Source organism: Filicampus tigris, chromosome 11 (assembly GCF_054856515.1).
Source record: "Filicampus tigris isolate MCC_2025a chromosome 11, RoL_Ftig_1.0, whole genome shotgun sequence".
Classification (NCBI taxonomy): domain Eukaryota; kingdom Metazoa; phylum Chordata; class Actinopteri; order Syngnathiformes; family Syngnathidae; genus Filicampus; species Filicampus tigris.
The window spans coordinates 1,639,528-1,783,706 of record NC_141227.1 but is presented as its reverse complement, the minus strand read 5'-3'; the positions used below and the strand labels follow the sequence as shown (position 1 = coordinate 1,783,706).

Sequence of the window (144,179 nt, the reverse complement as noted above, 5' to 3'; positions counted from 1 at the left end):
ATCGTCGGTGATAAATAAAAGACTTATTTAATCGATCTACGACCGTTTTGGTGAGTTTAAAGTTATCTTACCGTAACTTTCTTGTAATGCAACATGTGTGAATCCTAGCTAAATGTTACCATCGTAGATCTGTGGAAATGACGTGTACCAAGCGCACAATTTTATTAATTAGATTTATATGGACACATGTATTAGCGTTATGAGACGAAGAAAACTTGGCTTCTGGGGGGGAGATTTCATCAAATAATTTTTCTCCAAAAATGTGACTTATACTCCAGTGCGACTTATATGTTTTTTACTTCTTTATTATGCATTTTATCGCTGGTGCGACTTGTACTTCGGAGTGATTTATAATCCGGAAAATTCGGTACTTGTGCTGGCACAAATATTTAAGATGTGCCCGTTTTTACTTCTAGGAATTGTTTGTTCACTTGTCTAACGATTCTCCTTATCAATTCCACTTTCACCATTACTGACCGATGCAGAGTTTGCATTACTGACCAACTTCCTGATTCAGTTAGGGCAGAGGTGGGCAACTCTGGTCTTCGAGGGCCCGTATCCTGGATGTATGTCTCCCTGGTCCTACACACCTGATTCAATGATCAGTTCATTTGAATCAGGTGTGTTGGAGCAGATACATATAAAACATCCAGACAACAAACCTCAAGGACCTGAATTACTCACCTCTGCGATAGGGACTCAGATTTTTTTTGCTGATGTTTATCCTGTCTAATAAGGAACATTTCCCCTTGGCAGCAGAAACCTGTCCCCTGTGCCTCCACAAAAAGGAAAAAGAGGAAAGAGTGACCTTTCTCCCATGATAACTTTAGTAACTTGAAGAATACTCCTTTCAGCCTGCATCAGGCAGTGTCACATAACTATGCTGCCTATACTATCTATTGCCAGCACTCATGTGTACATATGAATTATCAGAGCAGGCTATTTCGTCAAGGTGACAGACCGGTCCATCTATCAGTCACTGACCGATGCCCGTTTTGCTGACAGTTGAGGAATAATGGGAAAAATTTAAAAATATACCGATTACGCATAGACCCCGCCATTCGTCTGCAGTCCTTCATTAGTTTATTTTTCGCGGCGAGGCTTCGATGGCTGCGGCGAGCGCGGGTAGGAAAATAATGAGTTGTTGTTGTTTGGGGGACAGATTTGAGTGAGGGACAAGGCTGTCAAAGCAAGCAGGCAGGCTTCCAAAGCACATTGAGTCACTATTTCTTTTTTTTGGATAACTTTCTTTATTGGAGTACAAATCACAAGAGATAACAACACAGTGGGTTAAGGTCATACCTCCAAAGATTTTTTTTCCCTTCCTCCCTCCTCTTTTCCCTTCCCCTTCCCTCCCTCGCCATTTCCCTTACCCTTCCCTATGCCTGCCATCCAACAAACAAACACATTCAAGGAAGGATGTTAACAAATATACTCAATTGGAGAACAAAAACAAAAGAAAAAACAAAAACAAAACAACACAAAACAAAAATATATATATAAATTAAAAAAGAATAATAATTTTCAAAAAAATGAAAAAATCAGGGGGAATTGTTGTCTCAGTCGTCACAATCAGGCAGAGATGTCAGAGCTTCTAAATGACTTAAAAGAGGTGTCCACGTCTCCTCAAAAGCGGCCAGGGAGCCTTTAAGGGAGTACCGAAGTTTTTCAAGTTTTATAGAGGGTAGCAACTCTTTAACCCACCTGTCATGGGAGGGAGGTCGAGGGAGTTTCCAGTTAAGTAATATAAGTTGCCTAGCTAGCAAGGTAGAAAAGTCAAGAACTGCCCGTAAATTTCGAAGTTACTGGATGTAGGGGGACGCCAAACAAAGCCACAAAAGGTTCAGGGGTGGTAATCATGCCATAGGCCGTGTTAATTGTTTTGAAAATCTCTTCCCAAAATGTGGCAAGCCTGGGACAGGACCAGAACTTATGGGAATGGTCTGCTGGAGACAACTTGCATCTATTAGACGCATCTAGACAAAGTTGTAACCTACGGGCTGTCTGTCGGTGTATCCTCTGTTGTTGACTTGGCTGTCAGACCATTTTTGTGTGTATCTTAACATCGCCTGTTTTAATCATCAGGCAGCCCCGATGAGAACAGTGAGGAAATGCTACCTATCTTCTGAGGTGGCTGCAAATTTGATCGAGATTTTAAAGAGCACTCCTTCTGACATTTTACCTGCACCATGTGATTTTGTTGTTGACAATTTTAATAAGAATCTTAAATCATCATTAGATTTAGCGGCTCTACTTTTAACCAAAACTATAAAAATAAAGAATGTACCCCCGTGGAATGATGATGCAGTCAAGACATAAAAGAAAATGGAGTGCAGAGGAGAGGTGGAGAAAAACTGAACTTACAGTGCATTATGAAATATTACGTGAACAACTCAAATCCTACAATAAAATAGTCAAACAGGCAAGAACTTACTATTTCTCAAACCTCATCTCAGTTAATAAAAACAACCCCAGATTTCTCTTCTCCACCTTCGACCTTTTAACCAACTCCAATTTTAATAAGTCCCCACAGAGACCAACAGACGCTCTCTGTGAGGACTTTGCAGACCACTTCAGAAGTAAAATCGATGACATAAGGTCCAGTCTTTTAGCCTGTCAAAACATACATTTTAATACACTTGGACAGTCATTTTTACCTGAGGAAACACTGGAAAGTTTTGCCCTGGTTGATGCAAGGACACTTGGTCGAGTTTTATCCCAAGTAAATCCAACAACCTGCCTTCTAGATCCAATTCCCACATCTCTTTTAAAGACATTTCATGGATTTTTTGAGGAACAGATTTTAAATATAGCCAATTGCTCTCTTCAGACAGGTGTCTTCCCCGCCGCCTTCGAAACGGTGGTGGTGAAGCCCCTTCTCAAGAAGAGCTGGACCCCAGCGTTTTTAACAATTACAGACCAGTATCCAACTTACCATTTTTAAGTAAGATTTTAGAAAAAACTGGTCTTTCTCAAGTTAAATAATTTTCTAAATACAAACACAATTTTAGAGGAATATCAATCTGGTTTAAGGGAGAACCACAGTACAGAGACAGCCCTTTTAAGGATATTAAACGATATAAGGTATACCGCAGACGTGAAAAAATTCACAGTCTTGGTGCTACTAGACTTAACGCCACTTTCGATGCAGTAGATCACCAAATTTTATTAAACAGACTTAAAAACCTAGTGGGCATCTCCGGTACTGCATTTAACTGGTTTTACTCCTATCTCACAGACAGATATTTCTTTGTAAGCATGGATACTTGTTCCTCCAAAACCCATGAAATTAAATGTGGGGTTCCCCAAGGTTCAATTTTAGGTCCAATATTTTTTAATCTCTATATGTTACCCCTTGGGGATGTCATCAGAAGACACGGCATCAGCTTTCACAGTTACGCTGATGACACACAGCTGTACATTAGCATGTCTCCTGATGACACAGGACCTATTGATACCCTTTTAAATTGTATTTTAGATATTAAGTCATGGATGGCAGAAAATTTCCTACAGCTCAATCAGGACAAAACCGAGGTTTTAGTTATCGACCAGAGAGAAAAACTTTTACCAAAATAACTAGATGTTAAACCCTCACAATGTGTAAAGAACCTGGGCGTTATTTTTGACTCAGAGTTCAGTTTTATTCCTCATATAAAAAATGTAACCAAGATCGGTTTTTATCATCTTAAGAATATTGCCAGAGTCCACCCATTTCTCTCTCAGGCTAACACTGAGGTGCTGATGCATGCTTTTTCCGCGCTGGGAGGTGTGGCTGCCTTCTGTGCGCCATGCTTATGGGCTGCCCCGGTGGCCCGGGGGTCTTTGAGGTGGTGGTGCTACCCGTGGCCATGGGCTGTCATCCCTTTCAGCGTGGACGAGCTCCCCTTGGGTACTCTTTCCTCATATGGTTTCTCTGCCCTGCCATGTCTCTTTTTAAGGTTATATGTGTGTGCGTTTGTGTATGCGTGCGTGTGAGTGAGTGAGTGCAAGTGTGCTTGTGGTTGTCTGTCTTTGTGTATACTGCGAGGGAGGGAGGGAAGGTGGGAGCGGGTTCTCTTTTTATGCTGTATTTTGATGTTTTTAATGTACAGCACTTTAAGTTGCATCTTGTGTGTGAAAAGTGCTATATAAATAAAATTTGATTTGATTTGATCGTTTGTATTCAGAAAAATCTGAGATTATTTAAGATTCGTGTAGTGGGATTTATGACATGCTCGGCCTGAACGACATGAAGACGGAAGGCTACCAGAAGGACAACTAAACAAAAGGAGAAATGCCACCCAGAAAAACTAAAAATGGTGTGCCAATAAATTAAGTCTTGCACTGTAAAAGGCCGTGCCTCGAACAAATTGAAGAGGAGTGCACTAAGTGTAACACCCGTTGCCAATACTCGTCGGGTATCGAGGTACCCAATTCCCTTCCCCAGGACTCCTTTGGACCAGATGGTGGGCCTCTGCTACCGCAGTGCCAATAAGACCGTAAATGTTAGAAATCAGCTGTTTCTTTTTCGGGTCGAGAGATAGTAACGAATCGATCAAAGTTTCAGGAGGACGGCTCTGGAATATGGGATTCTGTGATTTAAAAAAATGGCGCGTCTGAAAGAACCTGAAGAGGTGAGAGTTGAGTAAAGTGAATTTCCCAGAAAGCTCGGAGAAAGACATAAAGCTCCCTTGTTCATAAAGGTCTTTGAGTTTCGCTATGCTTTTGTCAGTCCAAGCCCGGAAGGTCACATCTGTACACGAAGGCGAAAATAGATGGTTGTTTACCACAGGTGCTAAGTCAGAGGCTTTATAGAGACCCAGGCTTTTTTTTTATGAGCTGAATCCAAATTCTAATTGTGACAATTACAACCGAACTAGAAGAAAGGTTAGAGATGATCAAAGGGAGTGGGGAACAGACCAAAGAGTGAAGATAGATTTTAGAAGACCCAGTTTCCATATCTACCCACAAGGGGCGTGTGCTATCGTCTTTGCTACCAATCCAATATAAATGTTTGTGAGTATTGCAGGACCAATAGTAGTGTAACATATTGGGCATTGCAAGACCCCCAAGAGTTTTGGGAAGCTGCAACACCGCCTTGCTATTACGTGGAGTTCTATTCCCCCAGACAAATGAGTTTATCAATTTATCGAGTGATCTGAAGAAGCCCTTCGTAATGAGTACTGGCATATGCGTAAAAGATATAAAAATTTGGGCAGAACGACCATCTTAACCAAGTTTACCCGGCCTGCTAGGGATATTGGGAGACCAGCCCATCTATTAAAATCAGATTTGCATTGCTCTACAAGGGGGCGGGGGGATTTTTAGCAATAAGGTGGTTCATTGATTTGGCTATATGCACCCCCAAATATTTTAATCCATCTGAAGCAAACTTGAAGGGGAAAAAAGACTGGGGTATAAGTTTGGCAGAGGTGTTAATGGGAAAAAGTTCACTTTTGTGAAAATTAAGTTTATGGCCGGAGTATAACCCAAACGTGTGTAATATTCCGAGGACCACTGGAAGAAAGGCAGGACACATATGAACGAAGGTCATCGGCATATAATGACAATTTATGAATCCTACCAGCTCCTCTCGCAACCAGATGGCCAAGTGTTCAATCGCTATGCCAAACAGGAAGGGAGACAGAGGACAGGCTTGTCTAGTTCCTCTGAAAAGGGGGAATAGGGCAAACCGGAGACCATTTGTAGAGACAGAGGCTACTGGGCAAGTATAAAGCAGTCTAACCCATGATATAAATTGTGAAGTAAACCCGAATTTCTTTAATACAAAAAAAAAGAAAATGCCACTCCATCCTGTCGAAGGCTTTCTCCGCATCAAGTGAGACAATCAACTCTGGAAGACTTAAACTGGGAGAACAAACAATATTTAACAATCTTCTCGTGTTGTGAAATGAGTGCCATGAATCCTGTTTGATCCGGAAAAATTATGCTTGGTAGCACCTGTTGAAGACGGTGGGCAAGGATCTTTGAGAGTATTTTCAAATCTACGTTTAAAAGTGAAATGGGTCGGTAACAAAGTGGATCTTTGGCACTTTTCAGCAAGAGAGAGATTGAGGCCTCCAACATGGTGGGGGGGGAGAAGACCTTCAGCCAAAAATTCATTATATACTTTCTGAAGGACCGGAGCAATAGTAGATGAAAACGATTTAAAGAACTCAGTGGTGAACCCATCTGGGCCGGGGGTCTTGCCGTTCTGGAGGGCAGAGATAGCTTCCTGCACCTCTCTAACTGAGATCGTGTTGCCCAATTCCGCAGCCTTCAGGTCATTTATTTGGGGAAAAACAATGTTGTCAAATGGGTTTTCTCCTTCCCAGGTATCTGAGGAACACTGCGAGGAATAAAGGTCCGCATAAAAAGTACGAAATGTGTCATTAATTTTGCGGGGGTCAGAAGTAATTTCCCCAGATGAAGATTTAATACTAGGGATCAATATGGATGTAGTGGATGCACGTGCCTGGTGTGCCAATAACTTCCCCGCCTTGTCCCCCATCTCAAAAAAATGTCTGCTTTGTTAAGAATAGTTGTTTCTGTATTTTACTTGTGGTTAATAGGTCAAATTTGGAATGAAGTTGGAGGCGGTCCTTGTACAGCGAAGGAGTAGGAGCAGAAGAGTATAATTTGTCAATCCTCACTAACTGCCAGGATAGTGCTTCAGTTTCCGCCATCTCTTCCCTCCTGGAAAAAGCGACATATGAAATAATTTGGCCCCTTAAAAAGGCCTTACAGGATTCCCACAAAATGCTCCGGGAAATCTCCGGTGAGTCATTCAAGTCAAAAAACAAGGTCATTTGTGTACTGAGGAATTCTTTAAAGGCAGTTTGGGCTAGCAAAGGGGAATTAAGTCTCCACTGCCTGGAGAGTGGCACATGGTTGGAGAAGTTAATATCAACCGAAACCAGGGCATGGTCTGAGATGGTAATACTATAATATTCACAGGAGCGAACTTCTGATAAGAAGTGATTATCGAGGAGAAAAAAGTCTACCCGAGAGTATGAATGATGGACATGTGAAAAAAATGAAAAGGCTTTGTCTAAGGGAAATGCCGACCTCCAAGGGTCGAACAAACCCAAACTACGCTTATATGCGTCCAAGGTCTTAGCGGATCCAGATCATTTCTGAGGGTTGGAGGACGATCTGTCAAGGGACGGATCCTGAATCAAATTGAAATCACCTCCAATAATCAAATAGTGAGCGTTCACTTTGGGAAGCGAAGTGAAAAAAATAGTAATAAAGGCATCATCATCCAATGTCGGTGCATAGACACAAGCCATAACCACAGGCATGCCACATAATGTCCCAAAGACAATAACAAATCGGCCATTTGGGTCTTCTATGGATTTGGATAGCTCAAATGGAACCTTTTTGTGTACAAGAATAGCTGCCCCCCTTGCCTTCACTGGAAACTTAGAATGAAAAACACTACTAAACCAAGGTCGCTTAATACGGTTAATCTGGGAAGAAACTAGGTGGGTTTCCTGTACAAAAAAAATGTCCCCTCCGAGTTGACTCAAACGATTCAAGACTTTGTTTCTTTTAACCGGCTGGTTCACACCTTTCAGGTTCCAGGAGACAAAACGCAGACTTCTACCCTCAGCCGTCATTTCAGAAGAATGTACCAGGTAATTACTCTTGTCCAATTTGATTCCTGAGCCAAAATAATAGGGGAGACAACAAAAATGCAAAAATCCACAACACAAGAAATTAAAATAAACATTGATACATGAGAGTCCTTCCAAGCCCCACCCACGCTCCTAACCCATCCCGAAATCTCTTTAACGCTCATCAACAACCCAAACATCTCGACTCTATCTATTTCCTTAACTGACTCTCGTTGAGAGGTCAACTGGTTGAACGACACAGTATTACCAGTAAACGAATGAAGTATGCACCACCTTTCGATATATAAGGAAAAAGAGGTAAAAGAGAGAAAAGATAAATAAATAAATAAAATTGCAACAATAGTGAGTAAATGAAATAAAAACATCCATCCATTATCGATACCGCTTATCCTCACAAGGGTCGTGGGGCGTGCTGGAGCCTATCCCAGCTGTCTTCGGGCAGTAGGCGGGGGACACCCTGAATTGGTTGCCAGCCAATCGCAGGGCACACAGAGACAAACATCCGCACTCACAATCACACCTAGGGGCAATTTAGAGAGTCCAATCAACTTACCATGCATGTTTTTAGAATGTGGGAGGAAACCGGAGTACCCGGAGAAAACCCACGCAGGCACGGGGAGAACATGCAAACTCCACACAGGGAGGATGGAGCCGGGATCGAACCCACAACCTCTGAACTGTGAAGCGGACGTGCTAACCAGTCGACCACCGTGCCGCCCCAAAATGAAAACAAATAAATGAAAAACATTTATACAGCAGACCATAACATCTAATTAAAATGAACAAACCAATCAATTTCTCTCAAATGTTTCTCAGACAGATAGACCCAAAAAAGTAATAATAATACATAAATAAAATAATAATAATAAATAATAATTTTTAAGATTCTCAAATCCTTTCCATCCCATCTTCCCCCCTTTTGTAATTCAAGTAGAATAAAGGATAGAGCATAAATTGGGGGAGAGCCATGAGATGACATACCCAAACACTTCACTACTTAAAGGTGGACAGCCTAATGCCCTTCCCATCTAAAATATAAAAACAAAATAAATAAAATAATAATAACAACAACAATAATAATAAAATAACAGCAAAAATTTAGTAAGACCACCACACACAGGCATAAACACAAATATAACAAACCCATACATGCAGCAAGAACTAAACATAAACAGCCAATGAAACCCAATAGAAAATAACTTAAGTCTAGAGCAACCTAAACATGTACATACACACATACCAATACCTATAAACATACACATGCCCACGTATAAACCCATTAATGCTTCTGCATCACAATCCCCATTACACCAAAAATGAGTGTACTCACAATATAAATGGCATTGAGACTAATAATTAGGAATAACCAGTTCCCCCTTTTGACCGCAAAACGTGAAAAATCCAAGTCACTCCTGGGACATGCCAAATGTAACAAGGGCACATACCTGTCCATCATTACAGTTACCACGACATTCGCCGATGAAGACCGTGGGAGGCTCATCCAAATGGTAACAGTCAGTTCAAGTGCTGGAGGTCGCACATCCATCCATCAATGTAGTTACCACGACATTCGCCAGCGAGGACCGCGGAAAGGATGTCCAGATGTTAACAGTCAGTTCAAGAGGTGGAAAATCAAAAAACCATAAAAAAACAAAACAAAAACAAAAACATCAAGATGGGCAGTCTCTTCCAGCGACGGAGAAGGAAGAAAAAAAAAAGTGGTGATTAAAAAATAGTTGTAACAGTCAGACTCTAGCATGACATGGCGACTTAAGTTGCTGCCATCACACGTCCTTCATAGAACGCCATCGCCTCTTCGGGAGTTCCGAAGGTAAAGGTTTCATTCCCGTGCTAAATTTGCAGATGGGCAGGGAGGAGAAGCCTAAACCTAACTCCTTTTTGGTAGAGAGCTTGTTTGACCTTGTTAAAGGCGAGCTCGCCTCCTCGCAGTGGCAGCGCTGACGTCCGGGTACACACGAAGCATGTCGTCACCAAACTTCAGCTCATGCTGCCGGGCGCAGCGCAGCACTTTCTCCCTTACTTGGAACGATGAAAAGAGACCACAAAGGGTCTAGGTCTTCCTCCCGGTCATGGTGTAGGCGCCAGAGAGCGGTGTGCTCTCTCTAGCTCCAGTGTATTGGCAAGCAACTCGGGACCGAGATTTTTCATGAGCAGCTCGGCTATAAACTCGGTCGGATCCCGGGCTTTTTCACTGCCCTCGGGCACATTGATTGTCGGGGAGGTTAGCCCTCCCTCTCAAGGTCTTCAAGACGGTCTTGTAGCGATTTATTGAGTAACTCAAGTTGCTCCACTTTCGCCTCCGTTCTCGAGATACGCTCAAAGTTCTCTCCAGCAAGAGTTTCCGTCACCGTAGGCCATTCACAGTCTCTCGGAAAGCGTCCAGCGATGCTTGTAAAGGTTTTACGGAATCTTGAATTAACACTGACATGTCCTCCCTGAGCGAAAGTCGTTTACCCAGTTCAGCGACAAGTCGGCTCATGGATAAAGCATCCGATGAAACGGTGGAGTCATTAGCTTCAGCGGTGCTAGCAGCCATTTTAGCTAGTTTGTTCACGCTCGTAGCCGTGCTTGCCCGAGTGGCAGGACAACTCGACGGAGATCTCACTTTGGGCTTGGAACCACTCATTGTTTGTTCAGGAACAGGCAGAGTCGCTCTATTGTCACGTAATACTCTCTTACGATACAGTTGTGGTGTTCAAAAAGTAAAATTTTAAAGTTCAACCGTGAGACCCCTCGATGCGTGACTTTCTCCTACGACGTCATCACCGGAAGTCCTGAGTCACTATTTCTGTTAAAATATCGTCCAGCGGGTGGGGAGTTATAGTTTAGTCGGACTCTCCGACGGATGGCCATTTAAAATTTGAGGCGGACCTTAAAATTAGACGGGTGCTATTTTTTCCTCCCCGTAAAAAAAAGGCAAATGACTGACGACCGAAGGGTACCCACATTGCAGACGGATGATGAATAACGGACGCTCAATCTTTAGTAAAATGCCTAGCTCTGTGAATTATGTGGGGGTCTAGATAGCAGTGCACACTAAAGCTAAAACCACTGAATAAATGAAATTAGCAGAAGTAAATTGGATGCCAGGCAATCAGAAACAATTGGTTGGTGTAAACTAGTGTAAAGTCTGAAGTGCAGAAAATGTTATGTGTGACTGACAAAAACTGTTTGTTTTTTTTGTCTTGTACATACATTATTTTCATATACAGTAAGGACGTGGATCCAGCACCAGGATCACTCCCAATACTCCCTTAGACAGGGAAAGGATAGGTGAAAATATTTTTCTTTACTTCACTTTGCAACAAGCAAATATATTTTTATAGTCACTTTTTATTACTATAAACTCTCTTTGCACCAAAATGTATGTTGATCAGTGGAATTGGAAATCGAACTACAGGCACAGCAAACCGTCAGGTGACAATACATTCCCACCAGTAACTGCAAATTGAAGTTGGCAGTTCAATCTGTTATAATGTGCTATACATCTTGGAGCAGATCAGTTTGTCGTTATACTGTGGCGTACCACTGTATGTTTACCTGCAATGTGTAGGTAACAGAAACCTGCAACGCTCCAGGGTAACCCTGGTCTCCATCTGGACTGGTAAGACACATTTTCACGCCATCCTCCACGGCTGTAGCAATCCAAATTGCCTAAAGAGACAACCATAATGCAGATTGTCACAAGTCAGCAAGTTTTGAAAAAGTACAGAAAAGAAAAAACACAAAACATTTACTTTGAATTCTCAAGGGGAATTTTTTTGCAGCAATACAGTGCAAATGTAAAAATCACATAGGGAGCCGAGCCTGCCCACCAAGTTCCTTGCTTGCACTCAAGGCATAATCTCTAAAAACAATGTTTTTTGTTTTTATTTGTTTTTATTTTTTTGATAGTAGCTATTTTTGTGTAAGAAATGCTACTGTTGAGTTCTTTATCATGCAGAAATTTGAAATATAAAGAAACAAGAGTGTGATTTTGTGTGATTGATGGAAATCTAATATGCAACACGCTGCATGCCAAGTAGTGTGAGTTTTTGTGCAGGTGTTGGCAATTCCCTTGTTGATATCCCTCTGTTGATCCCTTAACCCATTAAAGCCTGAAGCCCCTCGTGAGACATCTCTCTAAAAACTGCAGTCGTCATTGGAGTCACCCTTGAAAACCTGTCATTTTCGCGGAAATGCACTACCTACAAAATAATTAATATCTCAGCCCCTGTAGCAGATAGAAACATAATTCCAAAAGAATTTGAGAGCTTAGACATGTGGCTTTCACACAGGCCCGAGTTTATTCATCTTTACTGATTCAATCGAAGATGCAAATGAAGCACACTTTATAATTAAAAACATTATCGAGTGGTAATTACCATGCTGTATTTTCTTACAAAGACATTGAAATCGTCATTGTCTACGAACATATTTCTTAACCATATATCACTTTTGGCTGGTTTCATGGCTTTAAAGTCTGCAAGCACGTCATCGATATCACTGCCGTGACTTATATCAGACTTCCCGCGATTGATTGTGCCACCATTACTCCTTGAGAAAATTCCGGATATCCTCCGACGACTCACGACACCGTCACGTGTATTCTTGATGCATTTCATTGGCTAAGAGACCGCGAATTGGATTTAAAAAATAACATTACGTATACGCTCTCCCGGCTTTATAGGGAGAAACACGCAACAGCGCTCCCGGCTTTTGTGGTAGAAACGCGCTTGTGCGTTTCCGGCTTTAATAGGTTAAACCAATGGTTCCCAATCTTTTTTTTGTCTCATGTACACTGAACCCTTTGTCATACGTTTAAGTACCCCCACTTATACAGTACGTATTGATAATCCTCTAAAAGTATAACACAAGGTTGTATTACAACTGATTATTAAAGGGAAAGTCAACCCAAAAATATTCTTTACAGTAGCATGTTCTTTACAACTCCACTAATCTAATCATGGCATTCTGATTGATCCATTAAGGCCGGGAGCGCATAACCGCATTTCTTCCACTAGAGCTGGGAGCGCTATTGCGTCTTTCTACATTTAGAGCCGGGAGAGTGGATATGTCAATTTTCTTTTTTTTTAAGATTAGGGTTGTCAATAGATTAAAAAAATTTCCTAGGTTTTGAGCCATGCGGCTTATAGTCCGTTGCTATTCTGTGGATTTTTCTTCCACCGCTCGGGGTGCTCTAACCGGAATTACAGTACAATTCAATACAATACATTTTGCCCAGCCATTAACTGGATGTGACTGTAGGTGGACGACTTCAACAGGCGAGGGCGCTGTGCACTAGGTTATTGCATTAGGTGCTGTAATTAATTGATTTTATGTTTTCTGAGAGGTCCCTGAAGTGCACATGAATGCGATTGGCTGATGTTACATATCTTCTGTTGTTTTGATGTGAAATGCTATTGTTGATTTAGTACAGTTGGCAGCACGTCGTGTGTTGGATTGGCTGACTTTATTAACATAAAACAAGACAGGTGCATATGTAGAATGTAGTAGAACAATAGATGGTGGAGTCTGGTGGACATTAGCTGACAAACTGGAGCGGCAGCCGGCAGTGAAATGACGATAAGAACTGGTGGACATTAGCTGACAAACTGGAGCGGCAGCCGGCAGTGAAATGACGATAAGAACTGTTTATTTTGTCTTGGTTCTGTTCCGTTTTAATCAGCAACTTTATGTAATCGTGATCTGTAACTAATTGATCTAATTTATCTAATTTTTAATCTCACTTAAAAATTGCTGAGAAAAGCCACAAAGCCCCCCCCCCATTGTCTGTATGCATGTATCTGTATTTATGGTATATATCTTTTTTTCAATTACCCAGTCATTTGCCACCTTGAGGAACTGTTTTTCACGTTTCTGTTTTCACAACGATCAGTGCAAAATGGGTTGAAGTTCCACTCACCATCAATAAAGTGTCCAGTCTACCCCAAATAACCGTGGTTGCGAGTTGAGGTCCAGTGATCTGCGTTTATAGCAAATTTGTCCAAAGTCCAAAAAAACATCAAGCTTGCTTTTCTTTTCACCGTCATACATCTGATTTTAGTCATCACTGCAGTTCTGCACGGTGGTTTGTATGATGGGTCTTTGGACGCTGTTTGAAACACCTCAATTAATCCCTTGTCTTCAGCTATGTTGATCGGCCTGATTTTTACACCCCCAACAACTCAAGCACAAGCCCCATGCATCAAAATGGATCTCATCATACAGAATCAGTAGAGATTAAAAATTTGATTAAGCGATGAAAAAAATTAATGATTTAACTCTGACTGTAATTAATTGATCACAATCAATGCACTAATTTGACACCCCTAGTTAAGATATATGTTTGCAGACAATGACGATATCGAATTTTTTTTTAACAGAATAGATGATGTAATTACCACTCAATTTTTTTTAAACGAAAAATAATGCAGACACTTTATTTTGACATTTTTGTTTGAAATAATAATAAACTCAGGCCTGTATGAAAGCCACATGTCTAAACTCTGAAATTCTTCTGGAATGATGTTTCAATCTGCTACAGGGGCTGAGATATCAATGACTTTGTAGGTGCTGAATTTTCGTGAAAAGTTCAGATTTTAGAGCAATCATCTCAAAGTCTACTAAATCATACTCCATTTTTCAGTAACATTTTCAGCCGGCTATCCAAATACATACTAAAATATTCGATAGCTGCAGCCCGGAGGAGAGAGGGAGAGAGGGAGAGAGGGAGTGAGGGAGAGGGAGAGGGAGAGGGAGAGGGAGAGGGAGAGGGAGAGGGAGAGGGAGAGGGAGAGGGAGAGGGAGAGGGAGAGGGAGAGGGAGAGAGAGAGAGAGAGAGGGAGAGAGAGAGAGAGAGAGAGAGAGATAGAGACAATAAGTATAATTCATAATTGGTATAACAAATATTAGACAGGAAATGTGTAATAAAAGCAAAAATATTTAATTGATAGAGGTTTTTTAATACAAATAATAATGAAATTGCATAACACAGTTAGTTATAATTCTTTGTGCTGCATGAGGAAAGAGCTCGAAGTAAATTGAACGAAAAGATGGAAATAAAGAAAAACACCTTTTAAGCAAGCACATCTAACTACTGATTACGTCTCACAAATGGCCTGGAAATGCTTCGGTGACACCAGTGGAATTATAAGGTACTTTTAGCATCCCTTATTAATAGCTGCCTACAGGATATAGACACGGATGAACAGGCTGAAACAGATGGAGTGAATTATGTCATCTCACTTTTGTCTTACCTTATTAAAGCCATGGAGCCCTCCATGCAGAGCATTAGGTCCATTGTTGATATCTAATTGGTATGTTTTTCCCTCTACTACAAAACATCCTTGAGCAATCCTGTTGGCTACGCGGCCCACCACAGCTCCAAAATACCGCTTGTCTGACACATAACCTGGCAACAGCAGGCAAGTGTGTTACTTATGTCATGCAACCCAGTTTTTCTTAATTGCTAAAAAGCATTTTAAAGTAGTAATAATGCACTGACAAAAAAGACACAACACTTACATTATATAGCCCTACTGCTTACCTTCCAGGTCATCATAACCCAAGACTACATCCTCCATCTGACCATCTTTCCCCTTGCTATAAACAGACCTGATCGTAGCGCCCAGTGTAAGGACCTCCACCTTCACACGAGAAGACTGGAGTGTCCACAAATCCACTTTGCTGGACAACTTCCCCCATGACTGACTTCTAACTTGCGTCATCTTGTTCAACAAGATATGGCTGCTTCTGCAAACATGGCAAATACATGTTTTTATTGGAATATAATTATATTTATTGTAATTATTACTATTAGGGTTATAAAATTATAGGAATTTTCAAAGTTAGAACCATTAACTGGAATAAAGCAGGACTTGATCAAATTGAAGGTTGGCTAAACATGGAATTTATATATAGTTGGGGAAATTATATTTTAGCCTAATTCTGACTAACACAACCAGCTTTCATATCCAAATACTGTTGAATATTAAGAGCCCATTGCCTGACAGGTTTCAGCAGGAGAAATATGATGGAGAAGCTTCAGTGAAGATGTTTTTTATGTGCAAGATGAACGGGACTTTTTTGAGATTGGAGAGCGGGTCTTTTCATTTACATTTTGAACGGGACTTTGTTGGTATTTTTTGATGAGCTGTGCATTTTGAATGGGTAGTACTGTATATAACTCATCATTCATATTTTTGTTCTTTGATAAAATATGATTGCTCGATAAAATATTCATAACTGAATATTCCATCCATCCATCCATCCATTATCGATACCACTTATCCTCACAAGGGTCGCGAGGCGTGCTGGAGCCTATCCCAGCTGTCTTTGGGCAGTAGGCGGGGGACACCCTGAATTGGTTGCCAGCCAATTGCAGGGCACAAAGAGACAAACATCCGCACTCACAATCACACCTAAGGGCAATTTTAGAGAGTCCAATCAACTTATCATGCATGTCTTTGGAATGTGGGAGGAAACCGGAGTACCTGGAGAAAACCCACGCAGGCACGGGGAGAGCATGCAAACTCCACACAGGGAGGCCGGAGCCTGGATCGAACCCACGACCTCTGAACTGTGAGGCGGACGTGCCGCCCTGAATGTTCTACTTGCAAATAAATCAGTAGAAATGGCCTGCTTTTGGATTGTATTATTTTGTATGGATGTCTTATGACATTTCCCAGTCTAACATCCCTTCGGAAATTTACGCAAAATGTTCCACCCCTAGACACCCTAATTATTATCATTATTGACATGCCCTTATATTTAAGTGAAGTGACAGTGCCTGACTTTGTTTGATATAAAGTATCAAAAATTATTAAATCTGTATAGATGCAAAGGGACACTGCTCAGTGATCAAAGGAAACCCAGGCAATCGCCTAGGACCCTGTGTTGAAGCCAGTCTCAAGAGACAGGTAACATTATTTGATCATATAAATGACAAAACAAAGGCAATACAATGACATCATGACTAGAATCCCCTGCAGAGGGCTCCTCAGAGTCCTCACTCGCTGTTGTTGGCTGGTGGCACAAAGGGGGCCCCGAGAGACAGACAAAATTGATCCATAACCAACAACACAACTGCAAACCCTCATTAGACACTGCAGTGACAGATTCACGAATCTCCCTAATGAGCCCCGAACTACCCCACCCCTAACTACAAGTCGTAGTTGTCAAACACACCAGAAAACAAAACTATGTAAACCTATACTCAGGTTAGTGAGAATGTTACATAAATCAAGTCACACTAAGCTTTGAAGTATTTTACAGCACTTTAATAGCTAGCATTTGTTAAACGGCAGACCAGCTAATGACAACATGACATACATACTGTGCGCTTTACATTCATTTGTATTTTTACTTGGTTGAGTTATATCATTCTGAAAAATTGCATACTTCAATTATTTTTTGTTGGTGTTGAACCTTTTTTGAGACATTTGCTTTCAGTGTTAGTAGCTATGTATTATTGATTGTATAGAACAAATACGGCGCACAACTGGTTAGCACGTCCGCCTCACAGGTCAGAGGTCGTGGGTTCGATTCCGGCCTCGGCCTTCCTGTGTGGAGTTTGCATGTTCCCCCGTGCCTATGTGGGTTTTCTCTGGGTACTGCGGTTTCCTCCCACATTCCAAAAACATGCATGGTAGGTTAATTGATCACTCGAAATTGACCCTAAGTGTGATTGTGGGTGTGGATGTTTGTTTGTCTCCGTGTGCCCTGCGATTGGCTGACAACCAGTTCTGTCCCCAGTCTACTGCCCGAAGACAGCTGGGATAGGCTCCAGCGCTCCGCGACCCTCGTGAGGATAGAGCGTCATAGATAATGGATGGATATCTTTCTCAATCGTCCTGTTTGTTGTTGTTGTTGCGTTTTGGGGGTCTAGAAACGGCCCTGCCAGTGAGTTCCAACAGGAGTGACACAAAATTCTAATTTCACTTTACTTGTTCGAAAATTACTTACAAACGTACGATTTATTCATCTATCTATGCGAGAGACGTACAGTGACAGAAATATCATATGACAGCAAGTTCAAAATCTGTTGCCATTCATAGAGCTGAAACGAGCCATGCAGTCTGCTTTATATTCAATTAAACAGGTCCAGATTTCACACAGCATATGTCAAAGTGCGATATTCTAAAATATATTTATAATTATTTCTCATCTCCGCTATGTATCGGTCAAGCCCCTCTTTAGCACCATGAAGGAAAACCGGAGCCCGTACTCGAACTATATACCTCTGTACTGTGAGGCGGATGTGCGACGCCACCTAATGTAGTCATACGTCTTGTTAAAATGTTTTGCAGTGTATCGTGACAAAGTGGAGCCTTATGGCCAAGATTGACATGCGAATATATCACGTCAGAAAACGGGTTGCTAGTTACAGCAGAGTAATGTCAAGTCACCGCTTTCCATATGGTCTCTATCTCACCTTAAAATTGTAGCCCCCGTCAAGACACAACTTACTTCCTTCGTTCTTTAGTACTTTAAGTCAAGACATGTCACAAAAACTAGTTTAGTTTTCTTCCCCACTCACTAACTACTGACTGTAAGGAAGTTTACAAACAAGAATCCTTAACAGCCACGGACGTATATATATGATGGACTCACTATGCCGCCCACTCGCCATAGCGTGAAGTGAAACCGCCGGCGGCCATCTTGCGTTGCCCTTCGCTAAGTGTGTTGACTTGAATATTGTACATGATTTCTGCGCAACGTGTTCACGTTATTTTCTGTCTCCACGGCGAAAATGCCACACCGTGGATCTTACAGTTGTACCTATGAATCTGAGAGAAGTGCTACATCCACATTTTATTCGTAATAATGCAATTATAAATGTTCTCTGAGCCTATATGTTATAATTCGTAGTGTTGTGCATTGATTTTCCTTATTTTTTTTTGTTAGAGCTATAAACAGTGAAATGAAAGCAACCCATCCGGACAAAATTAGCTGCAAAATGAAAACCTGATCTTTGCAAGTGAGGATTCCCGATACTGAGATGATATACTCCGAATGGTCGATGTGAACAGTGAACGTCGTTGTTTGAGAGGTTCTCATTACAGTACTCTATAAAGCAATCCCAGCGTAAAACACACACTGCTAACAGTGCTTTCAGTGAAAAAAAAAAACCGAAGTTGTCATTTATAATGGCAACGCAAGATGGCTACCCTATGGCTTCAGCCGCGAAGGGCCAACCATGAGTCCAACTTATATATGTCCATGTTGTCAACACAAACTACCTATTCAATGCTAGCAGGCATGACGATACTACCGCTAAATATTGTTGCGCCCTCTCACCACAGAACATGCCAGCGGAGAGGAGGAATCCATCATCTGACTATTCCTTCTTACTCCAGCAGGACGCAGTGTTGGTCAAGGAACTGCATAACTGTGTGTGTACACACGGACGCACGGTGTATGAGCCATTCTACCGAATTGGTTGAAATTGCTGTCCCACAATGAAAATCAAATTTTAAAAAACAATGAAGTGTTCAGACCTTGCATATTTAGTCATATCTTGTTATGATCTATTTTACTACAAGGCATTAATTGAGATACTATTAAACGGAAAGAAAAAAAAAGTCATCTTTTCTATGTCACTTCCTATTGGGAGGTGGCTGTCCCAATATCTAACTCCTAAATTTCAATTCATGAAAAAAAATGTAGAACATTTTTGCCAATTTAAAAAACACTTTACTTTAATACAACATGTTGGTTGCTTTTAAACGTATGATGAAAGATTTACATTGATTTTGTAGATTTTTTTTCAAATTAGAAGTTTTTATGTAAAAAAACTTGTCCCAACTTTTCATGTCACTACCGAAACGCAAAGAGTATTTGTCTGTAGGCAGGGCTTGGTTTTAGCCACATCCCCAAAAATTTCACCAGTAAGAGACATTACCTTCATGTTCATCAGTGGCCACATGGCGAATAATTAGTTGACAGCATTATTAAGTTATGTGCCCTCCAAAGTCTGAAAATCAGCATGTGGTTTTTAGGACCGTCACTGCCGAACACCTTATTTCGGCAATAAAATGAGCACTTTTGATTTTAATGCTAAATGTACTGTTTATCTCTGTACACATGCTCAAAACTGTCCGTGGTAGCCACATTGTGCCTAGCATTGTTGAGTATTGTTAACAACTATCACAAAACGTCACTACCGAAACGGTCACAACAGAAACGTTTCGGTAGTGACATAATGGTTTCGGTAGTGACAATATGATGTTTCTTTTTGAATAAAGTTTTAAATAATATAATACATAGATACATATGTCACACATAGATCTTTCTGACTTTAACAATATTCTATTCCATATTTTATCTTAATTTGAAGGGAAAAATCAAACCGAAACAGTCACTACCGAAACATACAGAAAGGTTTCGATTGTGACATAATGGTTTCTTTAATGACAATATGATGTTTATTTTTGAATGAAGTAAGTTTTAAATAATATGATACATAGATACATACGTCATACACAGATCTTCCTGATTTTAACAATATTGTATTTCATATTTTATCTTAATTTGAAGGGAAAAATCAAACCAAAACAGTCACTACAGAAACATGCAGCAAGGTTTCGGTTGTGACATAATGGTTCCTTTAATGACAATATGATATTTCTTTTTGAATGAAGTAAGATTTAAATAATATAATACATAGATACATACGTCATACATAGATCTTCCTGATTTTAACAATAATTTGAAGGGAAAAACACCAAAATGCCAAAAAGCCCAGCAGAGACAGAGTACAGGCGAAGGGTTAGAATGACCCAGTGAAATCCAAAGAATATTTAATAAAGGAAAGAGAAAGAAATAAGAGATGGAAGGAAGAAGGAAAGCTGAAGTATACCAATGAAGTATCCAGCAGAGAGCAAAGGAAAGTCAGAAGAACATGGAGCAAAAGACAAGACCACCAGATGTCTCTCAAAAAACAGAGAGCAATTGAACATGCATACAGGGAAATGTATGTTACAAAAATGTTTGTCATTCCAATTAAATTTTCATTTGGAAGGTGAAACCACAGTTTTTCAATGATGAAGAGCCCTGTGATGGACAGGTGACCGATACAGCCTGTACCCTGCTTTTGCCCTAAGTCAGCTGTGATCCTGAGTACAGCACAAAGCACTAGAAAATGGAAAAAATAATGTTTCATTAGTTATAATACACGTTAAAAGTTAAAATATAGCAAAAGTAGTTAAGTGATTACAATGCTACCCTCACACAAAGTATTACTGCAAAAGCAGCAACAATATGGGCACATCTGAAATTTTGCAGTCACTACCAAAAAAACTGATGTTTTAACAAAAATAAAAACTATTGAACTATCAACCAACAATTTTTGATAATGATTGTTAAAGGGTATGTTTGTTTTAATTAATGATGACTTTTGAAGTCAATATGATCAACTTTCTACATTTTACAATGAAAAATAGCATATACATTTTGATTTATTTCAGAAAAACTAATATTAAATTCTGTTAAAAATCCATTTAGATTGATTTTGATGTCAAAACCATGTATATTAATTTATATAAATACTCTGTAGAGGGGGATATGGAAAAAAATATGAATCGGCTAGTAGAATTATTTTTCTTATTCTGTAATTGTGTGTTTCAATAGTGACACATTTTAGGGACAGGCAAGATATTTGGGAAAAGCTAGAAAATACTATTTGAAAATTTACTGTACTTTTACTATATTTGTGCCCCTTAGATATGGTGCAACATGAATACAATAAATGTTTTTCTGAAATAAAATACAAATTTCACATATTTTCCAACTCAGTAGAAGGGCCCATATACAGTCCCCTCCAAACTTATTGGAACAGCAAGGTCAAGTCTTTTGTTTTTGTTGTACAGTATGGACATATTTGGATTTCAGATCAAAAGATTAATATGAGAGAAGTTCTGAAGTCCAGCTTTTATTTCAAGGTATTTAGCTCTAGATGTGTTTAAACAACTCAGTGCCTTTTGTTTGAAGCTATCCACTTTTCAAGTGAGTAAAAGTATAGGAACCGACATTATTAAATTAAATTAAATTAAAATAAAGTGAACATTTAATATTTGGTGGCCTGTATGGCAGCCTCTTTCAGTTCGTTTGTTTCTAAGGGTTTCTTCTCTCAGTCATGCCCGCTCCGCCGCACACTGAAAGCTAAGAAGTGGAAGACGTTCGTTCTTCTCCTAAAAATAACATTGCGTTATTTTGCAATGATTATTGTTATTGCAAAATGCAATAAAAAATGAAAACGAAAAGTTTTGCAATAAAACGCAGTAGTACAGTATTTCGTTATCATGCAATCTTAAATATTCTCGTGCTGTCCCCTGGCTTACTCCGGTCCGCATCATCATCATCATCATCATCATCATCATCATCATCATCCTCATCATCTTCATCATCATCACATCACGACGGTCTTGTGTTGGTAGCTAAATGCTATCTTAGTTAAACATTTATGATGCTCCCAGCCTGTGAGTGGATGTGCATATAGGAAATTATCCAGATAATTAGCTTTAAATAATGTTTATGATGATGCATGGACGTTGTTTTTTGGGGGGGGGAGTGGAGGGAGACCGACGGAATATAAGGATGGAAGCCTTTTGGGGGGACCGACATAATCTCACACCAATCGCGGATGAGCGTCCCGCTTCGCTTTATTCGCTGGTGTTGTCATGCTTGCGGGATAGAGGACCCAAACGCCGGGAGGCAGGACAATCAGGGCGTACTGAACAAAATATTTACTAAACAAAAACAACAGCATAAACAAGTCTTGAAAAATCCAAAACTCAAAGTAGCAAAGAAACACCAGAGAACAAAACACAAGACCAGGAGACACAAAAAACATGACAGAGACAACGATCCGACAAGGACTGAATGAAAACTAGGAACTTAATTACATAATGACGAAACAACGAGAAACACCTGGACAAGACACACAAGGTCGGAGGGAGCTGATTGGCCAACACCACGGAGTGGAATGCACACAGGTGGACACAATCATTGACGAGACAGACACAGAAATACTGAGAAAACAAAACAACAAAGCACACACAGACACCATCACTGAGCAGGAATCGATCCCACGCTGCTGGCACACAACTTGGGCGCGTGTACCACTACACTATCAGTGACATTTGAACCATATTGTAAATAAATAGCGCCCTCTGGTGAGATACTACCCCTTGCCTTTAATGCACTGTCCAAATAGCAAATAGCAAGCACAGAGGGAGAAAGACGGGCAGAGGGAGGGACTCCGAAGAAGAGAAGAGGAGAGGAGATTAATGGAAGGAGAGGAGATTAATGGAATTGGAGAACAAGACAGAAGATGAGAAATAGTCAGACACATACAAATATAAAGAGAGAGGCTCGGTTCATCTGAATCCCAAAGTGTGAGTGTCTCCTCTGCAAACCCCACACGAACTCTCAACAACGCACTGCAAACAGTGCAAGTAGCCAGCAACGCTAGCAGAATATTTTGCTGATCGCACCCATGGCAGACACCGGTGAGTATGTTTGAAAGATAGATAGATAGATAGATAGATAGATAGATAGATAGATAGATAGATAGAATCACCTTGATTCTAGCGCTTAATTTTTCCAGGCTATTTTTATTTGACTTAAAATGGATTAGCTGTGGTGATTATCGTCTGTAGGACTCTTGTTTATCCCACGTAAGCAGGAGAACTTCCTAAGATGGGTCATTAAGTCATTAAGAGAGAACAACAAATAAACACCTGATAGCTTCAAAAAGGTGCATGGAAAATAGGGGTACACTATCCATCCATCCTTTATCCAATCCGCTTATCCCCACAAGGGTCACGGGCTAGAGCCTATCTCAGCTGTCTTCGGGCAGTAGGTTGTTAGGGGACACCCCGAATTAGTTGCCAGCCAATTGCATGGTAGATAAAGACAAACAAACATTCGCACGCATGTTTTTTGAATGTGGGAGGAAACCGGAGTACCCGAAGAACGGGGAGAACATGCAAACTCCACACAGGTAGGCTTCAAACCCACGAACTCTGCCCTTGTGATGAGGACATGCAAACCAGTCGGCCACTGTGCCGCCCGGGGTACACAATATGGACAGAAAATACACAGATCCATTCATTTCTTTATCAACACGATTCAGCCAATCGAATTTATTTATCTTGAGCAGTTTAAACGTAGAGCAAGCTGGTACACTGAAAAACATTTTTTTTCACTCAGAAATTCGATGTCAATTTTTGGAGCAGAGTTTTTTATGGCGTTAAATTGATGCCACGATTATGTCAGCGTAATGTCAAATACCGCGTACAAAAATGTGTTTCGCGTGTATGTAATGTGAAATATCGCGTACAAAAGTGCTTTGCCTGTATGTAATGTGAAATACCGCTTACAAAAGAATGTTTTGTGCGTTCGAGAGTGTGTTTCGTGTGTACAAAGCTGTCCATATGCACGCACAAGATTGTTTTATACGCTCGCTTCTGCTCTCCTCCGCTATGCGTACAAGACGCTGATTCAGGCGATACAGGCGTTATACCGTATTGGCCCGAATATAAGATGGCCCCGATTATAAGACGACCCCCTCTTTTTCAGACTCAAGTTTGAAAAAAGTTTTTTTGGAACCAAATTCATTTTGATACAGAAAATAATTACAGTACATGTGAAACAAATGATTATAACAATATATTTGAGGGAAAAGGCATGTTATTTTGCCTCATTCAAATCTTAATATCTCAACATTTAAATATGTAAACTAAAGTGCAATCACATTCGGAAATGAATGGCTTCTGGTTTTTGAAATGTAAATAAACCAATCTATTGTGATCAAACAACAAAATTGAAATAACTGCATTAACCATCAAAGTGAAGTCTAACTGTAACTGTCGTCTTGAAACAAATATGAATAAGGAAAAACATTGCAATAAAATAATGCAAACTGGTTTAACTTTAGAGTAGCTGAGATCTATCATGACAGAACATTACTCCTCACAAACAATTATCTGCCTCGCTGTGCTCAGTTTCGCTTTCCTTAATCCCATCCTCTGGCTCCTCCCATAGCACGTCATCCTCACATGACAGGGGTTGCTTTGGCCTGCGGAGTCAAGTTCAGCATTCGCTTCAATGATATCTGGCGCCATCAAGCGTCATGAATGGGTATAATGTCTAGACCCCGAATATAAGACTACCCCCACTTTTTCAGTTTAATTTCAATGCAAAAAACACCGTCTTATATTCGGGCCACTAAGGTAATTGTGCCACAATTCTTAACCAATCAGGAGTCTGAGAATAGGGCTAATTCTGATTGGCTGTTTTCTATCCAATCGCATTTTAGAGCAGTAAGTAGGACATCCAGGAAGCCTCAAACACAAATAGTCGATGGAAGGCTATGTATGGCGTATTATTGTGGTTAATAATTCAAAACTATAGTTTTTCAAAGTATCTTTGTTTGTTTTAACGTTATTGTACCTTGAGACACCGGTAGTTGTTTTTTTTTTCTCCAGTTTCTCCCCACTTCTTAGTTACGGTTGGATTGTAAACAGCCAATCAGAATTAGCCCTGCTGTCTGACTCCTGATTAGTTAAGAATTGTGGCACAGTTATAACACATTGCATGCAACCGTGAATCAGCGTATTGTAGTAGAGAGAAGAAGCAAGTGTAAAAAACAATATTGTATGTGCATGTGGACGGTTTCGTACACACACGAAACACATTCTTGAACGCACAAAACATGCTTTAGTACGCGGTATTTCACATTACATACACGCGAAATACATTTTTGTACACTGTATTTGACATTACGCTGATGTAATTGTGGCATCAAGCTAACGCCATAGTTTTTGAGTAAATTTTACTTGTATCGTAGTTTCTTTTTTTTTTTTTTAAATTAAGGGATTGACGAACAAACCCCCAACCTCTTGGCGGTGAGACGTCCACATTACCACATGAGCCATGCCACTCCTACTGTGTTAGTATATTGCTGGTGTCAACAAAAGGCGACCCTAACAACTTGTCTCCTTTTGGAGGTACGAGTATTCCACCTGACACCAAGGTTGTGGGGTCGTTCGTCAACCCATATATATATATATATATATATATATATATATATATATATATATATATATATATACTTATTTATTTATTTAAATAAAGTAGAGGGAGTCGTGACACTTCGTGAACTTAACGGTTGTTATACTGTATTGGCGTCAGCTGCGGCTCACAGTAGCCGGTTGGACTAATAAAATGCGTTAATCAATCTACGTCTGACGGCGTGTTCTTGGAAGACGCTACAATGCTAACACATGTAAGACGGCATCACGCCGATACAGTTACCGGGGGTAGAAAAAAGAAACCCACTCAACACCCACAACTTATCCCCGCTACTTTTAAGCAGCCTGGAGAAGTGAAAGCAGACAGAGCCAAGATATTAATAATTACCAGACCTCGGCACTTGACCCTTTTTTGCCGGTCCGGCCGCGACCCTCCACCCTCGACCTGGGTACCCTTCTGGCTTATTCAGAAGCCCTTATTCATAAAAATTATGAATCCCGCCACGGGAAAGATGCTAACGGCAGAGGCTTTTTAAGGATCATTAGCTGGCTAATTTCCTATTCGAATCCGCTGTGGACACGCTTCAAAATGCGCCACTAGTACTTTACTACTTACCCAACTGCGTGTGCTTACTTCCATTGCGATCCCCAGGGTTGGTTTTGTCGTATTGTATGATTAATTGGGTCAGAAGTCGCAGTCAACAAGTTACTTATTTATTTTCCAAACTTCCCCTCCTTCACCTACAAAATAAAAGCATACCAGCGAACCACTATACGCAGTAGGTTTGCTACGGCGTCTTTCCGGAAGTAGGGAAGACGCCAGAAGAAGTGCATGAATTCCACCTTGATGTGCCAGCGTCATACTTGAGTGCTGCGCGCAGCTTCATATACTCCCGGACACAAGTTGTTTTGAAACAGTTGAGTTCCAAGTCGGGGGGCGTCGCTTCAAAAAGACAGCGACAACAATGGATATCGTGCCTGCTACAACCATAAAGGGACCGATATGACTGGACTATGCATTTAATTTTATTGCCAAACTGGTTTGCTTTGCAGCAGCAACGAGCTGCATGCTGCATCCTCTCTCTCCTCCTCTCCGTGTGGGAAAATTTATGTTATCGCAACATGTCAAGTCAAGTCAAATTTATTTATATAGCCCTTAATTACAGGAAAGTCTCAAAGGGCTTCACATATACACCAGGTCATATACACAACACCCCCTGATCTTAACCCCGAGGAGGGCAAGGAAAAACTAAAAAAAAAAACATCTGGGGAAAAGTGAGAAACCTTGAGAAGGGACCAAAGATGGGGGAATCCCCCTTCCAGGATGATCAGGCTGCAATGGATGCCGAGTGGGCAACATTGAACACATATTATAGTACTATACAGTGTTTGTTAAAGTGATGTGAAAGTTAATCAAATGAAGTGCTGCAGGAAGATGACATCGATGAAGTGAGCAGGGGACCAATGGTCAATGTAGAAATCTCCATAACAGCGCCTCCGAGGATTGTGGTCAGCCTCCAATCTCTTAGCAGTCAGTTGCTGTTGGATCGAAACAGCAACCTCCAATTCGGTCGTCATCACCTAGTTCCCAAGCCTGGGAAAAGGGGGCAGAGAAAAGAGTAGAAGGGGCAGTAAAGAGGCCAAAACAAACACGTCATGTCATCTTCCAAACCGCTTATCCTATATAGGGTCGCGGGGAGTTGCTGGAGCCTATCCCAGCCGTCAATGGGCGAAGGCAGACTACACCCCGAACTGGTCGCCAGCCAGTCGCAGGCCAAAACAAACAGTTCAACTAAATGCAGAATCGTACAAATAAGTCTTAAGTCGTGTTTTAAACATTTCTACTGAGGTAGTGCCTTTAATATCCACGGGTAGGGCATTCCAAAGCATCGGTGCCCGAATAGAAAACGCTCTAGAGCCTGCGAACTTCTTTTTGGCTCTCGGGATCACTAAAAGGCTGGCATTTTGTGACCGAAGGTTTCGGATCGGAACATACGGTATCACTAAGTCGACGAGATAGGAAGGTGCTAAGCCGTGCAGTATTTTGTAGGTAAGTAGCAAAACCTTGAAATCATATCTCAAGTGGACTGGGAGCCAATGTAAATTGGCTAATATCGGAGTAATATCGAACTTTCTCGTCCTTGTCAAGAGTCTTGCTGCGGCATTTTGGACTAACTGCAGACTTTTAATACTAGACATGGGAAGACCAGAGGCCAAAACGTTAAAATAATCGAGGCGAGACATAACAAACGCATGGATTAAAATTTCTGCATCACTATTTGACAGAATTGGACGAATTTTAGCAATATTATGGAGATGAAAAAAATGCTGTTCTAGTAATATTCTTAATGTGCATTTCAAAAGACAGAGTTGGGTCGAATATAACACCAAAATTTTTTGTTGAATCACTTTGGGTAATAGTACGTTCATCGAGCCTCAGAGTGGTGTTCATTAATAGGTGCCGATGACGAGCAGGGCCAATAATCAACATCTCGGTTTTATCAGAGTTAAAAAGCAAAAAATTGAGAGACATCCATTGTTTAATCTCGGCAAGGCACGCCTCTAAATTACAGCAATCAGCCGGGTTTGTTATTTTGAGCGGCATATATAATTGTGTATCATCAGCACAACAATGAAAACTAATGTTATATTTACGTATAATATCACCAAGCTGAAGCATGTAGATGCTAAACAATAGGGGTCCTAGTACGGATCCCTGCGTGACTCCAGATGTAACCTTACAGAACTCAGAAGTCGCATTGCCATGAATTACACGGTGAGTCCTTTCTGAGGGTTAAAAATTAAACCAAGAAGGTTCTGAGCCTGAGATACCAACACATCCTTCTAGGCATTGTAATAGTATGTTATGATCAACGGTGTCAAAAGCAGCACTAAGGTCAAGTAAGAGTAGTATTGATGAGGTGTCGGAGTCCATAGCTAAAAGAAGATCATTAGTCACTTTAGCAAGAGCCGTCTCAGTAGTGATGGGCTTTAAATCCTGACTGAAGAATTTCAAATCGATCATTAGCGGCCAAGGTCCCTGATAGTGTAGTGGTATACACGCCTGAGTTGTGTGCGGGCAGCGTGGGATCGATTCCCGCTCAGTGACAGTGTCTATGTGTGCCCTGCGACTGGCTGGCGACCAGTTCGGGGTGTGGTCTGCCTTCGCCCATTGACGGCTGGGATAGGCTCCAGCAACTCCCCGCGACCCTATATAGGATAAGCGGTTTGGAAGATGACATTAGCGGCCATATAGTCACTAAGCTGTTGCGCTACAACTTTTTCGAGAACTTTCGCAATAAACGGGATATTTAAAACCGGCCTATAATTACTGAGGTTCTCTGGATCAACGTTTGGCCGCTTAAGCAGAGGTCGAATAACAGCGGTTTTAAAGGCTGCTGGTACAGTGCCCGAGGTGAGTGATAAATTAATGATATTTAAAACGGAGGGTCCTAGGGTTGTAAACAATTCTTTGATGAGTTTACCAGGAAGTGGGTCGAGCACGCAAGTTGTCTGTTTTGCCGCACCAACTAATTTTGTTAGGCTTTCAAGAGATACTATTTTAAAAAGAGAGAGTTGTCAGACAGTTATCAGCCATAATAACCCTACTAACGTCAGTATTCGCGGAATTCAACAGGGTTTTAGGAGCGATGTCCTTAACCTCGTCCCAAAATCTTCAGCGTAAAGAAATACATGAAGTCATGGGCTGAATGAGAGGTCGGCAGCTGTTGCGTGAGAATTGCCACTGTATCAAATAAATATTTAGGATTGTTTTTATTTCGAACAATTAATCTGGAAAAGTAATTGATTTTGGCTAAGGCGAGTGCTTCTTTATGTATTAGTGTGCTGGAGCCTGTAGAGCAGGGGTGTCAAAGTCAAATGGATGGAGGGCCAAATACAAAATTTTGCGACAAGCCGAGGACCGGACTGATAGAATGTTCATTGAAATTTTTAAAAATGTCCAGATTGGATCGGGTCCTTCGCGCCTGCTGACGATGTCACGCTTTATATATCTGGAATATATTTCTTTGCGTCTATGTTTGTCACCCCCCTAGCTGTTGTGTTTTTATCTTCGGAGTTACTAAATAATAAATAAAATAAAGTGCTGCTACTTTTGCGAGGCAGCTCGTACGTCACTTCCGTTTGCGTTTCTCCTGCCAAACTGGAAACAATTTTCTGGTTGACTCGGGCTGCAAGATTGTATGAACTGTACATAATGTGAAGTAAAACGGGGAGATCATATGATTGGTATGATGTCTCCAGCTGACTCTATATTAGAGTGGCAAGTTATGGATGTGGGTGCTCCTGTCAGAAAACACAGGCCTGTATTCCACGTGACACGTCTATTTATTGTGGTCTGCAACAACACAGACAAAGAATAACCTAGCAACATCATCCAATGCATATCCATTTGTTAACAATATGCCTAAACATTACAATTCACTGTATTAAGAAATTAATCAGCCAAACAATATATACAATACACATTCACACGTTTTATCACTAGAATAGTTAGCATATGAGATAAAATAACTAACTAGTGTTCATCAACGTGACATCACTCACGAGAACATATCTAGGCTATTATGTACAGCAGTTACCCGACACGAACTTAAATTATTAAACTCACCTTTCAACATTTACACACAACAACAAACGTGGTGAAACACGGGCAATCTGCAACTACTGAGTCTGCTGGCACGAACAAACTACGAGCTGTGTCAAAGGAGGAAAGACAAAAAAAAAATCACTCACTTTCAACACTTAGCGCTCGAATAGCGTTCAATGCCTGCTCACAGTGTGTGACATCTCAGCACTACGTTGAAACTCAATGAATTTATCAAATGCCAACAATTACTAATAATAAAACAACGTGAGATTTCTAACATGAAGTATTTCTAATAAAGTGTGTTTTACTCCAAATAACTTTTCACCACAATCCGATTCTGAAAAAGTGACGTGAAGTCTTCAGTCAGCATGTAGAACAGCCATGGGGTGGCAAACATTGATGCAAAGAAATATATTACAGAAATAGTGTAATGAATTGGGTTATCTGTGTTGTGGTCGAATTTGTGTCTTGCCAAGTTGTTTTGTTTCCGAGGTTAATGAATGCATCGTGCGGCTCGCTGGATGGGAGGGCATGCGAGCGAGAGTAGCGGAGGACGAACAGGAGAGCCGTTGCTCTTTTTTGACTGAACATTTGTCGTACTGTATTGGCATCGGCTGCGGCCCTTATTAGCCGGTTGGACCAATAAAAACATGATAATTAAACTACGTCTGACGGCGTGTTCTTTGAAGTCGCTACAAAATATTTTAAAGCGTGACGTCTTAGGCAGGCGCGAAGGACCCAATCACATCTGCTACCCACACCGGCTTGCTGCAGGCTGCGGGCCGGATCTAATAATAAAGCAATATCATCCCAGGGGCCGTAGAAAACCTTTTCGCGGGCCGGATGTGGGCCGTGGGCCTTGACTTTGACATAGGTGCTGTAGAGGACTGTATGTTTATGTGAGGGGGATTGTAATATTCACCAAATTAATAAACAAATAATCTTACTCCTTATTTGTCACTATATTTGACTGTAATTTAACTTTAGAGGAAGCAACAAGTCGTAATAATAATCCATCCATCCATTATCTGTACCGCTTATCCTCACAAGGGTCGCGGGGCGTGCTGGAGCAGTAGGCGGGGGACACCCTGAATTGGTTGCCAGCCAATCGCAGGGCACACAGAGACAAACATCCGCACTCACAATCACACCTAGGGGCAATTTAGAGTATCCAATCAACTTACCATGCATGTTTTTGGAATGTGGGAGGACACCGGAGTACCCGGAGAAAACACACGCAGGCACGGGCAGAACATGCAAACTCCACACAGGGAGGCCGGAGCCGGGATCGAACCCACAACCTCTGAACTGTGAGGCGGACGTGCTAACCAGTCGATCACCGTGCCGCCCGTAATAATAATAATAATGTTAAACACTTTGGCAAAATAATGCAATGGATATTCAATTATAAATAATACAAATTTAATATATATTTAGAATGATAATTCAGCCCAATTACAATTTAAACTCAATGTCCTTAATTAATACTAAATGGTACCAAAACGTTGCACGGGTTGGTGGAGCTCATGAACTGAAGCCAACGATGGGGAAATCAGTGCTGTGGAGGCGGTTATCCACATATAGACTGTGCAGGACTACATCAGCTACTCCCTCAGGTGCGGCTGCTTCCTTCATATGGGCCTGCAGAACATACGTCGCGCAGCACGGGCTGCAGGTAGTCCTAAATGGAAGCACTTCCCACTGGTTGGTAGAGGGGGTCTTGCTGGGGTTCTCTTCCCACATAAACCTCATAAGTAGCTTTTCCTCATCCAGCAACAGGACCTGGTGGAACATGCGTGTTATGTCACCGCTTATCACGGTCTGATGCCGGCGAAAGCGCATCATGACTCCGAGTAGGGAGGGGTTCAGCGTTGGACCAGGGAGAAGGTGCTTGTTTAGGTTTTGTTCGTAAACCTGGAAGCTACAGTTGAATACAACCCTGTTCTTGCTTTGTGTAATCAGACCCGAGTAGGATAGTTGGTGCTACTTCCTCTTCTTGATCAAGTCTCAACTCCAACGGATGGGGGTACCTCGCCTTGAGCGCCTTCATAGGGTGTCCGTATTTAGAAAGACTCAATTCGGCGGCAGTGAAAACATTGTGCAGGGGTGCACCTCTCCTGGTCATCCCCTCGGCATGATCTCTAGGGACACTATTTCCCCTGTCACTTGAGTGGGCTTAGGGCTGATGGTAAGGATCTTCATCTGATGAAGATGAAGAGTCCCAGGGTAATGGCTGCCTTCTTAAGCAGAAGGGTACGCTCAGCCCCATTGTCGATGATTGCATAGGTTGACATCTCTCTATTGTCATGGCGTAAGACAACAAGCACCATCTTGAGTAACACTCGGGGGTTGTTACCACGCACTGGGCCAACGTAGTAGGTGCGACTCTCCTCAGTCTTGGGGGAACTCCTCAGGGTCTTGGGGGAACTCCTCAGTCTCTGGCTTGGTCTCTCGTTTTCGTGTTGAGGTCGTGAAGGACTGTGAGGTGTGTACTGCCACACTCCTTAAGGCGGCAAGGCTTCTTCAGGGTGCACTGCTCGGCCATGTGCTCGCGGGCGCACCTCCAACACCGCTTGTTGTCTTTGATCCACTGTTTCCGTTCCTCAGTGTTCTTCTTGAACTCAGGACAGCGGAGTACAGAGAGGGAAGGGGAGAAGCAGGAACTGCGGCACAACACAGCAACAGCGAACACGGACCACGACAGTATCCCCCCCCTAACGAACGCCACCTGGCGCTCTACCGGGTTTACCTGGGTGGCGGGCGTAGAAGTCCCGCAGCAGTTGTGGGTCCAAAATGAGGGATCGTGAGATCCAGGAGCGGTCCTCTGGGCTGTACCCTTTCCAGTCCACAAGGTATTGGAAACCTCTGCCTCGCCTGCAGACATTGAGGATGCGGTCCACCGTGTATGCCGGATGTCCATCGATGATGCGGGGAGGAGGCGGCGGAAGTTCAGGTGGCTGGAGAGGGCTGTCGGTGACTGGTTTCAAAAGAGACACGTGGAAGACATGGTGGATTTTGAGCGAGGCAGGAAGCTGGAGGCGAACGGCGCTGGGGTTAATGATCCTGTCGATGGGGTAGGGGCCAATGAAGCGGGCGGCCATTTTGCGTGAGTCTACTTGGAGGGGCAGGTGCAGGTGGAACTGGGGACTCTTACTGGTATTGCTGACTTTAGACAGTGGGAATGGCAATGGTTGCTCCAGTCCCGAATAGTTCCTGTGGACCAGCCTATGTGAGGATTGTGCAACTTTAACCAGGGTCTACCTAAAATCACAGGTGTCAGTGGGGAAGTTATTGCATAGAACTCAACTATGTCTTGGTGGTTCCTGGACAGGACCAGGTTAAGGGGCGTGGTACCTCTTTTAGGAGGTTTCCATCTGCTGCTACGACCCGCTTGGGGGAAGATAGCGGGGTCAGTGTGAGATTGTTTTTTACAATGTAGTCAGTGTCTATGAAATTGTCATCAGCCCCCGAGTCAATCAGCACCTGGACTGGCAACGAATGTTGTGATTCGTGAATCATACCTGGTACACGTGTTTGGGAGGAGGAAAGGGAAGAGATTCAACTCACCAATGCCTCCCTTCCTACTGGGGAGCCCCGTCTTTTTGACAGTTCGGAACAGCTGGCGATGAAGTGACCTCCCTGGCCACAGTAGAGGCAGAGTTGATTCGTCATACGCCGTCGTCGCTCAGCAGGGGTGAGTCGGGCCCTTCCCAACTGCATGGGTTCCACAGGGGAAGTCGTGCTGGGTTGAGGCTGGGGAGGGTTGATGGCTGAAGAGAAGGTGATGTGGCCCGCGTTTGCTGTGCTGAGCGATGAGGCTGGAGGGTGGCGAGCTTGGCATGTCTCTGTCTCTCCCTAAGCCTGTTGTCTATGTCTATAATTTGATCAGTTCAATGAGTGAGCCACACTCTTCCCTCACTGCTATCTGGTCTACAACCTCCCCAGCCAACCCCCTTCGAAAAATTGCCTGCAGCTCTGAGTCCCCTCACCCACTTTTGGCTGCTAGAATTTGGAAGTTAACAGCGTATTGAGAGACCATCTGACTGCCCTGATATAGGTCCAGCAGTTGTCCGACTGCTTCCTTACCCTGCACTGGGTGGTCGAAAATACGCTTCATTTCTTCAGTGAACTCTTTGTAGTCCGTCAACAACTCGGATTCTTGCTCTGTAATGGCTAAGACCTAGGCGGCTGCCTGCCCGCATATTAAACTCAGAATGAAGGCTATTTTAGACTGGATGGTAGCATAAGTGCTAGGCTGCTGGTTAAACACTAACGTACATTGCAATAAAAATTGTGCGCATGTACCCAAGTCCCCCGAATACCTAGCCGGGATTGGAATAAATGGCTCTCGGGGGGATGTTGGGGAGGGGAGAGGAGCGACAGTCTGCCGACAGGACACAGGACCTGAGGAGCCAGATGGAGGCGGCTGATTGTTGACGGCCGCCAGCAGTTCACTCATCCGGGCCACGTTGGTGGAGAGTTGCTGCAGGTGGTCCAACACTTGTCGCAAGGTGGTCTCATGTTGGCCGACCAGTGTTCCTTGCACTGAGAGCGCAAGCTTGAGACGCTCAGTCTCTGCAGGGTCCATTCTGTACTTGGCCAGATGATTCTGTTACGTGCCGTAAGGCAATTAAAAGGCCAGCACCCAGGAGGCAGAGAGCAGTAACCCAAAAAAAATTATTTTGGCACAAAGTAACAACATAAAATCACTAGGTTCAGTAGGGAAAACTAATATATATTCAGGAAAACAAAGTAGCAACAAAAATCACCCACGAAGACAAAGTAGCAACTGAGAATCACCTTGATCAGGGAAATACAATCAAACGACAAAAGGGAGTAACTCAGTTAACCAGGAGTTGTCCACTCAAGAGCTGGAGTATGTGGCAGGAGGGATTCAACAGAGAGGAGCATGGAAGTCAAGGAATTATCTATTCTATATTATATTAAGGGGAGAAGCTGGTTAAATAGTCTATCTAATTAGTCTGATGCGGTTCATGTGAGTGTTTGAGTCTCTGCTGCCGAGTTAAGCTCCACCTACTGTCACACTCCAGCACTGCAGGGAGGGAGGAGCACAGAGAGGGAAGGAGGGAAGCAGGTACTGCGGCACAACACAGCAACAGCGAACACGGACCACGACACAAATGCTCAACTCGACTCAACTTTATTTCTAGCGCACTTTAAAAAAATTATGGTTGCTCTAGCAAAGTGCTGTACCTAATAAATACAGAAATTTCAACACAACAGAATAATAATTGTGTATCAGAATAACAACAAAATAATACATAAATTTTTTTCTAATTAAAATACACACTTGCTTCTTTTACAACAAACTCAGCAAGTTTAAAATGTGTATGAAAATGCCAGCAGAGATAAAGGGCTAAAAAATAAACCATTATGTTGTAACAGAGCTGTCAATCTGTATTTTCTTTTCTAGTTCTGTGCCACAACTTCTTCTAATTGATATTTGGTTCTTGTCAGCTACTACATAGTGACCTCAACTACCACTTTATGGACATAACCGACTATTAACTAATTTTGAGTCATTTAAACTTGGGCTTGAAGTTTTTTTTTGTTTTTGTTTTTAACAATAAAAAAGTACAATGGACCCCCGTATACTCGCGGATTCACATATTCTCGGATTAATAAAAAAAATATATATATATACATATGTTTTGCAATATTTGTTAGTTTTTGGGGGAATTCTCAAATTTTGTTTTTGTGGAAAACGCACATTGGACATTTATCTGTGGGGTTTTTTTTTTAGAATTTTGGGGGCGTGGACTTTCTCTATTTGTGTGATTTCTTGACTTGTATTATTTATGTATGTTTGTGATTATGTTTTATAGACTCGCTGACTGATGCACTGCAGGCTATCAGTGTGAGTACAGACCTCATTGAAGAGGAGCTAAAACCTCACTTGGATACAATTTTGGCTGCACAATTAGGAAAGCGTAAGTTAAGTAACACACACAAGCAATACACAGTGGAACTTAAGTTCACAAAACTAATTTAGTCCACGACTCCAAATTGAAACGGTCACAAAACCAGGCAATTTTTCCCATTAAAAATGAATGGAAAAAGAATGAATCTGTCTCAGCCCCACACCCTGTCACCTTTGCATGCGGTCTGTGAAGACACCCAAAGACTGGCATGCTTGACCGTGGATGAGTACTGACACAATGCCCACCTCTGGTTATATTTTACAGAGCTGAGCATTTTACAAAAAAATTGCGGTCCTTTTATCATCTTCCACCTACAGCCGGGGTACCCTTACGCCGTCATTTTATCAGTGACAGTTGTTGTCATTGGTAGTCTAGGTGCAAAAGGAACCACTTCTCCCCAACTCCGGTGCAAAAATAAAAGTTTGGCCAATCACTGCTGGCTAAGTGGGCGTGTGTTAAGTCTTCAGGAGCAATACGGGGGTGGCTCACTATGTAAGATCATTCTTACATATCGTCACTGTCATGTGAAAAACACTTATGTCCATTTTTTTCCAATTTTCTTTTTTTTGAATGGTGTTTCCGCGTTACACATTCATGTGAAAATTACATTTTTTCCCAAAATTGGACATACGTTTTTTTCACAGGACAGAGACTCAATCCTTTTCTTGGATTAGGCGGACCTGGTGCTTTGAGAGCAGGAATGCTCAGAAGTGGGTGAATGAAGAAAACCAACATTTTGGGTTTTTTTGGGTGAGGAATTAGTATTTTAACATGGCCACAGATCAAAAAAAGTTGATTTCGCATGATATAGGCACTTTAATATAGTTTACCATTTTAACCACTGTAATACTTTTACTCACTTCTTTGGGATGAAGTGTCACACTCCACTTTTCCTCCACTTATCCATGAGCATCCCTGAATCAGGTCTGCAGACGTGCAGTAAGAAGGAGTATGTTTGATTGGTCGTGGGGGTTGATGATCAAGGGCGCCTCGGCTGTGCTTTGCGGGAACGCAGGTGTTCTTCTCCACATAACTCTTAACACTGGCCGTGTTCCTGATCATTTGGGGGATTGGTGCCTTGCTCAAGGGCAGGATAATAGTGTAGAGGAAGCAGACTAGCAGATATCCAACAACCAGTTGCAAGTGTTGTTGTTTTTCACCAGTGTGTACTAATTTCTTCACATTTCTACAGAGAAAGACATTGCTGTTCAGATTGCCAAAAGTGGGATTTTACCTATACTTGCTCAGGCTTTACAAAATAAAAGCAGCCTGAGCTGCCAGGTTGCCTTGTTGGTGGCTGAAATGGCCCGGGAAGGTAGGACAAAATTTTAAATCTTTACGGCATTCAATTAATAATATGAACATGAAAATAAAACATGTCTTTGGAGGTGGTTGTAGAATTTAAGAGGTTTTTCTGTCTTTTAGGTGCAGTCAGGGGTTTGTGTATTGACGCAGGCCTAGTGAAGGTGCTGGTTCCTCATCTGGACAGTAGTGAGCCAGAGATGCTGCTCAATACTGGGAGAGCAATTGGTCGCATTTGCTTTGACAATCGTAAGTCTTCATTCACACTGAAATAAATGCATTTAATATATTTTAATATTATCCTTTCATGTTACTCAAGGTCAAATTCAACGATTAAAAAAACATAATAAAAGGCTTGGTTAAAGATTGCACAAATTCAGCAAAGTACAGTCAAACCTCTGTTTAATGAACCTGGAACCAACTGCCCCCATATTCAATGGACAGAAAATAGTGTCCAGTCCTCTAATCACATCCCTTTGTAAAGTACCTATTGTAGGAGCCCCATGTTTATTATTCCTCTAACCACTATGGGGTGTTTGATTACTTAATGGCCTGAGTCGAATTGGGGGTGTTGCCTAGATAGGTTAAATTTGGGGTTTCCTGAGGTGATAGGTGTCACTGATTAGGAGGAAGCAAAGAAATTTTCGATCAACATGACTTGTACTTGGGTGTTTTTTTGTTGTGGAATTAGTTTTAGACCAAGTTTTACTCTTGAGGAAATTAAAGTAAATTACTTTATTCTGATGTTTTCCATTTTTTCGGCGAGTACAAGAAGTAAAATTTGAACTAGCAGCAGTAAATGGCATTGTGGTGCCATCAACAAATAGAGCTTTGTCATTTGTGTCCGGCTTGTGCTGCTCTCGTCAGAGAAAAATAGATTTTAAAATAGACTAGAGCAGGCTAAAAATCGCATTAATGTAGTGGCCATGTTGAGAGAGGAGGGAGTCTATTCAAATGTAATGGAGCATAGACATTAGCTTAGCATCCACCGTAGGCACGTAGTTTCGGGAATGTGTTGTATCGACCTATTTATATCTGTGGCTGTTGTTTTTACCGGAGCGAATACTGTACACACCTCTCGAACATGCTATTTTTGGTATAGTGCACAGTTGTTTTTTGTAAATCCCTTTATCAATGGCATCTAATTGTAACTAAGGTGAAAAAAGGAAGTGCTATAATCGTGGGTCGCGAACATGACCAAATGCATGCCATTATCCGCCACCCATTTTGGATGAACTTTAAAACTTTTCCTTCAGTTTCAAGCTTTTTTTAAAAAATTTTTTAGACATGTTTACAATATTGTACTGTACTGATAATTTATAGGCTATGTAAAAAAGTACAAACCAATAATTTTGTACTCTATTGGTTGTTTTTAGGACACGAAAAGTACAGTACTTTGATCTAACGAACAATCGGCTCTAACGGACGAGCCCTTCCCCCAGTTAAAAAATGTGAACATCTTTCATCATTAATGGTGTAGCGGTTCACTGGGTGGGTTCATTTTGTACTGAGTGAAGCTGTGAGTGGTGGTTGCCTGTTTCTTTATGCCATGTGACTAACTGGCAACCATCGCAGGCTATAGTCTTTCACTCAAAGTTACCAAGGATAGGCTTCAGCTCCATGCAATGGATGGATGGCTGCATGGCTGGTGTCATGTTTATCGTGGAGGAGGACCCAAATGCAGGAGGCAAAAATCGTGTACAATATAAAGTATTTAATGTAAAACAAGGGGCAGCACGGTGGGGGAATGGTTAGCACGTCCGCCTCACAGTTCAGAGGTCGTGGGTTCGATCCCGGTTCCGGCCTCCCTGTGTGGAGTTTGCATGCTCTGCGTGGGTTTTTCTCCGGGTACTCCGGTTTCCTCCCACATCCCAAAAACATGCATGGTAAGTTGATTGGACACTCTAAATTGCCCCTAGGTGTGAGTGTGGATGTTTGTATGTCTCTGTGTGGTCTGCGATTGGCTGGCAACCAATTCAGGGTGTCCCCTGCCCGAAAACAGCTGAGATAGGCCCCAGCACGCCTGTGAACCTTGTGAGGATAAGCGGTATAGATAATGGATGGATGGATAATGTAAAACAAAAGGCAAACACGGTGCTGGGATAATACTGAACAAAAATGTCGAAGACCCAAATGACAAGGAACAAAACAACTAAACAAACACTAGGACTATGACTATGACTGGACAGGATACAACAAACCAACATGGGCTGAAAGAAAGCTGGCAACTAAATACAGATAAGTTAACGATACAACGAGGAACACCTGGACAAGACACAGAGGGTAGGAGGATACTGGTTGGCTAACACAAGGGACCGGGATGACAAGCACAGGTGGACTCAACTTAATGAGTAGACAGACAAAGGAACACAAGGAAAAACATGAAACTACAATCAAAAACCAAACTCAAAACACAGACCATGACAGTACCCCCCACTTAAAGGACAGATCCCAGACGTCCCTAGAAACAAAACAAACCCCCCGTCCCAAAAGACAGGGCGGGCGGATGGGGGCCAGGAGGTGGGACCACAGCCCAAGAAACAAAGGCCGTCGGGCGGCCGTCCCGGAGGCCTGAAGAGCTGAACCTGAGGCGGCCAATCAGGCGGTCGTCCCGGAGGCCAGGAATGCGGCCGCAGGGCACTCGCCGCAGGGACGGGAACGGAAGACTGCCGCAGGACATGCGCCGCCGGAATGGGAATGGAGGGCGGCCGCCGGAACGGGAACGGCCGCGGGTGCCGCCGGAACGGGAACGTGAGCAGCCGCGGGTGCCGCAGAGACAGGAACGGACTCAGGTGGAGGCCGCCAGAACAGGAACAGGCTCAGGTGGAGGCCGCCAGAACAGGAACAGGCTCAGGTGGAGGCTGCGGGGCTCGCGCCGCCAGAACGGGAACAGGCCTCGGTGACTGTGACGGCTGCGGGGCTCGCGCCACCGGAACGGGAACAGGCCTCGGTGACTGTGACGGATGCGGGTTTCGCGCCGCCGGAACGGCAACAGGCTTCGGTGACGGCTGTGGGGTTCGCGCCGCCGGAACGGCAACAGGCTTCGGTGAAGGCTGCGGGGTTTGCGCCGCCGGAACGGCAACAGGCTTCGGTGACGGCTGTGGCACTCGCGCCGCCGGAACGGCAACAGGCTTCGGTGACGGCTGTGGCACTCGCGCCGCCGGAACGGCAACAGGCTTCGGTGACGGCTGTGGCACTCGCGCCGCCGGATCGGCAACAGGCTTCGGTGACAGATGTGGCACTCGCGCCGCCGGAACGGGAACAGGCTTCGGTGACGGCTGTGGCACTCGCGCCGCCGGAACGGGAACAGGCTTCGGTGACGGCTGTGGCACTCGCGCCGCCGGAACAGCAACAGGCTTCGGTGACGGCTGTGGCACTCGCGCCGCCGGAACGGCAACAGGCTTCGGTGACGGCTGTGGCACTCGCGCCGCCAGAACGGCAACAGGCTTCGGTGACGGCTGTGGCACTCGCGCCGCCGGAACGGGAACAGGCTTCGGTGACGGCTGTGGCACTCTCGCCGCCGGAACGGGAACATTCTTCGGTGACGGTCGCGCCTCCGGAACGGGAACAAGGTCGGGTGGCAGTTGCAAGGCTCGCGCCGCAGTAACGGGAACAGGCGCGGGTGGCGGCCACAAGGTAGATGCCGCCAGAAAGTGGTTGGAGGAGGGGAGACCATCTTGCAGCCATGAAGTTGAGTTCAAGTGTCCGAAGGGATTCCCTCATGGATGCAAGGGTCACAGTATTAAGGACCAGGTTCTCACCGCGAAAATAAAAGGCAGGTGGTGATGCCTGTTCTGCTGGGTCCATATTGAGGTTGGTTCGTTCTGTCATGTTTATCGTGGAGGAGGACTCAAATGCAGGAGGCAAAAATCGTGTGCAATATAAAGTATTTAATGAATAACATAAGTTAAACAAGGTGCTGGGATAATACTAAATTAACAAAAATGTCAAAGACCCAAATAACACATAGAATTCATACTGGCAATGATGTGGTCAAGGCTGGACAGACTGTCGGCTGTACTGGGCAGATTCCCGGTTGGCCGGCGTCTTCAGTGGCCGCTGTGGTACAATTCTACATTTTTAAAAACTTTTATACAATTCATTTTTATATATTTTTTTCCCCAGTCCACCTTTGCCCAAAAGAGCAGCCCTTGAAACAGTTTGTAGTTTTAACATTAAATTGTACGATTGGCAGAGATGCATGGTTGTCAACAGGCAACTGGTCAGGAACAACAGTCGGGGTGCAGGTGGGAACAAACCTTAAGCAAAAAGCATATTAAGAATTCTGAAGAATTAAGATATTTTTGTGCCATTGTGCTAATTAGACATGATTTGAAAGAATAAGCCACCAATCTAAGTGTGCAAAGTGGTGGGGATGATGATCACTGATTGCCTGTCAGCCAGAAAAATCAAATCAGTGCATGATATACAAGGAATGGCAAAGAAAAAATGCATTCACTAATAAATTAAGCTCAGCAAAACCTTGCTTTTTACTTGGAGTTGGTCCTGCTTGTGTTGTGGCTGTGTTGTTTGTTGGTTCTGGATTTGTGAATTCTGTATTATGTAATCATGACTGTGCATAGCGTGGGCAACAATGTCATGACTTCCTAGTTACGGAGAGAGGGACAAACATAACTGTGAGCACGTGTGTTAACATCACCACATGCGAGCTCACATACTACCGTGTTTGTGCGTGCATGCTGATGTGTTCGCGCGCACATGTGCATGCCGGTCAAAGTGCCAGGGCTGATTTCTTGCACCAGTCCAGCCCTGGATGTGGTGGTGTATCGTGGGTGGGGATGAGGGCAATCAATTACTACAGTAATACTGTGTTCCAAATTATTAATTATTAAGTATTGGCTGTTTTAATCAATTTCCCAAAATAATCAAAGTCATTTATTTTATTTTTCCATTTTAACAGTTTTGGTGTGCAACAATTCACAGTTCAATTCAATTTATTAGTGTCTAGGTTTCTTTTTTCTGATACAATTTTTTTTTAAGTTGCAAAATCTTCATGCGTTTTTAAAAATATGTTTTTAATTTAGATACGTCACGTTCCCCATAATAAAAGATGCAAGGATGGTTTGACATGATTTCCTCTTTTGCGCAGTGGTAAGAGCTCATTCTGAACTACTACAAATTGTGCATCCATGGCCATTTTTAGACAGTAGAAGAAACACACTGAGGATCAGAAATGCAAACAAACAAGGTAGAAAAGGGGAAAAAGGTGACAAAATCCCATAGCAGAGCTAAAAACCTACAGAAACCCACTCCCAGAACAACTTGTCTCAATATACCGGTACATGTTTTTAAGATCGTTTGTCAATTGGCATTCTTGTCTGTACTTACGTCCTTGTGATCTTGTGCTAGTACGGAATATAATGACGGACGCGCTTTAATAGGACAAGGACAGTTGGGGTCAGAGGACGATTATTTTATTTTATTTTTCTAATCAGAACGGAGGGATGATGACGGAAGGGTACCCAGGTCGCGGACGGAGGAAAGACAGGCAAAAAAGGGTCAAGTGGCCATCTCTGGAAGTTACTACACAGCCGTTCCAATTTCCAGAGGCTTGCCTTCTTAGGAACTACGTTCTCGACAACATTGGATGAGACGCTTCACACTTATCAGGCAGATTTATTAAATGCTGTTAAGTCAGCAAACATATAGGCAGCGGAAGTGGAAGGAAAAGCTATCCTGGCACCCAGTCAGGTCTTTTTCAAAAACTCTGTCCATTTTTAACACTAGAAAGACTGAGGTTTTCTTACCCCACAATCCCCCCCACCCTACCCCACGTATAAAGTCTAGAGCACAGCCAAAAGGCTGTGAGATTTTGAACTAACAACAGCTTACAATTGGCTGCCTTTCATTTGTAAATGCAACCATTACCTGCCACATTAGCAATACTCAAACACCGTCCCCAGCTAGCTCCCTACCACGTTACAACTGAATAGAGTATTCATGAGGGATTTTCCACTGAAAGAGACCTTGCCCAGTAGAAGCCTCTTTTTTCTTAGGCGTAGCAGAAAATGTGAAGGGATACCCACACAATTTTCTTACACAGAATGCCTATTCTCATGTACTGTCGGGCAATTGTAAAACTCTGTGATACGATGAGAAATCCTATTTCTTCTGTAGTGAATATTCAAGTGGCCTTGTGCTAAACATTCCCAAGAGACTCAATGATTTTGCCCCCAACAAACAACAAAAATTGTCACTGCCATATTTTAGTTTATCCATCCATTATCCATACCGCTTATCCTCACAAGGTTCACAGGCGTGCTGGGGCCTATCTCAGCTGTCTTCGGGCAGTAGGCGGGGGACACCCTGAATTGGTTGCCAGCCAATCGCAGAGCACACAGAGACAAACAAACATCCACACTCACACCTAGGGGCAATTTAGAGTATCCAATGAACTTACCATGCATGTTTTTGGAAGGTGGGAGGAAACCGGAGTACCCGGAGAAAACCCATGCAGGCACGGGGAGAACATGCAAACTCCACACAGGGAGGCCGTAGCCGGGATCGAACCCACAACCTCTGAACTGTGAGGCGGACATGCTAACCAGTCGCCCATTTTTTAGTTTAGTTTTTAGAATGTGTCATCTTCCAAACCGCTTATCCTATACAGGGTCGCGGGGAGGTGTTGGAGCCTATCCCAGCCGTCAATGGGCGAAGGCAGACTACACCCCGAACTGGTCGCCAGCCAGTCGCAGGGCACACATAGACACTGTCACTGAGCGGGAATCGATCCCACGCTGCCCGCACACAACTCAGGCGTGTGTACCACTACACTATCAGCGGACTTATATAGAAATTTGTGATTTAATTTATTCCTTTCACTTGTTATATTATTGCTGTTTTGTTATTGTAATCCAAAGTGCTTTGTTACAGTTGTAGCTGTTATGAAATGCGCTATATAAATAAAGCTGTTTTGTATTGTATTGTATAAAAACTGCTGTGAAGAGAAAGATCGATGATGAGAACAGTAAATTTTAAGGAAAAACAGGAGACGGAATTCCTCAGACAATTGCTGTATCTCATTTGAGGATACAGTCATTGCCTCCAAGTTCTTCTGTTTATCGGGATACAGATCTCCACCCTCAAACATCTGGTTCAACAGCCTTTTAATAGGGTTGCGATCAGGGAATGATAGTGGCTACAGCATGAGTTTTCTCTCTTTATACCCCTAGTAGTACTAAAGCTTAAATAATATTTTTTGCCTTGTCTTCCATGAAATATTTTTTACTGTGGAAGTCGTGACTATACAGTGGCTGGAAATGGACAATTAGAAGCTCCACATTTTTTACATGTCATTTTGATCCCTTCAGGCACCCGAAAGGGACCTACCAATCTCGCTCACTGCCTATTCCCAGCCAAAACATCACTTTTCCTTCGTGACTTCACATCCTTGTTTGTGACATGGTGGCCATCCACCAATTGTCCAGAACTCATGAGCAAATCCTCACTTTTCTAAAAACTTCTTTGGCTCATCGATCCATAAAACTTTATCCCATTTTTGAGTTCCTATTTTAGTACATGCTCAATACATTTTCTGCTGTCCCCTAGATGTTGTTGCTGATGTCACACGCAGTCGTTTTAGGGTCTTTTCAGCTCTCAAAATGTTTCTGTCATCAACACCTCCACCTCCGCTCTCCCTTCCTCTGTCACTCAACTGGACTCCTGCCTGGAGCAGATAAAGGCTTGAATCAGTAACAACTTTGTACAGTCAAACAGTTCCAAAACAGAAGCCATTCACATTGGCACCCCTCACCATCTTCTTTCTGGCCTCATTTCTTCCGTCTCCTTTCTTGGCCATAATTTCTCCCTCTCTCCTTCCGTGACTAATTTGGGAGTCAAGTTTGACTCCCATTTTAGCTTTGACAATCACATCAATCATATTTGCAAAACTTCTTTCTTTCTCCTCTTCTATATTGCCAAAATCCGACAATCTCTCTCTCGTCCTGCTTCTGAGAGGCTTGTCCATGCCTTGGTCTCCTCCAGGTTGGATTACTGTAACACACATCTCATCAGGATCCCTGGCAAGAGCCTTCAAAGGCTACAATATGTCCAAAACAGCGCTGCCCGGTTCCTGATGAGAGTGTGTAAATATGAACACATCACGTCCAGCCGGCGCACTCTTGCACTGGCTTCCCATACTTCCCGACTTAGTTCAAGACCATGGGGGACAGGGCTTTCGAGGCTGCTGCTCCACGTCTGTGGAATGCCCTCCATGACTACCCGTACCTCGGGGCCCCATAGACGGTAGATGCTTTTAAGAAAGGACTTAAGACCTTCCTTTTTAAAAAAAAATTTCCAGGCTGATTTTATGTAACTTTAATTATTAACTCTTTTATTGATTACCCCCATTTGTTGCCCAAATGTAAAGTGTGTTATAAATTAAATGTATTATTATTATTATTACCAGCTGTTGTTTTTCTTGGTCCTACCCTTTATCATTTGTTACTTAGTGCAGTGTTTTTCAAAATGTGTGAGATATTGTCAGGTGTGCCGTGGCAAATTATCTAATTTGTGTGCCTGTGCGGTCTAGCGCCTGGCAGCGTAATCATGTCTTTACTATATTGTAGTACTCTTCCATACCAGCAGGTGACTACTACAGCAGGTAGCCAATTGTCTTTGTTTAGACATGAGCGAATAAGTAATGCATGTTTATCCAAACAGGCCCATGTTTCACACTGAGTAAGTATCAATATGAAACGTTATGAAATACTTTTTTTTCTCTGTGTTTATTTAATTCCTATTCAAGACGTTATAATATAACGTCATTCTTCAATGTTAAAAAATACTTATATAAACAATATAACACTTGTTAAATATATCCTGTTTCCTTTTTTTTTCTTCACAATTTTAGCTGCTGGTGTGCCGCGGGATTTTTTCAATGAAATAAATGTGCCTTGACTCATAGAAGTTTGAAAAATACTGACTTCTGGATCATAGTACAAAAAAACAATCCTTAGTGTTGAAAGTTTTTTATTTAATTTATGTTAATGGAGCACTTTAGATACACAAGGCACAACAAATAAATATCTGCTGTTACACCTCTGACGTGCCAAGTTACCAGGAATGCTGTGTTAAATTTTGTCAAAATGCTTTATCACAGTGCAGATGATCCTGAATCACAATATTTGTTCTCACTCCACACAGCATACCAACAGGATCAGTTAGTTCACTCTGGTGTCATCCTCAAGCTGGTGTCTATTATGAGGAAATATCCAGAGAATGATCCCCTGGTCAACGTCTGTGTGCTGGCACTCTGTAATTTGGCAGACATGGGTAAGCATTGATACACATAATGGCCCATAGATACCTTGTACCGGTAAGTAAAACTACATTCAAATAATACAAATGTGCACTCACCTATTAATATAGTTTTAAATACAGTATATTGAAATAAGGTCTCAATTGTATAATGTTTCTAGTAGTACATTGATACAATGCTAAACAAATATACTCGACCACCTGCCATAAAAATTGCTTTAGTATGAACTATTTCCAATTCAATGAGTTCTTGACATTTCAGACTGACACAAACTTTTTATATCAATATTTGAGTTGGCTCACTGGGCTTCTCTTAGAAGTCAGAAACTAATCAAGCAGAACAACCACTGAAATTCTTATTATTTTTTAATTCAGGAATGAAAGTAAATAATGTAAGGTGATATTATAATGAAGAAACAATAATAATAAAAACAATCTTTTTTTTTAAACCGTAATTTTGAAAATTCATTAATAATACAGTAGATCTCAACGACCACGTGTTGTTCATAACATGAATGAACATAATTCATAATTTCGGGCAGCTGTGGCATTTACTTTAATTGGATGGTGATCTCGTAAATTTGTACAGTGCTACAGATGCTTTTATTATCCAATAAAAAGTCAAAGTAGTCAGATAAGTATAATCAATTACCTAGTTTCAACTGTGTTGCCAGATTCTGCAAGGGAGGCTCTTATTGAAGTTGATGTGGGAGATGTACTGATATTTCAACTGAAACGAGCACCTGATGCTGAACGTCAACATGTCATCCTGGAAATACTGGGCTCACTGGCCGAGAATGGTATGATATGTATACTTTCTGATAAAGAACTTTTGAATATAACAAGAGAAGAGTACATGTAATGGGTGAGGTGTATGGACCCAAATACTTTACTAGGTAGATGAAGGATGTTTTTCTTTTTCTGAAAGACCAACTGCTTGTATTTATGGTGATGTTCTGCAGCACAAACTATGCATTATGCAGAAAAAAATATAATAGGATGAAGGGTCCCTGAAATCAATAGAAAAAAAAATATAAAACATTGTATTTTGCACACACGTCACTGTCTCTCATATTACTGCGCGGACTTAATGTATTGTACCTACCCCCTACACATATGGACAAAAATATTTCAAATTAAATTGTCATATTATTTTTTTAAGCATTTTAGTACTCAACAGGTTGAAAAAGAAATAAAACATCAACAGTCACTCAGGGGCATAATTTTTCCATGTTTAGAGTGGAAGTCAATCCAAAAAATCTCTTTAAAGTAATATGTTCTATGCTCCACTAGTCCAAACATGCCATTCTGATTAACATTGCATTTGTGGAATAAGCAGCAAAATTCACTCGTTTTTAGCCATCTCAGGGGGCAGCCATTTTGTCACATGCTGTTAACTGAAAATGACATCATAGTTGCTCAGGGCTCAGGGAGCAACCAATCATGGTTTAGCTTCAGAAAACAGGTAATAATAATAAACAGAGCTGGGCATTTTACTCAAAATTATGCGTTTGTTAGTCTGCAGCGTGGGTACCCTTCCGTCGTCCGTCATTCGACTTTCTTTCCGGGGGGACAAAATAGTAAAACCGTCTCTAGGCTGTTCCGGCTCTAATTTTAAACAGTCATCCGTCGGCGAGCCCGACTAAACTTTCACTCGCACCCACTCAACCCACGCAAATCACTATTTTCCTCCCCGCTCCCGCCGAGGTCATCGAAGCCTCGCTGCGAAAAAATGAGTAATGACGGACTGCAGATGGATGGCGGACTAAATAAAGGGGTTTCCGTCTATGCTTAATCCGTCTATTTTAAAAATGTTTCCGTTGTTCATCAACCATCAGCAAAATGGGCATACATCAGTGACGGATAAACGGACCAGTCCGTCAGATAGACAGAACGCCCAGCTCTGACAATAATGATATATCTTAATTTGACAGGGACAATGCAGTCAAACAGATACAAATTTGCAGCTGATGTGATGCATATAGAGGCTAGATCTAATGCTAATTCTCAACTCCGGTCCCCAGTTAGGCTCTTTCATAACACTGCAGTACAATATAAGACATAAAATATGCATCACTTAAAAATTCTAAAGAAATCAGACAAATCAATAATCAATAATCAAATATTGCAATTACAGTATATGACATAAAACGTTCACTTAACATATTTTAGAACAGAAAAAAACACACAAAAGACACATTACAGGTGAGTACAGTTTTGGTTTTTCTTCAGGGAAGTTTTAGTTTTAGAAGTAAAAATCTTAAAATACAAAATGGATTGGTTGTCATGATTGGTTTATACCTGAAGCCTGAGCATCTGTGATGTCATTATTCAGTTGACAGCAAGTGACGAAATGGCCGCCCTCTGAGATGGACAAAAATGGGTGGATTTTGCTGTTTAACTCATATTCCACAAACACAATACCAATCACAATGTCGTGTTTAGACTAGTGGGGCTGCATAGAACATATTCTTTTCAAGAAAAGTTTGGGGTTGACTTCCCCTTTAAATCAGAAAAGGTGCACTGCTGCGCACTTTTTCGGCTGCGCATATTCTCCCATCAACTTAAGGGTGTCACTGTGTTGATTACAGTACAAATGGACGGGTTTGAGTGACTTTTAACCGCACTTAGCGGGACCTGTGTGGATTGTTTTCGGGTCTGTCAAGCGCCATAGGTGTGTAACGCAATGTAAACAAAAGCGATGCTGCTGAGATGGGCTACGCGGCTAGGCAAAGGTAAATGCTAACCACTGAAACTCCACTGCCGAATCGCCTCTCTACCTCCAACACCAGATCTGTAACACAAAGTAAAGTTTCTTCGCCTGATTATGATGTCCAGTAATGCGCAGACTACAACTAACGACAACTTTATTGCACACTTGGGGCAAATACAATACTTACTGTCGGTAATACAGACCAAACTTCGACATCGGTGGTACAGGGACCGAACAGCCCGGTTTAGGGGGCTCGGTACCCCATACTCCCGAAGCACCCCCAACAGAACTCCCTGAGGGACACGGTCGAGCGCCTTCTCCAAGTCCACAAAACACATGTGGACTGGTTGGGCGAACTACCATGCACCCTCAAGGACCCTGCCGAGGGTGGAGAGCTGGTCCACTGTTCCACGGCAGGGATGAAAACCACATTGCTTCCCCTGAATCCGGAATTCGACCTCCCGACGGACCCTCCTCTCCAGCACACCTGAATAAACCTTACCAGGGAGGCTGAGGATTGTGAGAGAGGCACTGTCCCCAATGTCCACGCGTGTCAACCATGAAAGCCAACATCCAGAGCCTTTAGGAACTCTGGGTGGATCTCATTCACCCTTTGCTTTGCCACCGAGAAGCTTTTTAACTACCTAGAGTACTTCAACCCGAAACATAGGAGAGCCCATCTCGGAGTCTTCAGCCAACACACCAATGGTGATCAGTTGACAGCTCCGCCCCTCTCTTCACTTGAGTGTCCAAAACATGCAGCCGCAAATCCGATGATATGACTCCAAAGTCGATCATCGAACTGCGGCCTAGGGTGTCCTGGTGCCAAGTGCTCATATGGACATCCTTATGTTTGCACATTGTGTTCGTTATGAACAATCCATGATGAGCACAGAAGTCCAGTAAGAGAGCACCACTCGGGTTCAGATCGGGGTGCAGATTGGGCGTCTGGGGTGATCTGTCCCCCCAATCACGCCCTTCCAGGTCTCTTCGTTAATTGCCCACATGAGCATTGGAATCACCCAGCAGAATGATGGAGTTATTTTTTTAACCAAGCAGGCCAAGAAATGTTTTATGTGTAACATGTTTTTTTTCTCCCAGATCTATCTAAGGTTACATGGCTTGTAGTACCAGAAATGTGACATCTTATTTAATGAATGTATTTACTATTTTGGATCATAGGCCTAATTTGAAATACAAGTATTTATAAATAAACACATTTTTGAAAAACACATCCATCAATTATCTGTACCTCTTATCCTCACAAGCGTTACCGGCGTGCTGGAGCCTATCCCAGCGGTCTTCAGGCAGTAGGCGGGGGACACCCCGAATTGGTTGCCAGAAAATCACAGGGCACACAGAGACAAACAAACATCCGCACTCCCAATCACAACTCGGGGCAATTTAGAGTGTCCAATCAACTTACCATGCATGTTTTTGGAATGTGGGAGGAAATCTGAGTACCCGGAGAAAACCCACGTAGGCACGTGTAGAACATGCAAAGTCCACCCAGGGAGGGCGGAGCCGGGATCGAACCCACGACCTCTGAACTGTGAGGCGGACGTGCTAACCAGTCGCCCGCCTTGAAAAACACATGTTAATAAATATATTCATTCATTATCCATACCGCTTCTCCTCACAAGGGTCGCGGGGCGTGCTGGAGCCTATCCCAGCTGTCTTTGGGCAGTAGGCGGGGGACACCCTGAATTGGTTGCCAGCCAATCGCAGGGCACACATAGACAGACATTCGCACTCACAATCACACCTAGGGGCAATTTAGACAGTCCAATCAACTTACCATGCATGTTTTTGGAATGTGGGAGGAAACCGGAGTACCCGGAGGAAACCCACGCAGGCACGGGGAGAACATGCAAACTCCACACAGGGAGGCCGGAGCCGGGATCGAACCCACGACCTCTGAACTGTGAGGCGGACGTGCTAACCAGTCGACCACCGTGCCGCCATGTTAATAAATATATATTTTTTAATTCATTTTCTTCTTCAATTTCATGTTTGATCTAGTGAGCACAGGTGTGATTACATTTGTACCTTTGAGTGTCCAATAGCTCGTCACCGGGGCAGTACCCTCAAAGGTATGTGATTGTTCCCAATAAACAGGGTACATATTGTGACCTTTACATATTTGTCCACAATTGTACCCTACGATACAGTACATATTTGGTCTACAAAGGGTACAAATTGTGAGGGTCCCAATATGTACCCTGTTTAAGGGGTACAATATTTGTACTTACTTACGTTTCGAGTGTAAATATGGAAGTGTAGTTGCGGCATTTAGCGGACTCCTGCGCATGTGCCGCAGATTATGCTGGGGTCGCAAATAGTGTGAATAGTGGCACCATAACTGCCGACAGACAAAGTTTTTACTTTACAACTAATTGACTGCAGCTTTAATATAATTTCAAGCAGCAAAATTGCCAAAACAACAACCGTTACCGCAACTTGATGATATCACACGCACTGTCCGAGTTCTGCAATTTTTGCACGCTTGTAACCTGCCCTCTGAAACACTATGTGCACTTGTACCTGCACCTGTTTTCTGAAGCTGCGCCATGATTGGTCGTTATCCGAGCCAAGCAAGTTTGACGTCATCGACAGTGGAAAGAAGTGACAAAATGGTCCATATTCCACAAATGCAATATTAATCAAAATGCCATGTTTAGACTAGTGGGCCTTCATAAAACATATTCTGCAAAAAAATATGTTTGGGTTGTCTTCCTCCTTAATATCCAGAGCAATAGGCCACGGACAGCCCAAGACCTGGACTGGGGGGGACCTGCAGTGGGCAAATGAGCTGAACCTCTTTTTCAATAGGTTCAATCAGATGTCTGCCTCCGCTCAGTCTCTCCTGCTGCAACCTCCACCTACTCCTCCTGCTATGAGCGTCACCCCCGCCCCTCCTTTCCCCACAGTCTCCATCTCCCAGCTACACCAGGCAGCCACCACTCCCCCCTGTCCAGCCTTGGCCTTCACAACATCTCAGGTGAAGAACCAGCTGAAGAAGATGAAGGCAAGGAAGTTAGCGTGTAAAGATGACATCAGCCACCAGCTCCTCAAATCCTGCACAGACCAGCTGTGTGGTATTGTCCAGCATATGTTCAACCTGAGCATGAAGCTGGGCAGAGTCCCCCAGCTGTGGAAAACAACCTGCCTGGTCCCAGTGCCAAAGACCCCCCCACCCGAAGGTGCTCAACAGCTTCAGACCAGTGGCACTGACGTCTCATCTGATGAAGACCCTGGAGAGACTGGTCCTCGTCCACCTGTGTCCCCTGGTGAGCTCCTCAATGGACCCACTACAGTTCGCATACTAGCCTGGTGTCAGCGTAGATGATGCCATCATCTACCTCCTCCACACTTCACTCTCCCACCTGGAGAAGGCAGGGAGCACTGTGAGGATCGTGTTCTTTAAATTCTCAAGTGCTTTCAACACCATCCAGCCCACCCGATTGAGAGACAAGCTGGAGCGAGCGGGGGTGGCCCACCACCTCACCACATGGATCCAGGACTACCTCACAAACCGGCCACAGTATGTGAGGACACAGGACTGTGTGTCTGACATGCTCCTCTGCAGCACCGGGAACTGCCAACTGTCTTGGCTCCCTTCCTGTTCACCATCTACACCTCGGACTTCAACTACAACACCACTACCTGTCACCTGTAGAAGTTCTCTGACGACTCTGCGATTGTCGGCCTCATCACAGACGGAGATGATCGGGAGTACAGAGAACTTACTCAGGGTTTTGTGGACTGGTGCCAGCAGAACCGCCTCCTGATCAATGCGGGGAAATCCAAAGAGCTCTTGGTGGATTTTTGTAGGCGCCAACACTCTGCACCTGCACCAGTGAATATCCAGAGAACAGATGTTGAGAGAGTCTCAACTTACAAGTACCTGGGTGTTCATCTGAACAATAAACTGGACTGGAGCGACAACACAGACACTCTCTATAGGAAGGGTCAAAGCAGACTCTTCCTACTCAGGAGACTGAGGTCTTTTGGGGTTCAGGGGACACTCCTCATTTATGAACATTTATCAACAGTCATTTATGACTGTGGTTGCATCGGTCATTTTCCAGGGAGTGGTCTCCTGGGCAGGCGATGTCTCGGCCCGGGACAAGAAGAGGCTGGACAAACTGGTCTGTCCTGGGCTGCTCCCTGGACACGGTGGACTCAGTGGGGGACAGGATGATGATGGCTAAACTGTCATCAATGCTGGACAACCCGGCCCACCCCCTCCAGAGCATTCTAACAGCACTCCACAGCTCCTTCAGTGGCAGACTGTTACACCCTCGCTGTGCAAAGGAGAGATTCCGCCACTCCTTCTTGCCTGCTGCTGTTAGACTGTTTAACAAGAACATTGGGTAGTCTCTACAAACTGCTGGACATTAGTGCAATTGTGCAGTCCTGCACCTGAGCTTATATTGTGCAATACTCAACATTCCCCACTACTGTATTTTTATTTTTATTTTTATCCAATGCTGTTCCTTATATTTCACTGCAGCACTGCCACTTACTTACAGTATTTTTCCTCTGTACTATGTACAGGCTAAAATTAGTGTTTCTTCATACATTATATGTAAATGTATGTTGGTGTGTATGTGTATGTACACATAGTTACTGCGTAAGGAATTGACTTCAGTGCAAACAGGAGAATATGCCCCTCAGCAAACGGATCACAACCAATACATTATAATGATTACTATGACTAGTAGAGGACAGTCTTACCCAAATGTATTTTTTGGGAGCATAAATTGTGAGTCTTGCTGTTTGCTTTTACCTTCCTTGTCAAATTTTTAAAGTTAAAAACGTAATTCTGACGCCATGCTAACATAGTAAGTAGTTTGCAAAGTAGTTTGTCATAATCACTGAACTTTACAAGTATACAGTGCCAATGTTCCCTCTAATTTTCCATGCGTCTGAGCATTCACACAAAAGTTCTGAGCATTCCTTGGACTGGGGTGAGCAACATGAGATATGCACACACTGGCCAAACCAGTATCACATCTGTCAAAACCTGAGATCAGAACATGTTACATGATGTACCATATATATGTTACAGAAAAATCTATTGCATAGAGCAAGACAGAGGCTATGTTCAGATTTTTTTGTGAAATAATTTTTTTGGGTGTAATCACAGTATGTATGAATTGCGACCTCAGTCTGTCTGTTGTTTGAACCAAATACATCCATCCCCAAAGTGACCCGCATGCGCAGAAGAGGAGACGACGTCACTCACAATATAGTGTTTACGTGTTTAGTGTGTAGGGGCTTACCTTTTTATCATATCATTTCATACCAATAAAGATGCGATGGGGTCTTTTTGATCTCATTTCATGGATACCTCTACTAAAAAGGTCATCATGCATAATAAATGAACCGTCTGTGTGGCTGAATTACTACTATCACCACAAATGTCCACTTTGTGCTTCATGTTTCAGTTGGGATTAAATTAAAGTCAAATATTAAGTTAACACTGTTACTGGAAACAACTTTGAGATTCATGGACAATTGTCAATCTCCCAAGCACTCTCTCCCCCACCCGCGCGGAGCATACTGTATATTAGCCATTTGATTTTGTATAGGTTAGATGAATGGCCATTCTGACAGAGGTCGCATTGCAAAAAATCAGATACATATCCGATCTAGAACCAAATATGAAAGTGACCCAGGTCGGATTTAAAAAAAATCGGAATTGGGACGTTCAGACTGTCATAAACAAATCAGATACAGGTCACATATGGGCAAAAAAAATCCACTTTGGTTCGCATTTGCCTGCAGTCTGCACAATGTTACAGGTGCAAGAAAACCGAGATATGTTAACCAGTGGTTCTGTCCCAACAGATATACTGAAGTTTCAATTTGTTGAGTCGGGGGTTCCAGCGGCATTATCTGAGCTGATCAGGGGTCTTCAAGGATGTTCAGACCCACAGACCCTTTGCAGTATTAAGATTGCTTCTAACCTCATCGTATCCCTGCTGTTAGGAGGTGAGTGCTGCAAGGAGAAAACTTTGTTTATATGGTCTGATTTAATGGTTTTGTCTTTGTGTTTTTGATCATATCCTTGTATTCAGTCTTATACTCTGGATTTCATTTGCATCAGAAACAATTTTGTGTCAGACAGTTAATTTGAATGCCTGCCCTTTCATTTTGTTGCCACCATGAAGTGAGCAAAAAAAGCCATGAGATTGGATGGCAATTCATAAATACTGTGTGTGTGTGTGTGTGTGTGTGTGTGCGTGTGTGTGTGTCAGATGAGTCCATGCAAAAGTGTTTTGGAGAAGGCTCAGGTATGGTGTACCAGGATGTTCTGTCCTGGCTGCAGAGCTCCAACACTCAGCTGCAGTTGTCTGGAGCCTTGGCTATAGCCAACTTTGCCAGGAATGGTAAAATAGCTGTTTTGTGAAATTTTTCTGTAAAGTTAATATTCAACCCTTTATATATCATTTATATATATGTCTTAATGTAGTATTAATATAATATAGTCTATAATATAGATTTTTTATGGGACCATTTCTCCTGTTATTGCTCTATTTTATCATGCCCAGACAGTAACTGTGTGAAGATGATGGACCTTGGTGTGGTTCCTCACATCTTGACTATGTTGGAACAGCATATTGACGAAGGAGATGTGTCTGTTCTCCATGCCGGATTGAGCGCACTACGAAATTTAGCCATTCCAGGTACTGATTCAAATAATAATTGTGAATTTTATTCAATAAACAAACACTAATTATGTCACAGAAAATCTGTGAAACATGAATGTACAATTTCGTGGATTTACAGAATACTGATACAAGTGGTGATATACTGTATATTCTATTCAGTTCAATTCAAATTCCACTGACCTGTGTGAGAATATGGCCATATGACGAATGTTGTCTTACACTCTAAAACATAAGTACACTTTAGAATGATCAACTGTTGCTTTATTTAAAAGCAACTACCACAAGCTCTTCAGCACTCTCCTACTAATCGTCGGACCCTCTTTGGACACTTATATTATGATGTACATGCATACCCAACATTGCATTATTTTATGTGATATTCCACATCCAAACCGTCTCTGTGGTGAATACAGCAATCTTGGTGAGCGGATCCACTAATCACGGTGAAAGTGGAGCGTGCGTGTTCTCAGCTCATTCACGACATGCAAGCACGTAGCCCAGAAAGGAAGAAACCACTCACAAACGGTTCCTACACACGTTCATCTTGGTGTGAAAAACATACTAAAAGATGGTCTTTTGTTTGGATGGACCATTTTTGAGTTAAAGCCCTGCACGCAAATGGCTAAGGCATGAAAAAGTTTGAATGCAACAAATCTGGGCAGTCTGTCCCTACCGCCCCGTACGGACGCCCATTTTTGAGAGGAGGACAGGGGGCGACAAGTTTTAAAAAAGGGTCGGACTAAGCAAGGGCGGAGGTGGATTTTAGTTAATCAAAGTTCATCTCTAATCCGACTCAGCGAAATGGCCAAACGACAAAAATTGCCTCAGAGAAATTTAAACGCGCCACTAGTAGTTATCCAACTGCGCAGGAGAATTTTGAACAGAAGTTACAGCGCTCACTGCATGATCTCTTCTACAGAGCCGTCTTCATTAATTGCCTGCACAACGCTTTTCATGTGCTTACCAGTAGTCACATTGCACATGCATATTCTGCCCTTTAATGGTTCAACACATGTAATACCATGGATAACTCCACAGGAGTCAGCCATTTCACCCACTGACAGAAACATGACCAACCTGTTTTGTGTGTGTAATCCGGGATTGTTTTGTTAACTAACTGTTCATATTTAGGACCTTATCCCTTTGCTTGCAAAGTATGTCCTTGTTTAGACCATAACAATCTCTACCAGCATATACATTTAAACGACCCGGAAGTGGCAGTCACCTTGGCGGTCCGTTCCCCGGCAACAAAAACTAGCTCTTGGGACATGGAATGTCACCTCTCTGGCAGGGAAGGAGCCCGAGCTGGTGTGTGAGGCTGAGAGATCTTATTGCCCCCCGGCTTGGAGCCTGTACATTGGGGTTTACCCCGGTGGACGAGAGGGTAGCCTCCCTCCGCCTGAGGGTGGGGGGATGGGTCCTGACTGTTGTTTGTGCCTATGCACCAAACAGCAGTACAGAGTACCCACCCTTTTTAGAGTCCTTGGAGGGTGTGCTGGAGGGCGCTCCACCTGGGGACTCCATCGTTCTACTGGAGGACTTCAATGCTCATGTGGGCAATGACAGTGAGACCTGGTGTGATTGGGAGGAACGGCCCCCCCCGATCTGAACCCGAGCGGCGTTCGGTTACTGGACTTCTGTGTTCATCACGGATTGTCCATAACGAACACCATGTTCAAACATAAGGGTGTCCATATGTGCACTTGGCACCAGGATACCCTAGGCCGCAGTATGATGATCAACTTTGTAGTCGTATCATCGGATTTGCGACCGCATGTTTTGGACACTCAGGTGAAGAGAGGGGCGGAGCTGTCAATTGATCACCATCTGGTGGTGCGTTGGCTCTGATGGTGGGGGAAGATGCCGGTCCGACCTGGCAGACCCAAACGTATTGTGAGGGTTTGCTGGGAACGTCTGGCAGAATCCCCTGTGAGAAGGAGCTTCAACTCCCACCTCCGGCAGAACTTTTCCAATGTCCCGGGCGAGGCGGGGGACGATGAGTCCAGTCGACCATGTTTAGTGCCTCCATTGTTGAGGCGGCGGATCGGAGCTGTGGCCGCAAGGTGGTCGGTGCCTGCCGTGGCAGCAATCACCGAACCCGCTGGTGGACACCAGCAGAAAGGGATGCTGTGCAGCTGAAGAAGGAGTTCTATCGGGCCTTTTTGGCCTGCGGGACTCCGGAGGCTGCTGACAGGTACCTGCTGGCCAAGCGGAATGCAGTTCTGGCGGTTGCTGAGGCAAAAACTCAGGCGTGCGAGGAGTTCGGGGAGGCCATGGAAAATGACTTCCGGACGGCTTCGATGAAATTCTGGTCCACCATCCGGCGTATCAGGAGAGGGAAGCAGTGCACCATTAACACTGTTTATAGTGGAGATGGGGTGCTGCTGACCTCAACTTGGGACGTTTTGGGTCGGTGGAGAGAATACTTCGAAGACCTCCTCAATTCCACCGACACGCCTTCCACTGAGGAAGCAAAGCCAGGAGACTCTGAGGTGGGCTCTTCTATCTCTGGGGTTGAAGTAATCGAGGTAGTCAAAAAGCTCCTCGGCTCTTCCTTAGAGATAGGGTAAGAAGTTCGGCCATCCGGGAGGGACTCAGAGTCGAGCCGCTGCTCCTTCACATTGAGAGGAGCCAGTTGAGGTGGCTCGGGCATCTGATTAAGATGCCTCCTGGACGCCTCCCTGGTGAGGTGTTCCGGGCATGTCCCACCGGCAGGAGACCCCGAGGATGACCCAGAACACGCTGGAGAGACTATGTCTCCCGGCTTGCCTGGGAACGCCTTGGGATCCATCCGGAAGAGCTGGAAGATGTTGCTGGGGAGAAGTCTGGGCTTCCCTGCTGAAGCTGCTGCCTCCGCAACCCGACTTCGGATAAGCGGGAGATAATGGATGGATGGATGGATGGAAGTGGAAGTCTTTGTTTCCTCTTAAAGTAACCTTGCGTTATTTTGCAATAATAATTAAAAAAAAAAGAAAACATCTTAAGTTAAAACGCAAATGTTTTGCGATAAATTACTCAAATATTAAATATTATCCCTGAGATGGCTAGGTTTTGCTGCCTGACTCATATTCCACAAACACAATTAATCAGAATGCCTTGTTTCAACTAGGGGGCCTGCATAGAACATATGCTTGAAAAAAAATGTTTGGGTTGACTTCCCCATCAATTGAAAAAACAAGCATTGCATTCAACAAACACAAACGCCCCTCAGCCCTTTCAAAAACACATGCCTACACACGCACGGATACACGCACACACACGTCCACACATGCACACACACAATCATTTACATTGGTGTTGTTCTGACAGATATATTTATCTATTCTTGAGGGCAACTTGTTGCTCAAGTGCCGCTTGGATGTAGAATTACGAAAGCAGTCATTTTTACAGATTTCCCTTTTACTGCGTTCTGGCAATGACTTGGACTAAAAAGATTGTCACTCGCTGCTCAATTGTCTAATAAATGTATTTTGCTTATTAAAATTCTGTTGTGTATATATTTTAATGTAAATTGTGTCAGATAAATGAATGAGAAACAGTTGGTGGAAGGCTGAGATTGTCCCATGCGGCTCTCGATCGCACTGTGTGTTGTGCTGTTATAATATACAGCTGCTTTGGAGCAAACGGCATATTATGTTGTATTTATTATTTTTATAAAATGCTGCAATATTGTTTTTTGAGTATATATTTATTTATTTATATTGTGCTTAAGTATTTATTCCTTTTTTATTTCGTTTGGTACGGCGCATTTCCAGAGCGAAGAAGAAACGAGAGAGAGAGGTGAATTAGTGCGAGGCTGTTCAACATCTGAATAAAGACGCAACAAAACACTGTCCTGCCGTGTCGGTTGTCTTTAGCAAGGAAGATGCCAGAAGGAATACATGAAGTCAAACCTATATTTTAATCCGCCATACTACGGCCTCCAAAGAAAAGGGAGAACAACTTTTAAGGGTTACACTATACCAACAATCTACGTCACGACTATCACCGGGGCAGGGGGTCCTCAGCCTTGTGTCAGCCAAGCAATTCATCTTCATCGTCCAGCAGCCTTTATCAATGCAGCCGCTGGTTGCTATGGAAACCTTAATCACACCATCCAAAAAATTGACGGCGTCAAAAGGGGGTTGGGTTAACACCGATAATAACGCGCTAAACTGACACCCCTAAAATACATATATGTATGTATTTTCGCGGCACGGTGGTCGACTGGTTAGCACGTCCGCCTCACAGTTCAGAGGTCGTGGGTTCGATCCCGGCTCCGGCCTCCCTGTGTGGAGTTTGCATATTCTCCCCGTGCCTGCGTGGGTTTTCTCCGGGTACTCCGGTTTCCTCCCACATTCCAAAAACATGCATGGTAAGTTGATTGGACTCTCTAAATTGCCCCTAAGTGTGATTGTGAGTGCGGATGTTTGTCTCTGTGTGCCCTGCGATTGGCTGGCAACCAATTCAGGGTGTCCCCCGCCTACTGCCCGAAGACAGCTGGGATAGGCTCCAGCACTCCCCGCGACCCTTGTGAGGACAAGCAGTATAGATAATGGATATATATATTAGGGGTGTAACACGTGGGTGTATTAATACGTTTCGGTATGGCATGTTCAGTTCGGTCCACTTAGCGCAAATTTACGCACGGGCGATACTGACTGTTGAATGCGGGAGAGGAGGGCGGCGGCACAACAGTGAGAGCCAGAAAAGAGCCAGATCTCGAAGGTGCCCCCGTACACTGTTTGTTGTTGTTCCTGTTTGGGAACATTCTGCCTGTCCTGTTAAAATCGCCGATGGGGTAAGGTTGAGTCCGAAATTTGTGTGCCCACATTGCTAGAAGAGATGGGCGGCAGGTAGCACATCTAACATGCACGGCATCATCCAACTGTGAATGTTTCTTAGACAAGGGAGTAAAAACGTCAAACTTAAATAGCGAGATTTATCATATTGTAGCGTCTTCCAGGAACACGCCGTCAGACGTACCGGTATGTATAACATGATTGTAATGTGTTGCTATGTTTTGTATGTTACAGTTTTACAGTTAACATCCAGTAAAGTGCCAAAACAGCAAGAAATTTCCTGGTCTTAATTGGATAAGTTGTTAGCTATCTGTAAAGCTAGTTGCTAAACACTAGTGAAGACAGAATAATATATATATATATATATATGTATATATATATATATGTATATATGTATATATATATGTATATATATATATATATATATATATGTATATATTAGGGCTTTCAAACGATTAAAGAATTTAATCAAGTTAATCACAGCTTCATATCTCCAAAATATGCCATATTTTTCTGTAAAAGATGATGATAAAGACGGATATATACATTCAACATACTGTTCATATGTAATGTATTTTTTTATTACAACAACAAATCCTCAACATTTTTGAATTAAAGTTATTAACATTCTTTCTGTAGTAGACAGTTTTTTTATTCACTACAAAAACAAAAATACAAAAGGGCCTCAGAAGAGTGACAAAAATATTTCAAATGTGTGCAAACAAAGTGTGTGTGTGTAATGTACACATTTATATACAGAGCTGGGCTATATATATATATATATATATATATATATATATATATATATATATATTAGGGCTGTCAATTTAGCGCGTTATTTTCGAAGTTAATCCAACCCCCTTTCAATTTTTTTGATCCTGTGATTAAGGTTTCCATAGCAACCAGTGACTGCATTGATAAAGGCTGCTAGTCACCATGATCTATACATGTATCTTGAAAAAAAAAACTTTAGAGTAGAGGAGGCGTTACATCTGCTTCAAAATATTGACGATGAGGATGAATTGCTCGGCTGACACATGCACGGCTGTGTCCCCCTTAGGGTTGGACAAAGAAAACGAATCGAGTGGAATTCCAACATTCCGGTTATCCCAGAACCATTCAATAGATATTTGACGATTGGTAACTGAGTTGTCTGTTTTGTTAATTAATGTATAATTTATGTCCTATACTGTACTGCAATGTTGTGGAAGAGCCCAACTGGGGACCGGAGTTGAGAACTAGCATTAGCTATAACCTCTACATGCATCACAGCAGCTGCAAGTTTGTGTCTATGTTTGACTGCATTGTCCCTGTCAAATAAAGATTATTATTATTATTAAGTATTAAGTTTTCATTTTGACAACTTAATGTTGATTTTTGTAACTTTATACTAATTATTTCTATGATCTTTTTCTTTATTGTCATCCCTCTTGGCTTTCTGGATCCCATATACTGTATATTTATGTGTTCAGAGTGTTAATTTTTTATGCATAGAATTCTAAAAAAATATTTGAAAAACAAGAAACTGGTAACTTGAAAATAACACTTGTTTGCAGTACATTTCAATTATAATTTGCAGAGAAGAATTAAATGAGAACTGTCTGTTTTGAAGCTACGAATAAGGTGCGCATGATGGACGAGGGTGTGGCAGAGAGGATAAAGAGCCTTCTGCGATCTGATATGCCTCCAGTTCAATTCAAACTCCTGGGTACGCTACGCATGATGGTTGATGGACAAGGTGAACATCTGTATGTGAATGATGTCTTACAGTATTGAATGCGATAATCCCCCAATCAATGGGGGATCACTTTCACTTCCTTCCTCACTTGGCCCCAGTGAAAGTGGTCTGTAACTGTGTTAAATTCATTTGGTTAATTTGCACCAAATTCTCTTGCACCAGTTCTTGCAATCCCTACCACAATTTAAATGATTCTTTTTTGTCCCATGCACTGGACATTTCCAATACATTTGAAAATCAGTGATATGTATTTTTTTTTTGTTCTTTTGTGCATTTGCCAGAGGAAGCAGCCCTGGTACTGGGAACCGATGCCACTCTCCTATGTCGGGTTACGGAGTGGTGTGAAGCCAAAGACCACGTAGGACTAAGAGGAGAAGCCAGTCGTCTATTGTCTGCTCTTATAAGGCACAGCCGCAGGCCAGTGAGTTGTTTAGTGTTTTCATCCAAATCAAGCCCCAATGGAGATGGGGGGGGGGGTGCTAGTGGTAGTTTGTCTTAGTTGGTAGTCGGAAACGCTAACGATAGTTAATTACTATACAAAATGGCAGACGGACAGCGGAAGGGTACCTGGGCTGCAGGCGGAAGGCAATAAACGGACCGTGAATTTTTGGTAAAATGCCCAGCTCTGCTTGATCTATTGAGCTGTAGAGTACAGCAGGAGGCAGTCACCATTGAACACTGGTGGCTGCCTGCCACTGTTTTAACAAAAAGTTTTACTTTAAACTTTAAAATTGCTTACTTTATCTAACCAGGATCCCGCTTTCCATTATGGCCAAGGGTAGAATCCAATCCAAGCCGGTTAAAAACCCTCCACACCGGCGGGCATCAGCGGCATCCTCAAATTGAGGAAAAGTTTTCTCTGGGCCAAACATCATTTTTTGCCATGCGTGACGACGTGAGATTAGAGAGGCTAACGACAGAGGTTCCATACATTGCCCAGATGGGCTTCATTGACTGTACAGCTGACCAGTTTATTTAAAGCTCGTAAAATGCCTAACTTACTATTCACATTCAAGCACTTCCATGTTAACAGCTTGCCGAACCCGCTTGCCACCACACTACAGGTGCACACCCCCAACATTGCTATGTCATACACATTGAGCTCTCCATTAAAGGGCCAGTACACGCACAACATAACACTCTTTGGTAAATACCACCACCAGCTGAACAGGAAACGCAAAGCATTAACAATACAGTCCACTCAAAGCAACCTCGATGTTTATTAACCACATGAACAAACACACGTGAGTCGGGCGGCACATTTCCGTCCCTTAGTGACGGACTGAGAAGGTCCATCGGTACTGGTCTTGTTATTGATGATTAGATTGACGGTCGAAAACCACTTTCATTAGTGACGATGTTACATGCAGTCAATATTTGGGTTAAGGTCAAAATTCGGTTTCTGAAACATTCTGAAAAATCAGTTTACATTAATGAGCGGACAGAGTTAGCCTCACTTTTGAATAACCTGATTTAAAACGGCGACGCTAGGACGTCATGTTGCAAATATACGTCTTTTCCTCTTTCTACCGTCAATAAAAGAGAGAAATCTATGTATTCAAGTTAGGCTCACGATGGCGAGGATGACACGCTTACTACAAAGACCAAGGTTCCTTGCGGATAGAGCAAGAGATGCGAAGAACACAAACCAGTGACTCATTGGAAGGAGGTAACCCGATTCCGTTTACAGACTCATTATTCGAGTTAGAAAAGGGGTAGTAACCCAGGGGTCTTTTTTGGGTTTCTAAAAACCCAAAGAAGAGCATATTTGGGTTTCTGCGTGTGTTTACATATACTGCCAATATTCAAGTTTTAAAAGGGTTATTGACAGAGCTGGCCACTTGACCCTTTTTTCCCGGTCCGTCCTCCGTCTGCGACCTGGGTACCCTTCTGCCTTCATCCCTCCATCCTTATTCATAAAAATAATCGTTCTCCGACCCCGTCTGTTCTTACATTCCATCGATCGCCTCCCCCCAAAAAACCTAAATAAAAATAGAAAAACTCAGTGCGCTCATAAACATTATTTAAAGATCATTAGTTGGCTAATTTCCTGTGCACATCCACTTACCGGCTGGGAAAATCATGAGTGGATTGAATTGTTTACAACTGTTTAACCAAGATACCAAGATAGCATTTAGTTGCAACACAAGACCGTCGTGATGTGATGAAGATGATGATGCCGATGCAAGCTCGGGGGCATCAGGAGAATAAGATTGAGTAATAACGCAATACTATTGCGTTTTATCACAAAACTTTCAGTTTTTATCAAATAATTATTTCAAAATGACACAAGGTTATTTTATGAGGAAACAAAGACTTCCACTTCCGGGTCGTTTAAATGTATACGCTGGTAGGGATTTTTACGGTCTAAAAATGCACCACACAAGAACATACTGCGCATACAAAGGGATAAGGTACTAAATGTTAACAGTTAGCAAAACAAAGTTGTTATTCCGGATAAAACACACAAGACAGGCTGGGCGTGTTTCTGTCAGTCAGTGAAATGGCGTCCTGTGGCATTATCCATGGTCAGAGGTGGGTAGAGTAGCCAAAAATTGTACTCAAGTAAAAGTACTGTTACTTCACAATAATATGACTCAAGTAGAAGTAAAAAGTAGTCATCCAAATGCAGTAAGTATTCTCTAGTAAGGAATCATATTTGCATTGTTCAATCTTTCCTTATAACAGAATTTCCTTATGTGGGAAACGACTACGGTACTGTGTGTGTGCATGTGTGTGTGTGTGGGGGTGTGCGGGGGGGGGGGGGCGTGTGTGCGTGCGTCTGCGTGTTTCAGTCTGTGTGAATGTGACAAAACATGCAAAAACAAACATTTTTCCCAAAGAATCTCCTCTTCTGTGTCTGCATAGTCAGCATTGCTGCGTGACATTTTCGATCCGTTTCATCCGAAAACAGCTTTCCCGCAGCTGAAGTTGAATGTGATCACGTGACGAGACTGCCATACGGCTACGTTTGATTGGTGAAACACAGTCACATGGTAGAGTCTGGCGCAGGTCTCTGACGAAATAGATGCGCCTTTCTCAGAGAGAGAGAGTGTTCAATTTCAAAAATTTCATCAGGTCATTCACTTGGGATGTAAGCTCAATTCTTAGTTCACAAACCACAACCATTTTTCAATGCGTGTTCGTTTAATCTTTCAAGGAAGCATCCAATGTAAATCAAGACTCACACAAGTTGATTGAATTTGCTCGTCCATTTCTTTCAATCTCTGAAATACAAGAATCAGACAAAGTCAGATCTGGGCTTCTTTACTTACCTCGCGAACACTCACACCCATGGGGGTGAAGTGAGAAAAGGGCGTCTAAGACATAACCCCCACATATATAGTGTTTGTGCTGTCAGATAAGTCTAATCAAAAACGTTGGTTCTGATCTTCTCCATCCATGGTTAATCACTTCAAGGAGCAGGTCGTCCAGCCCAGAGACATCCTGGTCACAAGGACTTCTAGCTCTGTCAGATATCCCTCAAAGCCACATTCCATTACATTAGACAAGGCTGTATGCGTGCAGTGATGTGAAGGCCTGTTAGTGTTTATGTTATACAAAACACAAATTGTTTTATTTCTTCCCTTTCTATTGAATGTTATGACGGCTTATGTGTAAGGACATTTAGAGGTTTGTGTGTGATGACCAAAAATGTGTAATGCAATTACTGTCTGATCAACATATGGCTAAAATTCAGCCATCCATCTCAAGTCAGCAATTACCAGCCTGATGCTAATATTGAACAAATCCTTCAAGAGAGATAGACGCATATGTACAAGGAGGGTATTTAAGTAACGGGCTCAATGTAGCCTAATGTAGCTGAGTAAGAGTACAGTTTCTTCACAAATCTACTCAAGTACAAGTAAAAAGTATAGTGATTTAAAACTACTCCTAGAAGTACAAAATTTCCCAAATCTTACGCAAGTAAATATAACGGGGTACTGTAAATGTAACTCGTTACTACTCACCTCTGTCCATGGTATTACATGTTTTGAACCACAAGAGGGCAGAATATGCATGTGCAATGTGACTACTGGGAAGCACATGAAAAGCGTTAATAATGTGGCTCTGTAGAAGAGAACATGCTTTTTAAAAGAACCCAACACAACACGTTCAGTCGGTACTTGACCTGGTTAGGGACAAATAGAGGGACGGATGAAAATCCACTTCCGTCCTTGCTTAGTCCATCCTTTTTAAAAGACTTCTTGTCTCCCGTCCGTCCATCCACAAAATGTGGGTCCGTCCGGGATGGAGGGACGGACCGTCACCTCCCTGGGATGGAATGCCCAGCTCTAGTTATGGACTGCATGTAAAGTCAGTGCTTAGTTTGCCATTATTTCCCGTCATTCATCGACAAAACAGGCATCCGTCACTGATGGGTTGACGGACCTTCCATCAGTACTGATGGAATGCCCACCTCTGGAGATATCAATACATCTGTACTTTGCTGTCCTTGGGTCATTGAAATACACAATAATCAAGGTTATTTTAGTTTTCTAACATCAATGTTTCCTGTTTTGTCCTTACTGACAGGGTGTCATCCATGCTATAGTTAAGGCAGATGGAATTCGCCACCTTATTTCCATGTCCAAAAGTGAGCATGTCATCATGCAGAATGAGGCCCTGGTTGCCTTGACAATTGCATCTGCTATCAACATTGGTAAAGTATTGTAAGCTTCTACTCGAAAGATGTACAGCCCCTTCATTTAACAGACTTCAGAGTGCGAGTTGCCATCATATACTGTACTTACTGGCTAGTTTTTAATATGGAAAATGCTAATTTCATTCAGACCCAATGCTAAGGAGTTTTTCATTTCAAACCAACAATTTTGTAATTGTCATCCATTCATGAAGATCATGATTGTGTGAGGTCTAAGAATGAAAGAGGAAAAAAGGGCCAATTAGTACTTTGTTTTGGACAGTATGTTGTGCACATTCATACTGAACAAAATAGCCATTAACAATACAGTGTTGGGAGTGACAGTACAAGAGATCATTGCTTGCTTGCTCGAACTGTGTTTTTACTAGCAAAATCCATTATATGGAGGTCAGGCCTTGCAATACATGATAAACAATAACAAAAAAACCAATGAAAGAATTGTAGGAAATCCAATGTGGTTCATGAGAGTCTGTTTCAGACAAGTAGAGCAGAAGTCAAAAAAATTATATCCTGTTAAAAGTATACTACATTGACAAATATTTACTTAACTATAATGAAAAGATAATTCTATTAACTGGGGTGCACATTCAAATGTTGGTGTGGTTCTCAAATGAGCACATGAGGTTGATGTTTGATACTCATTTTTTTCCTGACCCTCTGACCTCATGGATGAACTTAAAGGGTACCTCTGATGGCCCATTTTGAGGTATTGATGGGGAAATGTAGCAGTATTGTAAAGTTTGATAAATATCTGGGGTTCCCATCTTTGTGTCTCATCTTGTCTTTGCCAAAACCAAGCGCCCACAGTCCCTCTGGTTAATTTGAATGCAAGGCGCCATGTTAGAAATGGATGCGAAGTCACGTGGTTGAGTGGGCTTTCCCTTGCAACCTCCAGTTGCTACTGAGTGATACACCAGCTCATTGTTGTTGTCATATTTATTGTCATATAGTACTTAGTAGGGGCTGGTCACTTACATCAAATCCGCCATCGCTGTTCGTTCACCATTTGATGATGTGTTGGAGTTTTTGGGTCTCGAGTCCATAAGCCCAATTAATTTACAAAACAACTACTTACTCAATGCGTGTTCGTTTTATCTTTCAAGAAGGTATCCAATATAAATAAAGACTCACACAAATCGATTGAATTTTCTCATCAGTTTTCTTTACCATCGCTGAAGTTCAGGAATCATACAATGATCAGATCTGGGCAGCTTTTCCATCCTCGCGAATGCTCTCACCCGAGACGGGCAGAAAAGGGGTGCGGTCTAACATGCAGCCCTCACATTTATATATATTTGTCTTCAAAATCTAAACATAATGTGGGTTGGTCTCCTCCCTGGCTGGCCCTGCCATGGGGATGATCTTCACCAGCTGACCCCGTGCTCGGATCATGGCACGCTGACTTTGAACTGATATGCGATGTGTAATTCCCAATTTGGTTTTTGGTTAACCTGTTGGCTAATATAAAGCCATTCTTATAGATTCAGATCCTTCAGATGCAATCCTGCGAATGGATTACTAAGGCTAGGTTCACACCGCAGGTCTTAATGCTCAATTCGGATTTTTTGAAAAAAAAAAATCAATTTTTTTTTGTGTAAGCATTGATATTACATTATAAATACGACCCTTGTCTTGCCTGCTGTATGAACAAATGCGTCACGAAAGTGACCCGCATGCGCAGAAGAAGAGACAACGTCACTCCTGACGTTGTGTTTGCGGAAGTAAATGTGGTCCAGCGTGTCGGGGCATTTATACAGTCAAGCGATTAGGTAGGACGTAGAATAAATACAGTATTTGGGGAAAATCACGAGGTGAGGCTTTAATATCTCATTTCATGGAGACATCACTAACGATGCTGTCACGTCACAATCGTGCGTAAAAAAAAGAAATCGATCTGAGCTGTGGCTGAATTACTACGATCGAAAATGTCCACTTTATGCTTCATGTTTCAAGTGGGATTATACTAAAGTAAAATATAAAGTCAATAGTGTTACTCAAAACAACTTTGCAGATTCGATCCCCCTGCTGCCAGCACTTTCCCTCCACCTGCGCGGAGCGCATTTTGGGCTCCGGATGACATCAATTTCGAATAGATGCGACCTGGCCGTTCAGACCGCGAACGCACTGGAAAAGATCGGATACGTATCCGATCTAGAACCACATATGAAAGCAATCCAGGTCGCATTTGAAAAAAATCGGAATTGAGCCGTTCAGACTCATAAAAAAATCAGATACAGGTCGCATGTGGGCAAAAAAAATCAGATGTGGCCCATTTGCCTGCGGTGTGAACCTAGCCTAATTGTACTTTTGCTAAAAAACACATCATAGATAGTCCAAAAAAATGTAACAAGTTTTATCATGATGGTAAATGAAAGGCTTTTTTATAGTGCTATATCTACACCATTTGTCCTAAGAGCTTTGCCAAGCCTCAAATTTACATTATTGAAAACATATGGAATATACTGTACATATGCGCGAACGTAGGCGTCGTTCCTCAAGGGCCACTATCCTGCCAGTGTTCCATCTCTCCCTGCTGCAACACACCTGATTAAAATGATCAGCTCATCAGCAAGCTCTGAACAAGCATGATAATGATGCTTTAGGGCCATTTTGTGCCTCTATGGGTGTTCTGGCGCATAGAGTTGCCTCGCCCTCGACTCACACGCGACACGACTGGGGCAGGGGGGGACTCTCTGTGTGTCAGACCAGCAATTCAACCTCAGACCCGTCAGTATTTTGAAGCAGATGTAACGCCTCCTCTACTCTATAAGATTTTTTAAATGTAGATCATGGTGACCAGCAGCGTTTCTCAATGCAGTTGCTGATTGCTATGGAAACCTGGCAACGCCGTCCCCGTGCAACCCTGGTAAGAGATCTGCACAGCAAGCCCAGACTAGTGTACCCAGTGTCACATGCTTAATGTTTTTTTTCCCGGTCTTGCAAGATCCAGTGAGGTGTTGTAGTTTTTCAGCTGCAACTTGTGAAAAGACTACAAAGTAGCCCAAAATGAGCCTTAATCACATGTTAAAAAATTGATGGCGTCAAAAGGGGGTTGCATTAACGCCGTTAATAACGCATTCAAATGACACCACTAAATAATTAACCAGCGGATTGCGGACACGCTATTTTGGCGAATACAACACACAAAATGGGAAGACCAGATATTTAGCGAAATTTACAATATTGCTTCATTAACCCCTAAATACCTTGAAATACTTCAGCGGAGGTACACCTTGAAGGATAAACACCTCAATGTGACTCCTATAATTCCTTGTACTCTTGCTGTTGATTGTGTGAAGAAAGGATATAGAACTCAAGAAGGCAAAGAAATTTTATGTGCGTTAAACAATGTTTTTGTGGGGTTATGACCACAGAGTCTGTGAAGGATCTCTTTATGAAGACAGAGCTATTGACAATGCTGAAGAAGATGTTGGAAGATCCTACAGGAACTGCTGAAGTCAAGTACAGCGCATTATGTCTCATCTGCAGTCTGGTTAACAGTGGTATGCCTCATTTGAAATCTTTTACTGTACCTATAGTACATTAATATGTAATCTCTTGCAGGTTGGAGAATGTCTTTGAGGTACAACATTTTATATAAAAGGTCAAGTTTACCAAGGAAAAGGCTTACCCACCTACTCGAAAATTTCACTGGCTCGAAAAGTACCAGGCTCATCTAAGGTCCTGGCTAAACAAACCAATTCAAGCTGTTTTTCAGAGAAACAACATATTTAACTTTCTTGCTCATTCACCCTCTTGCATTATTTGACCTGTCAAATGTCGAAGCCATCTGACATGTCAACAACTCCACGGACAATACTTATTAATCGCATCTGCATCTCATAGTTCATTTTCATCAGGCAAATTATCCCAAATCCCAAAGAGGAAATGTTTCCTCTGTCCGTCAAATCACAAAGGTCATCCATGCGTTTTTATTATACGTTAGATAGATTACTTGAATGCTCCTGCCTGTATTTGCTATTTGCTGTTGACTCCATGAGCCGGACTGCTGCCTCATAAGTTAGACGTATGGTCAGGTGGGGTTTTACTTGCAGTCCCTAAATCCCGTTTTACCTCCAAGGGTGCCCGAGTCTTTGCATTTGCGTGTCTATGTCAATTGTTCTATCCGTCTCCTCAATCGGATCTCTGGTCTGACAGCCTCAGACATGCTGCATTATTGTCAGCTGTGCCTTGAGATTTGAGTTTCATTTGTTCTCAAATCATCTTTTCCCATTAAAATGAATGGAAATTCCATTAATCCATTACACCCCCCCCCCCCCCCCCAAAAAATGTCAAATGTGGCGGTAGCTTGGATACTGCAGCCACTGCATTCATGCTACGTGTGAACATAGCATGAATGCAGCATCAGATGTATTCGTCGTATGCGTGCACAAAACCGTGAAGCCCGCAACAAGACGGTTCAGGACGAATACAATACAATATATATATATATATATATATATATATATATATATATATATATATATATATATATATATATATATATATATTGTATATTGTATCTTTTTACACCAGAGTTTCAACAAAATCAATGTTTATTATCTTTGTCACGTGCCAGTACATGGAAAAAGTCAAGTTGGCAAAGGTATCAACTTAGGTTTTCATAAATTACAAAAAATTCCAACTAAAGTCTGTGCTCAAAGTTCAAAAGTTCACTTGCCTCCATGTTGAGTAAGTTGCTCCCTCGTGCTTCTGTCCAGTCCTTTCTCGGTTCCTTTTTCACCCCCTTTTGTCTCGGCTCCTTGGTTTTTATATCCTCTCCCTGCCATCCAGCCGCACCAGCTTTAATCAAGGGGCTTAAGCCGCTACACCTGTTGGGGTTGTGAGGCATGCTGGGAAACGTAGTGCCTGCACTGTCAGCCATTTTAATGTGTGGCACCGGCCTCTCAAATGGAAAATAGCATCTCTCCACTACATGCCCCCTTGTGATGCCACATAATTGCGGTATTTTTGCTGCTGCTGGTGACTATTTTTTGCGCGATCATGTCCAGAGACTTGGCTCGGAGCCGCGCCCCCATTGTTTACAGCCGGAATCAGCTGTTAGCACTCCGTGCTAACTCCGCGCCGGCTCCCGGGGCAAGACCCGATATCCCACGTGAGCTGAGGAGGAAGAGACAGGGATCTCGTGCGGGGGGTTAAACGCCGGGAAAGGAGGAGACGATACCATTCCGTCCTCCCGTCTGTTATCATGGGGAATGTTAGATTTTTCCCCAACAAGAAGGACGAGCTAGGGGCGCTTACCCGGCATGAGAGGGTCTTCCGGGAGGCTAGCCTGATGCTATTCACGTAATCGTGGCTAACAGCGCTAACGGCGGACGCGGTCGTTGAATTGGACGTCTTCCAAATCATACACGAGGACAGGACGCTGGAGAGTGGTAAGAGGAAAGGAGGAGGGCTGGCTGCGTTTGTGAACGATAGATGGTGTAATCCTGGGCACATCACGATTAAGGAGCAGCTTTGCAGCAGAGGCAATTCTACATCCCGTGAGAGTTTAATCATGTGATGGCGGTGACCGTCTACGTCGAAATATGCCGAATATGCTGCCAACGAAGACACAGCCTGTGATGTCTTGTCTGCAGCCGTGAACAGGCTACAAACACAGCACCCAAATGCCCTGCTACTCATCTGTGGCGACTTCAATCATTCCTCCCCTTCCTCCTCTCTGCCTTCATTCACACAGTATGTCACCTGCCACACCAGAGACAATAAAACACTGGACCTTTTCTATGCCAACACCAAGGAGGCATACACATCACTGCCCCTCCCCCCACTGGGCAAAGCTGATCACAACCTGGTGGCTCTCCAGCCTGTGTCCAAACCTCTGGTCCGCAGGCAGCCAGCTGTGACCCGCACGGTCTGGTGAGGCCGAGGAGACCTTAAAGGACTGCTTCAGCACAACTGTGTGGGAAGTATTCAGCGATGCTCACGGGCAAGACATTAATAGTCTAACGGACACTGTTACAGACTATATAAATTTCTGCATGGAGAACACCATACCCATTAGGACAGTAAGGTGTTTCTCCAACAACAAACCCTGGATCACACCAGACATAAAAGCTCTCCTGAAGGAGAAGAAGAGGGCTTTTGCGTCAGGCAACAAAGAGGAGCGGAAGATTGTGCAGCGCCAGCTGAGGAGGAGGATCAGAGAGGGGAAAAGGTCCTACAGGAAGAGGATGGAGGAGCAGCTGCTGCAGAATAATGCCAGGGGAGTCTGGAGGGGCCTGAAGACCATCTCAGGCCACGGACAACCCAAGACCTGGATTGGGGGGGACCTGCAGTGGGCAAATGAGCTTTTTCAATAGGTTCGATCAGATGCCTGCCCCCACTCAGTCTCTCCTGCTGCAGCCTCCACGTACTCCTCCTGCTGGGTGTGTCACCCCCTCCCCTCTTTTCTCCACAGTCTCCAGCTTCCAGCTACACCAGGCAGCCACCACTCCCTGCTGCCCAGCCTTGGCCTTCACAACATCTCAGGTGACGAACCAGCTGAAGAAGATGAAGGCGAGGAAAGCAGCGGGTCCAGATGGCATCAGCCCCCAGCTCCTCAAATCCTGCGCGGATCAGCTGTGTGGAATTGTCCAGCACATGTTCAACCTGAGCCTGAAGCTGGGCAGAGTCCCCCAGCTGTGGAAAACATCCTGCCTGGTCCCGGAACCAAAGACCCCCCACCCGAAGGAGCTCAACAGCTTTAGAGCAGTGGCGCTGACGTCTCACCTGATGAAGACCCTGGAGGGAATGGTCCTCGTCCACCTGCGCCCCCTGGTGAGCTCCTCAATGGACCCACTCCAGTTCGCATACCAGTCTGGCATCAGTGTGAATGATGCCATCATCTACCTCATCCACACTTCACTTTCTCACCTGGAGAAGGCGGGGAGCACTGTGAGGATCATGTTCTTTGATTTCTCCAGTGCTTTCAACACCATCCAGCCCACCCTATTGGGAGACAAGCTGGAGCGGGCGGGAGTGGCCCACCACCTCACCACATGGATCCAAGACTACCTCACAAACCGCCACAGTATGTGAGGACACAGGACTGTGTGTCTGACGGGCTCCTCTGCACGGGCCCCGCAGGGAACTGTCTTGGCTCCCTTCCTGTTCACCCTCTACACCTCGGACTTCAACTACAGCACCACTACCTGTCACCTGCAGAAGTTCTCTGACGACTCTGCGATTGTCGGCCTCATCACAGGCGGAGATGATCGGGAGTACAGAGAACTTAGGGTTTTGTGGACTGGTGCCAGCAGAACCACCTCCTGATCAATGCGGGGAAATCCAAAGAAATGGTGGTGGATTTCGGTAGGCGCCAGCACTCTTCACCTGCACCAGTGAATATCCGGCGAACAGATGTTGAGAGAGTCTCAACTTACAAGTACCTGGGTGTTCATCTGAACAATAAACTGGACTGGAGCGACAACACAGACGCCCTCTATAGGAAGAGTCAGAGCAGACTCTTCCTACTCAGGAGACTGAGGTCTTTTGGGGTTCAGGGGACACTCCTCAGGAACTTTTATGACTCGGTGGTTGCATCGGTCATTTTCCAGGGAGTGGTCACCTGGGCAGGTGGCGTCTCGGCCCGGGACAAGAAGCGGCTGGACAAACTGGTCAGGAGGGCCGCTCCTGTCCTGGGCTGCTCCCTGGACTCGGTGGACTCAGTGGGGGACAGGATGATGATGGCTAAACTGTCATCAATGCTGGACAACCCAGCCCACCCCCTCCAGGGCACTCTAACAACACTCCATAGCTCCTTCAGTGACAGACTGTTACACCCTCGCTCTGCAAAGGAGAGATTCCGCCGCTCCTTCTTGCCTGCTGCTGTCAGACTCTTTAACAAGAACACTGTGTAGTCTCTACAAACTGGTGAACATTAGTGCAATTGTGCAGTCCTGCACCTGAGCTTATATTGTGCAATATTCAACATTCCCCACGACTGTATTTTTATTTTTATCCAATGCTGTTCCTTATATTTCACTGCAGCACGGTCACTTACTTACACGGTCACTTACTTACAGTATTTTTCCTCTGTACTACTACGTAAGGAATTGACTTCAGTGCAAACGGGAGAATATGCCCCTCAGCAAACTGATCACAATCAATACATTATAATGATTATTATGACTACAGTCTACAGTTGGGGACAGTCTTACCCCAAATGTATTTTTTGGGAGCATAAAATGTGAGTCTTGCTGTTTGCTTTTCCCTTCCTTGTCAAATTTTAAAGTTAAAAACGTAATTCTGACGCCATGCTAACAAAGTAAGTAGTTTGCAAAGTAGTTTGTCATAATCGCTGAACTTTACAAGTATACAGTGCCAATGTTCCCTCTAATTTTCCATGCGTCTGAGCATTCAAACAGAAGTCCTGAGCATTCCTTGGACTGGGGTGAGCAACATGAGACATGCACACGCCGGCCAAACCAGTATCACACCTGTCAAAACCTGAGATCAGAACATGTTACATGATGTACCATAGATGTTGCGGACATTCGCGCAATCGTGCAGTCCTGCACTTGAGCTTATATCGTGCAATACCCAACATTCCCCACTACTGTTAGTCTAGTTTTATTTTTATCAAATGCTGTTCCTTATATTTCACTGCAGCACTGCGGCACTGTCACTTACTTAGAGTATTTTTCCTCTGTACTGTACAGGCTAAAATGAGTGTTTCTTCATACTTCATATGTAGATGTATGTTGGTGTGTATATACATATACATGTACATACACGTAGTTACTGCGTATATTTACATAGGTTTGATTCTGAATGTTTGCCGTTAATGTTATACATTCATGGCTACATTATGCCGCCATTTCTGTGTGACCTATATCTTTGCTGCTGTAACACTGAAAATTTCCCCACTGTGGGATCAATAAAGGCCTTCTTATCTTATCTTATAATCTCTCTCTCTCTCTCTCTCTCTCTCTCTCTCTCTCTCTCTCTCTCTCTCTCTCTCTCTCTCTCTCTCTCTCTCTCTCTCTCTCTCTCTCTCTCTTTCTCTCTCTTTCTCTCTCTTTCTCTCTCTTTCTCTCTCTTTCTCTCTCTTTCTCTCTCTTTCTCTCTCTCTCTCTCTCTCTCTCTCTCATGGCATGGCATGGCATGGCATGGAATCTTCCAAACCGCTTATCCGATACAGGGTCGCGGGGAGGTGCTGGAGCCTATCCCAGCCGTCAATGGGCGAAGGCAGACTACACAAAACCCAGGCGTGTGTACCACTACACTATCAGTGACCTTAAATAGAATTTGTCTTCATTTATTTTATAAAAAGCTTTTTCCCACAAAAAAAAAAATTCAACTCTTAACGTCTAATATGGCCGTTTAGGAGATAAGAACACAATTTAACGCAATTTTGTAAGTGGTACAGTGCATACATTACAAGGTATGCAGCCAGACATTTGAGCTGAATGTTTTCTTACAATTATTAGGCAAATATGATATAAATTAAATGAAGATGAAGTTTTTCTTATTTTTTTTTTCATCATGAAATAGACTTGAAGTGCAATTTAAGGCAACTTTCTTAAAACAAGGACAGCACATTGCAAAGTAATCTAGGGCCACAATATAGAAAAAGAAGTTTTATATATATATATATATATATATATTTGTGTGTATGCAGGTCCTTCAAAAAAAATTAGCATATTGTGATAAAGTTCATAATTTTCCATAAAGGAATGATAAAAATGAAACTTTCATATATTTTAGATTCATTGCACACCGACTGAAGTAGTTCAAGCCTTTTATTGTTTTAATATTGATGATTTTGGTAAAAAAGTAAAGCAAAACCAAAAAATCTCAAAAAATTTGCATGTCATGAAAAGGTACTCTAAACGCGCCATTAACCTAATCATCTGAATCAACGAATTAACTCTAAACACCTGCACAGGATTCCGGACGCTTTTAAAAACTTCCAGCCTGATTCATTACTCAAAACCACAATCATGGGTGAGACTGCCAACCTGACTGCTGTCCAGAAGGCCATCATTGACACCCTCAAGCAAGAGGGTGAAATACAGGAAGAAATCTCTGATCGAATCGGCTGTTCCCAGAGTGCTGTATCAAGGAAAAAGTGTGGCAGAAAACGCTGCACAACCAGAAGAGGTGACCGGACCCTGACGAAGATTGTGCAGAAGGGCCAATTCTAGACCTTGGGGGAGCTTTGGAAGCAGTGGACTGAGTCTGGAGTAGAAACATCCAGAGCCACCATGCACAGGCGTGTGCACGAAATGGGCTACAGGTGCCGCATTCCCCAGGTCTAGCCACTTTTGAACCAGAAACAGCGGCAGAAGAGCCTAACATGGTCTACAGAGAAGCAGCACTGGACTGTTGCTCAGTGGTCCAAAGTACTTTTTTCGGATAAAAGCAAATTTTGCCTGTCATTCGGAAATCAAGGTGCCAGAGTCTGGAGTGCCAAAATGCCTGAAGTCCAGTGTCAAGTACCCACAGTCAGTGATGCTCTAGGGTGCCATGTTAGCTGCTGGTGTTGGTCCACTGTGTTTTGTCAAGGGCAGGGTCAATGCAGCTAGTTATCAGATTTTGGAGCACTTCATGCTTCCATGATGAAAAGCTTTATGGAGATGAAGATTTCATTTTTCAGCACGACCTGGCACCTGCTCACGGTGCCAAAACCACTGGTAAATGGTTTACTGACACAAGTATTACTGTGCTCAACTGGCCTGCCAACTCTCCTGACCTGAACCCCATCAAGAATCTGGGGGATATTGTGAAGCGGAAGTTGAGAGACACAGTGGATGGGCTTAAGGCCTCTATCGAAGCATCCTGGGCCTCCACAACACCTCAGCAGTGCCACCGGCTGATTGCCTTCATGCTATGCCGCATTGAAGCAGTCATTTCTGCAAAAGGATTCCCGACCAAGTATTGAATGCATAACTGAACATAATTATTTGAAGGTTTACTTTTTTTTTGTATTAAAAACACTTTTTTTTTATTGATCGGATAACATATACACATTTTTTGAGATAGGGATTTTTGGTTTTTCTTTACTTTTTTTCCAAAATCATCAATATTAAAACAATAAAAGGCTTGAACTACTTCAGTTGGTGTGCAATGACTCTAAAATATATGAAAGTTTAATTTTTATCATTACATTATGGAAAATAATGAACTTTATCACAATATGCTAATATATTGTTACGGGTCCCAAAGACTTGAAATCCCAGATAACAAAAAGATTTGGGCTGTGTCTAAACACCTGAAAAACACAGGTAAATGTGGAGAAGGAGTGAAGACACGAACTGCTTTCTTTCCATCCCAAATTTCCTCTGAAGGGACGGGAGTGAGTTCCCTCACTTAACTAGGAACCTTGGCGCAACACTTGACAACAATGGTTCCGTTCTTTGTTTTCTATCCACAGTTATCAAAATGAATTTGAAAAATGTGTTTTCATTTACATTTGCGTGTAAAATAAATTCTGAGTACAAAATATGCTCTTATTAACAAAACAATTGTGACCACATATTTTTGAGTGTCACACACTCCCCAACTAACAAGAGTGTCTCCCGACACACGACTTAAACCTATTATCCTAAATTTGATTTATATGGACTTTACATTACCAACTGGAGAACAATCTACGAAAACAACCACATTTCTCAATGAAGAATTTCTTAATCAATGTGTATCAATATGTTTCAAATGTCCTGGCTATGTATGTTTGTTGCATGTGTTGCAGTGGGTGAGTGGCCTATACGCAAAGACATGGAGTGATGGCTGGATGGTTGTATGGATAGGTGTAAGGTTGAATGTAGCACATGTGACTGTAGTGTGTGGGCTGGGTTTCAACTGCATTTACGCTAGGACGCAAATGATAAACTGGCTGTCCAAGTGATGGATATGTGAACACATGACCTGGTCTTCGTTCCCTAGTCGACCTTCTCAAAGGACTGGGACTTGGTCTTAGACAATCCTCCACTTGGGGCTGAACCTCTTGGTCATTGGTTAGTTCCTGGTTTAGTTCAGGGTGGATTTCATTGTCTGTCCCTTGTTCTTGGGTAAGGGGAAGTTCTGGAATTACTTATTCCCAAAAGTTGTCTGAGTGTCCTGAACAATCCATTTTCAAACTCGCGACCCTGGTCATGGTGGAGTTTGGCAGGGTACCCGAACCTGGGGATAAAATCGTTGAACAATCGATCAGCGGCTGTCTTGCCAGCTTTATTACGAGTTGGGTAGGCTTGTGCAAAGCGGGTGAAGTGGTCCACCACAATAGGATATATTCGAATCCACCCCGACTGGGTTCCAAATGAAGAAAGCCTATACATACTAATTCCAGAGGGGAATTTGAGTGAATACTTCCCATGGGTGCTCTGTCTTGCAGAGTAGGTTTTTTCTGTTTGATGCATGGACATTTCTTGGTTATGTACCCTTTAATTTCCCTTTTCATTAAAGGCCAGTAGAATCTCTCTCTCGCTAGGCTTAGTACCTTCTCAACACCAACATGGCCCACATGTTGTTATGGAGGTGAACAAGCGCCGTTTGTCTGTAGGTGGCAGGGAGTAGTAGTTGCTTTCGATTTGTGGTTCTCCTGTAAAGGACTCTATGTGCAATCTGCTCCATTCCCTCAAAAGTTTCCTTGTGTTTGCATCGGTTTTCACTTTATTGTAGTCTGTTGGTTGTATGTTTCTTTGTTTTAGCTCCAAGACTTTTCCAATTGCTGGGTCCGCCCTTTGTTCTTGGACTAGCTCTTCCTGGCTTATTTGCTGTAGTGGTTTCATGTGAGACTGGCTTTTCAGATGTTAAGTTGAGAGCAGCCACCCATGCTACATCTTCCTCTTAAGCTCTCCGGCTACCTTCCCAGATAGCACCTACTTCCTCCTCTGACAACTCTTCAGAATATGCCTTCATCAGGACATCGATATCAAGGGGACAACTGGACAATGTGTCAGCATCGATATTAGCTTTGCCAGGCCTGTACTTTATGTCAAAACGGAAATCAGCAAGCTGTTCCACCCAACGATGGCCTACCGCATTCAGTTTTGCGGTGCTTAGCACATATGTCAAGGGATTATTGTCCGTGTAGACTGTAAAATGGGGTGCGTAAAACAAATAATCTCTGAATTTGTCACATACCGCCCATTTTAAAGACAGGAATTCAAGCTTCCCGCTGTGCAAGTGATAATTTTGTTCTGCTGGGGTTAGCGTGCACGAACCATATGCAATAACCCTCATCCTTCCATCCTGGTTTTGGTAAAGAACTGCTCCCAGGCCTTTTTGGGAAGTGTCCGTGTGGAGTCTGAAAGGTCCAGTGAAATCGGGATAGGCAAGCACGAGAGGTCTCGTGAGCATATCTATTAGTCGTTCCAAGGTCTTTTGGTGTTCCTCACTCCAGTTTACTGGCGTCCAAAAAGACATCTGGGCAGACTTTGTCCTCCCGCGTTTTGGTCTTGGTTGTGGCATAACTGGGCTCACCTGAAGCAGGTCATAGAGGGGCTTGGCTATTTGTGAAAAATCCTGAACATAAGTTCGAAAATAGCTCAAGAACCCAAGCAACTTCTGGCTACATATATATATATATATACCCACACACACGTGTGAATAATAAGTCTGTATGTCTGGCGCGCAACTCGCTGGAAAACACAAGCAGCGGTAAACAACCATGGCGAAAGTCAGACAAAACACAGTCGCACACTTTTGTAACGCGGAGGAAACCGACTGCTTTATTCCTGTGCTGTGTGACATGAATATAATGTCTTTTATTGAAGGTAGAAATTAACAAGCGGAAATTACATCTATACATGATGTCGCCGTTGGGTTTTTCAAATCCACTACCTCATGTAAATGTTTTTTTCGGTATGTTTCAGAAATCGGAATTTAGACCTTAACTCGAATATTGACTGCATGTAAACGTAGTCAGTGATGCGACAAAATCTTTTCTATTGTCTTTGCGATATCTTCGCAATTTACTGTTTATCGTCATATCGCCCATCTCTACCTCTTGTCTTGAAAAACTTGTAAGTCGCACCCCAACTTGATAAAAGTTCATGTTTAGCACCTGTCTTTCATCAAAATGGTGATTTTACAGCTCTGTTGATATACAGTATGTGATTTTCTTTATTTTATTAATTTCATTGTTTTACCACTGCCAATTTGTTCTTGATGATGTTTTATTATGGAATGTACAACACTTTTTAACTTATTTTGAAGAGTGCACTACACTATTATTATCTTCTTATTATCTTGGTTTTTCTAGGTGTGATGAATGCGGAGTTGGGGGAAGTGAATATGAAAGACAGCCTCAGTAAACTGACTGACCACAGCAACAGTCAGCTTGCTTCGCAGGCCAGCTCCACACTAGCCCTTCTATGTGACACAAGCTGAGCCTAACAAAGACCTTATCTTCAGTAATGCACTCATTTGATTCTATTGCTTCCTGCACATAAACATGTAGTAGCCAGTTACTTTAGTTTGTTTATAGAATGTATACAGTGTACAGAAATGTCAAAAGAAATATTGGATCAGTGGAACTATTTGCAAGTGTTGGGTTAACCTTTTTTTTCCTGCACGCTACACTTCGAAACAATAATTAACAAATTCAAGGAGCAGATTTGTTCTTGTGATAGCGGAAATATAGTTCTATTTAGAAATGAAAGTACTGTACTGATTTTCCCCCTCACTGTTTTGAAGTTATGATGATGGGGCCCTGCTTTGAAAACTGTGTTGAAGAATGTTTTTAACAAAACTCACAAATTAATCACAATAAGCTATATTGTTAACTTGAAAGGAAAACTTTCACATCACAACCACCCAACAGCAACTATCAAAGCAAATGAAATGTGGGAGGAAACCTCAGTACCTAGAGAACCCTTGCAAGCATGGGGACAACATGCAAACTCTACACAGAGATCTCCTAATTTGAGGCTGACATGCTCACCAGTACCCATCATTCCGACGTGCAGCCATCATAAACCATTTACCAGTTAAAAATGGCATTACGTTTGTATGACAAAAGCAGGTTGTACTCATCAGTATAACTTAAATAAAAATATTGAAAGTCTTGATGAAGTTGTGTCAAGTGTTTTTTAGCTGAAAACTATACATCCATCCATCCATTTTCTATCTTAGCTAGATAGTGAATCATTACAAAACTAGAAGCTATCTCATCTGAATAAGCAGGGTTAGCATAACTGGTTAAATTTCAGTTCAAGTCTCTCACTGTATTTGCATACTAAGTATTTGTTTCTTTCTTTCGAGTACTGTTGTGGCACTCACAAACGATTTGTTCAAACGAATAAATCTTTTGAGTGAATGTAATTAATGAAATCACTTCACAAACAGATTCCCTTTTCAATTAAATTGAATTCAACCGTGAGCAGGTGCGGCACAAGAAGCCTGCGCAGATGGCAACACTCACTGACGACGGTAGCTGAGCAGTGAGCACAGGGTCACTGGCCACTGAGGCTGTGGGCTTCGTGAGCCTTGGTGCACAATGCCTATGTCGGTTGTAAAAATAGTCAATGTGAATCTCAATCTAGTCCATGGTAGGGACCTGGAGCCAGACCACTGTTCTAGAGCAGTAGTTCTAAAATAGTTCTAAAATACCCCCGAGGGTACGTGATATTTTAAAATCTATTTAAATGTAGCATCAATGCAAAAAACAAGCTTAATCACAGCAGTTGCCGCACTGCCACCAAGAATGACAAAGATCCTCAGTGAAGCTCATGCCCAAATGTACTGTATCCCTAAAATGTCTCACTAAATGCAAAAACACTGCATTTAGTTTAGTGCAACAATGCAATGTTCAGTGTTGACAGTAGGTAATTCAGTCACCTGAGTTCATATCGTGCAATACCCAATATTCCCCACTACTGTAATACCGTGCAATACTCAACATTCCCCACTACTGTTAGTTTATTTTTATTTTTATCCAATGCTGTTCCTTACATTTCACTACAGCACTGCAGCACTGTCACTTACTTAGAGTATTTTTCCTCCTTACTAAGTACAGGCCAAAATGAGTGTTCCTCATACTTTTTATGTAGATGTATGTTGGTGTGTATATACATGTTACTGCGTATATTTACATAGGTTTGATCCTGAATGTTTGCCGTCGATGTTATACATTAATGGCGACATTATGCCGCCGTCCCTGTGTGACCTATATCTTTGCTGCTGTAACACTGAAAATTTCCCCACTGTGGGATCAATAAAGGCATTCTTATCTTATCTTAAGAAACCACCAACAATAAGAAGACTGATGCTGATGCTGGCATTTTGGGTGTATTTGAAGGGGCACAAGAACTCTCACCCAGCTAAGGAAATCTTACAATAAAGTTATGAGCACAGTAAGACAAACTTCAGGAGCCTTGGATGGGTAGCTAACACAAAGGCAGAGAGTATTGGGCTATGCAGAATGTGATACACATTAAGTGCTCCAGTATCAAAATACCCCCCATGGCTGTATCAAGAATCATCCATGGATTTCAAGATCCAGAATAGAATTAAGGAGACTTCATGGGAGAAGGATGTGGGAGCAGTGGTACAGAACTATATTGAACAAAAATATGGAAAGGCGACGCTTCACTGATGGATCAAAAGACCTAGAGACTGAACGCACAGGGCAGCAATATATATCCCGGAGCATAAGATAGAAATAAGGGAAAGGGTAACGGACCAGGTATCAGTGTACACAACCGAGCTAGTGGCAGTGTTGCTAGCACTGAGATGGGTAAAAGAACATGATGGGGTACATGCAGTAATAGCGTCAGATTGTTGGGCTTCACTAAGCAGCATTAAGACAATGAAATCAAAAAGACAAGATCTGATCAATGAAATACACCAGATGATGATGAACACCAGTGCAGTGGGGGAAAAGTGAACTTCCTGTGGGTTCCAGCACACGTTGGGGTAGATGGTAACGAGGAGGCAGATATCCTGGCAAAGCAGGCAGTCAGGTTTAAAGACGTAAGTAAGAGCATTCCGATTGGGAAGGCAGATGGGGTAACGATTATCAAAAACCAAATGCAAAAGATATGGCAAGAGTACTGGGATAACCATGAGAGAGGAAGACATATATACAGCATTGAAAAGCAAGTGGGTGGAGGACAGACTCTGGGCAGGAACAGGAAGGAGGAAGTGGCCATCACACGGCTCAGTTTGGGTCACACAGGCCTTAACAGCACACTCAAACTAATAGGAAAACAACACCCTACTGGCAGATGCAGTGAGTGTGATGAACTTGAAACAGTGAGGCATGTAATGATTGAGTGCAAGAAATACGAGACAGAGGAAATGTTGGCTGCCCTGCGCACGAGGAAAGTAGAGGCCACCGCAGAGAAAATGTTGAAACGATCGGGGGGGGGGTTGAATGGTAGCTTAATGAGATATTTGAGGAAAACAGAGCTAATAGACAGGTTTTAAAAGGGCCGTTTCGTTTCCTTTTTATTTTTATTTTTATTTTTTTACTGCCAATCGAGTGTCACACTCCAGTCCGGTAGGTGGCGGAAATGTACCTAAAAGCAGGGTGCCCGCCGAAGAACCGCCGTCCAAATCAAAAGAGAAGAAGAGATGAGGAAGCATCCTTATAGAAATGAAAACAAGGCAGAAACTGTCTCTTTAGGCGCAACACAAATACAGTATGTCAGAATCTTTGGACGCTTGCAGTTTACTCTCTTCATCCTCGCAACTCGATCTCATGGATGAAGAAGTGGTGAGTCAAACAAATGTTTGACATTAACTCTATTCATAATGTGTCAGGATAGAAACTGCTTGCCTCAGAAAACATTGTTTACCAGCTTTGTTTTGATTGTTTTTTTCCGGTTAAGGTGTTCTTAAAGTGTTATGTAAATAAAATGAAGTTTAGTTGTGTTGATCTTTGGTTGCAAAACGTTTAGCGCAATTGTCTTGTGTGGATTCAACATTTTGACACCGATCCGATACTGCGGTCAAGCTGTCACGCTCTCGTCAATAAGTAGAAAATCATTCCAGTGGATTCTTCTTCCTGAAGAGGAATACTTGGTGACATATAAATCATGCAGGATACCGGCCCTCGAGGGCCGGAATTGCCCACCCTGGTTTAGTGTCTTGCAACGTCGGTCAAAAAGGTAATATCACATGTATTTTTTTATGTAAAATTAAGAATATGTCCCGCAAAGCTCATTTACGACTCTGCGTGAGAAGAATGGCGAAACACCATTGTACATTTCACTACATTGCGGTTCTATAGAACTAGTAGAATACTATAACAGGGTTAGGGAACTCCCGTTCCTCGAGAGCTATATCCTGCCTCTTTTGGATCTCTCCCTACTACAACACACCTGACTCAAATGATCAGGATCGTTTCAGACTTCGACCGAGCATGCTGATGAGCTGATCATTTGAATCAGGTGTGTTGTAGTAGGGAGAGATCCAAAACGGGCAGAATATGGCTCTCGATGAACCGAAGTTCCCTACCCCTGTACTTGAGGTGGGCGATATATATCGTTATCGATATCATTGTCAATCTTGCTTTCACGATGTGTAATTTTACATTATCGAGTATTAATTCTGCCTCTAAAAGCATACCGTCTCAAGTCGGTCGAAGGCCGCAAAGTATGAGGAAATGTTGTAAATCAGTGTGCATTGACGGCAGAGGAGGGGGAAGTGATAATCATTCGGGCAGGACCCGGTCATGTGACTCTGTCCGCACTGCATCGGAGCTGTTTCAAACAGAGTGTTGAGCAGGGATCCGATTCATAGCGAGGTGCGAGTCCACGTCGTCTGTAGTCTGTAAATGGTTTGGGGTTGACATGACTGACGTTGGTGGGAATAACATTGTTCGATGTGCCTAAACGGTCACTGTGAAGAGCAATTCTGTTCTACCACGAGCCATATGGATTACGAGGAAAACGTGGCGGCGTCCGCACAAGCACGCTAAACAAAAGCTTAAACACACACACACTTAGAAAACAGTCGCTGAGTTGAACCAACAAATATAAATGCACACACACACACACACACACTCAGTACTTTAGCGAGCAAGTCTAACGTGACATCCTGGATGATTGGTTAACATTTTACACGCTTCAGTTTACACGCTTTTAATTCCGCATCATTCACAACTAGCCTGTATTACCGAGGCATGTTGCACAAATTACGTCGGCTCACTAGTGTGATGCCAGGATACATCCAAACATGAATAACGTCACAAGGCTACATATCACAGCGATGAATGAGTGGGAAAAAGCACTTTTCGGTAAATGTTATGTTTGTCATGACGACGTCTTTTTTTTTCTCTTGCTGGGTGACATTTCGTCACACGTCACATATCAAATACATTTTTTTCTCATTCTGATTGCTGTAGTTAACAGCTTTTTCACATTCTGATTGCTCTAGTAGGTGGCAGTGGTACACCAGTACTTACTGCAGCTCAAAATGTCACATCATTATGGAATAACAGCAGAGACATTTAAATGATTCTGATATTCCCAAAAATCAATGTAAGTCTATACATAATTTGTTGTTCTTTATTGTTAACTATTGTCGTAGAATATGATTATGTTTTGCAGAAGCTGTATTTAGCAATTTAAAAGAGATGTTCACAAACGCTGTCTATCCACAATTGGTCTGTGAAGCAAGTGCAGATTTAAAATATTTCTCGTAGAATATCGTCAAATTATTGTTATCGATTTTTGGGGAAAAAAAATATCGATTTTTTTTCCCCCCCCTTTTTTCCCCCCATATCGCCCACCCTTACCCTGTGCTATAGTATCTACTATTGTAGGTATTTTGAATAGTATTTTTCCACTACATATTTGTTTTTTGTATTTTTGTTCACCTTTCATTAATCTAATTGGTTTTCACTGTAAAAATTGTTTTATAGGTAAATGGAGGAAAGATAAAATAAAAAATTGCCATTAAAGCGAAGTCAACTCCCAAATTTTCTTAACAATAATATGTTCAATGCAGCCTCATTAGTCTACACTTGATATTCTGATAAATATTGTTTTTGTGGAATACGAATTAAGCAGTAAAATCCACCTGTTTTTATCCATCCCAGGGGGCGGCCATTTTGTCACTTGCTGTCAACTGAAAATGACATCACAGTTACTCAGGGCTCAGGTAACAGCCAATCATGGCTCAGCTTCAGAAAACAGGTGAGCTGTGACTGGTTGTTACCTGAGCCTTGAGCAACTGTGATGTCATTTTCAGTCGACAGCAAGGGACAAAATGGCCATCCCCTGAGATGGATCAAAAACGGGTGGATTTTGTTTCCTAACGCATATTCCACAAATGCAATTGAAATCAAAATGATGTGTTTGGACTAGGAAGGGCGCATAGAATATATTATCGGAAATACATTTTTGGGGTTGACTTCCTCCTTAATTTCATGTAAAAGTTAAAGAAAATCGAGAAAAAAAAATCTTGAGATATACAGTATATGATTATCGGGATACACTATGCCAGGAAATAAACTTTTGTTCGTTATCGCACACACTAGTCCTGATCATGATATCCGAAATTTAAATCAATGTTAGTGTTTTAACCCTTTCAGTACTCATTAGATTACATATAACTACCACATATGTGTATGTTTATGATATCCAGGGCCATCAAATATAGCCCCAACCCTAACTGAGATGCTCAACTCATTTTTTCAACATTGACCAATATCAGCATGTGTATTTATGAATTTAATCAATTTTAACAAATAGAATAGCCCAGTGATTCTCAACCAGTGTGTTGTGGCACTTTTGTGTGTGAAGATCATCAGGTGTGCCACAGAGAATTATCCAATGTCTATTATTTTGACCAAAAAAATTATATATTTTCTAATAAAAAAAATAAATAAAAAAAAAAAAAAAAGGGTTGTCAATTTTTTTTATGCCAACCAAGTGTAGCAGGGGTGGGCAATTCCAGCCCTCGAGGGCCGGTATCCTGCCTGTTTTCCATCTGTCCCTGCTGCAAAACACCTGATTCAAATGATCGTATAATCAGCAAGGTCTGCAGAAGCTGGATAACAATCCTGATCATTTGAATCAGGTGGGTTGCACTTGCACTAGGGTGATATATAAAACATGCTGGAGGGCCGGAATTGCCCACCACTGACGTATAGTAACAAGCAAAACAATAAAATGTTCTTCCACTAGATGACAGAAGGTACATAATGACCCTCTATAGCCACTTTTTAAAAAGTTGTTTTGTTAAGTGGTGTGCCGTGAGATTTTTTTCCAGTGTGAAATATGTGCCTTGGCTCAATAAAGGTTGAGAAACACTGGAAAAGCCAACAAATCAAAAGGTTCAAACACTATACTCTTATAAACCATTTGGCATTTTTCCAACCACTTCTATGAATAAAAAATATATTTTAATAGTGTTGCACTTACAGTATATAACAAATAGCTACAGTTAACCAAGCACACATAGTGCACTGTTGCACTTACAATACTTGCTAAGATCAACATAGTATTTAGAAATTAATCCATCCATCTATTATCGATACAGCTTATCCTCACAAGGGTCGCGGGGCGTGCTGGAGCCTATCCCAGCTGTCTTCGGGCAGTAGGCGGGGGATACCCTGAATTGGTTGCCAGCCAATCGCAGGGCACACAGAGACAAACATCCGCACTCACAATCACACCTAGGGGCAATTTAGAGTGTCCAATCAACTTACCATGCATGTTTTTGGAATGTGGGAGGAAACCGGAGAACACTGAGAAAACCCACAAAGGCACGTGGAGAACATGCAAACTCCACACAGGGAGGCCGGAGCCGGGATCGAACCCACGACCTCTGAACTGTGAGGCGGACGTGCTAACCAGTCAACCACCGTGCCTTAAAATTTAATGAAATATAAACAATTTAAATTTACTTTTGTAATGGAGTCTATCAGAATGTTACATCTTGACTTAGAATTGGTTATTATTGTTATTGATTATTAAATAAGTATTGTTCTAAAATATTTGCCGTCTGTAGAAAAAAACAGGAGTGTGATTACAGTATAGACACATGCAGCAGGCACTTCAGTTGAAAAATGTTATGTAAAGGTGTATCTAACATTGTCTCTCTCCCCACCCCATCTCATTTTCTTAGATTGACGATAAGGAATTCGACATTCCCCAAGTAGACACGCCTCCAACATTGGAGAGCATCCTCAATGAGGTGAAGTATTAAATTGAAGTTCAGTCTTGTATTTACATTCATGTTCTAAATGAAGGGAAGACTGCCATAAAGGACAGTGGTTCATCCATGTACCACTAGCGTCGGGTCTCCAAACATTTTGCAAAGAGGGCCAGATTTGGTGAGGTGAAAATATGGGGGGCCGCCATTTAGCCTCACATTCTTTTTTTACATGAAACATCAATAAATCCAAACACATTTTAGCAAACCAGTCTGCCTTTCATTTTTTCCTTTTTTATTTACATTTCAAGATTCTTAAACATGTCATTTGGTCCATTTGAAACATGACATAACATTGGCATTTAAATGTTGAACTGAACTTTTAGGCTAGGTTCACACCGCAGATGCTCAATTCGGATTTTTTGAAAAAAATCAGATTTTTTTGTGTAAGCGTTCATATTACATTATAAATGTGACCTCGGTCTTGTCTGCTGTATGAACACATGCGTTGCCAAAGTGAACCGAGACGACGTGACTCCCGACATGGTGTTTGCAGAAGTAAATGTGGTCCAGCATGTCGGGGCATTTATACAGTGATGCGATTAGGTAGGAGGTAGAAATAATTGTAATAATCGTGCGTAAAAAATTATTCTGAACCATGACTGAATTACTACTATCACCAGAAATGTCCACTTTATGCTTCATGTTTCAAATGGGATTAAATTAAAATAAAATATAAAGTCAATTGTGTCACTCAATAACTTTGCAGATTCGATCCCCTGCTGCCAGCACTGTCCGCCTGTCTGCGTGGAACGCATTTTTGGCTCCGAATGACATCAAGGTCGGATATATGCGATCTGGCCGTTCAGACTGCGGTCACATTGAAAAAAATCGGATACGTATCTCATTTAGGACCACATATGAAAGCGACCCAGGTCGGATTTGAAAATATCGGAATTGAGCCGTTCAGACTGTCATAGTAAAAATCAGATACAGGTCGCATATGGGCAAAAAATCTGATCTGGGTCGCATTTGCCTGCGGTGTGAACCTAACCAAAGATTTAAAAACAGATAAGTAACAGTATTCAGTAGTACAAATTACATTTCAAACATGAATAACTGGCAATTAAATGTTCTCTGAACTTTTTAATTCAATAACAGGGAAATATGTAAAAAAAATACATTGTATTCACAAGTACAGGCCAGGGTTAATTTGAAACTTGGCATATTGTTGGAAATAAATGTTCACTGAACTTTTAGATGTAAAAACAGGGAACTAAGTAACAGCCTCCTTGCAAATGAGGCAGAAACAGTTGTTGCGTATTTCATTCATATTTTACAAACTGTCCGGAAAGGGTCACACAGAGTTATGGAGTTGGACAGAGTGCTGCTCCCCTCTTGTGTGTAAATGTGAAATTGCATTCAGAGTGTATTTTATCCACTTGTCAACGAGGCTACGGGCGAGACGTTATTAATTTTATGACAGAGGCTACAGGCCGGATACAATTTGACCGTAGGCTGGACTTTGGACATGTCTGCACCAGAGGGAGCCCGAGTACCACTTTGAGAACCACTGGCCTACAACATCCTCGATTCGCCCTCACTTAAACACTTAAAGCTAACATGAGGGGGTGCCCTCGTACTGTTAGCTTTAAGTGTCTCTTTGTTTGTATACATGTATGTAATGCATCTTGAAGTATTAGAAAACGTTCTATATCTGATTTTTTAAATATTAATCATTAATTTGAAGAACTGATCAACTCATACCAGTTAGCTGAGTTCTTTACAGATGTTATTTGCAGTCATTTATGGCTATAATCGAAATGCAACCATATTCTCTTGACTTCTTTTTTCCCCAATTTTGTTTTCCTGTGGGATTGCAGCTGGAGGATGAGGAGGAACCCTTTGTGCTGGAAGATACCTGTGTGCTGAATACTGAAAATATTGATGCTCATTCCTGTGACACTGCTTCTCTTGCCAGCTCTGACAGTGGGGACCCAGCTCACTTCAAACGGCATGAACACACACGCACACACACGGACACAGGAACATTATTTTCCGTATCTTTTCTATAATACTGCTGAAATTGGTTACAGTATGTTGTTTGAAACATAGTACATACAAATCGTCGCTGTCCTGTGAAAAACACTTATCTCCAATTTTGGAAACTTTTTTAATTTTCACTTTAATGCAATGTCTGCAACGCGGAAACATGATTCATGTAAAAATAAGAAAATGAAAAAAAATGGATATAAGTGTTTTTCACATGACAGCGACGAAATACAGATAATACAATACAATATAGAATATAATTATATTATGGTGCATCATTAAAGTATCTCTACTGTACATACAGAATACTGTGTCATGCATGAAAAAGATCAGTAACTGTTGGAACCACATAGAAAAGTGTAGCGTGATAGTTTTGTGTGTGCGCGCTAACATTTTTTGTGTGTTTGTTGAAATGTTCTTGTTTTAAGGAAGAAGAAGGCAGTGGAATTGAAAGTGGCAGTTCATGGATCTGTTCTTCGACACAGCATGCTTCAGGGCATCTCGGCACAGATCGTCTCGGCTGCGGTAATACTTAAGCACACTCTTCCACATTCATTATCATTAATCTGAAAAAAAAAGATGTTGTGGATAAAACCATATTCAGCTAAGAGAAATGTACTACAGGTTGTGTAATGTAAATGTTGCTATGCTTTCAACATTAGTTCAATTGACAATTAATTGATCATCAAATTAATCAACAGCTATCTTAATAATCGATCAATCGTTTAGAGATCGTTAATCGTTTTTTTTTTTTTTTTTTTACAAAAACATTTTCCAAATCCTCTGATTTCAGACTCAAAAAAGTAAATACGCTCTGATTTCTGTAGCACTTCATGAAAGCAGATTGATGAAATTTTGTTGGTCAAAAGAAGACATTTGCAGACATCAGATTATACTCTGGGAAAACAATGATCCGCATTTTTCCCTATTTTTCTGATACAGTCCAAACCAGTAACTGATTGATCATAATCAATATATGTAAAACCTATAGTCAATTTAATCTATTTCAGAAGTAATCATTTGCGGTCATATTATGAATAACCTGTACCGGTAATTGACGTTTTTAAATCTGAAGTAGCCTCTGAAGTGTGCAGTATATTTCAAAAACATTAGTGAGTACAACATCAGTCCCTCTCATTGGATATTGCTTAATTGTTGTGTATTCTGTTTCGTTTCGTCATTAGACAATATAAAATAAGCAACAATAATTGGTTCAAAAACAGTCATACAATAAATATTTTGCAATTCATTTAATACATTTTTTTATCCAATTATTTGATTTTAATTATAATTTCGATGCAATACTCGATAGAAAAAATGGATTTAAAAAATATTAGATAGTGACGACCCTACTAAGTTGTGTATCAAGATCAGTTGATTTCATTGTGTTTCTGGTTTTTCCTCCCTTTCAGTTGTTAAGGCGTTGAAGAAACAACTGAATTTGTTTGAAATGATTTGAGTTTAATCTCATTTTGCAAAGTTTAATGCTCTACATTGTAGAACAACTGGTTGACTCAAGTGTTTCTATGTGCTGTAATGAAATATATGCATCTTTTCTCAGGACAAAGTTGATGCTGGATTACCAACAGCGATAGTGAGTATTGGTTTTTGCAATTCTTGAAAGATAAAGTATAATCCGTGCACTCATAAACATTATTTCAAGATCATTAGCTGTCTTATTTCCGATGCAAATCCACTTAGCGGCTGGGAGTATCATGAGTGTATTGAATTTTTACAACTGTTTAACCAAGAAAGCATTTACCTGCCAACACAACCACCGTCGGTCGCTAGACTGGAGCCCGCTAGGGGACATAACGAGAATACGGTATTTAAGACTGCTTTGTAACGCAATAGTATTGTGTTTTATTGCAAAACATTTGCGTTGTAACATAAGATGTTTTTATTGCGTTATTTCACAATAAAATACCGTATTTTCTGGATAAGCCGCACCTTTTTATAAGCTGCATCCACTCTTATTTAAAAAAAAAAATAAATAATGAAAAAAAACAAAACACACACACAAAAAAAAAACGTATATAAGCCGCACCGGGTTATAAGACACACATGTTGAAAAATGAGATATTTACAGCATTTATAGAAAGATTTTGAACTGTAAATGTATTGTACATGTATGTACCTGAACAGATTCTTTCCTAACAGTGCCTTTTAACACGGCAGAACTTTGCTGATTAAAACGGAACAGAAGCAAGAGAAAATAAACAGTACTTATCTTCATTTCTCTTCCCGCTGCCGCTTCTGTCTCGCCATAGATTCATTGACGCTAAGCTTGCGTTCAGCAGCGCGGTTTCCTTCCTAGGAAACAAGATCGATGGTCTTCAACTTAAAACTTGCATCATACGAACTAGTTCGTGTGGGTTCTGTTGGATTTTGACCCACATTTAATAACTGAACACACTCCAGTTTGTCAGTTATCGTCCACCTTTTATTGCTCTACTTCCCTTCCACATAACACCCAATGCAACGCCTAGTGCATAACCTAGTGCATAGCGCCCTCGCCTGTTGAACTCCTTCACTTGCAGTCACATCCTGTTAATGTGTCATCAATACCTATCAGGTTCCATGATGAAGGGGCGAGGATTTGAAAATAATTAACTGTTTGTAATTTGTCATCCATGTTCTATCTGCTAAAGAAAAGCAGCATATTGTCACTGTCATGTGAAAAACACTTATCTCCATTTTTTTTTCATTTTATTATTTTTACATGAATCATGTTTCCGTGTTACAGACATCAAATTAAAGTGAAAAATAAAAAAAATTCCAAAATTGGAGATAAGTGTTTTTTACAGGACAGCGACGATATTCTTCTTTGCATTGATTTTTTTTTTTCTTAGTTTTGATTCTAATTTCGGTTAGAATGCCCCTCACGGTGGAAGAAAAATCCACAGAATAGCCGTACCTTTATATAAGCCGCATGGTTCAAAACCTAGGAAAAAAGTATCGGCTTATAGTCCGGAATCTACATTAATTATTGCGAAATAACGCAATATTAGGAGGAAAGGAAAGACTTCCACTTCCGGGTCCTTTAAATGTACCTCAGGGCTGGCAGAGATTTTTACGCTCTAGAGATGTCCCAGACAAGGACATACATCGCATGCAAAGGGATAAGGTATGTAGTAAATGTTAACAAAACTAAATTGCTATCATACTGTATGGGGGCATAGGCAAAAGGTGGATGAAGACAGGCCGGGAGTGTTTCTATGAAATGGGATTCTGTGGCATAATCCATGGTATTAGATGTGTTGAACCACTAGAGAGCAGACTATGCCTGGGATGGACGAAAACCCACTTCCGTTCTTTTTTTAGTCCTTCCTTTTTAAAGAACTTCTCGTCCTCCGGAGTGCACATTTCTGCCTAACACCCTCATTCAGTATGCGGTAGGCAGTCATGGTACTAATTGTCACAAGAGGGGAAAAAAGGTATTGAGTTCTGAACAACCCCAGCTTCTTGACCTGACTAAAAAGAAGTCATGTGCTCCTTTGATTTACCGTATAGTAATTTAAAGACAACTTTTGTAACATTATAGCAATTTGTCAGAGGGAATAACAACGGTTGGATATATTATTTGTAGGGATGTCACAAATAATATCGTGATGTCGCGATATTAAAATGTTTACGATATATCATCGTCGTTATGTCACGATATTAATAGCAGCAAATCTGTTAAAAGCCCAAGTTGTTTTCCATTTGTGCAGTTCGAGCACCCTCTGGTGGTTAGTTTATTAGTGCAGTTTAATTTGATGCCACCTATGTTTAACTGATTCACTGCCATTGATGAATGTATTAGTGTTTTCACAGTCCAGCCATTGAATCCCTTTGGGAACTTATTTATATTTTTTTCACATTTTTTTCAAACGTTAGGGTAAAAGAGGGTCTGAAAATGCCTGGCAGTGAATGAGTTAAGACCCACGCTAATCATGACTGGCCAAGCCTATTTCTTTCAGAATGCTGTTATGTACAAAAACTGAATATTGTGATTTATTTAAAAAAAAATTTAAATTAGATCTTTTTTAATTTATTTTTTAACAATATCTGGATTTTTTTTTTTTTATACATCGCCAAAATGTCATGATAATTATCATTATCATTATCCCCCCCAAAATGACTGTCTGTTGACACTTACCATTCTTTTTTGTTATTTGTATATGTTGAATTCATGGAAAGATACAGTATTTAGGTTTTGAGTTTTAGTTTGAGTTTCAGAGAGCAGACATGTTTCTAATTTAGGTTTTAAATTGAAAAAAGGTCAGAGGAACCATTGTGTAGAATGACAACTTTGATCTGATTTCATTTCAGGTCACTTTTACTGTATCCCATTAGACCAGTGTTTTTCAAACTTTTTTGAGTCAAGGCACATTTATTTCATTGAAAAAATCCCGCAAGACACTAGCAATTGTGGAAAAAAAAGCTTATTTTAACAATATAAGTGTTGTATTGTTTATATAATAATTTTTTTTAACATTGAAGAATGACGTATAACGTCTTGAATCGGAATTAGATAAACACAAAGAAAAAGTATTTTATAATGTTTCATATTGATACTTAGTGTGAAACAGGCCTGTTTGGATAAACATGCGTGACTATTTATTTCGCTTGTCTCTAAACAGACAATTGGCTACCTTCTGCTGCCACCTGCTGGTATGGAAGAGTACTACTATGTATTAAAGACATGATTACGCTGCTGGGGGCTAGACCACACAGGCACACAAATTAGATAATTTCCCGCGGCACACCTGACAATATCTCGTGGCACACACAGTTTGAAAAACACTGCATTAGACTACCTCAGAGTGGTACATTGGATGCATACACATCAAATTTGGAGATGTTAATTCAACTGACAAGTCTTAATTGTTGGTGTCAGACATGCAGTTGAAAGAAGCCAAAATCGTTGTCTGCTTTCCTGCTCTTTAGATAAACATGCCACCGATACGTTTGAATTCTGTGAGGAACTGTGATCTTCGAAGAGAGCGCGAACTCCCGTGATTGACACGCAACTCTTTTGAGGAACTGACTCTCCCACATAGTTGAATTAGACTGGAAATAGAACACTTGTGATTTTGCTGTTCGGTCTGTTCATTGGATTTACTCATGATCATTTTAGTGGATTATTTCATGTTATTTTGTATCTTGTCTTCAGACAGTTGCAGGTGTGATTGTGGTGGGAACATCTCATGGTCTGGCTTTGGTCTTTGGTAAGCCAAACCTAGATTTGTAATTGTTCAACACATTTCCATCATCAGAGAGTAAAGTTCTGTAAAAATGCATATGAGCCTGGCTTTGATGATAACATCTTTAACTGTCCTCTCCAGATAACAACCAAGCCTTAAGGCTCTGCCTTGGAACAAAAACGACTGGTGCAGAATTTGGCGCGATCTCAGCCCTCAGCATCAACAATGATTGCTCAAGACTGCTCTGTGGGTTTGCGAAAGGACAGGTACAATCTTAATCATGTAGGATTTTCTTTTTTGGGGTTGTCAAATCGGCTTTCCCTTCCATTTTGTCACAAGCAAGCATGCATACAATTTTTGGGTGTCCTGTGAAAAACACATGTCCAATTTTGTAATTTTTTTTGACATACGTATATTTCACAGGACAGCGACGATATGATGCTTGAGGTAGCTGTGGTCAGACATCATATTGGTCCTCTTTTTTTTTTTTTTTTTTTAAAGAGTACACTGGTTGCATCATCTGAATTTCCTTACTGATATTTAGCTGAAACAACACACAATTTGTCATGTTTTTTATGATTCACCATTAGAGCTTGATCATAATTGCTTGGTATTTTCTTTATGATTAGATTACCATGTGGGATCTTGCCAATGGGAAACTTCTGCGAACTATCACAGACGCACACCCTCCAGGCACAGCAATTCTGCATGTAAAGGTAAGCCACAACACGGATTCTGTGCAACCAGTTGATAAAATTGTTAGTACAGGCAGTCCTCGTATTACGACGTACGCGACCTACGACGTTTCGACTTTACGACGCCTGTGCCTCCTCCCCCATTTTGTCCCCAGCACCATTGTGACTGTTTACATGAGGTCAGTAGTCGGGTTAAAGTCAAAATTCAGATTTCTGAAGTATTCTGAATATCCCGTTTACGTGATTGAGCGGACAGAGTTGCTCCGACAGTTGAACAACCCACTGTGATGGCGATGCACCGCGTCGTCACTCAAATGGACGTCATTTCCACGTGTTACTCTCAACTGTCAATAAAACACTTGATAATCATGTCACTCACCACATGAATGAAGCGGCCGGTTTCCTCCTCGCTCCAAAAGTGTGCTTTTTTTGCTGCATCTCTGAGCTTGTTTACCTCTGCTTGTGTATTTGTGGTGGTTGCGCTGCAAACACCGCACTTCTGCATACAAGCACTTCCTGCACTACAAAGACCAGCATTCCTTGCGGTGCATGCGCAGAGTGTCTCAATCGTGTGTCTGCCTTTTTCGCCATCCTCTCGTCCTCCTCCATCCACTTCTCAGCAGTAATGCTAAATACAGCATCTTGTGCTCTTTTTTTTTTAATGTATTTTCGTATTTTATGCCAAGCATTTTGATGTAAATTTCGACTTTAACGGTGAAATCCGACATACACGGAAATTCAGGTTACACCGCCAGTGTTGGAACGGAACTCGTTCGTATAGTGAGGACTCCCTGTTTAAGCAATTTTGCTTGAAATTCATTTTAACTACCATATTTTCCGGACTATAAGTCGCTCCGGAGTACAAGTCGCACCAGCCATAAAATGCATAATAAAGAAGGAAAAAAACATATATAAATAGCACTGGAGTATAAGTCGCATTTTGGGGGGGAATTTATTTGATATAATCCAACACCAAGAACAGACATGTCATTTACATTTGAAATGACGAACAATTTAAAATAAAAATAGAATAGAGGCAACAACAGGCTGAACGGTATGCTTACGATACATTACACAACACACCCCACCCAACCCGCCACCCCACCAACGCTAATATTAAATGCACAAGCTAGCAAATGAGTAAAACAAATAGACATATTGGGCACCACTCGCAACCCCCAACGGCTGACCTGTTTTCTGAATCTGAGCCGTGATTGATTGTTGTGAGCAGTTGTGATGTCATTTTCAGTCGACAGAAGACAAAATGGCCGCCCCCAGAGATGACTAAAAACTAGTGGATTAACACTTATTCCACAAACTCAGTATTTATCAGAATGCCCGTTTCACCTAGCGGGCTTGCATAAAACATATTCTTGAAAAAAAAGATGTTTGCGTCGACTTCCACTTTAAATAAGCATTTGCATTTTTATTTTTTCTGGTGAGGTTTTCTGTGTTTCTTCTGGCTGTTTTGATCACTGATCTCGACCACGTTTGCTAATTGCTAAAATCCCAGGTGAGCCTGATAAAAAGAAAATTGCTGAAGGAAGTTACGATTTGGTGCGGGAAAGTGGACCCAAGAGCAAATACAGGTTAGCCAAAAGCCGGTTTCTGTGAGGAAATCTTTATTGTCTTTCAAGGATAAACCAAGCTTGTGAATCCAACCGCCAGGGTGACAATAGGTTAATATTAGAGTGAATGTTCGAAAATATTGGGTAGTGTCAGTAGAGGGGTTACATACAACTAGAGCTGGGCACTTGACCATTTTTTGCCGGTCCGGCCGCGACCCTCCACCCTTGACTTGGGTACCCTTCTGGCCGCGACCCTCCGGCCATATTCATAAACATTGTCGGCCCCCGCCCCATTCCGCCCCCCGACCCCAAAAAAAAAAAAAAAAAAAAAAAAAAAAAAAGCGACAGTGATTGACGTCGCTGCGGGAGAGACGCTAACGGCAGAGGCTTTTTAAGGATCATTAGCTGGCTAATTTACTATTCGAACCCGCTGTGGACACGTTTCAAATGCGCCAGCAGTATTTACCCAACTACGTGCTTCCTTGCATTGCGAGCCCCGGGGTTGGATTTGTCGTATTGTATAATTATTTGGGTCCAATAATTATAGAGAAGAGTCGTAGAAGAAGAAGTCGCAGAAGTCGTAGTCAAGTTATTTATTTATTTTGCACACTTCCCCTCCTTCCCGGCCTTCAAAATAAAAGCATTCCAGCAAACCATTATACACTGCAGGTTTGCTATGGCGTATTTCCGGAAGTAGTGAACGCCAGAAAAAGTGCATGAACTCCACCTTGATGTGCTAGTGTCTGAATATACTCGTGGACACAAATTGTTTTGAAACAAGTCGGGGGCTCGTCGCTTCAAAAAGACAGCGACAACAATGCACATCGTGCCTGCTACAACCATAAAGGGATGACTTTAATTTTATTCCGAAAACGATCTGGAAGGTGGCAGCTAAGGGGGAACGTGGGTGAGTAGCTTGTTTACTTTGAGTGATGCGACTTTTCAGCAGCAGCAACAAGCTGTGTGGCTCATCCTTCTCCATGTGGGTAACTGTATGTCATCGCAACATGTGAGACAGCAACGTGCGCTCAAGCATGTTTGTATTTCCTCATTGTCACATCACGTAACCCGCGTCGCCCACCTGCAATTGGGGCATACCATTACAAGAGGGGGCGGAGGGGCAATACCATAGTCCCTATAGCAGCAGTTGTCGCTCGCGCAGACGCGGGAGTAGAAAGAAGCCTAAAAAGAAGCCTTGCCTCGCGAGCACATCACACGCATGAGGGCCGATTAGTGGGCCGGACTAAAATCAACTTCTGGTCATGCTTAGTCCAGCCATTTTTTAAAATTTGTCACCCCCCATCCCTCCGCCTCTCAATTGTCATTCACATTAATTCGTCTGTTTGAAAACAAATTGCTTGTTCTTTTTTTTCTTCTCTTTGTTTTCTATTCTTATACTCCAAGTTCACAGATGACCCAACTCTTGCAGTGTGCAGCGATAGTGGTGGATCCGTTTTTGAGCTGGCTTTCAGGTAAATGATTTATCTTCCATCCATCCATTATCTATACCGCTTGTCCTCACAAGGGTCGCGGGCATGCTGGAGCCTATCCCAGCTGTTATCGGGCAGCAGGCAGGAGACACCTCGAACTGCTTGTCAGCCAGTCGCAGGGCACAGAGAGACAAACAAACACACACACTCACAATCACACCTCGGGGCAATTTAGAGTGTCCAATCAACTTACCATGCATGTTTTTGGGAATGTGGGAGGAAACCGGAGTACCCAGAGAAAACCCACGCAGGCACGGGGAGAACATGCAAACTCCACACAGGAAGGCCGGGGCTGGGATAGCAAAAAAATACAATCATTTCTAAAGGATACTAAAGACAAGTAAAAATGCAAACAGTGCGATTTCTGTTAAAACTAGCAAAGAAGAGAAAGTAAAACAATGTTGCAGAACAAAATCTTTGCTTTGTCAGCCTTCACTGACATACAATATTTTATGCTTCCATCTCATAGCATTACTTCAACTCACTTATACTAATGCTAATACTGGCAAGATGACATGATAAAATGTAATTTGAGAAGCAGCATTTTTTCATGCACTTTACTTTTATTCCTTTTATCATCTTAGTGTGCCTCTCTTCATGTTATATATTTCCTTTTGCTTCCAGGAGAGTAATGGGCATGCGTTCCTGTGACTCAAGATGTCTGTTCAGCGGTTCTAAAGGGGAAGTCTGCTGCATTGAACCATTGCGTGCATTACCAGACTTCAGTGACCACCCAATAACACAGTATTCTATGTTGGCTTTAGCTTCCCTCACAAAGGTACACCTGTGCACCTGCCTCATCATGTATAATACCAAGCAAGTTTATTGTGAATTCTGTTTTTTTTATGCTATCACCAGATTCTGGTTATTGGACTGAAGCCCTCCCTCAAAGTTTGGATGACATTTCCCTACAACAAGGTCTGTATTTGTATGATTGTTTTCTTTCTTTTTTTTTTTTAATGGTGTGTGCACGCTCAATGAAATGTGTATAGCTACAAAATGAAAAGTATGCATTTTAAAATGTTAGGTGTGCAATCTGATCTGAAGAAAAACATATAATTATTTTTTTTCTCATAATGCATTATGGGCATATTCTCCCGTTCGCGCTTAAGTCAATTTCTTAAGCGCAGTTCTTGCACACTTTCAAGGTATCCCAATTTTTCCATTCAGACTTCTGACTCACCCACATTGCATAACCTGGAAATATGAGCACAGCCACCGGATTCGGTGAAGTCTTAAGTCAGACAACGCGATTTCGAGATTGCAAAAGATGCGGTTTCTTTAAAAGGCACTTATCCCGTTAGCTCACCATCAGTGGCGTGCTACCGTGGGCAGGCCCAGCGCCGAACTGGTTAAAAAAAATAGTGTTGTTCTACACGCTGTCGGCCATACTCCCGCCAGTCATTTCGTTCGCGGATGCTTGAATGCTAAATGCTAAGATAGCTTGCCCAGCAGTAGCACCGTCTTTATTTATGCTATATGTAAGTCAGTGCAAAGCATCAACGAGCTGCGTGCTGGGCATCATCTCCTCCGTTGTGACAAATAAACGACCCCATTAACAAGTAGCGTTTTCACCGCGAACGAGGGGTCGCTAAGTGTGCTAATAGCTAAAGTGAAATGCAGAGTTGAGAATAGCAAAATAAGCGCTTAGGTGTACAGTAGACTTTTTACTGAACCCTGACTAGAAATGCGTAAGGGTGAAGATCCAGCAGTTATGAACAGAAATGTTGTATTACAATCAGCGCGTATCTAGACAGAAAATAAGGCGAGGGCTACATTAGCAATTTAGCACACGCTCTAACACCGGCCGGAACTCGCCAACGGCATAAATAACGCAATCACAAATATTCCCGTTGTGATTTTTACACTCACCAGTACTGTTAGGACCAAAAGATTCAAACAATACCATGATATGTATTTCAAGCCATACCGCTAAGCCTTCATTCTCTGTTTGAAGCAGTTCAGTCTTAAAAATATGAGAAAAATATTGACTTATGTACAAAGAACATGTACATTAGCACAAAATGTAAAACATTTTGGGGTTAAAAAATGATTTTCATACACACATAAATGCATATTTATACTTGACGGCAAGTAGTACAGTAATACTTCACTTGAACCATTTTGAAAAACTTGAAAAAGGACTGCCTCCCTCACAAAACCTCTTTAGTGTCCTTTATTATTATTAGAGTAATAGCTTTTAATGTTTTTGATGGTATAATAGCATTTTGTGTCATGTTTGTAAATGTTACTGTACATTGTGACTATTGCACTGAAGCTTGATTTCAAGAAAATCGCAAATTAAATCGAAATCGGAATATCAGTCAGAAAAATTGCAATACAATTTTTTCCTGAAATCGTTCAGCCCTAGTGTAGCATATGTGATTGTGCCGTCCCTGAGCGTGATTAACGCTGTTTCTTGACACCCTTGTTAGATGTAATGTAAAACTAAACACACAACAAAAAAATGTGCACACATTTCATATTTAAATGCAAAAACTGCATAGTTTTTAAAACATTGCTATTGCTAATGCTAAAGTCAATGGAGGATCACATTCATGCTATATATGCTAATGGGTAAAAATTAGCATTGACATTGGGAGTGATATTTCTTCAAATAAGGAATATATACACACAAACGCTGTGGAAACATGTGCACACAGGTTAGATAACACTACGCAAAGGCACACATTCTTCCCAATCTGTGAAAATTTGTGTTACATTAATAGAGTTCAATCGCGACTTATTCTGCTCTCATTTTAAGTGTGTACTGCCCCGAAGAGGCGAAAATGCGTAGGAACAGCTGTTTTTTTTTTTCAATTGCTATAATTGTCGTACGTTGTTATTTACCTTTCCTTTCAAGTCATATTTAAAGTTAAGTTTTCAAGGGTTCAAGGTATTTTCCTCTCCTCAAAATTCAATGTTACAAAGATCCAAGGACTTTTTGTCGTATCAACCCACATTTTCACATGACTTGGCACGAAATACAATCCCAGAGATTCCATGTTAGCCCAGTAAGTCCCGAGGCTTGTGAAAATAACAAGATAAAATATATATGATGGTAATGCTTATTCAAGGCTTCAATGTATGCACATCTGCAAAAGCGCATTAAAAGTGTGGATGTAGCAAAATGAAAATGCAAGGGGCTTGAATTTCACATGATATTTACAAGGTCATTTTGTACTTCACAAAAAGAATAGAGCAGGGGTGCCCAAGATTGGTCCTCTTGAGCCCCTATCCACCTTGTTTTAGATGTCTCTCTCTTCTAACATACCTGATTCAAATGATCAGGATCATTATCTGGTTTCTCACAGCTTGCTGATCATTTGAATCGGGTGCGTTGGAGGAGGGAGTCATCTAAAACAGGCTGAATAGGGGCTCTTGAGGATCGGATTTGGGCAGCCCTGGAATAGAGTGTTAAAGAATAAAGTGTTGAATGTGCCGGGATGAATGGGCAGAGTCTATGATGATAGTTTTGAGTAGTTGAGTTTTAGTAGTTGAATAAATACAAAGTTTTGAAATCAATGAATAATCGCTTTAATAGTCATGATTTCAATTTCAATCAAAACAATCGTGATTATTCTTTTTTCGATAATCGTCCAGTCCTAATTCACGTCCCGTTATTACCGATGAATGTATTGTTTGTGATCTGCGTTCTAACTAGGAGTCCCATCAGCACGTGGAAAGGCTCCTCATAAGTGAAGAAAAAAATCAACTGGTGCTGATCCTTTTTGTCACCAATATATGATATAAGGTCGACATTTAGCCTTCATTGTAATGTAATAGTGATACATATACAGCTGTTGGGCAGGCAGTGTGTGTATATGTGACAGATGCCCTCCTGCTATTGCATATTTTTAAGCAATCATTTTGTGGGTTTTTACCATATACAGATAAGTCCAATTTTCGGGCTGCGCGCCTTCATTGTAGTACCACATTGTTCTGCAACAGTCCGGGCAGGGGTAATAATAATAATTATAGTAACAACGATTTTTTGCAATATGTTTCCACAATGGAAGGTGCATGATTACAATTACTTTGTGTTCTGTTTTCTAGTCTGATCCATCCAGTGTCCCACAGCTTGCATGGCAGTTTGTGTCTGTTCAAATGGCTGTCAACCCATTCTTAGCTTTTTGCAAAGGAGATACAGTGCACTTTCTCATGGTATGTACTGAATTACCTCTTGACTGAAAATCTTAAAATGGACAACTATTTTATCGACAGTTTTCTAACATAATGCATTATTTACAGTATACAGTGTATGGCTGTGTATTATGTACAAGTTATATTTCCTCTTTCACATTTTCAACAAGTTATTTTATTAATTGTTTTCCAATTTGTATTCAGTTCTCTATAAAATTGTATTGTGGCACTTTTGAAATGCAGTAAATTATTACCACTGTATCCAGTAGCATTCTTCTATATTTTCCTTTTGTGGATAATAGTTCAAGTATTATAATACAGTATATCTAACAGATAACATTTATTATTTATTATCCATGTCATAGTTTTTAAAAAAAGAATGAAAGAATTAAGACCAACTCCAAAGGTGCAAGAGAATGAACAAAAATAAGTCAAAATAAGGCTTTTTCATGAAATCAAAATCATTTAATCATTTCACTTGACTGCTTCGTCCAGATAAAAAGAGAGGAGATGGGTGCCATCCATGTCATCAAACAGAGACATATTCATCTCAGCTGTGATATTATCAGCTTGAATGTAAGTACTCCAAGTAAAGGTACGACAGCTTTTCAGACCATTTGATCTTCATACTGATGCAATAGTGTTAGGGTTTATTGTTAATGTAAATTGTAGAGGTACAACAATTAATCAATTAATCAACAACTAATCAATTATGAAATTAATCATGAAATATTCATAATCGATTAATCATTTAGAGATCTTTTTTCTTTTAAAATGATCAAAATTCTTAGAATTTAGGCCTGTCTGCAGTAAATGTTCCCAGATTTCTGTATTCCTCCATAAAAGCAGACTGTCAGTCTTCGTGTTGTATCAAAATACAATATTTGCGAACATCTGCTTTTAATCTGGAAAACAATTACAAACATGTTTGCCTATTTTCTGACATATGAACCAAAGCAGTAAATGGATCATAATTAAATTGTGCATTTTCTGCACTAAAACATGTTTTAAAAAAATCTGATTGATCGCCAATGTACTCAACAGATTAATCGATTACTAAAATAATTGTTAGTTGCAGCCCTAGTAAATTTACACTCATGGTCAAACTAACCCTAATTTGTTTTAGCAAATCTCAACATTTTGTAACTAATTGTTGGTCTTTTCAAAGTACCGTATTTTCCGGACTATACGTCGGTCCGGAGTCACCATAATACAGAAGTCGCACTGGAGTATAAGTCGCCCTCGCTCAACCCTCTCTCGGAATCCAAGTTGTCTCTGTCGCGTCACGCAAATAAATGTGTCCATATAAATCCAATTAATAAAATTGTGTGCTTAGTACACATCATTTCCACAGTGCTAGGATGGTAACATTTAGCTAACATCCACACATGTAGCATTACAAGCAAGTTACGTTAAGATAACTTTAAACTACCAAAACGGTCATAGATCGATTAAATAAGTCTTTTATTTATCATCGACCATGTAGAATGTTTCCAAGTCTCCCAAAGGATTTTTGGATTCGGTCGTAATTATCTGTTCTCTCCTTCGCTCTTGTACTTGCGTGTGTGTGGCTGGCTGATGATGCAAGACCATGCACTGCCAGGCACGGCGCTTTTTAAAGGAACAGTACACTTTTTTGTATAGATGGATTGATGGTCAAATTGTCTTTTTATCATACTATTTTGATTACTTAATAACACAATATTAGATTTTAACCGGTTAAATTATTCATGCATTTTAATAGCTTTTAGGATTTATCTTTATGTTCTTTATGTGGGTTAAAATAACATGTGAAATGATATACAGGTGTTAATAATTTCACACATAAGTCATACTACTCCGGAGTATAAGTCGCACCCCCGGCCAAACTAAAAAAACGCGACCGCGCGGAAAATAAGGTAGATATTTATCATGTTTGAATTCTGGCATGTAATTGTGTCATGATTTTTGTCAATTGATGTAAAATAATATTGAGGTTGCAAATGTCATAGGCAGCACTAGGCACCATATCGTCACTGTCCTGTGGAAAACATATATGTCCAATTTTGTCAGTGTTTTCACTTTTAACATTAATGGGATGTCTCAGAACACAGAAATAAAAGAAAAAAAAAATGGACGTAAGGATTTTTCACAGGACAGCGACGCTATTCCTTTTCATGTTTGCAACACAAGCACAATTGCTCACCTGTTTTATAAACCATACAGTGTACCTCTGACAGGCTTTTATGGTAGTTGTATGACAAATTTTGCTGTATAGCAAGGTGCATCATTGATTCATTTCCTTTCTGTCCCAATTTTATTTTATAGTGGATTAATGGTCGTACATTAGTCCTGATAGACAGCCATGAAAAGCTACAGGTTGTGGACCGCCCCAGTCAGGAGATTTTGGAGATTCTGGACTTGGAGCAGGTGCAACTGGTATACAACAGCCGCCATTTCAAATCTCTGGCCACAGGAGGGAATGTCTCCCAGGCTTTGGTGAGGGATTTTCTGATGGGCCAGCCCCAATATCAAATCACGTATCAAAACATCAAGGGCACAGTTCAAAGTTCAAATAACTTATCCATCAGAGACTGATGGAGTGATTTTTTTTTTTTCATCCTGTTTTACATTCGAAAATGAACATAAGACAGAAATGCTTAATTCCTTGCATGATGACAACCTTGAGGAGCATAGTTTGAGCCTGGGAAAAAAAAAACTAAACACATACAGCCACAATAAAAAGACAATTACAACAGATCTCGGATAGGAGAGGATGGATTGTTTGGGGAAACTAGCAGCTCAGTTCTAGTAAGCGCATCCGTCAGTGCAGCTACGGGGAGAGGAATATGAGAGCCAGTAGAAGGTGCGAGGTAGTGTTCTGTATGCAGTACTGTATGTTATTTTGGATATGTCTTGTGTCAGTGTCCCAGCTGGTAAGCATAACGTCTTGTTGCCGTGGAGACAGCCTTCAGTCCAAGGACACAGGAGTGAGGGGAGAAGTGAAAGATAAGCGACCGGCAGCATCATATCCAGGAGAAAGTCCAGATAACGGTTGTTTTGGGAACAGGCCGACAATTTCAGTCGATCTTGAGTCTTGCTGGTACCTCTCATCGGGCATTGATTAGCCAAATTAGCAATCGATTTTCCGAAACGATTTGTCAAAGTCACCAGGTTATTTACCATTTGTGCAGTGTCTCAAGACTGAGCTCACTCGTCGCCCGAGTCTGAGTGGTGGCCATTCGTTCCACACCATCCAGGAAGACCGGCAGCTGGTTCACTGCCAATAGAGCTACTCCCGTCACATGCCTTTCATGATAAAATCAGGAAACTGCCAACTCCAAACAGCAGGATACCTGTTATCAGAATTACAATAGCGTATGTGTCTTCTACGTCCTCGATGGACAGAATATATAGACACACCATCTTCCATTTGTTCCAGGAATCTAAGGTGTATCCAGCTGCAACCGTCCACTTTGGGCAAGCCGGCTCTCCTCTACCAGCTCTTCTCGTTGAGAAAAAAAACAGCTGACCAAATCCATGGTTATGTTTTTTGGAAGAAATGCAGCGGGAGGCTGGGGTAATAGTTAAGACACAAGTCTACATGAGACAACAATAGGCAGATAAGGGGTAGGGAAGTGGAGCAGAACAACAAGCGTGCACCTTCCGTGAGAGCCAAGTAGAAACCCGTCAGTCCTCAGTGAAACGTGAGTCCATCAGTGAAGGACTGAGAAGGTCCGTCGGTACTAGCCTGGTTAGTGATGATTCCAGTGACGGATGAAAACCCACTTCCGTTAATGCTTAGTCGTCAGTTTTTCGAAGTTTGTCGTCATTCGTCAGCAAACGGGCGTCAGTGACGTCAGTGACGCACCTTTCGTCAGTATTGATGGAATTCCGCCTCTGCCAACTGCACCGGTGGTGTCTGCAGTGGTGTCCACGGCTTTGTATTAGGCCCATGAGGACGGAAGTTGTCAGTCGCAAATGAAAAGGCTTCGAACTTCACACATGCAACCAAAATGTATAGTTTCATGAGAACCAGCACTTTTTTTTTTTTTTAAGTTTGGAAATAATAGTTCTGTTGCAAATATAGATTGTATTTTTTTATTTCAAATTCATGGTTTTTTGATTGCAAATATTTGTTTTGATTTCAAATCCCTTTTTGTTTACCGGTAATTGCAAGTAAAGAAACACATTTTTCGGAGGCAACCAAAATTGAAAAATGGATTACATCCTAATGTGTTTTGGCTTGGCTGACAGACACTTGCCTCCATGCTATATGCCTCCATGCATACACAGACAGCCTGAACAAAAGGCCCCAAAGGCATTCATTTTTAGGGAAAATATTGTCTCTTGAACTTAGGTGCCTTAAGCATGTATTACTTTTGTTTTCATTAGTGTTCGTTATTCGAGTGACCTTTTTCTCATTGCTTCCGCATGGACAGTGACAACAACGTGGATGGAAGTGTGACTCAGACGGCTGTGTTTCTATTTCAAACGTTATGTTTTATTCGGCTATGTGTGTCAATGACAAATTGAGTAACAACAAAACAAGCATACTCTAAAGCACGGCACGTATCGATATTTGCAATTAATACACATCTACAATTTATTTATGAATCTATAATTTAAATTATTGTATGATATAATATAATTGTATTGTCTTCTAATCAGAATTTTTGCTATGAGTTGCCAAGGGCAAAGAGCTTTGTACCTTGGCAGAAACAGACTAATGGCTCTGGTCCCGCCCACCAGAACTTTGTAAACGCATTTGATTGGATGAAGAACGATCAGTGAAGGCAGTGAAGGGTGAAGGCCCAAGTCTTGTAGGCGTTGCATGGAGTGCATGCCACTGTTGACAAGGTGACATGGAAGTGGTAACAAAATAGTTTGAAGTCATTTGGTTGAACTTATGATAAGTGTGCAGCGGCAGAACACATGCGGTTTTGTTCGCAGCTTTATGTTAAAAAAAAACAAACAAAAAAACCCATTCACTTCCGGTCTATATCGGATCGGTATTGAGATATTTGGTCTAATATTACTTGGTATTGGATCGAATCCAAAGTCACTGCCATCGCCCATTCCCAATATGCATAGGAGCCATCTGCAACACCAAATATGGCTGCAATTCCAGCTGCAAGTCTTTGGAAGTATTTCTCGAGTAGTTTTGCACATTTACCCCCTGAAAAGTTGCCCATTCTTCTTGGCAAAATAGTTCAAGACCAGCCTGATTGGATCTTGAGCATCTGTGGACAGCAATTTTCAAGTCTTGCCACAGATGCTCATCGGGGTTTCAGTCAATCTTTGAATGAGCCATTCCAACATATTCACATGGAATATTCTAAACCAGCTGTGTCCAAACACGGTACTTGAGGGCCGCTGTCCTGCGTGTTTTGTCCGTCTACTCCAACACACCTGATTAAAATGATCAAGATTGGTATCATGCTTCTTCAGAGCTTCCTGAATGAATGTTGTTGTTGTCAGTGTTTTTGCCTGGGACAAGTCAAGTTCAATCAATCGTGTTCATATCATTTTCAGTCTCTAACAAAGTATCTTTGTATTCCAGGCTTTAGTTGGAGAAAAAGCTTGCTACCAGTCTATTTCAAGCTACGCAGGACAGATCGTCTGTTTGGGCACCAAGGTACTATTTGTTCATGTGTGTCTAACATTTGTAGTTGATTGGAACAGCAATTGAGAACTTTCACTTAAAGGGGAAGTCAACGCAAACATTTTTTTGTAAGGATATGTTCGATGCAAGCCCACGAGTTGAAACAGGCCATTCTGATAAATATTGCGTTTGTGGAATGAGTGTTAATCCACTCATTTTTAGCCATCTCTGGGGGCAGTCTTTTTGTCTTCTGTCGACTGAAAATGACATCACAATTGCTCACAATGAGCAATCACGTCTCAGATTCATAAAACAGGTCAGCAGTTTATGATATATAATAATATAATATATAATAATTATGATCAATTATTTTGTAAGCTGTGATTAACTCGATTAAAATGTTTTATAGTTTTACAGTCCTAATATCTATATATCTCTGTGTGTATGTGTAAATGTGTGTGTATATATGTATGTATATATATATATATATATATATATATATATATATATGTATGTATGTATATATATATATATATATATATATATATATATATATATATATATATATATATATATATATATATATATATATATATATATATATATATATATATATGTATGTGTGTGTGTGTATATATGTGTGTGTGTGTATATATGTGTGTGTGTGTGTATATATGTGTGTGTGTGTATATATGTGTGTGTGTGTGTATATATATGTATGTGTGTGTGTGTGTATATATATGTATGTGTGTGTGTGTGTATATATATATATATGTGTATGTGTGTGTGTGTGTGTATATATATATATATATATATATATATATATATAACCACACACAATTTTGGGATTGACTTCATCTTTAAAAAGATGCACTGTTACACTCAACTAAAAATAAATAAGGTATTATCATAGTAAAATAAGTATAAATTACCAAATGACAATTTAAACATTTCTGTAGTAAACAACATAGAATAAAGACAAGTTATCCAATTATATTTTGCAATAACAATATAATTAGTCATTTCATCCCTTCGTCCCTAATATTCACTTTATCATACTTGATTGAATTGTCCATAGATTGCCCATTGGTACCATAGACCTACTTTTGGACAAAAAAAAGTTGGAGTTTTGAGTCTAGAGTTGTGGTATTGCCAAAAAACAAGATAAATCATAAGAGCATCCATGCTAACCTACTTTTTGTCATTTCAGTCATTCAGTCATATACTTGGTAAAACAATCGTCCATCAGTCTTTCCCATTTCTCTTTTGTTTCAGTCGGCCCATTCTATGACTCTAAGAACCTGGAGAGAGGTAACTTAGTTTTCTTTACCTTATTGTCTGTGGGTGTTCTCCTGTCTTTGGTACAATTGATTAATTTTTTCTTTGTGTATGCAGCGCATTGACTGTTTGTTGAAGCAGGAACATTTTGTTGAAGCTCTCTCTCTCGCCTGGTCCTTCCATGAGCGAACAGCTAAGGCTGTGGTTGGTGAGTGATAATGATCATGATTATGATTATGATCATGATCATAAAAGCTAATCAAACTCATATTGCGCTGGAAACTCAAAAATGCTTTAAGGTTTGTACAAAACAGAAACCAAGGAAAGAGGTCTGAGCATGTCTGAGCTGAGTGTCCATGCCACGGTCAGAACACAGGGAAGCCTTACTAAGTGGCAGAATTCTAAACTAGTTTTCGATGGGAAAGTGTTGAGGGAGAAGATGTGCGTTAGCCCGCAGTCCGACGGCTAAATGTACGGGGCAGTGTCACGAGCGGACCTGATTGTCTGCAAAGGAGACAATACTGAAGGCGGCTGTCGTAAAAGATGGAAAAGAGTTGAAGGTGGTGCAGGATAACCACAGCATGGCAGAGAGTTGTATACCCGAGGATGGAGCTTGACGAGAGCTAGCTGGCGGGCTGAGGGAACGAGTTTCCTTATTTTCTGGACTATAAACTGCACCTTTATATAAGCCGGACCTATGTTGAAATAAATGAGATATTTACTGCATTTACAGAACAGTTTTGAACTGTAAATTTACAGGAAGTCCTTGAATTATGATGTACGTGACCTACGACGTTTCGACTTTACGACACCAGTGCCTCCTCCATCATTTCATCCCCAGCACCATAGTGACCAGAGCTGGGCAGTCCATCCCGGACGCGGAACGGTCGATCCCTCCGTCCCGGATGGATGCCCATTTTGGGGGCAGAGGCCAGGGGGGTGACACGTTTGGGGAAAAAAGGGGCGGGCTAGGCAAGGGCGGAAGTGGATTTTAGTCCGGCCCACTAATCGGCCCTCGTGCGTGTGATGTGGTCGCGAGTTGGCCAAAGTTCATCTGAACCTACTCGGCAAAAGGCTTATTTAGGCCTCTTTTATACTCACGCGTCGGCGTGGGCGACAACTGCCGCATTGCACCACGTGACCGACGCATTGTGCTGTGAGACATGTTGGCGACAGGTCTGCAACAATGCCGTGCACACTTCAGAAATTATTGCTGCGTGTATGACGCCGCGCGCATTCTCTCTCGTGATCGGGCCGTTATGTCACATGTTGCGATGATCTATAGTTTCCCCCGGCTCGGCCCGACAATTTATTTGTTGCAACAGAGGAGAAGATCCACCTCGCAGCTCGTTGCTGCTGCGAAGAAAACTAGTTTGGCAGTGGCGTGGGTGTTATGTCACGTATGTGTGTGTAAAGAAGTTACACATGCACGTACCACCTTCACCGCCACCTCCCAGATGGTTTTCGCAATAGTCCGGAAAATACGGTAGCTTACTAGATGGCTGCCATGAAAAACAGGTAGCTGCCCCAGTCAACGAGGGCCAACCGCACAGACATAGGTGATGGCTTGCCTGGGTTCCACCTTCAGCCATGGCACGGTGAGTCCTGAAAGTCAACCATTCAAAACTAAAAAGATCATTTTCAGACAGAAAAGTGGCAGCCAAAAATGTGCCAGCATACTCCCCTTCCTGTTCCGATAAAGTGGAATATTATAAGAAACCTCAAACAGAACTGAGACTGTGTGAGAGTTGTTTGGTTTGACTGGTTGAGTTGAGATGGATATGCATTGAAGAGATGAGGGGGGGAAAGCGGGGATGGGACCGAGATAGATATCTAAAAGGAGGTAAAAAGTAAGAGATGAAAAAAACAGTGTAAGCACAGACACTGAGTGCAGGGAAAGAGCAAGGAGAAAAAGAAAAATAGGTTAGTGTAGCCGGTTGTGTTTCAGAATAGTGATGACACACAGCAGGATTTCCTGTGTTGGCGCGTTTAATCGTCTCAATCACAAACCTGACGACAGCAGCACAAATCAAAATCCTCCCGTCAAATGTGACGATACATCGTGCCCCTACACAAATTATATGGCACAGCAATGCATCTTGAAAATGAAAACAAGAAATGTTTCTCCAGCTGTAAAGGTGCTTACTTCCCCATGGACATCAATAGAAAAAGGGGAGAGTCACATGCGTGTGCACAACTTAAAAGAGGCAGTGACACATTAATCATTAAAGTAGGGGAACACATAAAAATGTTTGTTCCCCCCTTTGGTTATGGAGGATAATAAAAGAATAAATAATAATAAAAGAACACGTCAGGTGTCTATTCACAAATTTTGTGTAGTTATAATGTAGTACAACAAGTACTTTCAAGTTCTTTTCCTGGCCCTGTTACATTAGTAGCATAGTACATAAAACGTCTCAGAAAAACACTATCTTCCGTGTTTTCCAGACAGCCTCCATTGTCAATAAATCACGTCTTTCACAATTTACCTACAGTGGGCGAGTCAGAAGTAGGGCTTCATGATATTGGAAAAACATTCGATATGTGAGATGGATGTTGATTATAACAATGACGGTTTAAACATTCGTGAAGACTCACAAAACTTGCGCACAAATCAGGCCTGTCAAAAAGAATTAAAAATCCACATTAGAGGTTTATTGTGCCATTTTCTAAAAATTCAAATTCCAATGTGCCAGTATCCCAACGTGTTAGGACCCCAACATGCTAGGACCCGAAAGTGGCTTCATAGCTGCTTGCAGCTCTAGTTTAAAATGAAACAGATCTCAATGGGAATCTGTTTTGAATTGACCATTGTCATGAAACATATTTTCGTCAAACCTCAAGGTACCACTGTGGTAGATGGACCTGCTTAAAGTTTGTGAAGGATTAGCAACTAGTTTCAATTTTTATAATCTGTATCAGTGCTCACAGCGACCACCTTCTGGTCCGTTTACATCCAGGTCAAGCCAAAGTCTAATTTATCAAAACTAATTGCATGATAATAATTGTGTAGTGTTTACTGTTATGTGTGTTTTCTCCAGGCTTGTGTGGCGATCCTTTGAAAAGAAAGGGAATTATTGGCGACAAGGTATACACAGAACCAGCACAGTGACAGCAACATGTTTGCAATGGACATCATAGTTTAACTAGATCTTAACTCTATGTGTTGGTCTAGATGGTGGAGATTCTGCTGCAGTTTGCTGATCATGCTATGAAGAGGTGTCCAGAACAAGGCAGAATCCAAGTGATGGAGCAGCATTTTCACGTAAGCACAATGAAAATTATACTCTGTTGCAGGGGTGTCCAAACCTCGGTCCTCAAGGGCTAATGTTCTGCCGGTTTTCCATCTATCCCTGCTGCAACACGCCTGATTCAAAAGATTATTATCATTATCAAGCTTCTATTAATATTGTTGATATCTGTATAACAGGTCAAAATGGATGCTATTGGCAAAAGTAAAAAATATCTTCTTTGTATGTATGTATGTATGTATATATATATATATATATATATATATATATATATATATATATATATATATATATATATATATGTATATGTATATATATGTATATGTATATCTATATATATATGTATATGTATATATGTATATACATAGAATGGCGTGACATGATTTACTTTTCCAACGGACGGGGAAGAGAGAGGGAAAATTAGAGAAATGCGAGGCAGGTGTAGGAGGCGCATGCCACTCTGCCTAGTTACTCGTCACTGCTCCAATCAACCCCAAGACTGGACGCTGTTTTAATCACAATGTATTAATTCAATTAACAAGGCCGGAGTTTAAAACAAATCAAATATAGTAGCCAAGCTTAAATAAGTCTTTCTTCTGCCAGTGCCATTATGTCGCAGACCAGTATATGACTGTTGGCTGTCGTGGTGCGTAAATTGTGGAATGTACAACTAACTATACGATGACAGAATAAAAAAACTAAAGTAAAAATAATTTCTATTTAAGACCCAAACTTTAACACTTCATTTTTTTGCTGGGAAGTCTCTTCGTCTCATCTGAGAGTGAAAATGACTTTATGCCTTTTATACGAATGTTGGTGTTTCTGTGACAACCGAGGAGGAGGAAAATGGCGTTGACTCATCTCTCTCAAACTTCAGAAGTGCCAGTGCGAAGGCGGAGCTTAATTACGTCTCTGCAGAGTTAACCTACAACTCTGTAAAATAACACCTACTATGGACACAATTTAACTCTGAAAATATTTAAATGACTCTTGAGGAGTTAAAATCACCTCCCTGACATTTTAACCCTCCAATTTTTACTGTGTAGAGGTACCAGTGTATACAGAAATGACAAAATGGCCGCCCCCAGACATGGCTAAAAACGGGTGGATTAACTCTTATTCCACAAATGCAATATTTATCAGAATGGCTTATTTCAACTAGTGGGCCTGCATACAACATATTCTTGGAAAAAAATATGTTTGGGTTCCACTTCCTCTTTAACGAATTGAAGCTGTAAACTACTGATGAGAGCAGCTGCTTGCTGGTGCAATTATGCTACGATTTACATATGATCCGAGTAGTCAACTAATCGGAACTACTGTTGGTGACTAGCAAAATAATTGTTTGTGGAAGCCCTACTTGACACGCTTGCGTCCTACGTATTTAGTATTGCGATTGTGGATGGTTGCAGTAGCGCTCAGAGACAATCATTGTAGCGATTTAAAAAAAAAATAATAATAATAATAATTAAAAAAAAAATATATATATATATTTATATATATATATATATATATATATATATATATATATATATTGGAAATCAGGAACTGAAAATCTAATCGAATCAGGCCTTGAGTGAATCGTTACATACCTGGTATATATATGTATAATGTATGTACAACACAATATTTTAGATCTTTACAGTAAAGTGTTAACACACTTTGTCCCTGATAGAAGTTTGCGTAACATGATTTCTGACATTTTTGGTACTGTACACAGTAGTCTTTGTTTTTATTCAGCATTTTCCGAAATGCATATTCACTGCCATATTTCCCATGTTTATGTTCAGGATGTGATTCCTATCTTGATAGATTTCTGCCTGCTGTTACAAAGGACGTAAGTATATTCTATAATATAATTATACATGTTTGCAAGCACAACATATAATGAATAGATTGTGAATGTAGACGTTGGGAAAATACACACTCTGACAAATTGTTGGTACTTGGGTAACTTGGGATACTAGATACAATTTGATTTTATATTTTCATTCAGTTTTTCAACATACAAACATGACACAAACAAAAAACACTGCCAGAGCGAAAACATATTTACGTAAAGTAAACAACTTATGCTAGATACAATTTTACTGAAAATGAACCAATAAAAAACAGATATTGCATTTGGATTTTGGTCCAACAAAGTTGTTTTTAAAAACAAAGCAATTAAATAGGCCCGGACAACACTGATGGTACATTTAATGTTGTTTCACCACCTTTTGAAGCAATCATTGTAGTCAATGACTGTCAGTGAGACTTTTGCACCTGTCAGGTATTTTGACCCACTCATTGTGAAAAGCCTGCTCCATTGGTCTCAGGTTTGAGGGGTTCCTTCCCCTGATGGCATGTTTTTATCTTCCCAAAGATGTTCAATAGAATTTAGATCAGAGCTCATAGAAGTACTTCATAATATTCCATTGTTTTGCTGTTAGCCTTGCTCTTAGCCTTTCTTGGGTATTTTAAACTACCTGTTTTGGGTCATTACATTATCCTATGACCTGCGATTATTAGGGACTAAGTTTTCTAATACGACGCAACACATTTTTCTCCAGAATGCCTTGATAGTCTTGTGATTTCATTGTAGCCTGCACGAATTCAAGACCCCCTGTGCCAAATTCAGCCAAAGCAGCCCCACGGCATAACCAAGCCTCCTTCATGTTTCACAGTAGGGACGTGGGCATTTGACAAAAAATTTTGCATCAGTTATTCTTCTTGGTTTCCCGCATGGCTACTCTTCCGTCATCCGTCATTCGCCTTTTTTTTCCGGGAGAAAAAATAGTATCTGCCTATAGGCCGTTCCGCCTCTGATTTTAAACACGCTTCTGTCAAGTGTATCTAAACTTAAAAAAAGAAAAAAAACGGGAAATTTTTCCCGTCAACCGTTAGTAAAACGGGCGTCCATCATAGGTCCATCATCATGTCAATCATCATGTGATGGACTGGTCCATCACATAGACGGAATGCCCAGCTCTGCATCTTTGCATCTCATTGCAAATAAGAATTTGGTTTTCTAAAGTCATTGTAAAGTAAGTAGCACAATAGTCACTTAATAGTAACGATTTTCATATTAATTAATTTGTCCCAAAACTGTCCCAAAAGGGCTGGATGTTTGGGCTGGGGGGGAGATCGAGCCAGGGAGCAGTGCTGCAGCACTTGCCTGCCACAGAGATTGTACCTCGGGTTCAGCCTGTGGGCCACATCCGTCATGGCCACAGTCTTTGACCGGCCCTCACAGCTTCCATGAAGTCCAAGTAAAGCGTAAAACATGTGTTGCTTTTACTTTGAAAGTTGTGTTTTTATTTGATGTGCACATGTGTGGAGCTTATTACAAGCAAGGTAGCAAGCAAAAGCTACTCTTCAGGCACCTCAGCATCTATTATGCCCAAAAAAAGACTAGCAAAAATGACAACAGTCGTCCTGTTAGCATGCAACGCTCTTATTTTCTGCACGGTGGGGGGAAGAGGGCCAAGAATATTTGGCCTGATAATACTGTACAAGGGTTTCCTCCAGAAAACGTTCCAAGCCTGGTTGTAGAGAAGCCGACCGGCAGGCCTGTCATAATAACCCAATTTTCCGGGTGATATATAGTTACCTAGAAACTATTACGATTTCCGACAGTTTCATCAATGTTAAAGCAAAAATAATTAAAGTACACTACCGTTCCAAAATTTGTGGTCACCAAGAAATTTCCTTATTTTCGAAACACCGTTTGTAGGATCATCATTAGTTTCTTTTCAATTTCTCGCATGGCATAGCCTTAATTTCTCAGAACAAGAATCAACTGTTGAGTTTCACATGGAAATTATTTTTTTCTGGCCATTTTGAGCTTTCAATCGACCCCACAAATTTGATGCTGCAGAGAGTCAACCTACTCAAAGGAAGGTCAATTTTATAGCTTCTCTAGTGCTAATGATGATTGCACAAGGGTTTTCTAATATCCTTCAGCCTTCTGACGCAATGGGCAAACACCTTGTACCTTTTGAATTATGACGTCATAGTTGCTGGAAATGGGCATTCCATCCATGTACATCCTTTTTAAGTGCAATTATCTTTCAGGATGGCTGTACATGTACAACCTATAATTCTTTTCTGTTACCACATCGTGAAATTTGGATGCCTGCGCAATTGGGCGCACCATCGAGCCCTTTTCTTAGCCTGGCAGGGGGGCAAGAAAAGCATTAACAAAGCACTGGGGGAAACCCTGACTGTATGCAAATCTACAGTTTCATACTGTACTTATCAGGTGCATTATTAGTCATCACTGTATCATTATCCATCACTGTTAATAATATGCATACTTTCAAGTTCCCAATTATCCATATAGAGGCGGTCCTCGGGTTACGCAATACTCTACCTATGCTGTTTTGACTTTACGGTGCCCGAGTCTCGTTCCCCATTTTGTCTCCAGCCCTACAGCCTGTGTGTAAAAAAAAGAAAGCAGGATCTTGTAGTGATGCAGGTCCATCCAAGAGGAAAGCCATTACGATGGAAAGAAATCATCAAAAGGTCGGAGAAAGGCAAGACACCGATGGATATTAGATATTTATTTAGAGATTTAGGGTGTATTTTGGTGTTAATTACAATTTAGGCGGAAATTTGGGTTACGCCGGAACTCGCTCGTAATCTGAGGACCGCCTGTATTTGGGAGTCGGGACGACTAATATGAGTCGGCGGTTGGTGCGCAAAATTGTTATAATTTTTCAAGTGTAAATAGGGCACATTAATGCCTGCTTATAATTTCGTTTAAAATTTGGATTCTTATTTGTTACAAGTTAACACATACCATATCTACACACGAAGCAATTTATTGAAACAAGACTATAAGCGTTTTCTAAATATATAGTTGGCTTGGCCCTAGGCAAGTGTTTGTTTCATACATGGCGTGGCGCCTTTGCAAAATTAATTGCCTACCCCTGGGTTAAGTAGAGTGCAATGGATTTATGTGAGCTGGAAATGTCTGTGTGGAACATCTACAATGATGCCAACAAGGCCTCAGGGCCCAAAAAATGGTGTCAACCATTTTTGGTGATGAACTTGGTCGACTTTTTTCGGAGCCCTAATTGCATATGTCTGATTTTTGTAATTGGTTACTTCTCTTTTTTTTTTTTTTTTTAATTTTTTTACTTTTGTCACTCAGAAATGTTATTCTAAGTTATGATGGCAAGGTCATTTCACACTATTAGCTTGTAAAAATATTAGACAACACATGAATCCCCATGGGGCGGCACGGTGGTCGACTGGTTAGCACGTCCGCCTCACAGTTCAGAGGTCGTGGGTTCGATCCCGGTTCTGGCCTCCCTGTGTGGAGTTTGCATGTTCTCCCCGTGCCTGCGTGGGTTTACTGCGGTTTCCTCCCACATTCCAAAAACATGCATGGTAAGTTGATTGGACTCTCTAAATTGCTCTCCTAGGTGTGATTGTGAGTGCGGATGTTTGTTTGTGTCTGTGTGCCCTGCGATTGGCTGGCAACCAATTCAGGGTGTCCACCGCCTACTGCCCGAAGACAGCTGGAATAGGCTCCAGCACGCCCCTGCGACCCTTCTGAGGATAAGTGGTATCGATAATGGATGGATGAATGAATCCCCATAAATAATGGGTCAACAAATAAAAGTGAACAAATGGCAGTCTGTGCTAAATTAGTTGTACCCTGCTCAGATCATGCCTAAGCACAAACACCAGATTGGACTTCTAGAATATTCATATACAAATACACAAGTAACCTACTAAAATATTTGAATAGGATTGCTTTCTGACTTTAAATTCATAGAACTATTGTGCACTCTTGGGGTTACTGTATATCATCCCATGTGCGTAAGAGGGAAATGAACATTTTTTTGGCTGCACGGATTCTCCCCTCGACTTCAGTCTGTCCTTTCTGCACCCTTATCCCAGAACTGCACACTTGTTGGGGCAATCAAAAATTGCATGTAAAAATGCCTAGGGATTATTCTCCCATCGACTTAATTACTTTTCCTCTCACGCACATCAAAGGCTGGAATAAGTCAAGTGCCCCAAGAATGTGAAACATCATATCGTCACCCTCTTAAAATAATCGCTAAGGTATTTGTGCTGTTTTTTCAGAAAACTGACCCACATTCTGATGATCTTATATGTATTAATAATTTCATTTCTTCATTTTAGCGATCTACTATTCGACCAGCTTTATGCTCGGCTTGTGGAGAATGTGGTTGCTAAGGGTGTTTTCCTGGAATCACTCGAGTCGTACATTGTAATGGACCGCCTTGGTCACCTCCCTACACCCATCATGAAGGATCTCTTGGCCCATTACCACAGCAATGGTTTGATGGATAACCTGGAGAGATGCATTGTTCGTCTGGACGTCACAAGCCTAGATATACAGCATGTGTGTAGTATAAAAACACATCATAAAAGCAGCACTAATATTTCCCCTCAATTGTATTCAATGTGTATATGTGTGTGTTTGTTTCAAGGTGGTTCAAGTTTGTTGGGAAAATCAACTATACGATGCTTTGATCTATGTGTTCAACAGTAGCATGAATGACTACATCACACCAATGGAGGTAAAACCACTCCAGCACTAATTTATTGTGAAAATCCTATGAAAACTATTTTGATCGCCAAGGTAGTCAGAAGTGTCTGCCGTACAAATGTTGCTTTATTGCAAGTGAGCAGAAAGTATCTAAAATACTGTATATGGATGCCTATTTCTGTACAACCACAGATAAAAGGATTTTTCCAACTCAGCAACACAGTTTTGGTGCACTCTGTTACATTGTATTAAAAAATAATGGTTAAAAATTCAAAAAGACATTACAAATATAAATTGTATCAGATGAGTATCATCTTCTGAAACAATTGATTACCTCTTTTGTTCCAGAAACTTTTTGCTGTAATTGGCCCTCCACTTCGGGAGGGAAGAAGTTTAACAGGTTAGTTGCTTTTCATTTTGGAGTAATTTGTATTAACTGATGCTACTTTTTCTCTGAACAGCTGAAGAAGTGGTGATGGGAAACAAACTTTTGGTGTACATCAGGTAAGATAAGATTGGATATAAAAACTCAATATAATCTTGTTGAAGTGGCAGGTTTTGTGAATTTGACCATATTCGAACATGTGGGATTTCTGCTCGATATCAATGATATACGAGGTGCCTTTTTTGACACTTTTTTTTTTCATTGTACAAGCACTAAACCCGTATCCCCTTCAAAGCATTCCCCTCCAGCTGCAATGCACTTGTTATATCATTCCAACAACTTCTGGAAGGCCCACTGGAAGTCCTCCGCTGTCAAGGTGTCCACAACCCTCGTCACAGCCTCTTTAATCTCCTCAATTGTCTCAAAACGACTGCCTCTTGAGATTTTCCATGAGCTTGGTCAACAAACAAAAGTCATAGGGAGCAAAGTCTGGACAGTAGGGAGGGTGAGGAACTGTCTTACAAAAATAGATGATTACATAGAAGGGAAGAAATGGGCTTCCGACTATGCTTACTCCGACTGTTTTATTTTAAGTTTCCTGTCAATCATTTATCGCCTACAAAATGGGCGTTCGTCATAGGCGGACCGGTCCGTCACATAGGCGGTATGCCCAGCTCTGCAAGACAGGGGGGGCGTGTTTCTGTCAGCCTTCAGTGAAATGGGCGTGCTGAGGCGTAATCCATGGTATTACAAGTGTTGAACCTCTAGAGGGCAGACTTTGCCTGTGAGTACAATGTTACTGCAGGGAACACACATGGAAAAGGAAAAAAAAAGACTTGACTGTGTTGTTGCAGGCAGGAAAAGGCTGCTCCCGATTACAGAAGAGAACAGTGGTCTTTCTTTTTAAAAGAGCCCAACACAGTACGTTAGTAGGTAGGTACTAGGGTTGCACGGTATACCGTTACCACAATATACCAGTACTATAATAGCATTTATAAACAAATGGTACTTTTATTTCATTTTATTGAATGTGATTGAATTGGTAAATTGGAGCTTGTCTCTTTAAGCAAAGCTATACAAGCGATTGTGACGTAGTTGCCCACGCGCCTCCGCCTCCTTACATGCTCACAGGCTGAGGGAGAAAGTGAAGTCACGCAGACAAAGCATGTGGAAGACAACAAGGAGCAGGGATAGCAGTTGCAAAAAAGCCCGTACTCCTTGATAAAACGGGGACCCAAAGTACGGTGTGAAAGTACTTACAGTTCAAACCGAATGACAAAGGCAAGCCACTGAACACAGAATCACCGCAGTGTAAGCTGTGCTACAAAGTCAGCCTCGCAAAGGGACGCAACTTGTCAAATTAGTCTAAACATTTGAAAGACAACCATGTGAATTTGTTCCGCGACTTCTGTCAAGAACGACAGGTGACAATTAGGGGTGGGAGCGATAATCGTTTTTTCAATGAATCGTTCGGCTTTTTAAAAAGATTCTGAATCAATTCATAGATATTAATAATCAATATTTAAAGTTTAACTAAAAAAACTAAAAGCATGTCAAAGCGATTACGTGATTTTGTACGTCAGACACCTATGGTAGGCTAAGATAATACATGACAAGATGGCGGAACAAGCAAAACCTCATACGGGGGGAGCCAAATCAAAGTGTGAAATATAAATCTCTGCTCCTTTCTTGAGTTTTTTTTTTTTTAAAAAGGTGCCTGTGTTTTACATGGACTTTAAAATGTAAGCCAATGTAGTGATGCATCGGAATCACAATCAAATCGAATCATAGGCCTCTGAATCGGAATTAAATCGAATTGTGGGCCTCGGAATCGGAATCGGATCGAATCGTGAGGTACCCCTAGTGAAAATGTTGTTCACCATTTCATAACACTGTAATGTCAATGAAATTAGTAAAAAGCTCCTCCCAGCCTAGTAGTAAACTTTAAGTAGCCGACATACAGAGAGCTAAAACTTGTCCAGGGGGTGAAATTAAGCTGTTTTATTCACCAAATGTGAGTGATTTTTGTATTTTAGTTTAGTAATTTAGGAAGCTTTTAATAAAATATTGTGAAAGGACAGAATGTGATTGCTTTGATTGAAAATCAATTTAGACAGACCAACATATGAAAAAGTAATTCTAACAAATAACAATTTTATATTACTGTATTTTCTGGTAAAAAAAAATCTGTTTGTCTAGTAGAAATTTTCCATCTACTCACCAGTTGTTGGGTACACAAAAAAGACACTTTCAACCCATGAACATGTCCATGGTTAATAAATACATAAAATATATTTTTAAAAATGTAATTGCATTCTTAAAATATTTAAATAACCGATTAAGGCATGAACATTATATAAATTGAAGGGACACTGGGTGAGCTTAACATTGGCACTTATAAAATAGGTTTGCATGTAAAAATGACATTAGTACTAAAATGGCCTCCTCAGAAGACTCTGTAGTGATTTAAGGTATTTTTTTGTGATTAAGTTTACGACAAATTTCCCCGCCCCTAAAAGGGGCGTGGCTTATGTTATGTTTTCGGTCTCAGCGCTCTACGTCACGTGAGGAAGGCATGCTTGGTAATATTGCTCGCTTTGCCAGTTCAGTTGTCTAAAACAGTGACCGATCGCCACCAAAATGCAAATGCACATTACTACTCTTGTCCACTTCAACCTGTGAAAGTATGAAAGTGTTCTGCTCAATAGTTTAGATTTATTGACATAAAACGTGATCTCATCATGATCGTCTGACTGCACAGACGAGTGTGGCCGCATTGGAACGTCCCATTTCGGCTGTTACCTTCCAAATTGGACGGCGGGCTCTAAGTCGAAAAACTGGGTCCATTCCTCATCCAAATAAATGTGCACGTCTACTCATTCCCACTTCAGTCTCTGTAAATATCCTGACTGGTGTTTAATGCCTCGCCCGTTCTAACCGTGATCAGCAAAGAATCAGTGTTTTTTTTTTTTTTTTTATAGCAAAGAAGCAGTGTGCGCTCGTCCCAGCCTAAATCTATGTAGCTCTGCTGACTTCCACATTTCCTCATTCTCATAGAAATCAGCCACGGAGAGATTAGTCCTTTTGATATGTTGAAGTGGGCATTAGTATAGATGTCCACATAAATTTTGGTGCCAATTGATCGCCGTTTTTGGACGTTATAAGCAATAAAAGTACAATGATTTCCAATGGAGGGTTTGGAATTGGTTCCTCGCGTGAGTCCGGCCGAACAAGGATAGAACGGTAGGGGGCGCGGTCATTGTGCTCATTATCAAGGGGCGTTATTCATGGAGTTAATTATTTCCTAATTTCTCCAAAATGAATGGATAAAATAGAAAATGGCAACTCTTTTCATTTTCCTGATCAAAAAATATATAAAATGAACTTGTTAGTGAATACATGGCCATCCCGGCCCCACCGTCCCTTTAAATAGTATGTTGAAACACGTTTTTGTAAAACATTTTATTAGCCCACAATATCTAATCCTATCCTAGATCATATAATGAGGCTCAATTGATTTTTCTAGTTATGTCCATTCAATGTTTCATGTATAGTTTCAAAAAACAAACCCTTTGAATAATAAGAATAAGTAAAATAAAGCAATGATATTCAAATTACATTGATTATGTTAATTAAAATACTGTACCTTCTCCCTCCACCAACAACAGAAGTCCAGTGCTACTGGCTCAGAGAGGGTGACACCACCCACTTATAGGCAACCTACTCTCCAAGATGTCTTTCAATAGCATATGACTTACCCAAAGGACAGCAAAGATGCTAAAAGGCTCAACAGGGCAGTTGCAGAGTTTATGGATGTATCAAGTACCAATATATTCACTAAAGTTATTGTTGTTGTTCCCAAAGTCTGTTTTAAAATAAAGGAAAATATTGACATTTGAGTGTTTGCAAAAATTACCTCTGTTCAGTGGCTCGCCTTTGTCATTCGGTTTGAACCGGAAGCACTTTCACACAGTACTTCATGTCCCCGTTTTATCAACAAGTACGGGCATTCCTCGTTGTCTTCCACCTGCTTTGTCTGCGCGATTTCACTTACTGCTTAGCTGTGAGCATAAGGAGGCGAAGGCGCGTGGCAACTACGTCACATTCGCTCTTAGAGAGACAGGTTCCAATTTACCAATTAAATCACATTCAATAAAATGAAATAAAAGTACTATTTGTTTATAAATGCTGGTATAGTACCGTTATAAAAACTCTAGTGTGATACTATACTGGTACCGGTATACCGTGCAAGCCTAGTAGTGACGTACATGTTGATAGTGTAACCCTTAAAAGTTGTTCTTCCTTATCTTCAGAGGCCTTGGTATGGCGGGTTACAATATAGGTTTGACTTTATGTATTTCTTCTGGCGTCTTCCTTGCTCGAGACAATCGTGGGGATAGGACAGTGTTTTGTTTTGTCTTTATTCAGACATGAACAGCCTCGCTCTAATTCACCTCTCTCTCTCGTTTCTTCTTCACTCAGTAAATGCGCCGTACCAAACCAAATCAAAAAGGAATAAATACTTAAGTACAATATAAATAAATAAATATATACTCACAAAACAATATTGCAGAATTTTAGAATAATAATAAATACAATATATGTATGTATTTTATAACAGCACGACACGAGAGCCACACGGGACAATCTCAGCGGTCCGCCAACTGTTTCTCATTCATTTATCTGACGCAATTTACATTAAAATATACCCACAACAATATTTTAATAAACAAAATACCTTTATTAGACACTCGAGCAGCGAGTAATGATCATTTTAGTCGATGAAGTCATTGCCAGAGCGCAATAAAAGTGACATCCGTAAAAATGACTGCTCTCGTAGTTCTAAAACCAAGCGGAGCTTGAGCAACATGTCGCCCGATTGTGTGTGTGTCAGTGTATGTGTGTGTGTTTGAAAGGGCTGGCGGGCTGTTTGCGTGAGTTGAATCCAATGCTTGTTTTTTCAATTGCAGGGGAAGTCAACCCAAACATATTTTTTTCCAGAATATGTTCTATGCAGGGCGGCACGGTGATCGACTGGTTAGCATGTCCGCCTCACAGTTCGGAGGTCGTGGGTTCGATCCCGGCTCCGGCCTCCCTGTGCGGAGTTTGCATGTTCTCCCCGTGCCTGTGTGGGTTTTCCCGGGCACTTCGTTTCTCTCCCACATTCCAAAAACATGCATGGTAAGTTGATTGGACACTCTAAATTGCCCTGTGATTGTCTGGTAACCAATTCAGGGTGTCCCCCGCCTACTGCCCGAAGACAGCTGGGATAGGCTCCAGCACCCCCAGCGACCCTTGTGAGGATAAGCGGTATCGTTAATGAATGGATGGATGGATGTTCTATGCAGGTCTTCTAGTTAAAACGATGCATTCTGATTAATATTGTGTTTGTAGAATATGAGTTAAGTTGTAAAATCCATCCATTTTTTACCATCTCAGCGGTCGGCCATTTTATCACTTCTGCCGACTAAATATGACATCATAGATGCCCTGAGGGCTCAAATAACGACCAATCATGGCTCAGTTTCAGAAAACAGGTGAGCTGTGATTGTTCGTTACCTGAACCTTGAGCGACTGTGATGTCATTTTCAGTCGACAGACGTGAAAAAATGGCCGCCCCCAGTGATGGCTAAAAACAGATCGATTAACTCTTATTCCACAAAAGCAATATTTATCAGAATGCCTTGTTTCAACTAGTTGGCTTGCATGGAGCATATTCTTAAAAAAAATATGTTTGGGTTGACTTCGCTTTAACAAAGTATTTGCATAAGAAAATCAATTCTCTTATTCATGTTAAGGGTATTAAAATGCAAGAAAATAATGGAACAGAAAAATGGATTATTTTTCCAATAAATAAAATGCGATTAACTACGATTAAATATTTTAATCGATTGGCAGCACAAACATATACATACATTCATGCATACATACGTACGTGTGTGTGTGTGTATATATATATATAATAATATATATATATATATATATATAATAATATATATATATATATATATATATATATATATATAATTAAAAAAACATGCAGGCACACATACACATTAGCAATACATACAGTGCAGTAGTTTTTAGATATTTACTGTTTTTTTTTTTTTTAAGTTGTTGTCTTGCAGGAAGGGCATATCCCATTGGAAACATCTCAGAGGACCTTGTGGTTCAGGTCAAGATTCAGGTATCTAAATATCACCTATTGGGAACAATCATGGGGCACTGTTTATTTTGCGTTGACTTCCACTTTAAAGAATTTTTTTGACCAGATTGTTAATCATTTACCAGTCAATATAGTGTAAAATATTGTTTTTCTTTAATAAGATTAAACCTGTAAAATTGTGGTGTTGAATCTGATGGGTTTGAAAATGTTGGTGCACCTAACTTAAATGATGGTGATGCTTTAAATGAAACCTTGCTACAGTGTGCTATGCATCAATAAATCACTCAGCCCTTTTTCGTTCGCAAGAGATTGTTGAATGCCGTGGCCTAGTCCATTATTTCATCTTGGAGCACATGATGTCTGTGCACCAAACACTGAGCACTCAAGTAAAGAAATATTTTCTTAAGAATTATTTTTACACCTTGTTAGAACATTAAGCCTCTTAATAATTAGATAGTTGATTTGAACTAGGCCGTTGTGTCGCTGTGACCTTTCTTCCTGGCTCAGCATCTTCTTATCTATGACCTCCTTGGCACACATATTAGTTGATTTCAGTTAAGGCCGTAGAGTCACACATCGTCACATGGGCTAGGCAGTGCCGCCCCCATGTGGGTAGGCGGCTAAGACAGTATCAGAGTAGAAACCGTTTTAGACAGATTAGATCTACTTTCGCAATCTCGCAGAGGATCGAGAGACGCCTGTGGATCCTCTCTTTGATTGTGCTTGTATGACAAGTTTAAACATACAGTATAATATTCCGACATGCTATTGGTTTGTACGCGATGCGTTGCACCTAACTTAACGCAAATCAACAAATCAATGGCAACTCGCCACACTCAAACTAGTGCAGACGTATAGCTTTCCCGGTAAGATGTCTGATGTCCATGTCCAGTAGCGGAGCCAGAGTGGGGGGAAATAAACAGGCGGTCGCCCCAGGTGCCTGTTTATTTATGAGCCAGTCACATTCAAAGTGCACTTCAGGGACCACTCGGAAAACATCAACTCAAAGAATATTACAGTGCATCTAATATTTGCACTATGCGACGGAGACAACTTGCCTTCACCATCAGCGGGGGTGGGGGGGTTGTTTGCCGCGGCCCGGTCCAAAGCGGCCCGCGGCCCGATACTTAGCTTTCTGGGGCATGTAGGCTTGTTTGGTTTGAGTGGTAGAGTGCCTTTCATAAGGGCCTATCGAGAACGCTGTGCCCCCTCTGTGCTGATACCTACGCTCCGCCACGGTCCATGTCCCAAACCGAGTCAAATAGCAGCAGTGAGGAGGTCCGTAGCCAGAAAAGCCAGACAAACATAGCACATCCCTGGTCGTACTTAGAGGAGTTATTGTAAAATAACTCATTTCAAATGCGCTGTGAACTTTGTTAATCAAATCGAAGTGCCACCAGCTCATGGCTTTCAAACACTCGGCGTCAAACTTGAAAAAAGCATATTGAGGTATGCTGAAAGTTTATTATCAAGGGGTGTGGAGGGGGTGAAACTTAACTCATTCAGTATGAGGCATTTTCAGACCTTCTTTTACCCTAACGTGTGAAAAAATATGTTCCTGGGAATGAATGGCTGGACTGTGAAAAGACATATAAATACGTCTTTGCGATTGAATGAGTTAATTAGACTTCACATAAATGTTATGACGTGAGTTTAATTTATTACTATATGTAATACCTATTAATGTACGAGCGCTACCTATGGCTATGACTGGGTAGTTAACGAGACATGCCATGGCCATGCCAAGCAACAGGCTCTGACACAATGTTGCAAGCTCGTTTGGTGGGCTGTGTGTGAAATTTGAAAATTGACTTTAGCCAATATTATTGCTAAATGCAATGTTTGTCAGTTATACTAATTAATTTTGGCCAGTTTTGTCATCTTACAGCTGTAGGCCCTCACACAGCCCAAGTTTGGATGCACGCTTACTCACCAATACAGTTTAGTGATGACGTACCGTTGAAGTTGGACTTTATGCACCATTACAATACTGAACTACCGATTATCATATTGTAGTGAAAATTGGGGGTCACTCGTAAGAGTGTAGATAGTTAATAGCGACCGGGAGCAATGTCTGCATTACTCCTGCTCGCCTCTAGGTGCACCACGTCAAAATTTGGGGTTATTTAGAGGGGAATTTGACAAAAAACCTCATTAAATCAGCCTTTAAATATGAAGGCGCTACAATAAAATAAGAGGAGTTCTTTTACCAAAATAGAGGTTAATACCTTGACCCAAACAGACATAATTCACGCTTGACTTCTGAATATGGACAATGTTTATTGACTACAACTAGTGAAACATACAAGAAAATACTACGACATAGCAAGCCTAAATAAATGAACAACAAAACAAATATCAAAAATAATTGAGAGGTAAGGGAAAAATAGGACGTCTGATAGATGAGCGTGAGAGGTTGTAAGGATGACTAGAGTGAAGGTGCCGGGCTTTATGAAATACACAAAGTTTTCTCGCGTTCACCACAAATTTTGGATGCACCCACCGTAGCCCGAGCGAACTGCAAAGTGGTACTTACGTTTGATAAGCGGAGTCTCGTGAGAAGCAGGTGGAAGGACCTTCACTCGTTTGCAGATGGAGAAAAAGGAAAGAAAGGGAAAAATAAAAATAAAAAGGAGGCAGCTGGTAGCAGGACCAAAAGCTTGGTTGTATTCTCATGTGGGCAGGCCACTGCGCGGGGTCGGGCTTCGCCAGGCCTTCAGCTGGCCTTCAAGCAAAGAGGCAAAGCCGGCATGTTGCTTCAGCTTTTGCTCCCCACAGCCGAATTTCGGCTCATCTGCCACAAGTGTACACTTCAATCGGACACTTATAATTTATTTTCCCAAGCCACGCAGAGCCGCAACATAAGGATGAAAGAGCTGCACGTGGCTCCGGAGCCGCGGGTTGCCGACCCCTGGTCAGAAAGGCTAGTCAAAGTGCACGATGGAGCCCAGAAAACACTGTGCCGCTGCCAGCATGTGGCAGTGATGTGCTCCATTGGCGCTATGGGTCGATTAGAAGAAGTCCATAGACATAAGCACTCGAGGGAACCTCGACTGGTTTAGGATGTGCAGACTTTGCCACCATCTTGAACCGGGAGTCCATTGCGATCTCTTACATTTACTTGTATTGAGGTAACTGTGTTTGGCTTCAATAAATTAATCATAACTCGTTGAATTCAGGGCTTCCAAAACATTAATTATATAGGGAATACCAAGTGCTTTTTTTATTTTAAAAACAGATCTACAAAAAAAAAAAAGGCAACAACCCAACAACATTAAAGTTGACCTTATATTAAATATGCTTTAGTTTTTCTTGCTATCACATTGTGGAGCAGTGAGGAATTGGCTGAAACATAACTAAAAGCTTTGAAAACATATTTAAAATTTTGTTTTTACCTTATTTGAAACATATGTTTCAATGAAGAACAAAATTGAAATATGGTCTAATCTTCTACTTCATATTTTTATATCCGGGTCCAGCAGAGTAGTGCCTCACCAGTCATAAACCTCACCTCACCTCACATCACATCACTGATCAATGCAAATTATTATAACTATAACTTTTATTGTAAGATGTTGCCATAAAATGAAACTTTTGAAGAGTTTTTCAAACTGTGTGCAGTGTGCCGCGAGATATTGTCAGGCGTGCCGTGGGAAATTATCTCATTTGTGTGCCTGTGCGGTCTAGCGACTGGCAGCGTAATCATGTCTTTACTACATTGTAGTACTCTTCCATACCAGCAGGTGGCAGCAGCAGGTAGCCAATTGTCTTTGTTTAGAGACAAGTGAATTAGTGATGCATGTTTATCCAAACAGGCCCATGTTTCACACTAAGCATCAATATGAAACATTATAAAGTACTTTTTTCTTTGTGTTTATTTAATTCCTATTCAAGACGTTATAATATAATGTCATTCTTTAATGTTAAAAAATGCTTATTTAAACAATATAATACTTATCTTGTTAAAATAAACTTTTGTTCACAATTTCAGCTGCAGGTGTGCCGCAGAATTTTTTCAATGAAATAAATGTGCCTTGACTTTTTGATTTTAGGGCTGTTCGATTTTGCCCAACAAGAAAATCCAGATTATTTTCTCTCAAACCCGATTTTACGATTTCTTTGTCAAATACAAAAATAATGAAAAATGAAGTATTTTGAATGTCATTTATTTTAACTTAATTTTTCTTTCTTTGAACTCAAAATTCCAGTGAATTTAACTTGATACACACAGAACAATCCATTGGGATTAACAGCATTTTACTTTCGCAATGGATTTCAGATCTGTTGTTAACAACCAATAATGAAAGAATAAAGTGCATATACCATCTTAAACTAAATCATCAACATGAGAGAAGGTAGACAGTCAAGTCTTTAAACTAAACAGTCTGTCAGCAAGTCATTTTGCCAACCAGCTAGTGACTAGCCTTTCACCTTTCTCCCTGGTCTTACTTAAACATAAATGAATAAGTAGTGAAAAACTGTCACTCAATAATACAATGCACTGTCAATCTTAAGTACAGGTGCACCGGCTGGCCAGAGGTCCATTGTAGAGGAGAAAAAAAAGGGACAACTTTCAGACGTTGAATTACTTGCTCGCGGGTTGTATTCTACATGCGGGGCACACACTACACTACAGATCTATATTTGCCCGATTTATTAAGTAAACGCTCACTTACCTGAGCAAATAGCAGAATCGCTGGTAGCCATGGATGGTGTTGTAGTTTTTCCGGTATGCGCGCTCGCGGTAATGCAGAAGAAACAACGGTGGTTTAGATACATCAAAAATAAAAAAAATCGAACGTGCCGATTTGAACGTTTTTAACATAGTTTTATCCAGAAAATTCGGTTTCGGTTCAAAATCGCTTAATCGAGCAGCCCTAACTGATTTATATTATGTAATGTCCTATTAACATTGGTTTAATGCAGCCTAACACTCTAGACTGAGCTAATATGCTCTCTGTGTTTGTTTGTCAGGTATTTGAGTACCTGATTCTCCTCCATACAGGAGAATCATCATCAGATGCTTACCCTCTTATTCATACACTCCTCCACTTTGACACGCGAGAATTCCTAAATGTTCTTGCCATGGTGAGTTTTCCTGCATGCATTTGTTTACTTGACTATTTGATCATGTTTATTATGCAGTATACAGTGAGGCTGGTTGCCCAGGTGTATGATTACTCAAAAATAAATAGCACTGAATTTATACACTTAATTTCAGATTTATTTACGACTAATTTCCCTGCCCCAAAAAGGGGCGTGGCTTATGTTATGTTTTCAGTCTCAGTGCTTTGACAGTTCTGTTGTCTAAAACGGCGACCGATCGCCACCAAAATGCAAATGCACATTACTACTCTTGTCCACTTCAACCTGTGAAAGTATAAAAGTGTTCTTCGCAATAGTTTGGATTTATTGACATAAAACGTGATCTTATCATGATCACCTCCACAAAATCAAAAATACCGGCGATTGCTCCTCCACTTTCATAAGCTGAAGCGGACAAGAGCATGAATGCGCACACGAATCCCGACTGGTTATATTTCTGACATTTAGCTACACTAAACTAGTGTCAGCTCTCAGGAGGGAGACCACAGCTTGCAGCAGCAGCAGGCGGATTGGTGCCCTCCTCTTCCCTCCCGGGCTAAAGGTAGGATCGGGACGGCAAATAGCAACAACTCTAGCTTCAGGCCGTTAAAACAAAAGGCGTTAGCACAACAACATTAGCTCCTTACTGTCCGCCCAGTGTGTGGAGGTGAAGATGAGCCTGTGTCTTCATGTCGCCTCGCAAGCAGTTGCGTGCAGTGTCCCTGCTTGCTTGCTTCCAGCCGCCACCTTCTGCCTGAGTGAAGCGGCGTGAGGGTGACGAAAGCCCTCATCGAACAGCGAACAAAAAGTTCCAGCGAGGCTGACTGCACAGCCGAGTGTGGCCGCATTGGAACGTGCCATTTCGGCTGTTACGTTCCAAATTGGACGGTGCATTTTAAGTCGAAAAACTGGGGCCATTCCTCATCCAAATAAATGTGCACATCTACTCATTCCCACTTCAGTCTCTGTAAATATCCTGACTGGTGTTTAATGCCTCGCCCGTCCTAACCGTGATCAGCAAAGAAGCAGTTTTTTTTTTTTTTCAAAGCAAAGAAGCAGTGGTTATTTTTTATTTTTTATTTTATTTTATTTTTTTTAAGCAAAGAAGCTCGTCCCAGCCTAAATCTATGTAGCTCTGCTGACTTCCACATTTCCTCATTCTCATATAAATCAGCCACGGAGATGTTAATCCTTTTGATATGTTGAAGTGGGCATTAGATGTCCACCTAAATTTTGGTGCCAATTGATTGCTGTTTTTGGACGTTATAAGCAATGAAAGTACAATTATTTCCAATGGAGAGTTTGTAATCGGTTCCTCACGTGACTCTGGCCAAACAGGGATAGAACGGTAGGGGGCGCGGCCATTGTGCTCATTATCAAGGGGCGTTATTCATGGAGTTACTTATTTCCCTATTTCTCCAAAATGAATGGATAAAATAGAAAATGGCAACTCTTTTCATTTTCCTGATCAAAAAATATATAAAATGAACTTGTTAGTGAAAACATGGCCATCCCGGCCGGCCCTACCGTCACTTTAATGTCCTGCTGGAACCTTTCTCTGTGCTCTTCTCATACATCACCAAGGTTTACAGGAAAACGATCCAACAATCTACATATTACTTTTTCACTTTTATTGGAGAATAATAAACAACCATTTTTGATACCTCCAAATGAATTATCAGTCAATCAAGTCATTGTCAAAATGATCAATATCGCCACACCTACAGTCAATTCGAAGAAACAGATGGTATTTGTAGCCCAAAATTACCTGAAACCATGAAAGTATTTTGGCAATCAAAAGTATTTGTGTAATCGCATATTAAATTATTTTAATAACAAGGAAGAAAAGTCACAATTATTTTTCAAAATCGTTCAGCATTTTTAAGCACTGATGAAGGCACTGGTGTTTTACATATATTTATATATATACTGTATAGGTGTGAGTTCTGCGAGGAAAGAAATAGTTTCAGTGAAATGTGATCATTCTTGATCCTTGGGGTAGTTTGACAAATGCATGTCACAGATATGTTGACTGCACAATGTCTTCAAGTCTATGATTGTTATTACTTGAAGGCCTCTTCTGTCAGATTTCTTTAATGAAAAAAACAAAAACAGATTTTGTGGATGAGATTATTGATGATGAGTACTAGTAATGGTTGCTTTCTTCCTTCTAGACATTTGAAGACTTTAAAAATGACAAACAAGCCATCGAGTACCAGCAGAGGATAGTGGACATTTTACTTCAGGTAAAATTTCATACAGTGCCCAACACGAGTGTACGCCTTTTGAAGATTTGATCAGTTTCTCAGTTAAACACAAAAACAATTTTTATGAGGATTAGATGTATTGTACCTGTAGTTGAATTATTGTGAATTAGCATATTTTTAAGTCTAAAATGTTACTTTGTGAGACTCATTTTTGCCATACAATTAATTTGTTAGAAAAGGTATACACGGTGGTGGAGTATGGAATGAGATGGTTGTGCAAAATAAACTGAAAGACGTACAGTAAAGCTGCACTCAAAACAAAATGCAAACAGAAACCTGACTTTTGTCTCCAAAACAGAGCTTAGCCAAAAATTAGTACAAAAGTTGCACTAAAACCAAGAGTTTTTCAACTAAGATCTGCTACATGAATGAAAAGTGCATACAGTACCTCAGACTTACCTGTCTTCACAATTTCACTCCACAAACCTTGCATTTTTGTAACAGGATAAGGTTGTCCTGTCACTATGAGTGTATCTGCTTGGTGTTCATTAACACAGGCCTAGATTTCACACCGAGTCAGAAAATGTGTGAGTAAATTGAAACAAGATCATTAGATAAGTATTCATACTTTTTGTAAAGAATTGGTTCAGTAAAGGCTGGATTTGACATTAATGGCTGTGTTGAGTCATTTTGAGGGGACAGATTTTTTTTTTTTCCAGCCAATATGTTTTTTCTTGTTACCTAGGTGATGGTGGACAACCCAGACTTTACACCGTGCCAGGTTGGCGGGCTCTTCACATTTTTGGCTCGGCAGCTGTCTAAACCAGACAACACACTTTTTGTAAACAGAAAATTATTTGACCAGGTAAGATGTTCCTGTCGGTAGTGTTGGGGGTAATGCAGTACAGTAATACATTACATTTAGGCAGTAACGATGTAATGTAACTTGTTACTCCGATTTTTTTTGTAATATTATTACAGTTACTGAGTCGGGTAACGTGTTACATATTTCGGGACTATAATACATATGTTAACATCTGTATTTTACATTTAACAAGTAGTTCTGTTTTTAACATGACTTGATCATAAGCTATTACTTCCAGCAATACTTAAATAAAATGTTCCTGTCACACTTGGAGCTTCACGTGACAACGTGAGTGCGCGAGTCAATTATCTGCCATGCAAGTCGATTGTCTTTACACCATTGACAACACCCAAGAGGGCTGAGAAGTTATTGTTTGTGACAATAATCACTGTCACGGTTTCATAAAATAAAATGCAAATCATAGACACAAAATACAAGCAGGAACAAACCAAAGTAAAACGAAGCGAATAAACTGCAAAAAAATAAGTCACTGTGCTTTTTAGATATGATTTAATCAACTTAGTGCCATCAATTGCCATATGTAAAACGTAGTGATTCTGATTGGCTGTTCACAATCAAAATGTAAATCATCTGCCGGTGACAAATGACGTCACGCTACGGCACCATCAATCGGTCAAACTACAATAGACGCCATTATTAGAGTCTGATGCGCTCGTATCTTATTTACCTTTTTTTTTTTCAAATCACCTCGAAACTTTGTCTCCATGTAGTAAAAGAAAATTAGAACTAACTGAACTTTCAATTATTATAAATAGAATTCCCTGTCTGTGTTTTTCTTTCTATCTATATATCTATCTATCTATCTATCTATCTAATCTACCTAATCTATCTAATCTATCTATCTATCTTGTTAGACCAATTATCGATTTTATGTTATGTATCACTGTTATTTGTGTGTAAATGGCAAATGGACTGTCACTTGTATAGCGCTTTTCTACCTTTGGTACTCAAAGCGCTTCACACTGTACCTCATCTACCTCCTGATGACGCAGCATCGTGAGCAACTGGGGGTTCAGTATCTTGCTCAAGGATACTTCAACATGGTCACAATGGCCGGGGATTGAACCCACAACCTGCCGGTTGGGAAAGGACCACTCTATCACTGAGCCATGCCGCCCACAGTGTGTAAATTAATTTGAGAATAATGATAATTTCATTTGTGGTTTACAGCCTGTGATTATTTATTTACTGGACAAAATATCAGTTCCAATATTTATATTTAAAAATAAATCTTATTGATACAAATATTGATCAAAGGTAGTGATGTCCCACCACACCATAGTCGAAAGAGTTTAATATTATTGACCACACTATATAGTTAAATATGCTCATAAGTTAACTTTACCAGCTAGAGTATGGCAGCAAATTTTGCATTTTCCTTTTAAGATCTTGAAATCATTATTAAATAAATTAATCCCCGATTTTTAAAAAAGTAACTTAAAAGTAACTTAAACTTGAGTAACGCATTACTCTACAAATAGAGTAATATTGTAAAGAAACTTATTACTTTCACATGCAAGTAACCAGTAATATGTAATATATTACATTTTGGAAGAATTTTGCCCAACACTGCCTGTCGGTTTCCATGCTATGCCTTATATATAATACTGGGACTGTATTTCTGTACTGTAATTTCTCAAAATTAACACGTCTTTTTGCCCCCCAAAAAATAAAAAATAAAACAAAAAAAATCATCCAAAATGGAGAAGGAATGGGGTATTAGACATGGGTTTAGGTAAGACAAAACAAAAATTTGTCACATTCAAGTGAGTTGGATGACTCGAGATTTTAAATTGAACTAATCACAACATGTTTGATTGGTCTACGCCTAACTTTCTGCAATTATTATATTGTAGTAGATTTTGTAAAAACAATAGCTACAAAGTCAGCATACATAATTCATCTTTATTGTATTGTGTTTAGGTCTTGGAGTTCCTCTGCAGATCAGATGATGCGTCTCGACATACTGAAAGACAGCAGGTTTGTGATACGATTTGAATTTAAAAGCAGTCTTCATCAGTGGCAGCTGGTCAATAGAGGGTGTTTAGGTGCCACCCACCCCCCACATCAACACATTACTTTATTTGAAGACAAAATAATTACATTAAAAATATGAATAATAAAATAAAAGCATTTCAATATGTATTTTTGCACACTTGCGTCCAGTTACAGATTACAGATATTTACAACTGAATTTCACGTTACACTGAGAAAAATTTCCCACAAATAATACACAATTTTAATTTATTAAATAATAAAAGATCCTCTGAATTGTCCCGCGTACAGGTCAATTAAAAAAAATTATGAAAAAAAAAAAAATATTTATGAAGACATTTACAATTACAGGGCTTAAAGATCTCCATCACCATAATGGAATTACTTCATTTGGAAAAAAACAGGCGTGCGCACTTTGACAGACGAAAATGTCTTATGTGCACAGTTACATTCACTGGTGTTGTTGCACCTCGTCACAAAGAGGAAGAGGTGACTGCTTTTCACCTTTTTTTCCCCAATTGTTTTTATTTTACAAAAAGAAAAAACAACATCTGCATACAGTATATGCATACATATATGCACACATACGCATATACTGTATAAACTATGCAAATCCTTGAACGAAACAAAAAGGGTCGCCTATTAAAGTACAGTGATTTTATTGCGGTTAATGGGGACCAGAACCTGGCGCGATAGGTGAAAATCCGCAAAGTACATTCGGACTTATTATTATTCTTATGATTATTCTTAAGAATATGGGACACATGTCATTGCATCTGTGGAACCGCAAGGTACACCACACCCTTTTATTTTTTATTGTTTCCTTACTCGACCGCGTGTCAGGAGTGCCGTCACGACTGGGACCACGTGGGTCGATTAAATATGCAGGACTGAAACCGGGGACGGAATGTTGCTGCCCAGCTCTGCAAACAGCGTTATGTTCGGAAAAACTCCTAACGTTATTCAAATGTGCCGTTCATTTCGTCAGAGTCAAGCTGGATAAGAGGATAGTAAACAGCTGTGTTCATAAATTGTGAGGGGAGCGCGCTGAGCACAATAACACGTGATAGTTTACAAGTTGTGGCAAGGACAATGAGACATCGGTAAATAAAGTGTGAAAGTGTTTGTTAGTTTTGTCTTAAGTTTGTCTTACTGCTTACCTTAACTACAATCCTGCGTTGCATTTTATCCAAAAGACCTTGTTGATGTTATTGTGCAAAGACAAAGTTAAGGCATGATTGCCTCTGGCAACCGTGCTTCTTCTTCGTTTTTAAAAGAAATAGAAGGAGGGGACGAAGAATTAAGGAACGACGAAGAAGCGGCCATTTTACTTTCACTTTGCACAACAACATTGAAGACGACGACGACGACAAGCGTTTAAAAGTGCAGGATTGTACCTTTGGATAAAATGCACTACGGCATTCTAGTTAAGGGTAGTCAATTTTAGGATAAAAATTAAAACTTTAACGTAGTTATTAGGGAACATTCCATCTGAATCACTGGCTGCCGCGGTTGAAGCTCAATTCCTCTCACAACCTGCATCTTGGTATTTATTCTTCATTTTGCATTTTTAAAGTTAAATGTATTTTTTAAGTACGGTATTTAGAAGTGTGGGAACCATTTCGGGGGTTCGCAACAGCATAACAGAGGCATAAATCCCCCCAATATAAAACTTTAATATAAATATAATATACAATAATAATATTCATCATAATAATAAGTCAGACGCTACTTCGCGGTTTTTCACCTATCGCGCCGGGTTCTGGTCCCCATTAACCGCAATACATGAGGGATCACTGTATATCTTTTTTCAATTTCCCAATCATTTGCCACCTTGAGGAACTGTTTTTCGCATTAACCAGCCAAGTCCTGCTTTCTGTTTTCATGACGATCAGTGCAAAATGAGTTGAAATTCCAACTCACCTTCAATAAAGTGTCCAGTCACCACCAAATAACCGTGGTTGCGAGTTGATGTCCAGTGATCTGCGTTTATAGCAATACATTTGTCTGGATCTCCCACCAAAACATCAAGCTTGCTTTTCTTTTCACCGTCATACATCTTGCTGATTTTAGTCATTGCTGCAGTTTGAAACACCTCATAATCCCTCGTCTTCAACTATGTTGATCGACCTGCAGTTCATTGCTATTCACTTGGCAAGAACATTCGTCAGCCTGTCGGTCGCAGACGTTCTCATACGCGGGCTGTTCTGGAGTTTAGTTTGGTGAAGATCTTTGCAATGGCTCACTACATTTGCGTCTTCGTTGCTATCATTAGCTGTGGCTTTAGTCACGGCTTGTTACTTTCCATTTATGTGGTAGGCTAGAACTGCTTCTTTGGTAAGCAAAGTCCTTCTTACAAAGAAGACATATCACTCTGTTTTCATCAATAGTGCCATCAGGGCGTTTTTTAAATTTACCATTCATCAGTCCAACAACCCTCACTTGCTTCTCAATTTTCACGTCTTCTCTCTGCTCCTGACCTTGCCCTCCCACCTATAATAGGAGCCTATCAGGTTATGCCAAACACAATGACAGCCAATCAGTGTCCACTTCAGGGTGTGACATTGACCAGTTTTTTTTATACCCCCAACAACTCAAGCACAAGCCCCACACATCAAAATGGATCTCATCATCATACAGAAACAGTAGTTAGAGTTTAAAAATTTGATTAATGCCATTTTAAAAAAGAACACTTTAACTCATACTATAATTAATTGATCTCAATTAATGCACTAATTTGACACCCCTAATTTCATTAATGATTTCCATTTATTTATTCCCACAGTATTCACATGTTTCCGATTTTGTAACAATAACTTCTTATAAATTAAATAAGAAAATATCAATTGCCATCCCATAGGGTATTTTATTTGCTTCACATTTTCGCAGTTTTGAACGTACTTACTGAAGCACTGATATATCTTAAATAAAGAAAAGGTGAGCTGTTGCGAGGCGAAGCTAGAGCTGCTATCTGCTGCACCGCTAACGTAAGTCAAGTGTTACCCTCCCGCCACAAACCACCTACAGCTTTATTATTTAAACACCGCATCAACAATAAAAATGGCTACATTTGTCACTCGGAAATGTTTTTTGTTTTTTTTCGTGGTTGACTTCACGCATCATCATCATTGTAGTTTCATAATTACGGTGTGTGCGTGTATAAAGATGTAATTATTGCTTTCGTAAGCTTTCACACGTTATACCAACTATTACTTTATGGAGCAAGCACATCTACTTTCCTTCATGGCATGAATAAAGTATCTATCTAATCTATCAAGTCTAATCATTAGACTAGATTAGATCGTTTATATTCTAATCTATTTTTTAATCCAGGGCCTTAGCCATGGGTGGGCCTGGGTGTGCACATGCCCACCCAGATTGACAGACTGCCCACCCAGTGAGATTCATGAAAACATTTTGAAATTTGTGAGGGGAAATTTTAACAAACTATTATTAAATTATTTTTGAATTTGCGTTTCATTGTGTTTTTTATCTTGTTGAATATTAAGAATAGTATAATTGTGGTTGTCTAAGGAAGATCTGAACTTCAAAATATTCAGTCTGTCATTTTATTTGAATATGCGATCTGTTGGGACAGGAGGATTGTACTCAGTGAGAGAAATATTCCAGCCCACCCTGATTTTTCCAGCTCCACGCATTAGCCACACTCTCGCTGTGCCACTAATCTAATCACAGAAATAGTGTACAGCGCCAACCGAAAATGCCTTTAAAGCAATAAACACATCAAAGCTAAACTAAATGATGTACAGTATATCATTTTATATCAATTTCCACATGTATTTAGCACAAATAGACATCCTGGAGCCAAAAGGGGTCATTAATTTCATTGACCAACAAAACGAAAGCTAATTGAAGTTACTTGTTACATCTTATTGTTGACAATTTTAACCTAAATCTTAAATCATCATTAGATTCAGTAGCTCCACTTTTAATTAAAACAACAAAAACAAAGACTGTACTCCCGTGGAGAAACAATGCAATCAAAACATCAAAGAGAAAATGCAGGAGTGCAGAGAGGAGGTGGAGAAAAAGTAAATTTACAGTACACTATGAAATATTATAGTGCTGAGGGTGAACCAGAGGGCGGGAGCACATTACACCAGTTTTGAAATTGCTGCATTGGTGTGTTTCAGGATCGATTTTAAGGTACTTTTATTGTTTATAAATGTGTTAATGGCCTTGGGCCATCTTATTAATCTGATTTGCTTTTATCATACAAACCCTCGCGGATCCTGAGGTCCTCTGGCGCCGGCCTTTTAATTAATCCAAGGGTTAGGACCAAAACGCATGGCGAGGCTGCATTCAGCCATTTTGGTCCTCACCTTTGGAATAGCCTGCCAGAGGATGTCAGGTCTGCAGAGACTGTTGATATTTTTAAGGGGAAGCTCAAGACACCCCTTTTTAGTTTGGCTTTTAACAACTTTTAAATAATTCATCTTTTCTTTTGATTGAAGATTATTGTTATCTTATTTTACTGATTTTAGTTCTTAGACTATACTACTGTTCTGTCTTTTAGTTTTGTTGCTCTCTGCTGTTGTCAGCTTTTAGCTCCAGTGTTTCCTCATGAGGGGGCCTCCGCGTTGGGGGAGGGGTGGCTGCCCTTCCCGCGGGGGCTGTCATCGCGGGGACTCCTTGGGTCTGGGTGGCCGGCGGCCTCTACACTTTGTGTGGGGTCCGCCTGTCTAATCCGGGCTGGGGGTCTCTGTGGTGGTGGCACCCGTGTGGCCGTGGGCTGTCATTCCCCTCAGCGAGGATGAGCTCCCCTTGGGTAGCCTTTCCTCAAATGGTTTCTCTGTGCCTTGTCATGTTTTTTAACACATTTTATCAGGTTGTGCACTTTGTGTGGGTGTGTGTGAGTGAGTGCTGATGTACTAGTGGATATCTGTCTTCGGTTTGTTGGGAGGGAGGGTGTGAACGAATCTTTTTATGTTTTGCTTTGGATGTTTTACAACACTTTGAGTTGCATTTTTATGTATGAAAAGTGCTATATAAATAAAATGTGATTGATTGATTGATGTTACCTTTGTAAAACTAACTAAAGCTAACTATAATTATAGTTTGTTCCTTTGTTTTCTTCTTTGGCAATTAATTTAATACACAAGCCTTTGGGGTTGATTTTAAATGTATTTATTTTGATATTACTGCACTGCCGTTAGCCGGAAGAAGAGAAGGTCGAGCAGTCGTCTGGGAGTGGTGTGTGTCCCACAGAAGTGACATTCTCAAGCAGCAGCCAGTAAAAGAGTCATCAGATGACGTTGCTACCAGGAGACCAGTTTGTGTGTGGTTTTGGCTCGAATGGCTCCCATGCTTTTGGCATTTAACTCAGCACGAACACAATTTTAGGTAAAAAGTGCTTTCTGTTTTTGTTTCATACATTAAAAAATATATATGCAGTGCTCCTCCATGGGCCTTCACCTTACCGTGGTAGAGGGGTTTGTGTGTCCAAATGATCCTAGGAGCTAAGTTGTCTGGGGCTTTATGCCCCTGGCATGGTCACCCATGACAAACAGGTCCTCGGTGAGGGACCAGACCAAGCACGGCTCAAATGACCCCTTATGAAGAATAAAATGAATGGATAACGTTTTCCCTTGCCCCGGACACGGGTCACCGGGGCCCCCCTCTGGAGCCAGTCCCGGAGGTGGGACTTGTTACGTCGACAGTCGGAACTGACAAAGACAGACTTCCATGCCCTCTTTGCCCTGCTAAGCACCTGTGGTCTGTCGGTTTGGCTGAGCGGCATTTTGCCGACGCTGTCGCGCGGGGTCGAGCGCTTCATCCGGCTTTTAAGCCTTAACACATGGCTACTACGCACTTGTGCCCACCTTCATTTAGCTTTTATTGACAATTTTAACTTATTCTGGAATCGTCGGTCGTTTTATCAGCCGGACGGTGTGCATCCTAACTCTTTAGGCAGCTCTATTTTAGCTGCTAACATCCACCATGCCACTAACTCCCACTCCCAGCTGACTCTTGATGACAAATTTTAACTTTTTATTTTCTACCAGGGGTGGGAAAAGAAGGGGTGGGACTGCATCAATTTTTAATAATACTCCTTTCTCAAATGAGATCATTTTTAACAGCTATTTATCATTCGAACATCATGCCTTTTGTTTTTAGCAGTCCCCCTATACTCTGCGTTACCGTTTATAGACCGACCCCATCACTCCCCCTTTTTTACTAAAGAGTTTTCAGAATTCTTATCCATTTGTATTGTACTTATAACAGAATTTCAATAACCGGCGATTTTAATGTA

At 41.3% G+C, this 144,179-nt stretch overlaps 3 protein-coding genes across 5 annotated transcripts in view; 2 read left to right on the top strand and 1 right to left on the bottom strand.

Annotated features, from left to right (window-relative positions):
- The window catches only part of galm (galactose mutarotase), a 36,508-nt gene extending 18,284 nt beyond the window's left edge, over positions 1-18,224 (bottom strand). Inside the window, exons 1-4 of the mRNA XM_086046062.1 lie at positions 18,055-18,224; positions 15,169-15,374; positions 14,879-15,033; positions 11,181-11,294 (exon numbers count right to left, since the gene is read on the bottom strand). Coding sequence (XP_085902188.1) covers positions 11,181-11,294; positions 14,879-15,033; positions 15,169-15,349 — 450 coding nt within the window. The 5' untranslated portion in view covers positions 15,350-15,374; positions 18,055-18,224. The remainder of the gene's footprint in view (positions 1-11,180; positions 11,295-14,878; positions 15,034-15,168; positions 15,375-18,054) is intronic.
- Positions 18,225-22,832: 4,608 nt separating this feature from the next.
- Positions 22,833-82,380, top strand: LOC147139385 (rap1 GTPase-GDP dissociation stimulator 1). Of its 2 annotated transcripts, none has more exons than XM_086044968.1 (14): positions 22,833-23,131; positions 36,113-36,217; positions 37,401-37,523; positions 37,634-37,759; positions 46,676-46,804; positions 47,464-47,589; positions 55,359-55,502; positions 55,769-55,900; positions 56,063-56,197; positions 62,576-62,701; positions 62,983-63,122; positions 67,238-67,364; positions 70,739-70,867; positions 81,577-82,380. In XM_086044968.1, the coding sequence occupies exons 1-14, from the start codon at positions 23,119-23,121 to the stop codon at positions 81,702-81,704; spliced, it is 1,683 nt and encodes a 560-aa protein (XP_085901094.1). In that variant the 5' UTR covers positions 22,833-23,118; the 3' UTR covers positions 81,705-82,380. The 2 variants fall into 2 exon arrangements, with proteins under 2 accessions (XP_085901094.1, XP_085901095.1); XM_086044969.1 differs by having other exon boundaries at positions 67,238-67,374.
- Positions 82,381-84,868: 2,488 nt separating this feature from the next.
- vps8 (VPS8 subunit of CORVET complex) overlaps positions 84,869-144,179 on the top strand; it is a 94,343-nt gene continuing 35,032 nt past the window's right edge. Inside the window, exons 1-30 of one of the 2 annotated variants that reach the window (XM_086045558.1) lie at positions 84,869-85,032; positions 89,394-89,462; positions 90,190-90,261; positions 91,304-91,434; positions 91,901-91,997; positions 93,034-93,066; positions 96,631-96,685; positions 96,803-96,927; positions 97,291-97,377; positions 100,329-100,396; positions 101,039-101,192; positions 101,273-101,332; positions 104,471-104,578; positions 105,053-105,133; positions 106,865-107,035; positions 110,100-110,174; positions 111,417-111,452; positions 111,537-111,627; positions 114,461-114,507; positions 114,595-114,684; positions 116,461-116,507; positions 120,812-121,034; positions 121,123-121,212; positions 121,530-121,581; positions 121,643-121,685; positions 127,681-127,753; positions 132,707-132,820; positions 134,992-135,063; positions 135,770-135,889; positions 137,834-137,890. In XM_086045558.1, coding sequence (XP_085901684.1) covers positions 84,961-85,032; positions 89,394-89,462; positions 90,190-90,261; positions 91,304-91,434; positions 91,901-91,997; positions 93,034-93,066; positions 96,631-96,685; positions 96,803-96,927; positions 97,291-97,377; positions 100,329-100,396; positions 101,039-101,192; positions 101,273-101,332; positions 104,471-104,578; positions 105,053-105,133; positions 106,865-107,035; positions 110,100-110,174; positions 111,417-111,452; positions 111,537-111,627; positions 114,461-114,507; positions 114,595-114,684; positions 116,461-116,507; positions 120,812-121,034; positions 121,123-121,212; positions 121,530-121,581; positions 121,643-121,685; positions 127,681-127,753; positions 132,707-132,820; positions 134,992-135,063; positions 135,770-135,889; positions 137,834-137,890 — 2,613 coding nt within the window. In that variant the 5' untranslated portion in view covers positions 84,869-84,960. The remainder of the gene's footprint in view (positions 85,033-89,393; positions 89,463-90,189; positions 90,262-91,303; positions 91,435-91,900; positions 91,998-93,033; positions 93,067-96,630; positions 96,686-96,802; positions 96,928-97,290; positions 97,378-100,328; positions 100,397-101,038; positions 101,193-101,272; positions 101,333-104,470; positions 104,579-105,052; positions 105,134-106,864; positions 107,036-110,099; positions 110,175-111,416; positions 111,453-111,536; positions 111,628-114,460; positions 114,508-114,594; positions 114,685-116,460; positions 116,508-120,811; positions 121,035-121,122; positions 121,213-121,529; positions 121,582-121,642; positions 121,686-127,680; positions 127,754-132,706; positions 132,821-134,991; positions 135,064-135,769; positions 135,890-137,833; positions 137,891-144,179) is intronic. The other variant, XM_086045560.1, reaches the window with a different exon arrangement.

Bases quoted from the DNA above. Each gene is read 5' to 3' on its own strand.
- LOC147139385 (XM_086044968.1), top strand. The intron at 55,503-55,768 runs GTGAGTGCTGCA...TGTGTGTGTCAG, and splicing joins CGTATCCCTGCTGTTAGGAG to ATGAGTCCATGCAAAAGTGT. The intron at 62,702-62,982 runs GTGAACATCTGT...TGCATTTGCCAG, and splicing joins CATGATGGTTGATGGACAAG to AGGAAGCAGCCCTGGTACTG.